The sequence below is a fragment of the Mytilus edulis genome, chromosome 3 (genome assembly GCF_963676685.1).
Source record: "Mytilus edulis chromosome 3, xbMytEdul2.2, whole genome shotgun sequence".
Classification (NCBI taxonomy): domain Eukaryota; kingdom Metazoa; phylum Mollusca; class Bivalvia; order Mytilida; family Mytilidae; genus Mytilus; species Mytilus edulis.
In genome coordinates this window covers 31,062,971-31,193,380 of record NC_092346.1, presented here as the reverse complement: position 1 = coordinate 31,193,380, position 130,410 = coordinate 31,062,971, and the positions used below count along the sequence as shown (strand labels likewise).

The following is a 130,410-nucleotide window of genomic DNA, read 5'->3' as shown; positions in this document are numbered from 1 at the left end:
TTTATGAAAATCAAGAAGTCATTTTCACAAATATTTATGTAAAATAATATTTTGATCAGATATTTTTTTAATATGCACACTTAAATCAAATTCATTAAATAAATGTTTGAATAAACCAGATATTAATATCAAATGCTTTATAATTACGAGTTTGATTTAAAGCAAAAACCGCTCTGCTTTGGACAATTTTTGTCTAATTTGCTGAACTTTCAAAATAATTCATTTTTCTTCCTTAAGGATGTACTTAGGTGAGGTTAGGTAAAAATTAATAAATTAAGAAGTTAAAATTGATACCATTATCTGGTAGAGCATCAATTAAGGATAAAAATAAGCAAAAAATATTGATAGGTCATGGACCTCCTTTTCAAGATATTTGGGATTTAAAATATGGCGGGAAAAGGCTGACTGACTTTTACCTTATATTTGCATTGGTATTATAAGGTCTCAAAACAAAAGAACGAAAATTAAGAATCTTCTAAAATTTTGGTAATTGACCTTTCATGGGCTATTTAGTCTTATATGAAAAAATAAATGGGTGTTATGGGGCAAAATATTTTACATTGTATTGTATGGAAAAACACCAAGGAGTCCGAACATTTGTCACAAATTCCAAAACCTCACCTAAGTACATCCTTAATCATTAAAACTCATCCATTGTTATACTATGGTCATGTTATATACTGCCATTGAATGTACCATACATTTCATAATTTGTATAGATGTTTTGAAAACTAACATTACTGTTAATTTTTGTATCATGAAAGTTTGTATATGCAATAATGTTAGTGTGAAATAGATATAATCCGTCCATTAATGTTCATTTCCATGACACTTGAAATCCATTTTATCAATTAAATTTTCTATATTTAATGTTGTAGTTGTTAATTACATGATATTTTAGAGCATGTCGTCATATAGAGTTGAGTTAGAAATCCACGATTTTGTCCTAAATTTAAGTTTCAATGTTTAAGTTTTTGAAATTATTGAGGATAGGACAAATCCAAATCTATTTGCTTTAAGTTATAATTGTTTGGAAAATTTGTCTCTTCCCTCATTTTATGGTAGTATATGTGTTTCTGGGGGAAAATATGTAATGCTAAACACTCTTAAAAGTCAGAGGGTATTTAGAATATTAGGAAAAGTTTAGTTTCTTTTGTTGACAATTCCATATATTGTCCAATGTCCATCTATATGCCACCAAGAAAATTCATGTAATTATCATATATTGTTATTATTTATCACAATTCACATATATTTTTTGCTATCATCTTTCCAAGAAAGTGTTCTATACTTCTGTGCTATCATCTCTATGCATAATAACTGATTTCTGTTGTGTAGTATTAAGTCTGAGGTGGCTCCAGCATCTGATAGCCTTTTTTGAGATTAGCTGCAGCTGTGAAACTTCTGTAGAAAGTTCCAAAACTGCTGTCAGATGTCAGGGCAATTTTGGACTGTGTAGTCTTAGTATTTGAGTCATTTGATAATACCAGATTAATGTTTTGTTTTTACTTTAAAATTAGTGTTTATGACGGAGAACTTCAGATTTTGAGTTGATGAATTGTTAAGATTTTTTAATGCAGTTTGAAAAAAAAATATGGCACCTACTTTAATTGTAATTCAATTGTTTAAGGATTCAGTTTTCAATATTAATTGTAAGCATTGTCATTTTAAACATGTCCTCAGTAAACAATCTTTTGTTGATAAATTTTCATAGAACTGTGTTCAAAATGCAAATGACGATTTAAGCATTGCAATTTTTGTTGTGATTTTGCATTGAGAATGACAAAAAAAGAAACGGACAGTAATAGTACCACCATTTCAGATTGTCAGTACAAAGTAACCTTTGTGTTTTGAATTATACCAGTTATGTATTAAGCATTTTGGTATGTGTGGTCGATTCTTAATTTTTTTATATCAATGGCTCTTAAAAATAATATAAGCTGTTGAAATTAAAATTTCTTAAATTAACACTGATGCATCTTTGATAATATTGCCTGAATCAAGTCATATGACTCAAACAATATTGATTACAAAAGCTTTCAATATGCTTTTGATTAAATCAAAAAACAATTGACCAATTTCAGGTAAACTTGTGAGCATCATCATATTGGTTTATTTTTGAAATAGCAATTTTTATCAGGGAATGAAGAAAGAGATTTTAAAATAATTCTAAAATGTTGATAATGGTAATAGTGTCACTTTAATTCATATACATAATACATGTTGTTATTCATTAGTAACTTATTATTTTACAACAGAAATCAGTAATGTATGAACATATGGTCTTAAAAGTGGCTAATTGTAGAAAACTTTTTCAACTTTTTTCAGCTTTTAAAGGCAAAGTTGTTCGTCTAAATTTAAAGTAAAGTCACCTAAATCCAGCTATTTCATCCTAGAAAAAATGATTTCTTCACTATACCTTACAGCATGAATTAAATTTAAACTTTAATAACTTAGAGACAATTTTTTTTACCGACCTTGACAATCCATGAGGGTCCCACACAGTCGGCCATGAACTAGAGGGAAACTGCTTAAAATACATCAATGGTTTCTGTTGTAATGAAGTTACTGATCATTTTCAGGAAAATTATACCAACTAACCTCAGCATCAACATATTAATTAAAATAAAGAGCTTCATTAGTTTAAAATGTTCATAAATATTATTGAAATGCATGTAGTAATTAGTAAGGGGAAGTAACTAACTTGACAACTTTATTGTCATGTTGTAATGTTATATGAGAACTTGTGTATAAATATTGTTATGATGTATATTTATAATGTCATTGCAATGAATAAAAAATGACAGTGATTTAAATTGTAAGTTTTTGTTTTGTTTACCATTACTCGGGTTGAATATTGTAATTTCTCTGCGATCAAGAAAAATTAAAAGGCTGAAATTACCTGTCTAAAACAAAACAAATTTTAAACATCTAGCAACAATGTTGCCATCTATGTTATGAAGTTTGATCCACTTAGTTACTGATACATAAACAAGAATTAATTAGCTGTCAAATTGACAGCAATTTGGGTTTCTGTATATTGAAGGCACTGTTTGAGGTATATGGGTTCCTTGCAAGGTATACCTGATGGTAAGGATTCACCTGACCATGACCTCATTTCATGGATAAGTGATCAAGGTTAAGTTTTTATTGTCAAGTCCACATTTCAGATACTGAGATAATAAAAGCATTATGTCAACTTTATTTGGTGTATGGAATGATTGTAAGGTGTACATGTCTGACCTTGACTTAACTTTCTTGGTTCATTGGACAATGCAACATGTATTGGGATTCACCTAACCATGATCTTATTTTCATGGAACATTGGTCAATATTACATTTCATGGTTATGTCAGTTCATCAGGTACTTAAAGCAAAAATTCCAGCTGTATTTTGAAAGGAACAATTGTTTGGTGAACATATATGCCTGCCAAAAATTATCAGATCTTTACTTCATTTTCAATGTTTTTGTGATATTTTAAGCTCACTTGAACTTTTCTCATCACTTTGCATCCATCCTCTGTCGTCGTTAATTTTTACAAATATCTTCTCTGAAACTGCTAGGCCAAATTTAACCAAACTTGGCCACAATCATCATTGGGATATCTAGTTTAAAAATGTGTCCAATGACCCAGCAAACAAAGATGGCTGCCATGGCTAAAAATAGAGCATAGAGGTAAAATGTAGATTTTGGCTTTTAACTCTGAAACCAAAGCATTTAGAGCAAATCTGACATTGAGTAATAATATTGTTTATCAAGTCAAGATCTATCTGCCTTAAAATTTTCAGATGAATCGGCCAACCTGTTGTTAGGTTTCTGCCCCTGAATTGGTAATTTTTAGGAATTTTGCCATTTTTGGTTATCTTGAATATTATTATAGATAGAGATAAACTGTAAATAGCAATAATGTTCAGCAAAGTAAGATCTACAAATAAGTCAGTATGACGAAAATGGTCAGTTGTTCCCTTAAGGAGTTATTGCCCTTTATAGTCAATTTTTAACATTTTTTTGTAAATCTTTGTAATCTTCTACAAAAATCTTCTCAGCAACTAAGACAAATTTAACCAAACTTGTCCACAATCATCATTAGGGCAACTAGTTTTAAAATTGTGTCTGATGACCCCGCCCGTGAATCAAGATGGCTGACATGGCTAAAAATAGAACATAGGGGTTAAATGCAGTTTTTGGCTCATATCTCTGAAAGCAAAGCATTTAGAGCAAATCTGACATGGATAAAGTTGTTTATTATGTCAGACCATTCAGACAATCCGTTGTTAGGTTGCTGCCCCTGAATTGGTAATTTTAAGAAAATTTGGTAGCTTTTGGTTATTATTTTGAATATTATTATAGATAGAGATATACTGTAAACACCAATAATGTACAGCAAAGTCAGACCAGACCAAAATGGTCAATCGACCCCTTAAGGAGTTATTTATAGTCAATTTTCATAAAATTTGTAACTTTTTACTAACATTTTCCACTGAAACTACTGGGCCAAGATCAAGGATCCGGAAACGGTCATATATGCCAGTCTTGACCTAAACTGAAAGTAGTTTGTCCTAAATGAGTAATTGGGATTTAGGACAAATTTTATTTTTTACAGAAATAATTTCGGTCATTCAATGTCATTTCGTTGAGATCGAGTTTCTAACATGGTCTAAATCGCCATTTTGAACTTATTTTTTGTTATTATCCTTTTCCTGTAATAAAACTGCCACTCCAGTAAAGTGTTATAATCCTGAGGGCCCTCCTAATAACTATAGTAATGCCTCCGGGAAATATTGGCTAATGATCGCTAATCTCTTTACCTGTGTTTTTAATTAAATTTTTTATTTATCAGGAGCTCAGAACTAATATTTTAAAGAAATTAAAAGTTCATAACAACTGTCTGCATTATTTAATTACTTTTCTCAGCTTAGACAATTGTCAATTCTGATTTAAAATTAAATTAAAATTAAATTAATTTACGTAGAACAAAATATTGTTTCACTACAAACACACGTGCTTTGTTTACTAATACGCATGCTTGAAATTCTCTTCCGTAAATTAGACACTAAATCGTAAATTAAAAATGATTTCATGCTAAATTAAACAAGTCCAACTATTATAATTAATATTCAAACACTATTAAAGGTAAAACAGTTAAAAAGCCGACGATTTCCTGTGAATTTGATAAACAAAACTAATCCCAGGAAATGAGTCCGGTATTGGTCGATTTACTATTGTAGTAAAACATCCGGTTATAATTTTGTCTTCAAAATCGAAACAAACGTAAGCGAAGTTTGAGAAATTTATCGTTTTGAGTCATTAAAATCATTTCATTTTTAAACTGGTGCCTTCCTTTTATTGCTCAAGATCGATTTTAAGGAACATGGTAGGGAAATTTCATGCTACGAGTATGACTGTATGAGCATACACACAATCTTTGTTTAAAAAGGGCACCAACTTTTAAGTTATCCCAAAATGACCGAAATTAGGTGAAAAAATTTCCGGATCCTTGGCCAAGATCATTATAGATAGAGATAATTGTAAGCAGCAAGAATGTTCAGTAAAGTAAGATGTACAAACACATCACCATCACCAAAACACAATTTTGTCATGAATCCATCTGCTTCCTTTGTTTAATATTCACATATACCAAGGTGAGCGACACAGGCTCTATGGAGCCTCTAGTTATTATAACCTGACATTGATACTAAATCTCAGAAAGTATAAAAAAAAACACTCTTTTTTTACAGTTGGAATATTATTTCACAGGAACCATTTTGACTACAGGCAGATGATAATACCACAGAAAACAGCAAAAATTAAGGTGATCTTATCGAAAAAAACAAAAACATTTTGATGCTTAATTTTTTTAATAATGTTCTATTGAGATTTTATACACTGTATATCAGTAAATGATTCCTACAACTTTCAAAAAAATATAATGTAATATCTATATACAATGTACATTATTTACATATATGATGTTAACAAAACAAAATCAACAATAAAGTGGCCAGCCATTTAAATAATAAACTGATTTTAAATTTGCTGACACTTTTATATAATCATCAATTGTGTCAGTATATGAAACATATTTGTACAAAGCTTAGAAACACTAAAATTGCATTTAAACTCTGTTTCAGGCTAATTTCAGATAAAATTTATTTCCTAGGTAATATATGGTTTTTCCTTTATATTGACACATGTGAAATTAAATTATTCAGAAAAAAAAAATATCTCGGGTGATTATTTTAAAAATTCAGAATTTGAATTTTTATATTTTCAAAACTTTAACAATGAAATTCTGTGATTTGGTAACAACTTACTAAGCAATGGGATTCAACCAATTTGATCCACTGTTTTTATAATTTATGGTATTATATTAGTTCCTTGAGATTCTATTACTGCAAAAAAATGTGAATAATATACATTTATGGGAAGACACAAAATTGCACAAGGTGAAATGTCATAAAATTCTACAATAACATATTTGTACTTGGTAACAATGCTACTTGATTCTGATAAGAATTTTTAAACAAAAAAAAAAATCATCAGGTTTAAAGTATTAATAAATTGCAAAAACAAATATTTCATCTATGAAATTCCAGTAAGATATACTCATGAATATCCTTTTTATATTAGATACAAATTTTATTAAGTCTGATACAGAACTTTCATAGGCAAGACGTTTCAACTGAGGCACTACATACATTATGGAGTAAAGGGTTAAAATATAATAATTACAGTGTTAATTGATATATGCATGTCCAAAATAGAATTTTGTAGAAATCTGAAATTGAGATGTGCGCTCCATAACATGACTTGCATATTAAATTATCACTTGTATACTTATTTCAAAGTGCAAGGAAATTTTATTAAAGGAAAGTTGTTTCAGAAAGAACCATACTCTTTCTAGGAAGGATGTAAAAAAGCATCACAGGTAAAGGATGCTTTCATTAAGGTTAATTTCAAATGTCAGGAAGCTATGATTTGTATTTCCTAGGTAAAATGTAACAAAATATAACATTGGACAGTAACCTTGACTGACAGACAGTGATAAACTAGTACACCCCTGTCTTCATGGGCTGTTGTATGAAAAAGATTTTTACACTAAATATTAAAGATGCAGCAAAAGCATACAACACATTGTTAATACTCTGTTATTGTGTTGTCTGAACAATTGTCAGGCTTATAAGTATGAAACAACACATATAAACAAGAGGCTCTCAAGAGCCTGAATCGCTCACCTTAATTCTTTTGGTTAAATCTCTCATCAATGATTATTTTGGCTTTTCAATTTATTTAAATGTTTTTTGGATCGTCCTATTTTCTTCAAAAGCCAAAAAAAATAATCATTTTCTCCTATGTTCTATTTTAGCCATAGGAGCTATGTTTCTTGACATACAAGGAAATAAAATATAAAATTTATACTAGATACTCTGAAACTCAAATTTTAGCCTAAGTTTGGCTGAAATTGATACAGCAGTTTCAAAGGAGAAGATTTTTTAAAGTAAGTCAACATGATGAACAAATTGTGAAAAAAGTCTTTAAAGGGCAATAACTCCTTAAGGGGTCAATTGACAATTTTGGTCAAATTGACTTAATTGAAGATCTTACTTTGCTGAACATTATTGCTGTTTACAGTTTATTTCTATCTATAATTATATTCAAGATAATAAACAAAAACAGAAAAATTTCCTTAAAATTATCAATTCAGGGGCAGCAACCCAACAACAGGTTGTTTGATTCATCTGAAAATTTCAGGGCAGATAGTAATTGACCTGATAAACAATTTTACTCACGTCAGATTTGCTCTAAATGCTTTGGTTTTTGAGTTATAAGCCAAAAACTGCATTTGACCCCTATGTTCTATTTTTAGCAATGGCGACCATGTTTGTTGATAGATCATAACTTCGGATACAATTTACAAACTAGATACCCTAAGGAACATTCAGTTAAAGTTTGGAAGTATTTGGCCCAGTAGTTTCAGAGGAGAAGATTCTTGAAATAGTTTACGACGACGGCAGACGACGGACGACGACGGACGCCAAGTGATGGCATAAGCTCACTTGTCCCTTCGGGACAGGTGAGCTAAAAAATAGCAGAAAAATAGATAATACATTCTTTATATTACTTAATCCAAATGCAGAAATATCATAACTGTGTAATAATGCTTACATAAAAACACAATTTTCAAAATAGAATTCATAGTTAATCAATGACACAAACTTTCTCCAGTATTGAGAGTTATGGCAAAGTCTGGCAATTTTAGCATTACTTGCATGCAAAATTATCATAAAAATATACAACCTTCAAATAAAAGCACAACAAATTATCATTAATAAGTATTTACAAACTAATCAGTGTATGACCAGCATGAAGGTAAACACACTTCAATGAAGTGAGAATATCATGTTAAATATCACAGAATATACAACATGGAACCTGGCTTTAAATGGCATGCATTTTACTTTTAGATTTATTATTATTTGAGAGTTCATGCATGGGTTTAAGTAAACCATGACTTCAAATTTTAAACAAAGTACACATTTTCTCTAGCTCAATTTTTACATCAGGTGTAAATATTAAATTTCAATCCTGGTATCTATGACGAGTTAATTTGCAGACTTTGGCAAAACCTAGCTGCAGAATCGTAGCCCTTATTGCACAAATGATATTTTTTGACAATTTGAATCACAATTTGACAATGTCAATAGGACCATAAGAGTTTAACCCTTTTTGCAGCTAGGCAAAACCATGAAATCAAATATTAATGATAAAACATTTTTTTCTTAATCCATGAAAAAAAATGAATTGTTCAAATATGGAATAAAACATTTTTTATAGAAGCAAATAAAAATGTTTCGTGGCACATTAAATACTTGAATTCCTGAAGTAATGTAGTAAATAAGACAGAAACAATGTAGGACCATAGTCACCATACAGTTTGACAACTCAGGCGCGGATCCAGGGGGGGTTCCGGGGGTTGGAACCCCCCCTTTTTTTTGGACGATCAATGCATTTGAATGGGGACATGTAGTTGGAACCCCACCTTTGTCCTGGGTTAGGAACCCCCCTTTTTAAAATGGCTGGATCCGCCCCTGCAACTGATGTATTAAGTGAATGAACTAAAGCTTAACAATGCACAAAACTAATTTGTTTTCTCATTTGTAATTTTGTGAATTGGAAAAATAAATAAAATGCATTTTAGACACAGAGACTACTCAATGAGGAAATGTTTATTTAATTTGTTTACAAGTGCTAGTCTTGTTCTATTGTGAACTTAAGTGTGGCATAGACTATAATGACATCCAATACCTTAAACAAATGCAAAATTCTGCAAACTCATAAAAAAATATATACAATATCAACATGTGATGAATATAAGTTCAAAAGTAATTTGTTTCTATCTATTAAGAATGCTTATCAAAAAAGAGCATTTTTTTTTTCGAGCAAAGGCACATAAGAAAGTAATCAGCTCCTACTAATTATGTATAACATATAATATTTTATAACAAATATATAAAAAAAATATAAATAAAGATGATCTGAATACTTGCATCTCCCCTTGGTTAAAGGTGAACAATTAAATATTTAAACGGCCTACTAATGATGATCTATTTCATTTAATTTAATATCGTTATAAACTTTTTCAGTGAACACTTATTTTCCCGAATTTTCCTGGTTGACTTTTCCACTCAAAATTAATTCATCCTGTTTTAAGCATTTTTGACAGATCTTAAAGAATATAAAAAAAATATCCATAACATCAGATTACACAATAACATTAAAAAGTATAATACTTTTACTTAAGGTGGTACCTAACACTACAGGGAGATAACTCTGTAAAATCAGCTAAACGTTTTAATTACGTCGTGTTGTTAAAGGAATATCTAGCTTCTCAATGATCAAAATAAGTGTTTGTCAAACTGCTATATAACCAGTGTAATTTTTCTGATAAAATGGTTGGTTCAAATTTTTTGAAATTTTTATATTTTTGTAAAAGGGTCAAAGTAAATACTATGTCAAGATTTTAAGAAAATTAAACGAGCCAAATTAATTTTAGTTAAAGTGTTGGGTACCACCTTAAAAAACATACATTTTTAGATATAAATAAATAATATCATGATTATAGTGTATTTGTGGACAATTAATTCATTCTAATTTAATCATAATAAAAGAGTCATAGCATGGACATGATTGAGGGCAATAGAGAAAAAAATATAAAAAAGACCACTTTTCCTTACTAAAAATCTTTTTAGTTACTACCATTTATTCAGATGCCTAGGACTAGCTGAGAGAGGATTTTATGTTGGTCTTCATGCAATTTTCACAGCACATAAAGACTTGCCTTATACACTTTTTCCAACATGTTAGTGTATAAAAATAAAATATTTTGATACTGATTTAAGCTCTTTTGCACAGGGACACTGCACAAACAGAATTATTTCTTCATACTTTAGCATAACCAAGACACATAAACACAAATATATTTTCAATTAAATAAATAGATGTTCAAATAAAAATTGTGCCATGTTAATGGTTGGTATGTTTACAAAATAGTTCTAAACAATATGACAGGCAATATGTAAACATACAGCTTAGGAAAACAGCATTAGATGTGAAATTAGTAAAGTCAGAAGCCAGTAGGCAACTATTCAACTTGTTGGTCATCAATATTAACAACCATTCCCCTGAGAATAAAATTATTCAGACTTAAGAAAAAATATCTTTCACCTATTTTGAAGCGTAAAAAGGATAGCTCAACCCATAATATCTTTATTTTGCTTAACAATTAACTAGATTTATCTGTTACGAGGTTGCCCTTAAAATGTATGATCCCTGTTAGATGTGTATCTTTATCCTTGTTTATTTATTCTACTAACAAGAATAATGCTTATTTGGGCCCTTTTTTAACCCCAATTCCTAAACTGTTGAAACCAAAACTCCCAAAAATCAATCCCAACCTTCCTTTTGTGGTCATAAACCTTGTGTCAAAATTTCATAGATTTCTATTTACTTAAACTAAAGTTATAGTGCGAAAACCAAGAAAATGCTTATTTGGGCCCTTTTTGGCCCCTAATTCCTAAAATGTTGGGACCAAACTCCCAAAGTCAATCCCAACTTTCCTTTTGTGGTCATAAACCTTATGTTAAAATTTCATAGATTTCTATTTACTTGTACTAAAGTTAGAGTGCGAAAACTAAAAGTATTTGGACGATGACGACGCAGACAACGACGCCAACGTGATACCAATATATGACCAAAAAATTTTCAATTTTTGCGGTCGTATAAAAATGATATTACTAACATTCTAAAAATGCTTCCTTTCAATAAGACTTAAATATAATTTTTAATATAATGAAGTATATGCGTTGCAATTTGTGAACAATATAGCATCTGTGTCAATATTTGATTGTTCAAATTTGTGTAAAATTGGTATTTTGTAGGACACATATATGTATAATAGAATCATGATACACTAAACTGAATACTCTATTAATAACTATCTATGATAATGCTATATACTTTCACTTTTCATAATTCTTATGTCAAATTGAATTCATTATCCTACAATCATCAAAACTGCTAGCACTTCATTGGTTATAAAAAAAAAACCTAGTAGTACAAAAATTATACAAAAATTCTCAACAATATCTACATAATACAATGATGACATTTTATAACAACTATGAATTGACAGAGATACCCAATGGAATAAACAATGTATTTCCATCTGCCAACGTGCCCTCATTATTTGAACTTTCTTCCTCTTTGATGTTAATACTATTTTCCTGCATAGAAATATCATCATCGTCCTCATCTGTAATATCAACATCCGAGTCATTGTCTACCATTTCAAGTTTACTTTTTATTTCTGACACCATCTTTCTTACTTCCTTGTCTGGTGTTCTTCTGTATGGTTTTGTCCTGATTTTAGCAAATTCTTCTACAGTGAGAATTTTAATACCTGAAGCTGTCAACAGCTTGCCATGTCTTGTTTTTAGATGTCTTTTGTATGTGTTTCTCGTTTTGAACTTTTGAGGACAATCTGCACAAATGAATGGCGTTTCCCCAGTATGACGACGCAAGTGTTCCTGAAAAAATACCATAAAAAATTGATCATTACAATAAATGGCATTAAAATGAATACCTTAATTACTTTTAAGGTGGACTTCAGCAATAAACAAAATATTAGGTTGTATATTTTCCAGACATGCCTTTGGACATCATTGTATGGTCTAATCCAAATTGTCCTCATATACTCGTTTCCCCCGAACAAAGGATAAGGTTCACTTATGGCACAAAATTGCCTAAAATATTAACTTTATCATAAAACTACAAAAAGGTCACAAATTGGTTCCCAATTTTCGGACCTTAAAGCTTAAGGAAAATGTTGGCCTCCACCTACAATCCAAAATGTTTTGTGGCCAAAAAATTCCTATTTTAATACAGAATTATTCGATATAAAAACTTTTTGAATCGTAGATGGAGGCCAAGGTTAATTATGCCAAAAACAATAAAAATTATGGGAAAAAAAATACCAAAATAGACCTTAAAATACAAATGATGTTTATTCAAGGGGTAAATAAAAAAAAGCTTCATAAAATTTCTAAGGAAGGAAATATATTTTTGTCTTTATAGTATTATCAGAAGTATTTCTATGTGAAATTTGTAATTTTTTGGCCCGATTTAAAAAACATAAAAAATTTAGGGCCAATCTAAACCCTTCGTGAACCCTCTCCTTTGCTCCCCTTATTGAAAATAATTTTTTATTTCTCTTTCTGTGGTTTTACTTTAATATTTTTTTTTATTCAATGTACATTCTGCAAGGCATAGACACATTCTGTGATTTTGCTGAAGAAATACTCTGGTACCCTTTACTTATTGCTCATTGTTGGATGGATAATTGTTTAATGCTGAGTGGCTAGTTAAGTTCATTGAAACAGGGTCTAAATGAACTCAGTAGTTGACAAATATATCAAACATCGGAATTTTCAAACTTTATATTGTACAACTAGCCATCCAAATAAATATTATGACATTTGAAGCACTGTTGTATGGCCCGACTTACCTTAAAGTGACTTGGATGTCTAAACTTCCTACCACAATCCTTGCATGTAAATCTACTTTGATTATTGTGAATTAACATGTGGTAGTTCAAACTATGTTGTCTCGTAAATGTCGTATTGCATATAAGGCACATAAAAGGCTTGATTCCTGAAAAAAAATAAAGATAAGCAAAAATAGTTCTCCAGTCTTCAATTCCAGCATATTAGGAACTGAAATGAAACAATATACGTATAGTATTATTGAAATACATAACAATATGTCAAAGTATTATATAATGGGGGTCTCATTGGGGGGTTCTGATCACAGATCCCACTTACTGTTTTGAAAGATTCCCGTATCCCGCTTACACTATGTACGTAAGCAATTTCATTTTTTTTGCAATTTCCTGTGTCCCGCTAGACTTCATTTCCCGTTTTCATGACACAATAATTTGCATTTCACGTGTCACACTTACAAAAAATCGGCAATCAAGCGTCACGCTTAGACCCCAATGAGACCCACTCTAAATGTTTCAATGATTGTAAATTTTATTTTTTCTCCAATTTGGAAACAAAGTGTTCCATGCTTTCATTGGCTATGCCTTGGATACTGTTCAATAAATTCATTCTTTTCTTGTTTTAAGTGTTTCCAGCTTTTCAGGAATAACAGATTTTTTTTTTTAATTCCAAACATTTTATAAGGCATTTTTCACTTAATTTAGGCAGATCCTTCTGTGATCAAAATAACAAGTTTTAAAAGAGGCTACATGACTTACCCAATTAAACAGCTACAAGAATTTTTATATTTGCATAAGAATGATTACCTGCATGACTTCTGTAATGATACATGAGAGTAGCAGCTGCTGTGAACTGTTTATTTGTGCAGATCTTACAATATAATGGATACATTAAGTCCCTCTTTCTGGCTTTCAATTCTCGTATGCATTTTAAGGCAGCTTTCTGGAAGAAAAAGTCAGTCATATTTGTTACTGAGTGTATAAAAAAGTGTAATACATCACCATGATCACGACTGAAAGGCTAGAATAATATATTACAGAAAAGAGGTGAATTTGCAAAAAAAACAATCGAAATTTAAGTCCGTAATTCAACCAAGAAGGCTACATTTCTTAATTGGTCAAACGAATTCCTTTGTTACACTCATGTCTATACTCTAATAATTTAATTTTGAATGTAACATGTCTTCTGATTGGCTGACATTATTTTGTTATGAGCCCATAGACATAATTTAGTCATGTGACCGTGACATCGTCAACGTTTTTTCATGGTTTTCTACGGTTTAAAATGGAATTTAGAATTAAATTATAAGAAATGACTGTAATATTTTTTCTGTCTATTCGAAATAACATAAAAAATGTGGTGCACACTGTTAAATAACCCGCTACGCCCGTTATTCAGTGTGCACCACATTTTTTATGTTATTTCTTCATAGACAGAAAAAATATTACAGTCATTCCTTAAATATTCGTATTCACATTAAACATTGTATTAAGAAAGTTATATACTTTATAGTGGTCTTAATTTGCAGAGTTTAAGATGTTGTTTATAGTCAAATTGCAAGTGTTTCAGTTTATAGAAGAACAAATAATTCACCTTTAATCATTTATCAGGTGAAAGAGCTTGCATAAGGTGGCTTTACCTTTAAGTTTTACTAAACTTCAACCATAGTAACTTTTTATATAATAGAACTGACTGCTTGCATCAAAACTGATAAAACACATATTTTGTTTGGATTTAAAATAAATTAATATATATATAAAGAAAGAAATAGAACATACTCTCTCCCATTCCGTGGTTTCAAGTTCGTTTGGATTTTTCCTCTTTTTCTTTTGTGTATGAGGACCTATATTAATAATACATGTATTGTTTGGAGATTGCTGTCGATTTCTTCTTTCTTCCTCTGACAGAGATTCATATTCTTCAGGAATTGCAATTCTTCCATGCTTTGCTATTGGGCACTTGGGCATTGGTGGGTATGGTCCTTTAAGAAAAATGTACAAAACATATTTGATCACTTATTTGGTTAAACTGAAAAAAATATTAAAAAAACCACAATTGTTAAAATTTAATTCCTTAAGGTGGTAACTAACACTACAGGGAGATAACTCTGTAAAACCAGATGGATTGTTGGTTGCTTAACGTCCAGTGGCAAATATTTCATGCATATTCAGGACGATTGTAAAAGTTTTAATTATGTTGTGTCATTCAGGGAATATTAAGCTTTTCAAAGATTAAAATAAGTGTCTGTCAAACTGCTATATAACCAGTGTAATTTTTCTGATAAAATGGTTGGTTCAAATTTTCTGAAATTTTAGTATTTTTGTCAAACATGTCAAAGGGTCAAAGTAAATACTTTGTCAAAATTGTATGAAAATTGAACAAGCCAAAATTTAGCGAAGGTGTTGGGTACCACCTTAAATAAATTTCCCCAACAATTTTTTTTTTCAAACAAAAATCTGATCATAGCCATGATTTGCAATATATGTCTGGTATCCCCTTTCCATCCTTTTATTGTTCTTTCAGACTTGGGAAAGCCAAGACGCTTGGTCCAAAAGTCTTCCAAATTTTTCTTGGCATTTAGGAAATTACCAAGGTTCTCATTTTAAATGCCATTTCACCAATTTTTTACCTTTGCAAAATATATCAATTGTTTTAACAGTACTATAAATACCTACTTTGACCACTGTGTCCTTTAGAGATCACAGGATTTTCAAATAAGGAAGGAGATTCAGATCTGTCACCAACGATTTCTTCTGAACACACGATTATAGTTTTTGAGGCTTCATCATGACCATATCCTGACAATTCATCCATCACAGACACATTACCCAGACATAATATAGGTTCTGCATTACGTTTTGGTCGAATTATTTCTCTCCCGCAGTAAAATTTCAAGTTGTCCTCATCTTCAACCTCGACTTCTTCTTCTGCTTCACCAATGAATTCACGCATGTAGAAACTTTTCTTTCTTCCAAATACTGTTGTGTAGCTATGGTCATGATGAGGCTGAGTTCTACTTAACAGCTCTATAATTAATTGTTCATTTTCTTCTAGTCTCCTTTCCGTTTCTTCTCTGCAATAATTATCTGATTGTTCCACTGGTTGTACATCGTTTTTTCCTTTGATTATCCTATTACCAGATTTTACTTCCTTATTAGGTTGTTTAGTAATTGTTTTTGTTCTGTCACTTCTCTGTAATGAAGATGAATCATTTTCATCGCCAGAAATTTGGTCCATGCTATCCCTACTGTCTTCAGTTACTTCCCCACTCTTTAATTCTGCTGGGGTAGTTGTGTTTGGTATATTGTCATATTTACTTGTTTTTAATGCTGTAAATTTCATCTTCTTTGTTTTCTTGATAGCTGCCATTTCTATAAAAGAGGAAATGTTATAAAAACTTGGTAATACAAGTAACAAATTCAACAATTTTCAAATTAGTTTGAATCTCTGGTGGTGGGCTGTGAATTGTTACCATATAAGCTGAATTTAAGTACATTTGATAAAATCACAAAAAGTTGCAAAAAATGTAATTGTCATGAGTGTAACAACTGAGATAAATTCAAAAGATGTCTTTTTTTTCAATTTTGTTTAAACTGAATTCACTGAAGCATGTTCATCTGAGTACTAATTACAGAGACAATAGGATGTTTTAAGAGATTTAAGGTGGTACCCAACACTTTCACTAAAATTAATTTGGCTCGTTTAATTTTCATAAAATTTTGATAAAGTATTTACTTTGACCCTTTGACAAAAATGTAAAAATTTAAAAAATTTTGAACCAACTGTTTTGTCAGAAAAATTACACTGGTTAAATAGCAATTTGATAAACAGCAATTTTGATCATTGAGAAGCTTAATATTCCTTTTACAACACAACGTAATGAAAACGTTTAGCTGACATTACAGAGTTATCTCCCTGTAGTGTTAGGTACCACCTTAACATAAACATCAAGCATAACCACACTAAAAGCTTAGTGTCCTGTACAATGTACAGAGCATCATCAGGGGTTTGTTATTGTTTAATAGTGTGTGAACTTCTGTTGGTTTTTTATTGCAAGTTTAACTATAACTTTTTTTCTTCCACTTTCATATTATTCTTAGCTTGTCAGTTTTAGTGTTTGTCCTGTAAAAACTGAGGTCAACTTTCAAATTAACATTGTAGGTCTTCCTCTATCCCTTACATTTACCCACAGATTTTCTTTTAGTTCATACCTGATTAAATTGCAACTTATTACTTACCTGCTAGTCTTTTATTTTTCATATGAACAGGTTCAGCTTCAAAGTAAAAACGTTCTTTTCTATCAGGATCTGAAACAGTTGTAGATGTGCATGATTGGTTTACAATTGTATCCAATAGAAAATTAAAAAAATTTCAATTAATGTACCAAAGCAGATAAGTTTCAAATAGTATCTTCAGAAACTTTTTAAACCAATTTATTTTACAAAGAATAATAGTAATCACTGCCTTGAAAAGATACAATTGATGGACGAATTTCACTTATTTGACCAATTCATACTAGTGAAAATCCTATGTTGGTGGATACAACGGGTTGTAACCTAATTACCCAAAAGGGATATAACACATTTGGGGAACAAAATCACAAATAAAACTGTGATTAACTGTGCAAAATTTTCTTAATTTTTAATATCTTGGTGGAATATTTTAAGTAGCAACTATTGGTTCATGACTTTTCAAGAATCTTTGCTAGATTCCTCCCAAATCTTAAAAATTAACAGATAGAACATTAAATATTAAATAATCTGTTATATACACCTTTCCCAATAGCTCAATATCCTACATGATTACATGGATTTGTATCATAATAATTATCTTACCATTTTCTTCATCAACTAATTGCTCAAGATGTTTGTGTAAATGATTCCTCATCTTCATTCTTGCCCCAGATTCATTTCCAAAACTTTTGAACTGAGTCTGGCATTTCCTTGGCATTAAGTAACATGTATATATGAAGTTTCTTGTCATTTCATTAGATGACATTTCAGCATAAAAGTTGACTAAAAACTTGTCTGAGAGTGTTTTTATCTGTTTGAGGTTTAAAATCTCCAGAGATGATAACAATCTCATGGTCTGAAAAAAAGAAAATGATTTATCATTGAGTCCATTATTATAAGAATCTAGCAAACAATTTTGTATGAGTTGTACATGTATTCACAAGGTGTTGTTGTGTTAATTATAAGAGACAAAAAAATCATCAAATGTCACATACTTCTAATTATTATTGTCTAATTGAATTGGAATACAAACAAGAATGTGTCCCAAGTACACAGATGCCCCACTCGCACTATCATTTTCTATGTTCAGTGGACCGTGAAATTGGGGTAAAAACTCTAATTTGGCATTACAATTAGAAAGATCATATCATAGGGAACATGTGTACTAAGTTTCAAGTGGATTGGACTTCAAATTCATCAAAAACTACCTTGACCAAAAACTTTAACCTGAAGCGGGACAAACAGATGGACGAACATATGAACGAACCCACAGACCAGAAAACATACTACCCCCCTTCTATGGTAGGTGGTGCATACAAATCTGCTGGAAACATAACTACATTTGAACAAGGGTATAAACATTATAAACAAGAATGTATCCATAGTACACGGATGCCCCACTCGCACTATCATTTTCTATGTTCAGGGGACCCTAAAACTGGGATAAAAACTCTAATTTTGACATTAAAATTGGAAAAAAACATATCATAGAGAACATGTGTACTAAGTTTCAAGTTGAATGGACTTCATCTTCATCAAAAACTACCTTGATCAAAAACTTTAACCTAAAGCAGGACAGACGGACGAAAAGATTCACAGACCTAAAAACATAATGCCTCTAACTATTTTAGGTAGGGCATAAAAAACAATTATTGTAACAGTAACTACTTTTTATAATAGCACAAATATATTCAATACCTTTTTATTATTTCTTTTAGGTTCACTTTCAAGGGTTTCAGAAGCAACTTGTGCTAGGACATCTAATGACATGTAATTTGATTGGTCTTCTTCATTTTCTTCAACCTTTATTGACCTTTTCCTTGTTCTAGATTCTACAAAACATACATATCAATATTTTACATTCATCAAGTTCATTACACTTCAATGAGCAGTCTCATGGAAAGTAATTAATATGTGACAATCAGGTACTGTAAAATGAAATCCTATGATGAACTATTTTTGTTTACTTTCATTCTAAGTAATACAAGAGGCTCTCAAGAGCCTGAATCGCTCACCTGAATTTTTTTGGTTTAATCTCTCATCAATGATTATTTTGGCTTTTCAATTTATTTAAATGTTCTTTGAATCGTCCTATTTTCTTCAAAAGCAAAAAAAAATCATTTTCTCCTATGTTCTATTTTAGCCATAGGAGCTATGTTTCTTGACATACAAGGAAATGAAATATAAAATTTATACTAGATACTCTGAAACTCTGAAACTCATTTAGCCTAAGTTTGGCTGAAATTGATACAGCAGTTTCATAAGAAGATTTTTTAAAGTAAGTCAACATGATGAACAAATTGTGAAAAAAGTCTTTAAAGGGCAATAACTCCTAAAGAGGTCAATTGACAATTTTGGTCAAATTGACTTATTTGTAGATCTTACTTTGCTGATCATATTTGCTGTTTACAGTTTATCTTTATCTATAATAATATTCAAGATAATAACCAAAAACTGCAAAATTTCCTTAAAATTACCAATTAAGTGGCAGCAACCCAACAATTGGATGTTTGATTCATCTGAAAATTTCAGGGCTGATAGATATTGACCTAATGAACATTTTTACTCCATGTCAGATTTGCTCTTAATGCTTTCGTTTTTGAGATATAAGCCAAAAACTGCATTTGACCCCTATGTTCTATTTTAAGTAACGGCGGCCATGTTTTTTGATGGATCAAAAATCAAAGCACACACTTTGTGCAGGATAATCTAAGGAACAACCATGCTAAGTTTTAACCAAATCCATTCAGTAGTTTCAGAGGAGAAGATTTTTTTTAAAGTTAGCAAATATGATGAACAAATTGTGAAAAATTGTCATTAAAGGACAATAACCCCTTAAGGGGTCAATTGACAATTTTGGTCATATTATCTTATTTGTAGATCTTACTTTGCTGATCTTTTTTGCTGTTTACAGTTTATCTTTATCTATAATAATATTCAAGATAGACCAAAAACTGCAAAATTTCCTTAAAATTACCAATTAAGTGGCAGCAACCCAACAATGGTTTGTTTGATTCATCTGAAAATTTCAGGGCTGATAGATCTTGACCTAATGAACATTTTTACCCCGTGTCAGATTTGCTCTAAATGCTTTCGTTTTTGAGATATAAGCCAAAAACTGCATTTGACCCCTATGTTCTATTTTAAGTAACGGCGGCCATGTTTTTTGACGGATCAAAAATCGAAGCGCACATTTTGTGCAGGATGTACTAAGGAACAATCATGTTAAGTTTCATTCAAATCCATTCAGTAGTTTCAGAGGAGAAGATGTTTGAAAAATTGTTAACGACGACAGACGACGACGACGACGGACGCCAAGTGATGAGAAAAGCTCACATGGCCTTTTAGGCCAGGTGAGCTAATAATACATGTACTTTATAAAGTTTATTTTACAATACAGGCCTGCAGCCAAATGTCATGATTGGACATACGTAAATTTTTCAATTGAAAACATTAATTTATTATGCCAACTGCAGTTAAATAGCAAGATCCTAACAATAAACAGACAGACATAATTTCTAATACAATTAACTCACACAAGCCAACTTGCTATATTTGATCTTTCCAAGGGCAATATATTAGCATTTATGTTTTTCTTAATTTTTTAATATACATCTTACAAGAAAAGAAGGCATTTTATCATTAACAATGCTATTTTCCATATATATTTTTAATATTTTTATTTCCAAGGTGATTCAAAAATTGTCCGTACCATTACTAAAATAAACCTTTGATATAGATTTCATAAATAGCTGACTGTAACTATAGACTTGAGAGTGCTTACAATGCAATTTTCTACAGAATTTATATTTCCAAAACTCATCCAAGACTTTGCAAGTTTGGTAAACCTGACATATATAAATCTCAAAAATATAGATCAAAAAATTGTACATGTGACAGCACTTAAAAGAACAGATAACCAGAGGGGTAGCCTTTTATTGGTATGTCCACTAGCCTGCAAAACTTCATGTAGAGGAAAAAATAAGCATATCAACTCATCATCAACGTGTCAACCCTTAATAATAATCAAAGAGCTGAATAGCTCTGAGGGGAAAGACGGCCCTTGTTTCTATTTCATTTTTTTTTGGGGGGGGGGGGGGGGGGGGTATCTTTTGATAGTCTTCATATAAAGAATGAAAAAAAAGAACAGCTAGAACATGTGGAAGGTTGACACTATTGGTATAAATTGTTGTTTAATGTAATTTCGTTTCTTTAGTTTAGGGTTCAATTTAGACCAATGGAAGAGATCTGCATCTTCTAAATCTAAACATTCAATCAAAGTTGATAGTTAATTATCTAAAATTCAACTAGTTGAATTCTGTCATTTAACAACAACTACAATTATTTTTGAAATTTTAATAGTGTACGACTGAACTGCAGGCTAGGGCCATTTTCCATTTTTTGTGACAGTACTCTTAAGATTTTAAATTTTTTTCTTAAGAAAGTTAGGACTGAAAAATCTATTCAGTTTTAAATTTCCATTGATAAAGTTCCCAGTTACATCTATCATCACAGGGATACAGGTACTAATAAAAATAACAATATGATTGATGTAAACTGTGTGAAGCTTGTTTCCAAATCCTACATTTTGAAATATTTGTAAAATTTCATGAATAAATAGGTTTCAACTACAAAATGCAACATTTGTAATTTTTTTTTGTAACTATTACAATGATTATGTTGGTACACAAAATTTAGTTTTAATGGAAGACTACTTATCATATACTAAATGTCACATTTTAGGTGTTTATTTTAGTGGATAATTAGCTTATAAATTGAGGTGCTCCTGAATTGGAGGAAGATTCTCAAAACAGAGTCTTACAGAAAAAAATGGAAAAGATCGTTTCTCTCCCCGATCTCATGTAGCCCCTCGGACTTCCTGTTTACTTTAAAAGTTGTTGACCTACAAATTAAAGTATTGCATGTTGATGTTTGAATCATCTACAGCAAACATCATTATGCTTAAATTTAACAAATACTATTTTTTAATAAGTGCACAATCTTTGAGAATGATTTAAATAACCAGTGAAGGATATCCCTGCTTATGCGTAGTGTGGCATTCCAACAATGACGTCACTATAAAATATAATGTAGGTTGGATATATTTAGCATATCTCGTCATACTGATTTTTCCGGAATTTAAAAAAACGTAAATAGTGTAAAGGAGAGCTCATTATACGATAATTTCGAGAGAAACAGAAGGGAAATGTGTAAAAAAGTGTTTATAGTCAATTTATTCATTTGTGTCTCACCATCTCATCATTCTCAGTAAGATTTGTTGGGGGATTTTCAACACTATAAAAACAAAATGAATGATGTGAGGGAATGTCACTCTGGTCAACCCCATTGGGGATTGACGGCTTGAAGCTGTCTTCCCCAAAAATGCACACATATGACTACAAATTTATGTGTAGATTCTCAAAGTTTGCATGCATAATGTTAGCTTTCTTTGTATTTTTTTTAGTGTTATTCACTGTTTATGATGCAAAGTGATCTAAAAAATAAACAATATTATGTAAACAAGTACATTTTTTATTTTACCAACTAACCTTGCCCAGATTTGCAAAGTAAATTAGTGATGTGAAGGTGACTGGCAGATATTGATGGTGATGTATGTAATTTGGCTGCCCTTGACCGTGGAGATCTTGAAAGAGAGACCGGTGTTGATTCTTCCTCTTCACTGCTTTCTATAAAATACAATAGAATAATGTTACCTGCTTATCAGCAATCAGCACATGAAAAATTGAGTTGAATATTTGCCTAAGTTTTAGTTAAAATGATAACAATAAATACAATGTCATACTAAACTTCAAAACATATAAATGAACTAAAACAAGCATTCTGTGAGCATGTTGAGTATTGCATGGCAATACATAGTTGCCTAGCGGTTAAAAAATCATTGTAATGGAACGAAATTCTAACTTGATTTATAACTTGCCATGGTGAAACTACATAAAATAATAAACAAACATACCAATAAGTTCTTCAAACAATTTGCCTTAGAAAATTTATCAAAATACAATGTCTTTTACAAATCTTTTAAAAAATTATTTTTTCCCTTTGAACAGAAATCTAGTACTTATATAATAAGTATTTCATCAAAGATTTAATTCTAGGGAAAGGGCTTTCACTGAACAAGGAGAAAAGCTAAAATCGTGAAAATCGAACTTGACCTGTAACTGATCATGATAAAACAATAAATCAAATATCTAATCATTATCTTTAAGCATGAAGAAAAAAAGTCTGGAAAACTGATTTGCAAGACTGACGGATGGACAGACAGACAGAGTGCAGAAACCTAAAATCTCCTTCGCCTTCGTCCGTAGTGGACTAATTAAAATACATTTAAGACAAACAAAGGGCAGAAGTTCCTAAATATATATATATATATGATATAAATGCCTATTTATTGGAAAATCTTCAATATAATGTTTAATTTGTTAATATCTTAAAGCCGACTAAAATTAATTATTAGATCTTCATCAAAATTTTTGAAAAAAAAGGGGCAGGTAAGAGGATTTTATTTTTTAAATTTTATTTCATATGACACCTTCTTGTCACATGTTATTAGGTCTTTCCACCTTTCTGTGGAAAGACCTATTGTATTTCTTCTGATTATTATTATTTTTTTTTTTTTTTTTTTTTTCTTCCGCCTAATTTTGATATTGCGACAAATGTTTGTTTCGCAATATGTCGCTTAGATATTTCTCATATTGTATCGTACAGTTTATGCGCTTTTACATTTCACCCTGCTAAGCCGAACACTTTTCTTTGTAAGAGTTATCTCCCTATTCACTGTTTATCATCAGAGTGCATCTCCTTCGTAACAAAAAAAGATAGCGACAAAATTCTTTTTACAAATTGTTCGTTACATCCTAAGGAAAATTTGGCTTATTTGGATCAAAGCGATTCGATGAAATTTTATAGGAGTTATCTACCTTTACAAAATTATTTTCTCAATATGTGTTATTAACTAATAAACCGTCAACCATATAACCCTGGAATGTATTTATTTGAGATCCCTAGGCCCTTTATTAGAAAATGGGGTCAAGGTCAAAGGTCAAGGTCAAGTTCTAAATTCGGAATTTTCCATGTTTTTGCATTTTCTCCAACCCTTGAAAAGGTATATATTAGAGAACAAGTGCAAAATGATTGCTTTATAGTTATGAAGATATTTTACATTTGGTCTGATACAATTAAATAGCATCTAATAGGAGTTAGTGCCCCTGAAATGTCTTGATATGAGGTTATTTGATTATAACTTCAACTAAGTCCATTTTAATGGCATTTGACCTTGTGCAAAAGTTTGGATGACAAATGACCTTGAAAAATGACTACCGGAAGTGACCTTGAGAAAACCGGAAGTAACCTTCTTTGCAATTTTTTCGTATAAAAGTACTCAAAATCCATATATTTTGTCATATAGATACATAAACTGATTACTGAAGACTAAAAATGACTTCCAACAAACCGGAAGTGACCATGTATCTCCCATTCTAAATACAAAAGTATATAGAAACTATATATTTTTGGAATCAGTGTGAAAGAAGCTGTCATATTAGACCGGAAGTGACATTCATTTCACCGGAAGTAGCATATTATCTCCTTGATATCACTGAAAAATATGATTAAACCATTATTTATCGTATCAGTATGAACAACTATCTTCTTATCAAAATTTCTTTGATATGGAAAGACCTTCAATTGTTCTCTGAACAATTGGTTTTTAATTCCTATATGCAAGTGTAATAATAAGCTTGTATCATGTAAATACACCCATAAGGTATCGTGTATAAGACATTTATTAACAATCAAAACCAAGGAGTAACCAAAGACTCATTAAACCAAAAGACATTTTACATCAACAGTTACAAATAATAAGTAGGAAACAACACGAACTCCACTAAAAACCAGGAGTGAAATCAGGTGCTCCGGAAGGGTAAGCATTTCCTGCACCGTATACGGCACCCGACGTGTTCAGTTCGAAATGATGGAAGGTCGTTTACGTCGTTATGACTGAGGAAGAATATCACTGAGATATGATTTCTGACACACTTTTGTCTTAATGGCAAATCAGCTCATGATGGCCATCATAAAATTGCTTGAGTGATTACCTTAGTTTGATTGATTCATAGCTCTGTCTTAGCAACTTTTGAGAAAGCAGTATTCCTTGTTCAACAAAATCAACGTAGTTTGAGCTAGCTTTAGATTAACCATGTTAACGTATCAATTTAGACACATATACTAGCTTTAGATTAACCATGTTAACGTATCAATTTAGACACATATACTCCATAAGCTGGTGCCGCTTTTACAAATTTGTAAATATATTCACTGATTGGAAACCACTGTTCTACATGTAATTGCCGCTTTAGAAACCTATTTTATAATAAACAGCAGAAATGTGGAGAAATGCTATCTTCTTCAAATGTATTTTGCTTTCTAAGCAATGCTTGTTGTCTTAATAAAATGAAGCAAATGCATTATATGCAACATGAGTACATAAGTACAGAATAAAATGAAAACTCAAACAGTGTGGAAATAATAGGGTTGGTCCTTAATATGCAAGATGAAAATAAACATAATATAATTACAATGTAGAACATAAAGATGTTTAATGACTTTATCATGGGTATTGGGACAGAGGATGTTTTCTGTTTTTCTACAAAAAAACGAAAGGCATGGCTAAATCTAAAGCTATAAATTAATAAATCAAAAATGTGTATGTTTGTCGATTTTCTAAACTCAATAGACTATACGGTCACCAATCTAAAAAGTTCATACTTGTGTCATTTTCTTTATTCCAGTCAAATGTGTTCCACGATTCTTACGCTCTTGGGTTTCGTTCACAGTCCAAATTTCTTGACACAGTCATTGTATAAATAAAATAAATCCAAGGTGTTTTACTCACAAACATTTGTGTCATTTGTGACATACGGCGATTTGAGTTCTTGGACACAGCCTACTATACCCGAATATTTCAGGCCCTTCTCGTAATCAATCTCTATTCTCAGTAAATGATGTTGTCATCATAGATCAGCAGAATATATCGACTTAATCATTCAGTAAGAATACTCTAAGAAATATGAAAAAAGAAATTTGAAACAGGAAGTTTTACATGAAACGTTTTCACCTAAAAGTAAAATAATTTTGGCCCTTAAAAATGAACTTATATGGTTTACTTTTACAAACTGTGTCTTGGATGGAGAGTTGTGTTGTTGACGCTCACATCACATCTTCTAATATCTATTTATAGCATCATACGCAAAAATACAATTATGATGTTACATGTAAATAGTTAAACCTTTTTTCTGTCTGCTATTTATTGAAAATTTCAAAAGCTTCAAAAGTAACCGCTTCGAGACCATGTATATTTCATATCGGGTTAATAGGCCTGATTTTAACACACAAGTCAGTAGAAGTAAAGAACCTGTCTAATGTCCGTTTTTTAACATAGGACATGTAAACGTGCAAGTTTAATCTAACGTACTTGTATGTAATGTCATGAAAGCTCTTTATAGGGCCCTTTAATTGGAAATAAAATATTCTTCTTCTGTAGGAAGTTCGGGAGTTTACTATAAACATCAGATACAAATTATCTACTACATACAAACTAAATGAGTACCATCCAAGTTTTAGGTAACTTTTATTTTTATTTTATAAAAATTCATAAATCTATTACCTGAAATTGTCATTTTCATATTTTTTGTTATTTTTGAAATTTATAGCAGACTACATTTTTGTTTGCCGCCATCTTGAAAGCGTCTGTCAGCGCATGGTATATATTTTTACGAGAAATGTGACATTTCTAAACATCTTTCACTTTCAGAAAACTGTTAACTTGTTGAAACATAGTCTCTCTTCAAGAATGACAACATACAATTACATTGTCATGTCAAAAAGTACACATTTCATGACAAAATTCGACAATGTGTACATTTTGTCATAGCAGCCGACATTGTCACATAAAAAGTAAATTTTATTGTAGATGTCGCAAAAATGAAATTGGTTACATCGTCAATATGACAGAAAACTTATTAATCTGTAACTACCCGATTCCAAATATTCATTCTGTCTCTTTTCGGGTGATTTTTCTGCTCTTTTTCGAGTCGCCATTGTCGGGCACCTGCAACTCGTCTGCTTTTACCTCATTCCTTGAAGAACATTTTGCTATTTTAAAAATATAGTGCACTATTTTTTACAAAAACTGAATCAATAATTTTTAATTGGTTTGATTAGAAATTGTATGAGATTTTATGATATTTTTTACAAACTTATTTGAAGAAATTCTATGCAAGAAATTTAGTCACGTGATTATCTGTCAAAATGGCGAAGATGGAGACATTCGATATCGTCTGAAGGAAATTATCTTTAGTTTAGATTGACGTCCTGTTACATTTCAGTGTTAAAAGATACAATAATTCTGTATGTATTTCAAGACATATATAGCGATCATGGCTTTACATTTTAATGTCTTATTTAGTAGATAATACTTTAACCTCCTGAAGTTGCCTTTCGTTGTCCTCAGAGGCTCAGTCTCAGCATCTCAAAACCTTATATTCAATTTTATCTTACCTGTTCGTCAAAAATAATTTAGATGACTGTTTATGCACTTAAATTGTATATTAAGAGCAGACCTGTACATTGGGAGGAAAAATTAAATGCAGGACCTATAAAAGATACTTAAAAAATGGCATTAAAATGCATCTTTATTAAAGCGAGTCTGACTAATTATATATTTTTAGCAACAAAGAGAGACAAGAAGAATAACTTAGTAACAAGATAACTAATATTTAGCACATGAAAATAAATTTGGGTTAAAATATCTCAACGATTATTTGAAAAAGAAAATGTTTTAGAAACTTTTTAATATAGTCAAATTTTTATATAATTTCGAATTCACAAGCATTTAATTATGTCAAAGTATATACGTCAAAGGTTCAAACTAAATTATAAGATAATCAAATCTTTATTTATTTCACAAGAAAACAGTCAGGGGACTTACTGAAATAAGTGATTTTTAAATCACTTATTTGAGTAGCAAATTCAAGGTTTTGTCACAAATTGGGATTTTGTAGTTTTTTCAAAATTTTAAACACATAGGTTTAAATAACATCTTTTAATTAGTAAAATTAAAAAATATGAATTCTTTGCTTCTTTTAAGTAGCAAGGTTTATGCTTTTGATGCTATCATTTACCTGAAAATTCTATTTTAGTTGAAAAAATGCTATAATAATGGCTTTACATAATGAACTGATACTTTCTTAAAAGATTTTTCACAGCAGTGGGAGTATTTTTCCTGTGAAGTTCAAGGTTTCATCTTTCAGATTATGTAATAAAATTCTACTGTTCGCGATAAAAATTTCACTGTTCGGGGGTGTTGAAATTAGTGGGGGTTATTAAAAGAATGATACTTAAAGAAGTGATTTTTGGGAAGGAAATTGAGGTCTGATACTTAAACAAGTGATTTTTATGTCATTATCCTAGATTCAGTACAAGGTCATCACCTGAAATGACCTGGTCATCCTAGACAACACAGATGTTGGTTCTGATAAGTTTAGAAACATAATTAGTCCCTGGATCATTAGTATTCTATATTTAAAGCTACACTAATATTAAATCACTTCTTCTAGTGATTAATTTGTACTACTTAAATAGGTGATTATTAAAGAAAGACAACTCTAACTTCCAACCTTTATGGAAATAATGTTACTTGAATCAGTGATTTAGAAAATCACTTGTTTAAGTAAGTCCCCTGACTGGAAAAGTACATCATGTACATGTATATTAAAAACAAAATATTTAAAGGATTGGTAACTAAATTGTTACAAAATGTATGTTCAGATTGATACATTTTGTTCATAATGACATATTTTATTTTAAAATAATGTAATAAAATTTTATTTGAAAAAAATCCTTACGACAGGACCACTGTGTGTTGTTTTTTCCTGCCAGTGTAATAGCATGACTTGTGTTAAAATTGAATGATAAAATGTGTGAAGTGCAGGTAGTTCAGTGTTTCTTGGTCAACGATATTTAAATTATTGCGAAAAAATGTTCTACATGTACCTTTGGAACTTAGAACTTAATTTTGTGAGGCAGTCTTAAAAACCAGAAGATCAAAATTGGGAACATAACACCCTATTTTCTTTAATAATTTTTTTTATCTATTAGCCTTTTTATCAGTGAGGGGGGATAGGAGGGGTCCTGATCCCGAAATCCCGGGCTTAAAAACATGATATCCCGAAATCCCGAACATAAAAACAAGAAATCCTGAGGTCCCGAAATTCGAAAAAAGAATTCCCGGATCCCGAAAGGGTCAATCCCGAAATCCTGAGCTTAAAACACCCGATCCCGGAGTCCCGATAAAGGTCCTATCCCCCCTCATCAGTCAGGGGACTTACTGAAATAAGTGTTTTTTAAATTTTGAAAATGTTTTGGTCGTATATTGGTATCACGTTGGCGTTGTCGTCGTTTTCTTCCGAAGACATTTGGTTTTCGCACTCTAACTTTAGTAAAAGTAAATAGAAAGGCCTAAAATAAATAATGTTTGTTTCCCCAATCCCGACCGACCCTGCAAAAACAGTGCTACTCATAAAATTTTATTGTCAAATTTAAGTTAAATATTATTTTATTCATTTCCGATTTTCAGGCTGCAGGATCGTCCAATGTTGTTCAAGCTTTTTGGAAAAAATAAAATTATTTCCCTACCTTCCGACCCACACCTGGCTTGGCAGGGTCAGGATTGGGGAAACAAACACTATAACAAATAATTTAGGCCAAATCTATGAAATTTAAACACAAGGTTTATGACCATAAAAGGAAGGTTGGGATTGATTTTAGGTGTTTTGGTCCAAACAGTTTAGGAGTTAGGGGCCAAAAAGGTCCTAAATAAGCATTTTTCTTGGTTTTCGCACAATAACTTTAGTATAAGTAAACAAAAATCTATGAAATTTTAACATAAGGTCTATGACCACAAAAGGAAGGTTGGGATTGATTTTGGGCGTTTTAAATTTAGTCCCAACAGTTTACGATTAGGGGCAAAAAACAGGTCCCAAATATGCATTTTTCTTGGTTTTTGCACAATAACTTTAGCTATTAGTTTATAGAAATCTATGAAATTTTAACACAAGGTTTATTACCACAAAAGGAAGGTTTGGATTGTTTTTGGGAGTTTTGGTCCCAAAGAATTAGGGGCTGAATCTAAACATGTACTTAGATTTTTGATTATGGGCCCAGTTTTCAAGTTGGTCAAAATCGGGGTCCAACATTATTATATTATGTATTGTGCAATAGCAAGAAATTTTCAATTGCACAGTATTGCACAATATCAAGAAATCTTCAATTGCACAGTATTGTGCAATAGCAAGAAATCTTCAATTGCACAGTATTGCGCAATAGCAAGAAATATCTAATTGCACAATATTGCGCAATAGCAAGAAATTTTCAATTGCACATTTTTTATGAAATATTCTTTGAAAATTGGAGTTATCTTTCTATGTCCAGAATAGTAATTGAATCAACTTAAATCATTGTTTTATACAATATACAATGTATATTCACTTTTACTACCAACTAATAATTTTAAACAATCTTTACCATTCAGTGATTACAAGCACTTTTTTTACATTTTAGTATTTTATGATGTACAATATATATAAATGAGTAGTTATTGTTGCAAACTCCATTAGAAATTTGAATTTGAGATCAGTTTTGGAATAAGGGAAAGGGGGATGTGAAAAAAAAATTGGGGGGGGGGGGGGTGGATTTCAGATTTCATAAATAAATAGAAAATTTCTTCAAACATTGTTTTGAGAGGATTAATATTCAACAGCATAGTGAATTGCTCAAAGGCAAACAATTTTTTTAAAGTTCATTAGATCACAGCGATCTCCATGGCCTGTTTAACGATGGCGCCCCGCCATTGTTCAAATGTCTTGCGCCATTGTCAAATGACTTGCGCCATCGTTCAATTGTCTTCCGCCATCGTTCAAACTGTGATCGTTTTTAAAGCCTGACACCATTTTTTAGCAATTATAATTAAATGCATGTAATTGCATAACCCTAATGCTTTTTTAATTTATAGTATAATCTAATAACGCCTGAAGGATATCCGGATTAAGATTGCTAATCATTTGTACCTGAGCTTGTACAGGTAGATCAACAAACCAGACAGGAGAATATTATCTGAAGATAGATGATTCATTTGTCGAATTATTTACCTAAGTTTCCGCAAATGCTTATGATAATTTAGATTAAATAAATAAATTAATAATCCAGTTACAAAGTTTAACAAGTCAAACATGTGCTTTTATTTTGACTTACGCAATCAGCATCCCCCTTTTTAAGAAGTACAAAATAAGACTTAAAACAGTAATTATTATTTCATTGCAAATAACTCGAGTACTGCTGTATTGTAACGATAATATAGAATTACTTTAAAAGTTAAAAGTAAAAACTTTTAATATTTCCTGTAAAGAAATAACGTATCGTAATTCCGAATTCATTTCGTAGTTTACAATCAAAATGATACATCTGTGTTTCCGGTTTCTATTCAGACTCGAAAGATGCATGTTGCATAGCATCGATTTGCTAGATAAAGTCATTAAAAACCTTTTCATTTGACAATGTTTGCTTTACAAATCTTTTTAACCTTTAACATAACCCGTGTGACTCTTTTTGTCGTTGCTGCAATCAGCCATACCGGTAATGGGTTCATGACTTCTGAATTTGACAGTGTCCGTGAAAAATAAGCTCCACATGATTTTTAATCCCCATACTAATTACCAAAAATAGGAAGAAAACTACATGGGGACCTTCGTGATAGCTATTGGTCATTCTCGACTAAGGGAAATGGAGGGGGCATGAGGGCTTGGCCTTTGAAGGGTTACAAACGGCAATTATTGAAAACATATAATACTTCTATATAGTATTTATAATGAAAATTCAAATAAATATAATTTAAATAAGCAATGAATTAGCATGTTCACCTATCCCTATGTGGAGGGATGAAATACTTTCGATCGCGCTAACACTGTACGGCGTAGATACGGTTTATGATGGTGAAAGATCCTCCATGGTTCAATTTTCATCCATGGAGATCCCTGAGACCACATTCATTCTGTGTCAGAAACCTACGCTGTGTCAACTATTTAATCACAATCCAAATTTAGAGCTGAATCCAGCTTGAATGTTGTGTCCAAACTTGCCCCAATTGTTCAGGGTTCAACCTCTGCGGTCGTATAAAGCTACACCCTGTGGAGCATCTGGTTACATTTTGAACTTCTTCTAGAGAACCACTGAATGGAATGAAACCAAACATGGCATGAATGTTCCTTATGAGTTGCTGACCAAGTGTTGTTACTTTGTAGCCGATCCATCATCCAAGATGGCCGCCAGCGGGGGACTTCGTTTAACATAGGACCCTATGGGAAATGCATACAAATGACTTCTTTTAGAGAACCACTGAATGGAATGAAACCAAACATGGCATGAATGTTCCTTATGAGTTGCTGACCAAGTGTTGTTACTTTGCAGTTGATCCATCATCCAAGATGGCTGCCAACGGGGGACTTAGTTTAACATAGGACCCTTATGGGAAATGCATGCAAATGACTTCTTTTAGAGAACCACTGAATGGAATGAAACCAAACATGGCATGAATGTTCCTTATGAGGTACTGACCAAGTGTTGTTACTTTGCAGTTGATCCATCATCCAAGATGGCTGCCAACGGGGGACTTAGTTTAACATAGGACCCTTATGGGAAATGCATGCAAATGACTTCTTTTAGAGAACCACTGAATGGAATGAAACCAAACATAGCATGAACGTTTCTTATGAGGTGCTGACCAGGTTTTGTTACTTTGTTGCCGATCCATCATCTAAGATGGCCGCCAACGAGGGACTTAATTTAACATAGGATCCTATGGAAAATACATGCAACTGTATCGTATTAAAAGACCCAATAAATTCAAAAGTATCATTTACCAACACCTTAAGAAGCACAACCATCCTTTTAAATATTTAGCAGTTCAACCTTTAGAAGTAGTAAATAAGCAGCCTGGTGAATCGCATTCAAAGTTTGTACGATCACGGAAAATAATTGAATTAAATTGGATTAAAAAATTACAGACAGTTTACCCTCTCGGTCTAAATGATAATATCATGGGAATTGGTAATATATCTAGAACCAATTCCGTTAACATTTTGGATATAGTTTCTAAAACTGTTCGTAAAAAACGTTCTCACGGTCGTAGAACAAATCGCAATCAAAGAAGATTTCGGGCCAATCATACCAATATTTCGGACCTAATTTCTATTTCAAAAAACAACGGCAGACATTATCTGTTAACAAAACTCTGTTCGTTACCGGTTAATAAGTTAAATAAAATTTTGGAGGATTGCAACACAATTTCATATAGCAGTCCTAAGTATGAAATTGTTCAAATTATTATGGCATATTGTTATTCTAAATTATTTCCCAAAATTGATCGCCCTGAAGATCATAAAAAACATTTTATTAAAATTAAGTATGTCAATAAAGTCTTTGATTTTGTAAATATTGCCGGTATATTTAACGACCATTCTGTTAAAGAACAAATTCCTGGATATTTTGACAATACTGAGCTACCTCTTATTTGTTATATTTACAAGAAATCTACCCGGAAATTTGTGTTTAATTATAGTCAATTGTGTAAAGATGTTAATATCAGTGAAAATACACCTACTTCATGTAATTGCAGTAATTCCGAATATATTTATGGCCCCATTTCCCATGTTATAACAGGAGATCTTAACATCGTTCAAGACCGAGAGTTAAAATCATTCCTCAGTAAAGGACCTAAATATCGTCCCCCGTCAATTATTAATTGGAATGAGTGTCGTAATATCATCCACGACTCACTCCATACTTACTGTATGAAATGGATAAAACGGGAAAAAGCTGACAAAAAATCTTTGGACTCTTTTTTTAATTCAGTAATGAAGATAGTTGATATACGTATTCAACATTTTAAAGAACATTTTACTATAAACCCTTACAACAATAAACCTATTTCTGGTATCAAACATAAACTTAAAGAACTAGCCAAGGAATTTGTTTTTGTCCCGGCAGATAAAGCTGCTAATAATATTATTATTGTTTGACGTAAATTTTACATTGAGGTTCTGAAAAAGGAAATCACCAATTCACCAACATTCCAACTGACTCCATTTTCAGAAAACGAAATCTGTAACAAACATAAACTTTTAGGCACCGCTTTACAAGCAGAGCCAAATACAATGAAAGTCCCAACTATGTATTGGCTTCTGAAGCTACACAAAACCCCTTACAAATATAGATTTATTTCGTCTTCAAGCCATTGTTCAACTACTAAATTGTCTATTCTTCTTACCAGCACACTTGGTACAATTAAAAACCTGATAATAAATTGTTCAAATAAGGCCTTCGAAAATAGTGGAATAAATTACTTTTGGAGTGTCAAGAACTCGTTGGAAGTACTTGATAAATTGCATGCTTATATTGGTGATTTTGAATCTGTTCAAAGTTTTGATTTTTCTACCCTGTATACCACATTGCCTCACATTCTCATTAAGAAAAAATTCACACACCTAATTAAATGGGCATTCAAAAAATCAGAATGTGAATATATATGTTCAAACTCTTTTAGGTCATTTTTTAGTAGCAATAAACAAAAAAACTATGTTAATTGGACATGCTTTGATACTATATATGCCCTTGAATTTTTACTAGATACCATTTTTGTTCGCTTTGGGGATTCCGTATATCGTCAGATTATCGGAATTCCAATGGGGACTAACTGTGCACCACTTATTGCGGACCTGTTTTTGTATTGTTATGAGTTACAATTTATGACAAAAATAAGCAAAGACCCATCGAAACAACATCTGATAAACAAATTTAATAATACTTTTAGATATTTGGATGATATTTTGGCTCTCAATAATGACGACTTCAGTATGTATATTAATGAAATTTATCCTGTTGAACTTACTTTAAATAAAGCTAATACTAACAATGACCACTGCCCTTTTCTCGATCTTGATATCTATATCACTAATGGAAAGCTGAATACTAAAATTTATGATAAAAGGGATGATTTTTCATTTCCTATCGTTAATTATCCGTTTTTAGATGGTGACGTTCCCTTGTCACCATCTTACGGTGTTTATATATCTCAACTTGTACAATTCGCTCGTGTATGTAACAATGTTTTAGATTTTAACGAGAGAAATTTATGTATTACTGAAAAATTATTACACCAGGGTTTTCGATATCACAAACTAGTCAAAACATTTACTAAATTTTATCATCGGTATAAAGACATTATTCGTAAATATAGCTCAACATGCAGACTTTTAATACGTTCAGGTATTTCACATCCAATTTTTTATGGTAATATTCTTTATAAAGCACAAAGGTGTCAGTATTCACCTCAGAAACTTACAAAACCTTTGAATAGACTTATTAAGAAGGGATATAATTACGATACTGTTGTCAAGTCATTAAAGATTGCATATTTTGGCGTTAATATTGAGTCATTGATAAGGTCTTTGCATCGGAACTAAACACATTTATTCTAAAAACAGTTGTTGGCATGACACGGGTTATGTTCTTCTCATATATGTTATGATGGTATGATACTAAACCCCTAACGGGAAGGATTGTGCCTGATGTTCATATGATGAAATCATAATCTTTCAGTCAGTTTAGTTGAAGTCTGGAGTTGGCATGTCAGTTAACTGCTAGTAGTCTGTTGTTATTTATGTATTATTGTCATTTTGTTTATTTTCTTTGGTTACATCTTCTGACATCAGACTCGGATTTCTCTTGAACTGAATTTTAATGTGCGTATTGTTATGCGTTTACTTTACTACATTGGTTAGAGGTATAGGGGGAGGGTTGAGATCTCACAAACATGTTTAACCCCGCCGCATTTTTGCGCCTGTCCCAAGTCAGGAGCCTCTGGCCTTTGTTAGTCTTGTATTATTTTAATTTTAGTTTCTTGTGTACAATTTGGAAATTAGTATGGCGTTCATTATCACTGGACTAGTATATATTTGTTTAGGGGCCAGCTGAAGGACGCCTCCGGGTGCGGGAATTTCTCGCTACATTGAAGACCTGTTGGTGACCCTCTGCTGTTGTTTTTTATTTGGGCGGGTTGTTGTCTCTTTGACACATTCCCCATTTCCATTCTCAATTTTAAATTTCTTCTTTCAGAGAACCACTGAATTGAATGAAACCAAACATGTTTGTTCCTTTCCTTTTGAGGTGCTGGCCAAGTGTTGTTACTGTGTAGCCAAATTTTTGTTTTGTATATATAATTTCAAAAACCCCAGAAAAGTCAGGTGAGCGATACAGGCTCTTGACAGCCTTTAGTTTTTTAGTGCCCTACCAACGAAATAGAAGGGGACTCTAGGTTTGCAATCCCTCCATCTGTCTGTCAGGCAAATCGGTTTTCCACACTTTTTTTTCTTCATGCTTGAAGATATTGATTTCATATCTGGTGAATTGTCCTATCATGACAAGTCACAGATTAAGTTTGAGTTTTGTTTTGGTTTGTTGATTTTGGGCAGAGTTATGGTCCTTTGACTTTGAAAATTCTCTAAAAAAATCAGTTGTCCACACTTTTTTCCGTTAGCCTTAAGGTATTGAAAATTGGTATACAGTTTTATCATGACAAATTATAGACCCTGTTCAAATTTTGTTCTGGTCTGATGATGTTATTCAGAGTTATGGTCCTTGGACTTAGAAAATTAACTTGATAATTCTCATGCTTGAAGATATTTACTTGATACATGTATTTGTAATATAGGTTACACCATGACAAGTTTTAGATCAAGTTCAAATTTTGTTCCAATACAATGAATATTTTTAACCGGTAGGGTACTATGTATGGTTATGCAATATGCACAGAATGCTTGATTCATAATAAATTTTATATATTACTTTATAAATTGTTTCTTTAAACTATGGTACTAAAATCAACCAAAAAAATCAATTCATTCAGATGACTTTTAAAATGTATATATATATCATTAAAAGAGCTCCAAATTATCTCCCTTTGGTGTAAAAATGTCGGTGACCTATATTTTTTTTTATTATTATTTTAATAAGCTGTACTTAAACTAAACTATTGTAAAATTTAAGAGATTTCTGTAATTTAGTTCTTTTTTTTTATCGCGATATTACCTCTATTTCTCCTATTAGTTCAACTGAAAAAGATACCTTTACATAATACAAGAATGTATGCTTTGAAGGCATATTGTGAGCTTAAATGTTTTTTTAATTTATTTTTATATGAAGTATACATGTATGATAAAGTTCATTTTAAGAAAAATAAAGCAAAATCCTATATTTAAAAAGAAAATTGATTTATACCCGCAAGCCCCCTTAAGTAGCAAGGTGTATGCCTGTGATGCAATCATTTAGCTGTAAATTCTATTTTAGTTTAAAAAATGCTATAATAAAGGCTTTACATATTGAACTCATACTTTCTTACTGTAACTGATTTTTTTTTCCAGCAGTGGGATCATTTTTCCTGTAAAATTCATGGTTTCATCTTAATACAGATTTTGTAATAAATTCTTCTTTTCGCCATTAAAATTTTACTGTTTTGGGGTGTTGAAATTAGTGGGGGAATAATGATACTTAAAGAAGTGATTTTTTAAAAGGAATTGAGGAATGATACTTAAACAAGTGATATTTATGTCCGTATCTCAAATTCAGTACATGTACAAGGTCATCACCTGACATGACCGGTCTTCCTTTCAATACAGATGTTGTTTCTGATAATGCATCCAAGGCATTGTAGACAGTATTAAACCATGATTTTGCAAAATTAGAATTTTCTAGTATTTAATTTTAATAGCACTGCGTATGCACTCCTTATTAAAACACCTATCAGTTTGTCAGTTAGGTTTAATAAATATTTCACTGTACCTTAGTACATTATGAATGATATTCTTCCTGTTTACATTTTTATCATGCAAGACAAAGAAATTATATGTATATTGATTATTATTTCCTTGGTCAGGATGTTTTAATTAACTTCCTCCTTGCAATTTTTAGAATGGAAAATAATTAACAACAATGAGTGTTTGGAAGAGACTCCAGAGAGTAGGGAAGTCTGCGTCTAAGTTCCAGTTTACTGCTTCATACCAGGAATTAGAAGTGGAATGTACAAAGAAGTGGTAAGAATGAATTTTAATACTTATATACATGTAGGTCATGTATGTTCATACATGTTTTTGATCTATTTCAAAACATGCTTTTGAGTTTCATTGAAAACCAGTACGAATATGACTGGATGCGTTGGTACTTAAACTTAAGATATTTTACTGTGTTGCTGCATTTCAAAGAATAAATGACTATACTTGTATTAATAAAAAAAAAACCATGTTAAATTTTTTTTAAATACTGATATTAAAGTTATTTTTAACTATAGTCATTATCATGATTATAGTTGTTCTGGCTTCTGCTGATACAATAAATACATTACATGTATAAAGTTATAAATTCTTAAATGATTGTTGATGCAGGATGCATTTCTTTCATTACTGTAGTAAAAGTTATCTGACTTTAAAATAGTCCTAAAGATTATTAGATTTGTAAAAAAATCCAGTAAATTTTAGCACTTTATATATATATGTTCTTCAAATAATAATTCCTAACATCACTTAGTGGAATTTATCATGTTTTTTGAGACAAAGTTGAATGTAAGTAAAATGTACATGTAGAAACAAAAAATTACATGCATATATGGTGATATCAAACTTCTGACAATTTCTTGTATTTTGGATTAATTTAGGCAACCAAACAAGCTATGTATTGTGTGGACAAGAAGAAGCAGAAGGAAATCATCCCAGGTATATTCATTGACCATACTTTGTATAAGACAGGTTTTCCTTGTAACGGTATAATATAGTTGTTATTCTTTGTATTTTGTCATTTTAAAGTTTATAATGGATTTCATAAAAAAAAAGTCCTCATATAATTAACTAATATCTTCTTGTATACTGTAACATCACAATCATTGTTTTACTGATCAAGTTGATATTTGAGTCTCCATCGAGTCATATAAAAGAAAATGGCAGTGTGTTCTTATTTTATCTCATCGAAGTCGTTTACAAAAAGTTCAATGTTCTCCATCCATTTATATTTATGGAGTTTGCTATTTAGCAATTATGTCAGTAGTCTGAGGCTAACTGCCTTTTGTAGCATGCATGCTTTATCATTGGTTTGGTTTCAGGCCTGGTCAAAACAAAGATTCAAGTTCTCATTTGATGCTTCAAGGGGTCTAAGTAGTTTTACTACTATTATCAATAGCCAGTCAACACTGAGGTTATGAGTTGGACCCCCTGCCAGACTGCCAGTGCTGGTGCTGCAACTCCAATCTGAATTGACTAGGGTTGTCAGTTTTTCTATTGAAGATCTGTGGTTTTCATTGGTACTCTGGCTTCCTCTGAGAAGAAAAAAACTTGCTGCCACAAAATAGCTCAATAGTGGCGTTAAAACACAAACAACCAATCAATCATTTTATGCTTCATGAAAAGCACATGTCATTTAGCAGTATTAATAGAAGGATCAATCTAAAAGCTGTAACATTTTATTCTGTAAAAATCTTCTTTTCTCCCCCAGTTCCATATTTTAAGGTGGATTTTTGTTGTGTACCAAAACAAGAATATGATATGGTACATGTATATCAGCTTGTAAAACAAAATTTAAGGAGCAAGGTGTAAAATGCAAATACATGTAACTGTCCTAGCTAGAATGTAAAGTTGAGAGGCACATTTAAACACAGAGGGCAGTTTCTTGTCTGAAAAAGGACAAACTTGATCATGTTAATACTTGAAAAATGGTTATATATTGTAATTGGATAAAATGATGTATTTTTTGCTGATTTATGGTATTTAGGAGCTCTCAAAAGCATTTCCTGGTAGTTCAAATGATTATTTTGCATTAAGGAGTATCCTTTTTAGAAGGAAGCTGCACCCTTCTATTTTTAGCTAGCTATGAAGACTGTTTTACTAAAAAATTAAGATATTCAAATAATAAATTGATTAAGAAGTTTCCAAGTACAGATGTAGTATTCTTCAAAATAAAAATAAAGTAAATTTTAAAAATGAATGATAAACTTATTAAACATAAGTACTAAACTTATTAAATTTAAGTAAACATAAGTACTTAAGACAAGTCTATTCTTCCTGGTAAGATGCAATTACTGTAAATTACATAAAGTGGAAAAAAAAACCCAAGGCTATTTATAGTTTATAGGATCATGCAACCTATTTGCATTATCATGCATCCCTTCTCTGTCTTAGTTTCCATTTATAAGTTCTTAAATATAATCTTCATCTTTTGCTACAGAACTGGCTTATGCCATTTGGTGTATTTTATATTTGCACAAATAATGAATTAAAAGGTCATTTATCCAAAAAAAAAATTGTGTCCAGATGAAAATGATAGCCACCTAATTCTGTTGGTAAATGTTGTGATAACTACTATTACACATGCAACTCTCAATACCTTATTTTTTTTTTAGAATTCTCTAGTTTGCTTAGGCTGTTCTAAAAGTGAACTACAAGATTTAAAAAATGTCTTCTCATCCGATTTGAGCTGAAACTCTATTGGAATAAATTTAATTTAATCTTTTTTTTAAATTTTAACTGAAACTCTTAGTATAGGAATAAATTTAATATAGTTTTTAGTGGAAGAAGACGTCAAGTCTTCTGAAGACTTAAGGGGCTGACCATTGGCATTGAGTCTCCGTATGCCGCATTCATTTCGTGTATTACAATTTCAAAACAACTTAGATTCCTGACACCGATTTTTACACATGATTAGGCATCTGAATCATTTAATTTGTAAATTATGATTGTAAAACAATCACTATCGTAAATATGACCCTTTTATTTATGTAAATTATTAGATTTCATCTCATCCACATGAACGTTATTTGTTTACTTGTAACAGGATGTTTTAACTGTAGATATTTGTATTACGCAGGCGTAAATTTGGTATCGGGACAACTCGCCCTGTTTACAAGTTCGCCCTTGAAGTTACGAATTTGCAATCCTGCAGACAAGAAGATTTTGTTTTTATATAAATAAAAAGGATATATAAAGTGTTGTCTTTATTCATGGTTTTCCTTTGTCATGTGAATTAGATGCCCTTCGTAACATACATGTGAACCTCCCGTTTAGGAGAAAAAACTCCCGTGTATGAAATTTTTCAGACGCCATATTTGATCATTTCTTACTACTGTACGGGTGTAATTGACACCTGTGTTAAATCTTACCTGAACATCAAAGAAGATGTATAATTATATGGCTTCACTTGACAGCTTGGGTGTCAAACATACTGGTAATCAACGATGTTTACCTCCGGCTAACTGCCGTTGTGTTATCAAAACGATGTGTATTGGGAATATTGAAATACTTTTTTGTTACTTCCCTTTGTTTTATCCTGTTTTCAGTTATTTTGCTTTTAAAAATGTAAATTGTAAAAAGACTATAAATGATTAATATTTTAATCAAATAATCATAAAAGGATGTTGATTAAATGAATTTAAATGATTTTGGACAAATAAAAAAATTTAAATTTATAAATTATTTTAGCAATCTAGACCTCCTTTCAAGGATTAAATTGAAGTTTATATCATAATTTTGTTTACAACCGAATGTTCTTAAAATTAATTTACGATGTTGCAAATATACATGTGGAGCTTATTTCTTTCTTATTTGTCTATACATTTACAAATGATAAGGAGATGAAGACATGAACTAAAATATATACAGATAAGATATATAAATATAATGATTCATTTGCTAGCAGTGAACAATCATTTGTCAAAAACAAAACAAAACAAAACAAGAAACAGATTCTTCTTATTATTTTATTTTATTCAAATAGAGAGGCAATAATGGAACTATAAACATTACAATTTGATGGAAATTTGAAGAAAAAACACAATTTCTACATCATTTGGTTACATTTATGACAAAATTTATGTCGATAAAAAAACATGATGTTTTGACCATTCAGTACTTAACCCTTTCCTCCATAATGACGCTTTTTGACGCCACCCCCTTTACTCCATAATGACGCCTTTTGACGCCTGTGTAGTACCTCAGTTGAAACACTTTGACTACAAAGTGTCTGCAGTAGACTCAATAAAATTTGTATCCAATATGAAAAGGAATATCATAGGAATATTCTACTTAAATTTATTTAATGAAATATTTGTTTTTTGCAATGCATTTTAATACTTTAAAGCCTATTTTCAGCATTTTATTGAAAAATTCTATTTTGTGTTCATTTTTTACAGTGGGTTGTGATGATCTTCCAGTTAGTTTACCCTCATTTGGAGTGTTGTTCCCAACCTGTTAAAGGTCCATCTTTGTGCATAATTCAAAATTGGAAATTTCAACAAGCATCTAATATTCTTAATCTGGAAAATAAACCCTGGTCTGCTAGCTTCATGTATATTTTTTCTACCGATTTAATATATAACTAGAATCATGCAAACAGACTTAAGGAAAAGGCATGTAAGTTCATCATACAAATATGACACTTTTTCTAGACAATCCAGATCTTGCAAAATACGTCGCTAAAAATTGTAACCTTTAAAATTGTTGTGCAGTAAAAACCCATATGGGAACTTTCAAAAGTTGGCAGGTATGTAACAAGTCTTACTATTTTTATGCTCCATTTATGGGCAATATGTTTTCTAGTCTGTCCGTCCGTCCTGCTTCTGGTTATAAAGTTTATGGTCAAGGTAGTTTTTGATGAAGTTGAAATCCAATCAACTTGAAACTTAGTACACATATGTTCCTCTTGATATGATCTTCTTAATTACTGCCAAATTAAAGATTTTACCTAATTTTCATAGTCAACTGAACATAGAAAATGATTGTACGGATGCGAAATCCATGTACTTAAACTATGACCTTTTCTTGTTTGAAGAAAAAAAATACATTTTAACGATAATGGAACAAAGCAGCCTGGGTAAGTGGGGCTGCTTTTATGGTAATTCAAGTTACCTTTTATTCACCTTCTTCCACTTCAGAGCTATCAGCTCTTTGATTCAAAGATACTGTTTAACGTTTTGGTCACATGGCAAATATGGTAGCTATTGTGCCTCAAAGTTTTCAATAGAATCATATGAGAAATTATATTTTAATCTTTTACAAGTTTCTAAGTTTGTTCTGTACTAAAAAGGATAAGAAAGCCTGATGTGCCTCATATTTTTAGGTTTTATCCATGTTATTGAACATGAGATGGATAAGTCAAGAACTAAAAAAGATAAAAAGATAAGTTGTCATGACTTTTAAGTGTTACTAATTAAAGCAAAAAAAAAATTTCCAAAAGTACATCGTTGTACATATTTTTATATAAGATGATATGTTATTTAAGTTGACACTTAATATTTTAGCAAGTTTGTCAATTGCACACTGGAAAATCTTATTTTATTAGATTTTAAAATTTGTTTTGTTATTTTATTTTTTGACATGTTCAACAACAACAAAATCTGTATTAGTAGTCAAACTCTGTCAACATGTTACAATTTTCTCAATACTTTTGATTTATGTGGAAAAAACACCTGTTAAAAAAAAACATGTGCATGGTAATTTACATTTAAAAATACACTATTGTAATGATGGTTTGAAAGTTCATGAACAAGTACAAATATTAAAGTATTTGACTTATCTGAGCATGAATGAAAAATGTATGTGGAAAGAAAACAAATCTAACAACAACTAAATAATTTTATTTAAAAGTTGGGAATCAGAATATTTATTAAGAAAAAAATCATAACTGCCCTCCCTGAGTTAAATGGTAATATATAACTACCTATTATTATATAAAGAACGAGAAGGCTTTTGGTAATATAGGTATTTTCAACAACAACCAAATAATTTTATTTAAAAGTTGGGAATCAGAATATTTATTAAGAAAAAAATCATAACTGCCCTCCCTGATTTAAATGGTAATATATAACTACCTATTATTATATACACATGGAAAAAAGTATTGCAACACCAAATTGAAATTGAAATTAAAAAACACTTTTCATTTTTATGCCCCACCTATGATAGTAGAGGGGCATTATGTTTTCTGGTCTGTGCGTCCGTTCGTTCGTTCGTCTGTTCGTTCGTTCGTCCGTCTGTCCCGCTTCAGGTTAAAGTTTTTGGTCGAGGTAGTTTTTGATGAAGTTGAAGTCCAATCGACTTCAAACTTGGTACACATGTTCCCTATGATATGATCTTTCTAATTTTAATACCAAATTAGAGATTTTACCCCAATTTCACGGTCCACTGAACATAGAAAATGATAGTGCGAGTGAGGCATTCGTGTACTGAGGACACATTCTTGTTTTGGTATATAATTTGTTAAAATAGAACTAGTTAAACATTATTTAAGTATCACCTGAGTTTAATAAAAAAATATCGACTCGATAATTTTTTATCTGCACATGCAGCTACTCTACCCGTAAACAGCAAAACAGTTGTTTTTATCCTCATTGTTTTCAACCCTTTAAATAACCAAATTTTTAAAGTTATGTAATTGACATCTTATAATGGGTCCTGGACAACTCTTAACTGCAGCAAGATGGCAGATTATCAGCATAAGGGAAGCAGGGATGTCGCTGTAAAAACTGCACGTTTTGTTGGTCATCACCATTTCTCTATAAGTCGTTTTGAGAATAAATCAGGCAATAAATGCTGTAAAAGACATTCCGAGATAATGAAGACCCCCTATACCATTTGCTAAGAAAAATCAAGCATAATGAAGGTTGGTCAGAAGGAAACCCATTGCATACAAGACAATCCTAAAAAGAGAGTGGTGGCCATACAGGAGCCTTTTAACAAGAACTGTTCGAGATCGACTCATCGCTACTGGTTATCGTGCGATAAGACCATTTCGGAGACCTTTGCTAACGAACAGACACACAGTTTTCCGTATCCAATGTTGTGCAGAGTTCGCCAAAGTTGGAAATTAGCATCGTGGAGGAAGATCCAATGTTCAAATGGAATTCGGTTCATCTTCCTTGGCACGATCGTAGCCCGGATTTCAACCATATCGAGCATATTTGGGACACTATTGGGCGGAAAGTGCGCGAAAGGACACCCCAGTTCAAACCCTTCATGAAATAAACAATGCCCGTCATCAGAAATGGTTGCTGCTACCTTAGCAACAAATTAGTCGATTTATGGCAGGAATCAGAAGACGTTTAGATGCGGTTATCCGTTTGGATAGAGGCTGCGCACAAAGTACTAATTCTTTGGCGTATAACCATCAACCATGATGTGAACAGTCATCTAAGGATTAATTTTGAAATGTCTGACATTGTAATGTTCGACTACAGTAAAAGTTGTAAAATGCATTTTTTTGTACAAAAAACACTCCATTTTGGTATTAAAATTGTGGTTATATAAATCATTTTTTTTTCAAACATTTTTTGTTCGTTTCAATGCCAATGTTATCATAAACTATGTTTCAATAATATTATACACATATTTTATTACATTTCATCCAAAAAATGAGGCTGATTTTTCAAGTTTTAAAAAATCAAGGTGTTGCAATACTTTTTTCCATGTGTATATAAAGAACGAGAAGGCTTTTGGTAATATAGGTAGATCCTTGATAATCTCTGTTTCATTTTTTCAAAAATTTACAAGAATCAGGGCATTCTCTAGCATTGCCATTGTATAGACATTTGTATAATACTGTTGAAGAAAATTTGTTGAATTCTGTATGTCTTTTTTATGTTGTTGGATTGCTGTCTAGTCGATACCCACATCACCTTTAATTCATACCATTAGATCATACCATTAGATCTACAGTGATGAGAAGAGGGGACTTTATTATGCTATTCATGATTTTTAATTTACCAGGAGTAATCTAACAATCAAATGTCTTTAAATCTTTTTAACTCATTTTAGCTCCATACCTGGGAACCAACAATACAGAATCCATACAATGGTATGGTTACATGGACAGTACCAGAGAATGTAGAAACACAAGTGACATTGTTCAGAGATAGCAGACATGCTGAGTATGAGGACAAGGAATGGACCTTTCTTCTAGAAGATGTAAATTATTTTTTGAATTAGGCTGATTCATAATCTTGGGGTCAGGAGTTTAGAGGTGTCTCCCACACTACATAGTTTTCAATAAACAATTTATAATATTTACAATGTAACTTTGATAGTGAAAATAAAACAACATTCAGATTTTCAAATATTGATATATTGTGCCTGATCCTTGCCTTATCATGCTCAATAAGATAATTTCTGTAGGCCCTTATTTCAACTAAAGATATGGTTATATGTTGTTTTTGTCACAAATTGTATAAGTTGGTTTATATGGCAATAAATGTTTGATTTGATTTGATTTATATTCATGTATAAACTAACCTAAAGCTAACACTGTGTGTAGTCAATGTGACAAAAACATCAACAATCCAAGCATTGAAAAAATGAAGAACACAAAAGAAAGAGAAAACTTAAGTGGTATATACCAAAGGCAAAGGGACATTTTAAAATCATATAAGATGAAGAAATATTTACAATATCACAACAAAAAACTAAAAATGTAAACTAAACACTGAGAGACTTGTAATATGCACAAAGACATTTTTACAATGCAGCTCATTACTGGTACCTGAAATTTTCAATAGACATGCATATATATATATATTTACTTTGAACAGCAAGCTAGAGGTGGAAGAAGGAAGATTATTGCGTCAGCCCCAATCAATATGAAGGATTATGCCTCTGATGTACCAACACAACACACAATGACTATAACATTAAAACCAGCAACAAAGAAAATTGTAAAAGCAACCATACAGCTGACATTGTCATGTGTCTTTCTGAGAGAGGGAAAAGCTACGTAAGTTATATAGACACTGAGTTGTAGCCCTTATGTATTTTGATCTGTCTCTTGGATATATATTTTTTTTGTTGGCAAATTGTCAAGACATTCGATCATTTAGATGACTTTGTTATAGGAGAGAAAACAACTCCAGTCTATAAAACATAAAATACTTTTATGTTTTTATTGGTTGAGTGTCACGGAACAGAAGTTCCTATATAATATAAGTTCCAAATGGAAACAATATTCTGGAATAAATATAACAGTATATGTTCCTAACGGAATAAATGGTATAGAATATTTGTGCCAACAGGAATAGATATTATGACAATGTTAATAACAAAGTTTGCATTGGAACTTCTGTTAGGCGGAACAAATATACGTTGACAGTGTACTGAGCAAGATTGACTACATCCAGTTTAATGGTAGATTAGTATTCTGGTGAATTAATTAACACCCTATGACTTCAAGTCATGTCAGTATTTAACTGTTGTTTTACTTGTAGAGATGAAGACATGCAGAGTGTAGCCAGTTTAATGAGTATAGGTAAAACAGACATTGGTAACCTTGATGAACTGGAAGAGGAAGGAGAAAACAGTGGGGATCACAGCGGGGATCACTCTTTCTGTTCTAGACTAGCAGAAATCACAACTCAGTTGTCCAATCTAGACGAAGAAGATGAATCTGCTGGTAATCCCTTTGGGAACCCTTTTGGAGACCCTGATTTGGAATGTGATGGCTTTGAATGTGGTATTTTGCTTTAGCTTATTTCTTTCTTTTATTTAATGATTTCTTGCATCTTACAATTTTAATGTGATACCATTTTAAAGACTCTGTGTAGTTGTGTTGTATGTGTTTGTTCATATACTAGAATACAATATAAAACAATAATCAAAATATAATTTTTTAAATTGTCCTAGATTTTTAGTAAGTCTTTCTGTTCAACACTAAATATTTGAATTTAACCAGGGATCTTAAAAAATCAAAACAATGTATAAAATGTCATCATGGAATAATGCAGAAATTTAATAAAGTTGAACATAGAAAGTTATATAAGATTGTGTAGAAAGAATACAATGATCAAAACTTCTGTAGTAATTTTAATTTGCACATAGGAGATAACTCTGGCAAAGGTCTCTGCTTTACCAAGGTTATTCCACTTACTAATACCTATGAAATATTATTCAATGAAAATGTAGCCGTTAAAGGTCAATGGTGTAAGACATCATAGTATTTACAATCTTTTACCAAACAAAGAAAAAAAACATAAAAGGGAAAACAGAAATTACCAATAATATAGGATAACCTCAACACCTGAGTACTCCAAGTGAAAAGACAAATTCATTTTGTGATATAAATTAAATTGATTAACTTTGAAGTTAATCAGTTTAGTATGAAGTTGTTTGGTAAGAAAATCTTTATCTTATTTCAAAAGCTTTTTATTCAGTTTAGTTCTTTAGCATTGATTTTTTTGTCGTAAGTTTTGTTCTTGCAATTTTCTTTTTTTTTTGCATGAAGCATACCTTTGTATATTTTGTTAACAGCTTTTTGGAACAATACAATTTCTGCCTCTGTTCTTAGTTGATTTATGAACTGCTTGATTGAGTGTAAGATTCTAATGGAATATGCAAAAATTTTCCATCACTCTTTTAAAAATCTTATTTCAACCTAAACTACATTAATTTACCTGTCTAAGGATCTTTACACATGAATAATATGATTTGTTTTTTTGCTTAGTCATTGTTGTTAATCTGGATAAATGTTGTGCTAACAAAACTTCCAAAAGAAGAAGATTTTGAAAAAATATGTTTGCTTCTTTACTCTGGAGAGTTGCGAGTTGCATGATAGAAAGAACTAATTCAAACTATCTCATACATGTCATAGAAGACAGTATAAATTTAGATTTGTAAAAGAGGTAAATTAAAACAAATTAAAGATAAATACAACAACAAGAAATATAAAGTTAAAGAAAGATTATAATTGACAAATGCTTTAAAATTGATAGATATTTGTAATTTAATGTTTTGAAAACATTATAAAAGTTTGATAAAATTTTAAAACTTCATTATGTGGAAAATACTCTATAAATACTTTTAATTTTAGTGGAACAGAGTGAAAATTCAGTTAATTTAACAGAAGCATTAGAATCCTCAAACCCATTTGGTGACGATGATGATGAGGAAGAGGATGAAAACAACCCTTTTAAAGATCCTACTCCCCCAGACAGATATCTGACATCGGATGTCATTAACTCTTCAAAAGCAAGGAAAACCAAAAGAGCACCAGCTCCACCACAAGCAGGAGATTCATCTCCAAGTCCTAAAAAACCTCAAGCATCCCCAAGAGCCACACCAGAAAAGTCTTCAGCGGCAAAAGTGCTAAATCCTGGAGAACAATCACCAAGTCCAAAGAAGCGGGCTCCTGCTCCACCACAATCAATAGAAAAGGCTCTAAAAGAGATAGTATCACTGACAAAGAAACCTAAATCACCGACAAGTCCAGAGAGACCTGTGTATGAAGGTTCTCCACCATCTACTCCGTTGGAAAAATGGAAAAGGCCAATAACTCCTCCACATTTACAGTCTAAATCAGAATCTCCAAATGAAAGGTAGTTTCTCACTTTTAAGACAAAATACGTTTCCATTTGCACTTTATTAGAATCTATCTTGTGTAATGTAATTATTAACCACTTAGGTTTTCAATCAAAAATGAAAACAGAGGTTTTTCAGGAGCAAACATAGACTTTGTGATATCAATAGAAGGAGTATGTATCAATAACTCCTGCTAAATTAAAACTATCATTAGTTTTCATCGCTGTTTTCACAGATTTTTTTTGCATGATGTCTTCCTCAATCTCCTGTGTAATTTTGAACGGAATGATTTCTAAGATCTCAAATAGAAAACATATCAAAAAAGAACTAAATCATTCACTTGATTTAAATCAAATAGACCACTTTCCAGCTATGTCCTCTACCAGAAAAGTTCATCAATAATGCACGTCTTTATGATGTCATTTACTAGATAGAGAGGATAACGTGTTATTTATGACGGTGCAAAATTTCACAATTTTCATTAAATAAGGCTAGGTATATGATATATTTTCGCGGATTAAAACTGTTATAGATACCTTTCCATGTGCACTTTTGAATTGGAGGAATTTATTTTGGCGATTTTGTTCCATCAGCAAAGAGTATACTTATAATTTGACCAGAATTTATTATTATTGAATGATTTTTCTTGAAGTAAGCAATTTAATATAATTTTGTTTTCCTTCAGTATTACAGATGTGTCTATAGAAGTGGTTTCACCAGACAGTAAAGGGGACAGAAAAGCATTAGAAACATTAGATTTAAATAAGGTAAAATCATCATTAAATTCTGAATTTAAGATATTTTGTAAATTTCTGGTAAAAAGTGTCATGACTTTGTCAAGACAGACAAATATTAACGAATTCTTATTACAGTCATCCAATAAAGTATCAATTGGTAAGAGCCATAAATATTCTGTAATCATACAATAAAGCAAATACCAGTACTGTAGATTCATTAGTATTCGTCTTCTCATTTTTTTAAACCCAACACATGATCTTAAAAGGTAACAAATGAATTAGTGCTTTTGCTGCATATGTCTGTCTTCATTACAGAGATAACTTATAAGGAATACCTACTGTAGTATTGAAAGTTTTTTTCCATGTACCACAACTGAGAGTCAAGCCAAAGTGTTTCATGGCCTTCTTGTGATCAATTAATGATTAGACATACTGTTGGTTCATTTATTTTGGTGGGTATCAATTTTCGTTGATTGAGGAAAACTTGCATTTTCGTGGGTATTTTATTTTGTGGTTTTGCCAATCTCTGCATTAAAAGCCTATAGAAAATGTGTAATTCTTTGAACATTTGAATTTTGTGGTTTACTTATACTCACGAAAACCACAAAAATTGGTATTCGAACGAATACTAATGAATCTACAGTACTGGTATTTGCTTTATTGTATGACTACAGAATATTTATGGCTCTTACCAATTGATACTTTATTGGATGACTGTAATAAGAATTCGTTAATATTTGTCTCGTCTCGACAAAGTCATGACACTTTTTACCAGAAATTTGCAAAATATCTTAAATTCAGAATTTAATTCATGCATTTATTATTCTAAGTCATTGACAACATACAGTAATATGAGTACTGTAAATTCAGCATTTATTATTGCAATTTTTATGCTTCACCTACGATAGTAGGGGGCATTATGTTTTCTGGTCTGTGGGTCCGTTCATCAGTTAGTCTGTTCATCCGTCTGTCCCGCTTCAGGTTAAAGTTTTGGTCGAGATAGTTTTTGATTAAGTTGAAGTCCAATCAACTTGAAACTTAGTACACATGTTCCCTTATGATATGATCTTTCTAAATTCAATGCCAAATTACAGTTTTGATCCCAATTTCATGGTCCACTGAACATAGATATTGATAGTTCGAGTGGGGCAACAGTGTACTATGGACACATTCTTGTTGAAGAATGATCCTCACCCAGTCACATTATTCACTTTCATAAAACCATTGTTATATTTCTGAATTTACAGTATAATTAATCTGATTCATGTATATGTATTAGTAGCTTATCATCAGCCAAAAATTATATATGATTGAAATTTTTGGAAGTGTTCATCCTTTATGTTTATTTTTCACATTATTAAAAACATTTCATTGGTATCTGTATCTAATCAATTTATCTTTAAATGTATTTTAGAAGACAGGATCGCCTGTCACCAAGTCTGGAGATTCCACTCAGACTTTATTAGAATGGTGTAAAGAAGTCACACAGGGCCATAAAGGTGTTAAAATTACAAATCTAACAACATCATGGCGGAATGGGATGGCGTTCTGTGCAATTATTGCTCATTTTAGACCAGATCTCATGTAAGTTTGTGGATTATTGTGTCTAGTTTGCTATTTAAATTATACTGCATTAATTTTACTCATGGATTCAAGTTTTTTTTATTAAATGATATTTGAATGAATTATTTCATATCCTAGTTTAATTAACAAAACAAAATGCTTTGAAAATTATCTCCCCTTGATACTATTTTATGTCAATGTACAGTTCTTGACCCATGACACAAACAGTCTTTTGGCTGCAACATTGTTTTGCCAGGTGCCCTCTGTAATCGTGTTTGCAAGTTAGTAACTTTTAAGACATGGGCAAGGGTCCGGAAACAGTCATATTTGCCAGTCTTGTCCTAAACTGAAAGTATTTTGTCCTAAACGTGTAATTCGGATTTAGGACAAATTTTATTTTTCAACAGAAAAAATTTCCATCATTTCGTTGAGATCGAGTTTCAAAATTGCCATTTTGAACAAAATTTTGTTTTGTTATCGATTTCCTGTAATTAAACTGCCACTCCAGTGAAGTGTTATAATCCTGAGGGCCCTCCTAATAACTATATTAATGCCTCGGGGGAGCTAATTCGAATTACGTGTGAACTCAGCAAATTTGATTAACAAGACCAATCCCGGAAATGAGTCCGGAATTGTTTATTTTAGCATTGTTGCATAACATCCGGTTTGAATTTCGGCTCCAGAATCGAAAGAAAGGTAAGCGATGACTGAGAAAATTCTCGTTTTGAGTCATTAAAATCTTTTTATTATTAAACTGTGGCCTCCCTTAATTGCTCTTGATTGATTTTAGGAAAATGGTAAGATATAAATCATGAAGTAAATGCAATGCAACAGTGAAACAAGTTTGTTGATGCTACAAGTATGAGCATACTCATGCAGTAAAGCGATTTTGACAATCTTTTTTTGAAAAAAGGCACCAACTTTTAAGTTATATCAAAATGATCAAAATTAGGTGAAAAAATTCTGGATCCTTGGACATGGGTATAAATTTTTGAAAATTTAAGAACTCTTAAAAAGCTTATTTAAGTTTCATATTAACCACATACTTTAAGCCCTCAAAGGAAATAAGCAACTTCAGCACTTTAAAGTAGTCACTGATTATCAAACACCTCTTGGATGCATGTTCTCACAGCCACTCTTACTGCAGATTAATTATATATTTTGTATGATTGATTACTTTTTATATGACAGATTTACCGGACATATTATGGTATGCCGTTGTCCATCTATTCTGTTGCAAGTTTGTGCAATATAATAGTCTATCCTATGCACTTTTGACTGATATCCATGCCATAACATGAATAAATCATTTGAAAATGAGTTATAAATCTTCTTTTACTATTTCAGTGATTTTAGATCTCTTAATCCACATGACATGAAAGCTAATAATAGAATAGTAAGTACTTATTTTAACCTATAATTAAATATGACTGTTACACAAGTCAGAGATTTAGCTAGCTATAAAACCAGGTTTAATCCAACATTTTCAACATAAGAAAATGCCTGTACCAAGTTAGGAATATGACAGTTGTTATCCATTAGATTGATGTGTTTTGAGCTTTTGATTTTGACATTTGATTAGGGACTTTCCTTTTAGAACTTTCCTCAGAGTTTAGTGTTTTTGTTATTTTACCTTTTTTTTTAAAAGTTTTATTCAAATAGTGATAAAAAAATATCGACTGAAATGTAACAGATTATCAATAATAATATTTTAAACTAAGGTATATAAATATCATTACCTGGACTTTTCCTTTTGACAATAAGACCTATAATCTAAGGAAATGTCTGTTTGCCTGTGAATGATAAATGAAAATGCAGATGCATTGGTCAGAATGTGATATTCAGTTTGATGCCCTATGTTAGGAGAATTTTATGATCTTGCTTAAATGTTACATATACAATACAATATACTTATGCACCAAGTTTTGAAAAATCTGTAGATGAGCTGTTACTGGGCAACATTTCTGTCATAAAAAAAAATACCATAGTTTCCTATGTTACATCCCAATTGTCTCATATAATTAGAGGTAAAAAAAGTGCAAATATATCTAGTCCAGAACAAGAATTTCAAATTTAAAACATCAAAACAAAACAACACTACAGAATATATAAGAGCTGATTCCTCACATATTGTTTATTTATTTGTGTGGAGCCTCATTTTGATACCCTCACTCAACAGTCCATCTCTCTTGCTTCCCCTATGATAAATAGAGAAATGCTTTTTGAAATTAATTGAAATTTTAGACCACTAAAGACAGGTTTAGTACCATTCCTGATTTAAAAGAAATTTCTTGTTTTGTAGGCTTTTGATGCAGCAGCTAAGCTAGGTATTCCAAGAGTTATAGAACCTTCTGATATGGTTTTATTGAAAGTTCCTGATAAATTATCTGTAATGACCTACTTACATCAACTACGGGCATATTTTACTGGTCAGACATTAGAAATACAGCAGATAGGGACAAGTGCTCGTGAAAGTACATATATGCTTAGTGAAAAGGATCGTGAGTTAGAAATGCAGATTTCTAGAGAAATGTACGGTAAAGATGTGATGGACTCGGCACAGCCATCAAAGGAAAATGTTCCAAAACCTGATGTTGATAATCGTAAAAAATCTAAAAGTCGAGAGACGACTCCAGTGACGCCAGATTCATTGTCTTATACTTCAAGTAGTCCCTCTAATTCGTTAGATAAATTAAGTGAACACTCTAGTCATTCACCTGTTAAACAAAGCCCTGAACGAGAAGTTACTTTAACAAATGGTGATATTAAAAGATTGCCTAGTCCCGATGAAAATAATTCTTGTGATAATAATAAACTGGTGTCTCAAACCAAAGACAATTCTTCTTTTTCTGTGGAGAAATCAAAAACATCATTAATGACAAGGAACCAGTTGAATAACCCTTTTGATTCTGAGGAGGAGGATATTAGTCCAGCCTCTGGTCACGTAGAAGGGGAGGATGATAGTGAAGTTTGGGTATTAAGGAGCGATTCACAGACAAGTAGTATTACATCTGGATCTGTCAGTCCACAGTGGTCTTCCAAAGAAAGTACTCCATCCAGAGAGTAAGTCATCATATTATTTCTTGAAGTCATAAATAAATAAAAGCCAGATATGATTGGGAAAAAAAACTAAAGGTTACGATTCTCATAATGGAATTATATGCAACTGCCATACACCAAAGTTGATTAGCTAGCTAAAATCAGGGTTAATACACCATTTTTACATAAGAAAATGCCTGTACCAAGTCATAAATAATATATCCATTCATTTGATGTGTTAGCCCTTTTGATTTTTTTAAAAATTCTATTTAGGGAATTTCTGTTTTGATTTTTCCTCCAAGTTCAGTACTTTTGTGATTTTACTTTCTTGAGCCTTGGAAATATTTGTTGCCTTGATTTAAATGATAGGAAAACAGTGTAATTATTTGTTAGCCATGCAGATGTTAAAAAGAAGTCAAAAAAAAAGAAAGCAATTGGCACTTATATAAAAATCTTAAAAATTAACTTTTTTTTTAGATCAGGGACACTTGAGTGAGATTTTTTTTTTAAAGACGTCTTATTCTTTTTTATTCTTTTGCTTTTTCTGAAAAGGTAAATAAAGTTATCATAGATTTCAAACAGTCTCTGTTGACATGGGTATGTAAAATTTGAATAATATAATTTTTTTGATTCTTACAGAAAAAGTCCTGTTGTAGAAAAACATACAAGGAGATACCAGAAAAATACTGAAAAACAGGTGATTATTACTTTAATTTTAGTTATTTTGAGAAAATGAGTGATATGAAATTTGCATCTTCATATAAGATGATGTGGTATGAGTGCCCATGAGACAACTCTCCATCCAAGTCACAATTTGTAAGAGTAAACCATTATAGGTCAAATTACGGTCTTCAACACGGAGACGTGGCTCACAGCGAACAGCAAGCTATAAATGTCAGTTCAGGCAAGGGGCTCATTCAAACCTGAACTCGTGTAGTGTAAATGAATGAGTGTGAAATAATAAAGTATGTGTGAAACACAGTTATTGATAGTGATAAATAATTAAGTGTGAACACATAAACAAATTATAGAGACAAATTCAGATTTTCATTTTCACTGTACTTCACACCTACCTATAGTTAAGTTATTAAAGTATAAAAAAGAAGATGTGGTATGATTGCCATATGAGACATCTCTCCACAAAAGGCCAAATGACATAGAAATTTTAAAACAACTATAGGCCACAGTAAGTTTTATTTGGGGTATGTACGTTTGCTCTTAAAGTTCATTAATTCTCACAACAAAACATTTTTTTAAGGTGCCTTCCCTGTGTCTTGTGTATGGTTTTATGGAACACCCCTTAAAAAAGGCATTTAATTTTAATGATGTTGATATTATTTTGTAGCCAACCAATCACAAAGCAAGGCATGAAGAGCTAAAGGCAAAAGCTAAAATACTTTTAGAGAAGGCCAAACAAGATGCAATAGTTGAAACTAAAGAAAATAAGCAGAACACCAAAGAAACAGGGAAAGCAAGTCAGGTGTGTTTTCACAATTATTTGAAAGATTTTGTGTTTCGCTTTCAGAAACTAGTTTCACCCTTGTACACCAATATGATTTTCACTGCTGTTTTTTTTATACCCTATGGAACAAAGTTCTGTGGATAAACTCATCATAGATACCAGGATTGAAATTTTGAATTTGCTCAGATGTCTGTTTCGTCTACAAAAGACTCATCAGTGACGCTCGATTCAAACAAAATTAAAAAGGCCAATTAAAGTACGAAGTTGACAGGGTAGAATGGTTTTGATCTGTCAGGTCGTCTGTCAGTTCTTTTCTTGACATCAAAACTCCTCTGAAACAGATATAATTAATATAAAAATATAATTTTGCGACACCATGGAGACAATTAGAACATAATATGTAGATGGGCATATCAGTAAATTTTTAGAAGTTATGCCTCTTTGAACTTGAGAATTTTTGCCTATACATGTATATACTACTGCAACAGTTTTTCATCGCAATTCCTCTGAAACCATACTTCAGAATTTCATGACACTTTATATATCGTTAGGACATACTAACTAGATGTGCATATCAACATGAAATTGATTTTTTTTTAGGAATTATGCCTCTTTGAACTTAATTTTGCTTAAATATAGGACTGCAGCAGTTTTTTTAACGTAACTCCTTGCAAACCATATAACAGAATTTCATGAGACTTAGTAGATAATAAGGACATAATATGTAGATGTGCATATCTAAAGGAAAATTTTATATGATGTAAGGTGATTACATATCGTTGATGTTTTTAATTGTATCACTAATTAATTTTTATTAAAACATGTTAATAGCAAAACATTTTCTATTTATAAAATAATGATATTATTATAAATATATTTTACCATATAAATTCCTATATAATCTCTTCTAGAATCCTTTTTATACGACCGCAAAAATTGAAAAATTTTTCGTCGTATATTGCTATCACGTTGGCGTCGTCGTCTGCGTCATCGTCGTCCTAATACTTTTAGTTTTCGCACTATAACTTTAGTAAAAGTGAATAGAAATCTATGAAATTTTAACACAAGGTTTGTGACCACAAAAGTAAGGTTGGGATTGATTTTGAGAGTTTTGATCCTAACATTTTAGGAATTAGGGGCCAAAAAGGGCCCAAATAAGCATTTTCTTGGTTTTCGCACAATAACTTTAGTTCAAGTAAATATAAATCAATGAAATTTAAACACAAGGTTTATGACCACAAAAGGAAGGTTGGTATTGATTTTGGGAGTTTTGGTCCCAACAGTTTAGGAATAAGGGGCCCAAAGGGTCCAAAATTAAACTTTGTTTGATTTCATCAAAAATTGAATAATTGGGGTTCTTTGATATGCCAAATCTAACTGTGTATGTAGATTCTTAATTTTTGGCCCTGTTTTCAAATTGGTATACATTAAAGTCCAAAGGGTCCAAAATTAAACTTAGTTTGATTTTAACAAAAATTGAATTCTTGGGGTTCTGTGATATGCTGAATCCAAACATGTACCTAGATTTTTGATTATGGGCCCAGTTTTCAAGTTGGTCCAAATCAGGATCCAAAATTATTATATTAAGTATTTTGCAATAGCAAGAAATTTTCAATTGCACAGTACTCAGCAATAACAAGAAATCTTCAATTGCACAGTATTGTGCAATAGCAAGAAATTTTCAATTGCACAGTATTGCGCAATAGCAAGAAATCTTCAATTGCACAGTATTGTGCAATAGCAAGTATTTTCAATTTCACAGTATTGCGTAATAGCAAGAAATATCTAATTGCACAATTTCAATTGGAGTTATCTTTCTTTGTCCAGAATAGTAGTTGAATCAACTTAAATGATGGTTTTATACAATATACAATGTATATTCACTTTTACTACCAACTGATAAATTAAAACAATCTTTACCATTCAGTGATAACAAGCACTTTTTTTTTACATTTTAATATTTTATGATGTATTTAAATGAGTAATTATTGTTGCAAACTCCATTAGAAATTTGAATTGAGATCGGTTTTGGAATAAAGGAAAAGGGGGTGTGAAAAAAAAATTGAGGGGGGGGGGTTCAATTTTTCTCATTTGAAATTTCATAAATAAAAAGAAAATTTCTTCAAACATTTTTTTGAGAGGATTAATATTCAACAGCATAGTGAATTGCTCAAAGGCAAAACAAAAATTTTAAGTTTATTAGACCACATTCATTCTGTGTCAGAAACCTATGCTGTGTCAACTATTTAATCACAATCCAAATTTAGAGCTGAATCCAGCTTGAATGTTGTGTCCATACTTGCCCCAACTGTTCAGGGTTCAACCTCTGCGGTCGTATAAAGCTGCGCCCTGCGGAGCATCTGGTTATACTAATTATGTAAATTTTGTAATACTGTTCTTACAAATGGTCTCATTCATGATGTAGGAAGAAGAGGATAAAAAACTGAGACTTAAGGAAAGAGCTCGACAGTTAATAGAGGAAACAAGAGCCAGTATTGGCAAACCTCAGATGTCGGATATGAATCCATCAGTATCCTCTTCACAGAGGACAAAAATTAATACAGATTCAGGTAATTTTCTATATTTTCTATATAGAAATAAGACAGTGGTATACATAGAATTATATTGCAAAAGTTCATATGAGATAGATATATGGTCAGTCATTGAAGTTCTGCACAAGTTCTGACCAGTTGTATCACACAGATCTTTTGTAAAACTACTTCCTGTTTAAGAATTCTTGTATCTTGATCTTTCTTCATATTAATGTTTCTTCTTTGCTGTTTTGCTTAATTTTTAATTTCAACATTTTGTTCAGCTTTTTTCCATGCATGTTTATTTGAGAGTTTCAAGGTACGTTTGAGACAAATTCTTGAAATATTTAATTACACTGAAACGGAAGAAAATTTTGAATTAGTAAATTTAACTTCTTAATTGTGCCTTGTACAGCAACTTTTGTTAAAGAGATGATTGGTCTATGAATGAATAGATGAAATCTCAACTTTCAACTTACAACTTTTAATTGTATTTAAGTAATTATTATTTTAATATGACAAACATAATTATGAATAATAAATTGGGCTGAGAAATATTTGAATATGTTTTCTCACAAGGAACAACATCGCAGTAAGACCTGTCGGCGCAACCTGAGACATTACAAGGGGGTATCTAACTCCAACTATTTTCCCTCCCTATTGTTAAATGCTGTTTGCTTAGCAAAAAATCAGCAAACACACCTCAAATACACCTATTTTAAAGTATATGTATGTTACAACATAACAGATATAGAATTTGTTATATTTATTTATCATATACTTAGCATTGATATGATAGCTTTTGCATATGTGTAATGAGCGGAAGTACACAAGCCATAATTTCCCACCCGGGCTGATAACCCATATCAGGGGCGTCTCGTGCAAAAACCCATAACAGTGCTTCTCGTGCAAGTTACTTCCGGTGTTTCCGGTATCGATTGTTTTCTTTTCCATTGTGACGTCAGATATTTTTTATGACGACGTCAAAATTTACGGGAACTTTTGTGGGGATAGTTTAGTACTTGCTAACAAATGCCATTGACAATTAAGAATCATTTTATAGTACAACAAACATGGAGTAATAATGATCATAAAACTCTTCCAAATTTCCAATGTTTCAAAATGCCTCTATAGGAAATGTTACCATACATATATATGGAGGTAGTGATGCTGTTGTTGGACAATTATAGTATATTTGATTCATAATTTAACTTCTTTATAAAGTTTTTGACTGTTTTAGTTATTGCATTTGTTTATTTGCCTTACATAAAACTATTGTCGGAAGTATATGATAAAGCGATTAATACTTGGCCTTTTCCATATCAGCCTGGGTATCATCCCTCGACCCATATCAGCACCTCGACTCCGTCTCTGGCTGATATGGGGGTCTCGGGATGATACCCAGGCTGATATGGAAAAGGCCATGTATTAATCTCTATATATCCTTGGATAAAAGAAATGATTCAAAGAATTTATACTTAAAAGTGCTGAACTTTTTGCTTTCTCTAAACAATGCATGTCAACTTTCTTCTTTAAGAATTAGATAAATTGTTTTGTTATGTTAAAATTTAAAGTAAAATTGCTCACAAACTTTAGTTTGCTTTATTAATGGTACATGTATTTTATTTCATGCACTTTGGATTTTGTTTTCCATATACTTCTATTTATTTGTGTCGCCTTTGTAGCAGAGTCAACAGATAATTTTGCTTTGTTAAATGTTATGGTTCACAATAGAGTTTAGTTAATAGTGCAATATTATTATTTTTATTTTACCCACATTTTATTTTATTTTATTTCTGTTATATTTATGCAAACAGTTAAGCCTACAAAAGCCAGGCGGATAACTGCCTCTTCACAGCTTTTCAAAGCTAGGCATGGTATGTTCTAATGCATGTTATTACCAAGCACATGAATGTTTACATTCACTAATCCTAGATTTTAACCAAGCTTTTAAAAATATCTAACATTTGCTGGCAGTCTTTTCCTAATTGATAAACTATGTATGTGTTTGTTATTTAGTGCTTATGTTCTTTATATTTATACATCTACTAAGCAGTTAGGAAAGGTGATGGGCATGTCCATTTGTTCTTTAGGATCTTAACCTGCAAATGGATTTCAGCAAAACTTTTACAGAATCTTTAGAATTTGATTGCATAGTGTATCCCTGTAAGAGAAAAGACAATGGTTACATTTTATGAAAACTTATCTTTATGGAAAAAATAACGAATTACTGATATCCCAATTAAAAATCTCAATAAATACGTACACATTTAATGATGTCTCCATAAATATATACAAATTACTGATATCTCAGTAGATATATACAAATTACTGATATCTCAATAGACATATACAAATTAATTATATCTGAATAAATATTTACAAATTGATGGTGTCTCCTTTAATATATACAAATTACTGATATCTCAATAAATATATACAAATTAATGGTTTCTTTATAAATATATACAAATTACTGATATCTCAATAAATATATACAAATTAATTGTGTCTCCTTTAATATATACAAATTACTGATATCTCAATAAATATATACGAATTAATGGTTTCTTTATAAATATATACAAATTACTGATATCTCAATAAATATATACAAATTAATGGTTTCTTGATAAATATATACAAATTACTGATAACAATAAGTATATACAAATTAATGATGTCTCAATAAATATATACAAATTACTGATATCTCAATAAATATATACAAATTACACCCAAAAAAGGTTAGACCTGTTTTTTTGGAAAGAATACATCATTGGAAAATGTACTTATTACAAAATAGAAGGTAAAGTATGATTGCCAATTAGACAAGTCCTCACAAGAGACCAAATTATCCAAATGACACAGAAACTAAAAAACTTCATATTTTTTTAGGGCAGTGCTCATAGCAAATTACTCTACAACTATTAAAATTTTCATAAAAAAAAACTTTATAGCTATATTGTATGTATTAAAGATTATGTGCATCAAAGATTTCATCGAAGGAATTCAAACGCACACATCAGTTATTTGTTTTAAGTGCCATCCGTTGAAACTCCTTTCACACCACAAAACAAACCTGAACATCATTGTTTATTAAATTACTTATTTTTAGGAAAAAACAACATCCTTAATAATAATCTTTAATAGAATTGCAAGATTTAACAAATATTGAAAAATAAATTACTTTTGTTGTAACTGTGTTTTTAGTTTGTTGCTTGTGTGTAAAAGACAGATATATATTAATGAAATGATTGCTTTTTATAACGTTACTCTTATTTGTGTATAAAAGTGTTGTCAAAAGCACATTTGTGCCTTATACTTAAAAGCTAATACAATCAACACTTTTACAACAGTTATAAAAAGAAGCTTCCATTTCTTACTATAACATTTATATGCTACAACCATGAATGTAAAAGTTAAAACAACCTTTTCTAGATGCATTGTTTTAACATGGTTACAGATAACAGATCTTCTCATAATAGCTGTTTTCTTTTATACGGAAATGAAAATGATATAGGAGTGTCTTGATTTTATGGTCAGCCAATCAAAACTACAAACTCAAGTGAAGCATACACGTAATGTTACTACTATCTCACATCTAATTGTTTTAGTCAGAGGGCGGTGGCCTGTGTATTGCCATGTTTATATAGGTTTTGGGGTTGTGTTTGATTTTATCTATTTGTAATGAAAGGAAATAACAAAGTTTAGTGACTTACTGCAACTTAACCCAGTTCTGTTAATAGTACTTATATTTGTCTCCTAATGATCTATTTTCGGATGATATCTTTGTGCAGTTTCCTATGTTTATAATAGAGTAAAAGTACAATAATGTTTTTGATGTTTCCAGTGACGAAGGATGCAGCGTCAACAATGTATAATTTTGTGATTAGGTCGAGTTTATGGTAAACCACTAGTGATAAGTCAAAGATATTTGGTATGCAGTTGTATTAGTATTGGCACATCTCATTACCATGGAGATTATTACAATTGGCCAAATTGCTATAATTCATATAATTGTTTCATGTATTTTAAAAAGTTGTTGCCATATTCATTAATAAATAAATGTGCATACAAATTATTTATGTTATCTGCAAACTATGCTCTGCTATTTTATAAGGGACAGAATAGAGGTTAAAACCGATTCCTTCTTTCCCTTGTTTGTGTAACACTCTGCTCCTGTTGATCTTTGCCTTCTTGAATAAAAGCCACATATATCATCAAGCAACAAATTTTCAAAAGACTTCAAATGCAGGATTGCATCTACAAGAGGCATCATGATAGATGTGTTCTTCAAAACTTATAAGAAAATTTCCTTAAGAAATCTTTCTTTTATTTTAATTTTTAAGAGCAGGTGTTTTTACCCATTATATTTTTCAGTTATATTTTATTCTTTAAGCACAGTACATGTGATCAGATGTACAGTATAATTAGGGCCCCGCCAAAGGCGGGTCGCCCTATCGTGATCAGTCTGTCCGTCCGTAACACTTTGTGTCCGCTCCATATCTAGAGAACCATTATGATTTCATACTTTACATGTTTATTAACCACCACCAGAGGGCGTTTCATGATGTATGTACAACTTCCTAGTTCAAAGGTCAAGGTCAAAAAACTTTGGTTTCAGTTGACAACCCTGTGTCCTGTGGTGAAGATCGTGTCCGCTCTATATCTTGAGAACCGTTATGATTTCAAAGTTTATACTTGACATGTATATGAACCAACACCAGAGGGTGTGTCATAATTTATGAACGACTGCCTAGGGCAAAGTTCAAGGTCAAAAACTTTGGTTTCAGTTGACAACCCCATGTCCTATGGTAAAGATTGTGTCCGCTCTATATCTTGAGAACCATTATCATTTTAAAGTTTATACCTGAAATGTATATAAACCAATATCAGAGGGTATGTCATAATTTATGTACAACTTCCTAGGTCAAAGGTCAAGGTCAAAAACTTTGGTTTCAGTTGACAACCCCATGTCCTATGGTAAAGATCGTGTCCGCTCTATATCTTGAGAACCGTTATCATTTCAAAGTTTATACTTGACATGTATATAAACCAACACCAAAGGGTGTGTCATAATTAATGTGCAACTTCCTAGGTCAAAGGTCAAGGTCAAAAACTTTGGTTTCAGTTGACAACCCCATGTCCTATGGTAAAGATCGTGTCCGCTCTATATCTTGAGAACCGTTATCATTTCAAAGTTTATACTTGACATGGTTATAAACCAACACCAAAGGGTGTGTCATAATTTATTTTCAACTTCCTAGGTCAAAGGTCAAGGTCAAAAACTTTGATTTCAGTTGACAAACCCATGTCCTATGGTAAAGATACAATTTTTAATGCACATTATTCACAGCGGGCCCACAGAGATGGCTCCCATCTCAATAATATCTAGTTCCATTGGATTTTTTTGCATCAATTTATAGAAGCAAAAGTTTGAAAAAAAAATATTTATACATTTTCTTCAAAGCATTGTTGTTTGAACATGTTTTATCACTTTTGAAATATTGAATTTAAAATTCCACTCACAAATAAATGTCTTTTCAAGTCAAAACTTCAGTTTTTATACGACCGCAAAATTTGAAAAATTTTTCGTCGTATATTGCTATCACGTTGGCGTCCTCCGAATACTTTTAGTTTTCGCACTCTAACTTTAGTAAAAGTGAATGGAAATATATGAAATTTTAACACAAGGTTTATGACCACGAAAGGAAGGTTGGTATTGTTTTTTTGGAGTTTTGGTCCCAACATTTTAGGAATTAGGGGCCAAAAAGGGCCCAAATAAACATTTTCTTGGTTTTCGCACTATAACTTTAGTTTAAGTGAATAGAAATCTATGAAATTTTGACACAAGGTTTATGACCACAAAAGAACGGTTGGGATTGATTTTGGGAGTTTAGGTCCCAACAGTTTAGGAATTAGGGGCCAAAAAGGGACCCAAATAAACATTTTTCTTGGTTTTCGCACCATAACGTTATTATAAGTAAATAGAAATCTATGAAATTTAAACACAAGGTTTATGACCATAAAAGGAAGGTTGGTATTGATTTTGGGAGTTTTGGTCCCAACATAATAAGGGGCCCAAAGGGTCCAAAATTAAACTTTGTTTGATTTCATCAAAATTGAATAATTGGGGTTCTTTGATATGCCGAATCTAACTGTCATGACTGTGTATGTAGATTCTTAACTTTTGGTCCCGTTTTCAAATTGGTCTACATTAAGGTCCAAAGGGTCCAAAATTAAACTTAGTTTGATTTTGACAAAAAATGAATCAGTTAGGTTCTTTGATATGCTGAATCTAAAAATGTACTTAGATTCTTGATTATTGGCCCAGTTTTCAAGTTGGTCCAAATCGGGGTCCAAAATTAAACTTTGTTTGATTTCATCAAAAATTGAATAAATGGGGTTCTTTGATATACCAAATCTAACTGTGTATGTAGATTCTTCATTTTTGGTCCTGTTTTCAAATTGGTCTACACTAGTAAGTCCAAAGGGTCCAAAATTAAACTTAGTCTGATTTTAACAAAAATTGAAATCTTGGGGTTCTTTGATATGCTGAATCCAAAAATGTACTTAGATTTTTTATTATGGGCCCAGTTTTCAAGTTGGTCCAAATCAGGATCTAAAATTATTATTACCTCAGCCTTATATAGAAAGCATTTTATGTAATTGTGTATCAGAAAGCTAAGGTTATCTTATTAAAGGGTCAAATTATGCATTTAGCTCTAAACCAATTTATGGAGGTGTAGCATCTGTGTATTTGTAGGTTTTCATGATTGGCTAATTGGCAGTGGTTTCAAACTGTCAATCAAATCATGACAAATGGTGCAAAATCTATTAGTTTAACAAATATTTTTTTCATTTATAACTGAAATTCAAATGTTTTTTCCTGTGATTTGTTGATATAATAAATTTTTATAATTATAATCAATCACAGGTTGCTCTATAGTTCTCAATGAAAATAAATCTGTTAAATTTTTTACCTTTTTTTTTTAACCCTCCCCCACCTCAAAAAATGAAAGTCGAGCACATTAAGTTGATACAGCCTTAAATTATATGTTTTTGCTAAATTGTGACAGTGTAAATCATTAATTTCAGTAATTCAGTAATCCAAGGATATCTTACTAAACTGTTGATTCTAATATTCTTTTAAAGGTTACCAATTTTGTTCATTGAGGAAAAAGTTTTTTGTAGATGTTTGAATCTGATTTTTGCCATAGTCTGCATGCAAGCTGTAGAAAATTGTATTTTGTTAAATATTTAAACTTGTGGTTCACCTGCAAGAAATCAATAAAATGAGTAACCCATGAAAAATGATGACTCCAGGTACATGAGTAGTTGCCAGATTTTTCAGTGTGCTTCCTTACGTAAGAGGAACAGAACTTAAAATTGTGCTTAAAACTTTTAAAACTTTGTAAAAAAGTAGATATTTTGTGTTGACAAATTATTTTGATATATAATGTTTTAAAACTACGCACCATAAAGATGAAGAATTTTGTTTTCAATACAGGAACACAAATATAAATAAAGATTATTGAATATATTGTAGGATGAGGATTACTTTAAAAAAAAAAAATATATATTTTTAAATTATTTTTATTATTAACAAAATTTATTATTATGCATATATGGTATATTTAAAAGTCTTCATGAGTCATTATTCAATTAAAACTAAAATTATAGAAAACGGATATTATTTTAAAGTGTTGGGGAAATATTTTCACTTCTTGTATTTTTTTTTATCTTTAGGTTACATCTGATGTGAAATTCAAGTCCATTCTAAAACTTTTTATTGCAAAAGCAACTTATGACTATATATAGAAAACATCTAATCATCTAAAGATTTGCAAATATATAATACTTTAATATCACATGTGGTGTTTATTTTGTGTGTGTCTTATTCCAGAAGTATCAGTTACAGCCACAACAGAGCCAAGCGTGAAAGGAGACAGTAAACTGAAGAGACTCAGTCTGAAGAAAGTAGATCTGTCAACGCCATTTTCCAAAGACAAAACCCCATCTCCACAGGTATATATATTGTCAGAAATATTATGGTTTGAATGATACTAGTTCAGTCCCATTTCCTCTGAAATGGAGAGTAGCAATTCTTCAAAAACTATTCACCTTGAAGAAATAAAAAAGAAAATTAGCCATAGCAATTTTGTTTTTCTTAAATATACCCCATGCAACATAGGGTATAATGTTTTTGACCCATCCACTGATAAAGTTGCAATATTAAAACAAAATATATGTTACACAGAGTAATTTATTAATTCTGTTGGGAATAAACATGATGAATACTTTAAAATATTTTTTTTTTTTTTTATTAAAAACTTGATGAAACTAGCTATGACATAAGCATATTGAAGAGTTATCTCCCTTGATCTAGGCTTATCTTTATTTTCTTTCTTCTTTTTGCTGATAAATAGGTATCAGAACCAGATAAAGCTGTTTTGAATAATAAACAAGAGAAAAGAAAAGTTATTCCTGCAGTGAATATTTCCTACAGTATGGAGTTCCCTAAAGAAGGTATGTATATTCCAAACTCAGTAAAGTTGATGATATGTTGAAGTTATGTGTTAATCTGGAAATTCTTGAAAACAGCGGAACAGAATTCAAAAAAATTTGCATAGATTTTTCTGAAGGACTTGAAATTTTGCAACTGATATTTTTTAGCTCACCTGGCCCGAAGGGCCAAGTGAGCTTTTCTCATCACTTGGCGTCCGGCGTCCGTCGTCGTCGTCCTGCGTCCGGCGTTAACTTTTACAAAAATCTTCTCCTCTGAAACTACTAGGCCAAATTAAACCAAACTTGGCCACAATCATCATTGGGGTATCTAGTTTAGAAATTGTGTCCGGTGACCCCGCCAACTAACCAAGATGGCCGCCATGGCTATAAATAGAACATAGTGGTAAAATGCAGTTTTTGGCTTATAACTCAAAAACCAAAGCATTTAGGGCAAATCTGACATGGGGTAATATTGTTAATCAGGTTAAGATCTATCTGCCCTGAAATTTTCAGATGAATCTGACATTCCGTTGTTAGGTTGCTGCCCCTGAATTGGTAATTTTAAGGAAATTTTTTTGTTTTTGATTATTATCTTGAATATTATTTTAGATAGAGATAAACTGTAAAAAGCAATAATGTTCAGCAAAGTAAGATCTACAAATAAGTCAACATGACCAAAATGATCAGTTGACCACTTTAGGAGTTATTGCCCTTTATAGTCAATTTTTAACCATTTTTCGTAAATCTTAGTAATCTTTTAGAAAAATCTTCTCCTCTGATACTGCTGGGCAAAATTATTTGAAACTTGGCCACAATCATCATTGGGGTATCTAGTTTAAAAATTGTGTCCGGTGACCCCGCCAACTAACCAAGATGACCGCCATGGCTATAAATAGAACATAGGGGTAAAATGCAGTTTTTGGCTTATAACTCAAAAACCAAAGCATTTAGAGCAAATCTGACGTGGGTAAAATTGTTAATCAGGTGAAGATCTATCTGCCCTGAAATTTTCAGATGAATTGGACAACCTGTTTTTGGGTTGCGGCCCCTGAATTGGTAATTTTAAGGAAATTTTGCTGTTTTTATACGACCGCAAAATTTGAAAAATTTTTCGTCGTATATTGCTATCACGTTGGCGTCGGCGTCGTCGTCGTCGTCGTCGTCGCCGTCGTCGTCGTCGTCCGGCGTCCGAATACTTTTAGTTTTCGCACTCTAACTTTAGTAAAAGTGAATGGAAATCTATGAAATTTTAACACAAGGTTTATGACCACAAAAGGAAGGTTGGTATTGATTTTGGGAGTTTTGGTCCCAACATTTTAGGAATTAGGGGCCAAAAAGGGCCCAAATAAGCATTTTCTTGGTTTTCGCACTATAACTTTAGTTTAAGTGAATAGAAATCTATGAAATTTTGACACAAGGTTTATGACCACAAAAGGAAGGTTGGGATTGATTTTGGGGGTTTAGGTTCCAACAGTTTAGGAATTAAGGGCCAAAAAAGGGCCCAAATAAGCATTATTCTTGGTTTTCGCACAATAACTTTAGTATAAGTAAATAGAAATCAATGAAATTTTAGCACAAGGTTTATGACCACAAAAGGAAGGTTGGGATTGATTTTTGGAGTTGAGGTCACAACAGTTTATGAATTAGGGGCCAAAAAGGGGCCCTATTAAGCATTATTTTTGGTTTTTGCACCATAACTTTAGTATAAGTAAATAGAAATCTATGAAATTTAAACACAAGGTTTATGACCATAAAAGGAAGGTTGGGTTTGATTTTGGGAGTTTTGGTCCTAACAGTTTAGGAATAAGGGGCCCAAAGGGTCCAAAATTGAACTTTGTGTGATTTCATCAAAAATTGAATAATTGGGGTTCTTTGATATGCCGAATCTAACTATGTATGTAGATTCTTAATTTTTGGTCTCGTTTTCAAATTGGTCTACATTAAGGTCCAAAGGGTCCAAAATTAAACTTAGTTTGATTTTAACAAAAATTGAATCCTTGGGGTTTCTTTGATATGCTGAATTTAAAAATGTACTTAGATTTTTAATTATTGGCCTAGTTTTCAAGTTGGTCCAAATGGGGGTCCAAAATTAAACTTTGTTTGATTTCTTCAAAAATTGAATAAATGGGTTCTTTGATATGCCAAATCTAACTGTGTATGTAGATTCTTAATTTTTGGTCCAGTTTTCAAATTGGTCTACATTAAGGTCCAAAGGGTCCAAAATTAAACTAAGTTTGATTTTAACAAAAATTAAATTCTTGGGCTTATTTGATATGCTTTATCTAAATATGTACTTTGATTTTTGATAATGGGCCCAGTTTTCAAGTTGGTCCAAATCAGGATTCCATATCAAGTATTGTGCAATAGCAAGAAATTTTCAATTGCACAGTATTGCACAATAGCAAGAAATATCTAATTGCACAATATTGTGCAATAGCAATTAATTTTCAATTGGAGTTATCTTTCTTTGTATAGAATAGTAGTTGATAATATATGTTGGAAATTTGCCAGACATGACTATGATGTCATTTTCTATTTTTATTTGCCAATAACTTTATGTAAATAACTTCATTGGAAATTTGCCAATATAAAATGTTGCTGATGAAGCTTTTTTTCCTTATCTTATCTAAAATGTTTTAGATAATGTATGTTGGAAATTTGCCAGACATGACTATGATGTCATTTTCTATTTTTATTTGCCAATAACTTTATGTAAATAACTTCATTGGAAATTTGCCAATATAAAATGTTGCTGATGAAGTTTTTTTTATTGTTTTATACAATAAACAATGTATATTCACTTTTACTACCAACCAATCTTTACCATTCAGTGATAACAAGCACTTTATTTTACATTTTAATATTTTATGATGTATTTAAAAGAGTAGTTATTGTTGCAAACTCCATTAGAAATTTGAATTGATATCAGTTTTGGAAAAAGGGAAACGGGGATGTGAAAAAGGGGGGGGGGGGGGGGGGGTTAAATTTTTCTCATTTCAGATTTCATAAATAAAAAGAAAATTTCTTCAAACATTTTTTTGAGAGGATTAATATTCAACAGCATAGTGAATTGCTCAAAGGCAAAAAAAAACTTTTAAGTTCATTAGACCACATTCATTCTGTGTCAGAAACCTATGCTGTGTCAACTATTTAATTTTAGATTTAAATAAGAAGAAATCTTTAATTGATTTGTAAAATCTTGACATTTGTTTTGTGTAAAAAAACTCATGTAATGTCAAAAATTTGATCACAATCCAAATTCAGAGCTGTATCACGCTTGAATGTTTTGTCCATACTTGCCCCAACTGTTCAGGGTTCGACCTCTGCGGTCGTATAAAGCTGCGCCCTGCGGAGCACCTGGTTGGTTATTATATTGAATATTATTATAGATATAGGTAAACTGTAAACAGCAATAATGTTCAGCAAGGTCAGATTTACAAATAAGTCAACATGACCAAAATGGTCAGTTGACCTCTTTAGGAGTTATTGCCCTTTAAAGTTAATTTTTAACTATTTTTCGTAAATTTTATATATCTTTTACTAAAATCTTCTTCTCTGAAACTGCTGTGCCAAATTGATCCAAACTTGGCCACAATCATCTTTGGGGTTTCTTGTTTAAAAAATGTGTCTGGTGACCTGGCCATCAAACCAAGATGGCCGCCACGGCTAAAAATAGAACATAGGGGTCAAATGCAGTTTTTGGATTATAACTCAAAAACCAAATAATTTAGAGAAAATCTGACATGAAGTAAAATTGTTAATCAGGTCAAGATCTATCTGCCCTGAAATTTTCAGATGAATTGGACAACCTGTTTTTGGGTTGCGGCCCCTGAATTGGTAATTTTAAGGAAATTTTGCTGTTTTTGGTTATTATATTGAATATTATTATAGATATAGGTAAACTGTAAACAGCAATAATGTTCAGCAAAGTAAGATCTACAAATAAGTCAACATGAACGAAATGGTCAATTGACCCCTGTAGGAGTAATTGACCTTTGTAGTCAATTTTCAATCTGCTTCCTTTGTTTAATATTCACATAGACCAAGGTGAGCGACACAGGCTCTTTAGAGCCTCTAGTTTTTTATAACTGACAGTCTGTCACAAAGCAATATTTAGGGTTTCACATTCTTAGGGAGGACATCAAAAGATCAATGTAAGATAAAAAAAAACTCAGTTCAAATAGTTGGGGAGGGGGGGGGGGTTGAACTGCAGCAAGATTTGGTTATCAGACATTGATTTTTACATATATCCATATGGGTCATGGGTCAATCAATTTTTTCCCAAATTAAGTTAAGAGGGGGGTGGGGGGTCAGTGAAAAAACTATGTGAATTCAGTTTTTTATCCTTCATTGAACTTTTGATGTCGTCCCTAAACATGAACTTTTCTGCTTATATGATTTTAAGAGACTACAGGCAACAAACATTGTCCTCAAAAGACTATTTTTTCTTCAGATTGTGGAGACTCCAGTGATAACACAGAATCATTAGAAGAAGAACTGTTGTACAAGAAAAATGAGGTAAGATAAAGTAAATATTAAAAAATTGAAAAAGATTGCTTGTTTTGTTTTGGTTGCTGTTGATCAGTCTTAGTTTTCTATGTAGTAGATGTACTGACTGTTGTTTGTCTCGTCATGTGTTTTTTATTCTGTTCAGATTGCATTCATGCAATCAAAACCTTTATAGGATATGATACCTATTAATTTTCCAAAATTAATCACTACTAATTCATTTGTATAATTTGACAACCCTGCATACCAAGGTATCCACTTCAAGGACTCTATCGAAATGTTTCACACAGGCGTTGGTTCACCTCATGGAATTTAACTTTATAGGATATGGTAGCTATTAATTTTCCAAAATTAATCACTACTTTTCTAGTATGAAGTGCATTCAGTAAATCATTCTATGTGAACTATCTATGAACATTTTAAACAATTTATCAATGGAATACACTATCAGATATTTGAGTTAAAACATACTCTTCAGTGCTCACAAGCTGGTTGATTGTTTTTTTCCATTTCTTTGTCAGTTTGTTTTGTACTAATGAGTTTGAATATCCTTTGATTTCTACTACCTCTTTTTTGTCATATTTTATTTTAAAATCCCAGTCATATTTTATTTTAAAATCCCATACATGTTTCACTATGAAGTTGTTGTGTGGTCTTTTATAGTGTGTTTACAAATAAAAACAGACATTTAGTGTTCTCTGCATGCATGGTTCAGGATGTTTTTTATGCCCCACCTACGATAGTAGAGGGGCATTATGTTGTCTGGTCTGTGGCTCCGTCCGTCCGTCCGTCTGTGGTTCCGTTCGTCCATCCTGGTTAAAGTTTTTGGTCAAGGTAGTTTTTGATGAAGCTGAAGTCCAATCAACTTGAAACTTAGTACACTTGTTGCTTATGAGATGATCTTTCTAAATTTTAAGCCAAATTAGACTTTTGACCCCAGTTTCACGGTCCACTGAACATAGAAAATGGAAGTGGGAGTTTCAGGTTAAAGTTTTTGGTCAAGGTAGTTTTTGATAAAGCTGAAGTCCAATCAACTTGAAACTTAGTACACTTGTTTCTTATGATATGATCTTTCTAATTTTAATGGCAAATTAGATAATTACCCAATTTCATGGTCCATGGAACATGGAAAAGGATAGTGCGAGTCGGGCATCGGTGTACTTTGGACACATTCTTGTTTTTCTGCATTTTATCCCAATGTATGCTTGATCCTGTTTCTATTGTCTGTAATCATTCAACAGAGTTGTGATCAAACTTATTTCCATATTAAGTAAAATCTGTTGATTGCTTCTGGACACTCTAAACTTCATCAATCTTTCATAGTTTAATTTAAGAGCAAAACAGTTGTCTTTCTTTGAATATATATCCTGAATAGTAAGTTTATCTTTTTAAAAGCAATTATTACTATATTTGATTAAAATCTGCCGATAGCAATATGAAATGACTAATAAAAATTTATCATAAAGATTTATAGAAACAAATTGAATAAAGTTTAATGTGTCTATTGTAACATCTATTTTAATGGTACTTAACAGCATTTTGGGGTCCTTACATCACAGAGTTATTGCTGTGAAAAAGTGCACTCCACCCACACAACCAGTAGTATTTCTTGAATATAACCCTTACCATGCGGTACCCGTCATATGACGGGCATACCCAGACCACTGTTATTTGGCTCTAATGGCGTTCCATTCTTTAGAAGTCAGCTTTATGATACTGATTTTGAAAGTTATGCATGTTCCGTAAACCTGAGGCTATTTATAGTCATGTTTCTCATGTATAAATTGCATTTTGAGCACAGATACGGACTTGGAAAATTGAAATGGGTTGAAACTTGGTTTTCTGAAGGGGTGGGCTTCCCTTCTGTGTCTTACACAGGAAGTTCAAAGGTCTAAAACATGCAAAAATAGTGCAAACCCGCAGGCATATAACAGTACTGTAATTTTTATTCAAATTCACAGAAGAAACGACTACTTCCAGTTTCCTTCTCCATTTGAATTAAAAAATCGGGAAAAATCGTGAAATTCCATATTTTTGGTCCAAATGACCTTCTGTAGACTGCTAAACCATGGTCAGATTCATTCCCACCTAAAAACTGTTGGAGTCAATTTGTAAACTGGGGTACACTCTTCATGCAGGCTACAGCTGGATACCTTTACCAGCATCCCTGGGTCTTCGGGGTCAAGATAAAGGACGAAAAATTGTCAAAATTGATGCTTTTTGCACCTGATGACCAACTTTGAGGCAATAAAGATGACTTTATAGCAGGTTTAATATCTGTGTTATTTGGGCTCTTGTGAAACATTGTCTCATTGGCAATCATACCACATGCTTTTTATAGTGACTATATTTATTGAATTTTATATTTAGAATTTTCAAAGTACCAATCAGTATGTAATTGCTGAAATGGATGCCTTGGACCGGGAACAGAAACAAATTGATGCTGAGGCAGGTCTACTGGAGGAAAAACTCAGAAAGGCAATGAATGGTAATGATTAATAACAGAAGAACATCTTTTAGTTTGATTACCCATTTTAAAAACATGGATTTGAAATTTTGATAGCAAATCTATGCAGTATTTCCTACAAACACATTATTTATCTTAACAGTTTTTACCACTGTTCAACATTCACTGTTATAAATGCATGTGATCAATTTTTAAAGGAGTATGTTCATGAAGGGCTTAAATTGGCTTTCAGATTTAGATTTTTTCTTAAATCAGACATTAGAAATCTATGTGATAGTACTACCAATACAAAATAACTTCTTTTTGGCATAGCACAATGTAGTGACCCCTAATTTATGCATTAGTTTGTGATAAAGTTGAAATTCATGGCCATTTTTGGCCAAAATGGACCTTTTTCCTTTACAGTAATTGATATGTTACCTATATATGGGGGGGGGGGGTGGATAGGAGGAGTCCTGATCCCGAAATCCCTGGCTTAAAAACATGACAATTTGAATAAATTTAAATCCCGAAATTCGAAAAAAGAATTCCCGGATCCTAAAAGGGTCAATCCCGAAAATCTCAAGCTTAAAAACACTTGATCCCGGAGTCCCGATAAAGGTCCTATCTCCCCTCATATATGTTTATCTTCTTCAGGAAACAACAAATCTTTAGAAGAAAAGTTGATGCAGCAATGGTTTTTACTGGTCAACAAAAGAAATGCTTTGATAAGAAGACAGATGCAGCTTAATATTTTGTAAGCTTATAGTGTATTCTTGATTTGTATATATTCTGTCCCTATTTTTGCAATATTAATACAGGAGCCTGTTTGAGAAAGAAGAAGTTGCACTTGGTACACCATTGGTCCAAAAATCATATCAATTTGACTCCCTTATTTGTTATAAAAATGATAAAGAGCATAAAACTTGCACAAAAAGATATTCTCAAAGGTTGTGTCTATTGGTTTATCTACTTGCTGAGGGAAAATCATTTATGGTTAACGTTTAACCTCTATCCTAATTCATCACAAATGGTCCTAAAATTTAATCATTTTTTTGCTAAAATTAGCAAAACTGATTCTATGATATATATTTAATGAGAATCGTCATATTAGCAGGTTTAAAATGTAACTAAAGATGTTATTACCTATATGTATACACATTTATTAAGTATTAATAGTTTGTGGCCAACAAAGAATATTTTTTGAATGAATAATTTGCTTTCTTCTCAAATTATTTATATTGATCAGATCAATGCAATAATATATGAATTTGCAACTGAAAAAAAGTCAGTTATTTCCCTTTGATCATAAAAAAACATCCATGAAAAGACCAGTGTTATTCCCCTTTAATCATAAAAACATTCATGAAAAGACCAGTGTTATTCCCCTTTAATCATAAAAACATTCATGAAAAGACCAGTGTTATTCCCCTTTAATCATAAAAACATTCATGAAAAGACCAGTGTTATTCCCCTTTAATCATAAAAACATTCATGAAAAGACCAGTGTTATTCCCCTTTAATCATAAAAACATTCATGAAAAGACCAGTGTTATTCCCCTTTAATCATAAAAACATTCATGAAAAGACCAGTGTTATTCCCCTTTAATCATAAAAACATTCATGAAAAGACCAGTGTTATTCCCCTTTAATCATAAAAATTTCATGAAAAAAAGGAGATTGTCTTTATTTAAGTTTCCTATATTTTTATTATATCTAAAGATTTAAAACTCATTTTTTGTAAATTATAAAATTTTGCTCAAAATAAGTTGCAATTCACTCCTGGTTACAATTAGAATCTATTGGTCATTATATTTTTTTCAAGGGTTAATGATTATGTTTCAATATGGATTTAAACAATGACAATTTTTTTTTTAAGTAAATAAAGAACCTCATTTAATATTTTGCATTTATCTCAAATGAATATTATTTTTGAAAATCAGTTACAAATAGCTGTGTAAATACAGCATAGGAAATAGTATTTGTATGGTCTATCATAGAAACAAACAGTTTGGTACAAGTTTTAAAAAAAATTTGGTTCATTGGTACGAGAGATTGTAAGTTTATCTGACATACTAGTATGAGCTTTTGCTTGATCATTTTCTTCTCTAAAACTACTAAAGAAATTTATATAGAACTTCACATGATTCATCTGTAGTGTATCTAAGTTAAACAATTTTTTTGTTAATCTATCAAATCAAAATGTCTAGAAATAGAACATAAGGGTAAAATTAAGGTATTTGACAAAGACCCTGAAAACAAAAAATCAGACATTGGTGAAAATGTTCAGAGCCTATTTCTATTGAAACAATAATACATGTATTGCCTTAAATGACAGTTATTTTTTTTATCAATTTTAGTATTTTACTTATTAATTGACAACTTTGATAGACACACAAGACGGATAAAGATCAAAATTTATCAGTAATATAAAATTTACAAAACTGCCAAAATTAATGTAACCATAATCCAGACTCTTAAAGGGAACTATTGCTAGAAAATGATGTCTGAAAAGTTTGAGCATTTCTGGTAATTATCTTGAGAAGTATAATGAATGCACAAAAACAAAACAAAAATAGAAAAATTATTAGCAAAACATGTAAAAGATATACAAAATGTCTATATGACTACAAACATTTATCACTATCATTATTACTAAAAGATAAGATTTTGAAGCTATAATTAGATAAGATTTATACTTTATTCTTAACTGTGCAAATTACAGGTTATTTTGTCCTTCCAATGACTTTATAATCATCTCTGAACAACAATTTCAGACAAGCAAAAGTCTTGTTTTGATAGCAGCAAGCAATTTTTAAATTATTTTATCCTTATTTCTTTTTACATTGAAAACTTATACAGATCGACAGAAACTGATCTCAAAAACTTTCAGTGTATATGTGTATTGTCTTGAAAGTTGAGATACATAGATAGCATGTGGCCGAGTGGTCTAAGCAGTTACTACTGTAATCACTAGCCAGTCAACACTGAGGTTGTGAGTTCGAACCCCGCTTGTGCAGATGCACTTGACTTCAGTTTTAATTGACTAGGATTGTCAGTTTTCCTATCGAAGGTCAGTGTTTTTCTCCGGGCACTCTGGCTTCCTCCACCAATAAAAACTTGCGCCACGAAATAGCCTAAATGCAGTGCTGAAGAGTGGCGTTAAAAAAAAAAAAACAACAGATAGCACAACTGTTAACAGTAAAGAGGTGTGGGGAGTGATATTTGAAGATTTTGCAAATACATTTTAACCCTAATTTTTACATGAATACCAATATGACATATTCTCTGTTGCCCAGAAGAGTGAGTTTGCATTGTTGTCTATCTTTTTTCCTTGCTTGCCCTGGAAACAAGTGGAGATGCCTATTGCATCCAGAGGGTGTAGTTTGAGGACTGATACCAGGGCCAATTTGGAAAATGCATTGTAAAGGTCTATTCATCACATATTTCATTTATATCTTTTTATCGGCAGGTTTTACTGAAAGTAAAATAGAGGGCACAATATGTGTATTTGAAGGGAAATAATGATAATGGCCCCAAGAAGAAATAAGCAAATGCAACTTCTGGCTATTTTTAGACATGCATCATGTACATATTAGTACAAAACATGTGATGAAGAGCAATATTAACAGTAATCTTACCTATCAGGTGCTCAGCCAGATGTCTATTATTTGATTGTTGTGAAATTGTAATAATTGACTTATAATAGAAAGCTTATTTGATTGATAAAAAGTACAGTAAAATCTATTTTAACCAAACCCTACATAATAGTTATCTAAACAAAATCTTGTATATTGAATAGTTTAGAGTGTTGATAGGTTTCACTGTATGTATCATCTAATGATATTATCACAAAATATCATATTGTGTTAATGCCATATATACCAGTGCATTCAGGGCATCATTGCAATTAACTTGGATTAGTAATATTGAGAAATTACTCATTTTTCATTGGTCTATATATCCATGAAAGATGCCCAGTTTTTCCAATTTAATTTTTTTTTTTTTAACTCAAGAAGTGGGGGTTATAGTCTGCAATGACCTTATCTGTTTCAGTTTAGACATATTTTATTTGCTTAAATGTGCAAAAGGGATGAGACACAAGTTAATCAAACTTATATAGTCTTCTCCCTCTCCTTGTCTGTTTCTCCGTTTGTTCAACAGTTTTTTTTGCCGGCAACTTAACAATGATGAATTGTACAGTTTGTTCTAATCGGTTCTATGTTTACTTCCTGTTTGCGAATACTGTGATATATATGTTGAAAACATTTTGTAAAAAAATATCTCTGAAACTAATATACAGAATTACTTCGTATTTAGTCAGCAGTTGAACACTGATTAGTTGTTAATCCATACCTGTCAACTGACCCGGATTCTGCGGGTGTGACCCGAGATTTTCACAATTCTGAGGGATCACCCGGATCACCCGCCGGGTCATTGAAATAACCCGGAAATTCCGAAAATGACCCGATTTCACCCGTATTTCTTAGCCTTGAGATTGATTTTCATAAGTTTCATGGCTTCACTTGACAGCTTTGATGTCAAACACACTGTTGATTAACACCAATACATTAGCTTTAGGACGTAAATAAATTGCCCTGTTGTTTTACATACTGTAAATTCAGAAATTATTGCGTGCATTTATTATTGCGATTTTTTCATTTTAGACTTAAATGCAATTTTAATTTTTACGATTTTGCGAAAAATCCTGTTAAATTCATATAAAATATTTCAAAATGCGAGTTTTAATTATTGCGTTTACAACTCAGTCGCATTTTTCGCAATAATAAAAACCTCGCATTAATTTCTGAATTTACAGTAGATATTTCAACTAAGAGTTACTTCCCCTTATTTGTCACCATTCAAAATTATTCCTTATATATACGTTTTATGGGTGAAAAAGATTAAATCATAATAATATAAAATTCAAATACATATTGAAAAATAACTTTTCATTATTTTTATACCTTTATACAATTTTTTTTTAAAAAGTTGAAAATTATTTTTTACATTTATACTTCCTTTAACTGTATTACTATATTTTATCATAGTCTAATTTCCTTGTCAATTGAGAGATGAATGTTCATACAAGTAATACCTCTACATGGTATGTTTAAAGGCTAGTAGTCTCATTTTAAAATTACTTTTGAAAAATAAATTTTAGATGATGACAAAAAGTAAAGGACATGAGACTGTGATACACAAGTTTATAAAAATCTTTAAAAGTGTAATGAAATAATAATAAATAAGATTTAAAATGACTTAACCAAGAGAACATGCATTGATGTTTGGTATCTTTGATATACATTATAAGAAAATGTACCATAAATACTGAAATTCAGCTCGAAAAAGTTCGTACGTGTTATGACCTGAGATTTGATTCTTCAATGCAGGTCATGACCTGTATTTTCATCGTCACAGGTTGACAGGTATGTTAATCTTGTGTGCTTTTCATACCTGTCACACACTTACTTCTTCTTTTCAGATAATTTGAAATAAGAGTGGGGTTATGCTAAATAGGAACACCATGCATGTTTGTTAAGTGTAATTTTTTTTGATACAACAAGGGGTCTAAATATCTATATGTATATATATATATATGTTACAGGCATTTTCTAAATTTAGGCATTTTGTAAAATGCCTGAAAACTTTAGGCATTTTCTAAAATGCCTGCAAGATTCAGTCATTATACATAATGACTAAATTTTCTAGGCATTTTACAAAATGCCTGGAAAAATTGAAGGGCATTTTACAAAATGCCTGAAACTATTTTATAGAATAAAATCTTAAGAAAAACCAACAATTGAAAGCTTTGAACACCAGAGCTGTTTTATTTGTGATAATTACTGAATTAAAAAAGAAAATCTTAAATAATCAAGAATACATTTTACTGAATTATTACTATTCACACAAGCACAGAACTTGACATTTTTTTTTCTAATTTCTCAAAATGTTTGCACGACAGAACTACACAATATTTGTCCTGAGTTTTTGCAATTATATTGTTTGGCGTAAAATTTGATTTTGCACTCAGACCACATTTGGAGAAGTCTGGATCATCACACTTTTATGTCTTTCATTACCTTTACTGATAAAATACTTAACGTTAGGCAACATAAGGTTTCGTGATAAGCACACACATTTAACATGCATATCTTCTTTTTCATATGTTCCAAAAAATATCAAAGCATATAATCCTGATTCGTTTAATCTGCATCTTTTGACTTATAGCTTTAAACGGAATCGAGCAGATCTGACCATGACGGGTGATCCCTCTTTAGCAGGAAACGCTTCTCCTGTCAAAGCACTGTTATTTTTCTTTTCTTTGTCGATTTTTAGCTCTCCTAGCAAAGGGGGTAAAGTGAGATTTTCTTATCTCGTCGGCTGTCTTCAGTCTTCATCTGTTAACTTTTACAAACATGTTCTCCTATGGAACTACTAGGTCAAATTTAACCAAACTTGGCCACAATCGTCATTAGAGTATCTTGTTTAAAAAATATGTTCCATTAATCCCTGATTGCCAAACAACATGGCCAACCTGGCTATAAATGGAATATAGGGGTAAAATACAGTTTTTGGCTTAATATATCTCTAAATCTAATGCATTTAGATCAAATCTAACATGCGGGTTAAAAATTTCTTCAGGTTAAGATCTACCAGCCCTTTCCTAAATACCTCCATTTCAATTGCAAGCTGCAGTCTAAATTTCTGTCCTTTAACAAGGTCAATGCACTGTAGAAACAATCCATACGAATAAAAACCAAATTGTTCACATCTTAAAAAATGCATGACATATTTGAAACTGAAAGCCAAAAAACTAGCAAAACGAAATTTTCTATACTTCATATTTTTCAATTTATTGTTTTAAATCTATATTTTCTAAAAATGTGATTGTAAATTGTGTTCTTTTGACAGAACAATTTTTTTTTTCTCGCCATATTGACAAAATAATCATAAATTCACTGTTGGTATCTGAAATACAGAGCCATACAGAGTGAGTATGTGCTTAACGTAGTTTCACTAAAAAGAACATATCATAAGGCATAAAAAAAACTTCCGATCTGGTTTTTGGAGAATAAATTAGTTCTACCAAACCATTAGTTATTTTTCTTTGTAAGATATTGTGTTTTTGTCAACTTTTGTCATATGCATCTCAATGATATCCTCCTTCTACAAATTGCCTGAAACGCAACAGGCAATTTGTGGAATTTTGCATCAAAATTTCAGTCATTTCACAAAATGACTAGGTATTTTTAGTCATTTTGTATAATGCCTGTCAAGGTAAGGCATTTTCTAAATTGCCTGAAAATTCAGTCATTTTACAAAATGCCTAAATTTAGAAAATGCCTGTAACATATATAAAACGTATATATATATATATGAAACGTCGCACGCTACTGGTGTTACTTTGGTAAAATCACGGACAAGACACATTCATCTTCTTAATTTTTAAACATAAAAGTTGATATTATAAAGTGTTGTATATCATTTTAAAGCTTTTAAACTCTTCTTTCAGATTATTGCAATTTTGTATATATAACAGACCATTTTCATTAATCAAAACTCAATAAAACCTTTATTTTGCAATATAATTTCCTTGTCCCGCATTACACTTTTAGTTTTGTGAAATTCTGAATACCGTAAAAAACATATAAATTTTATTTCCAAACGATATAAAAGTTTGTCTAGAACAAGCAATTCATAATTGGGCGTTGACGTAATGTCGATTTTTTTCTCTCGAAAAGACGGAAATATAAAAAAAGGGGATCAAGATGATACAAATTATGTGTCTCATGCACGAAAGGTTGTTGTAATTTTTGTTAAATTGTCCAAAAAAAGGGAATTCCAGAGCAATCCCCATGTCGAAAGTAAATAATTCTTATACTAGTATTTTGTACAAAGATCACACTTTCGCATCATGCAATAATCGAGAATTTTAAAAATAAATTCTTATTTTTCGAGTTGAATAGCAATGTCCGACATTTTGTCCCCTTCAAACCAAATTAAACGTAGGGTTAAGTTTTCTGTTTTTTCATGATGTTTATTCAATATAGTGCCATTCACTACATAAAAAATCTTATAATGGATAAAAGTACAAAAAATTATCTCTATTTTGGTATTAAATTCCCATAAATTAAATCTAATATACGAGATATCAGATAAAACTAAAATGTCCGATACAATGTCCCCACATACGATTTTGACGTTATTTAATAAAATATACTTCTAACGTTCCGTCTAATTGTCATTATTGCCGTTTTCACATACGATTTGGAATACGGCTATTTTATTTTGTTGCTTAATAAGAAAACTTTAAAATTAATGTTTTATGTTGAAGCTCTACCGATTCATAGAGAAGGGGTTGGGAGAGATTTTCTCGCGGAACTGAAGTGTTTTCCGGACTATAATAGTCTGATCCGCTATAATACAAATAAAAAGAAAAAAAAACAGCAATGATAATTGTTCCCACTAATTCCCTTGCATATATTTGTGCAGAACTGACATGCTAGATATGCCGTAGTCCTTTCGCCTTGACATTCTGGAGTGCAAAGATGAGTGCATTTGCAGTGCATAGTTAAAAAAGTAATTGATTGCCTTTATAATTAAAATGTATATAAAACAAATGGTTTCAATTCAAGTTACTTTTTTTATTTTTAATTTGTTAATAAAACTAAAGCTTTACATCTTTTATCTAAGAAAAAACAATTAATCCTTTCTTAGGAAAAAAAATCAATCCTTTAAAATTTATTGTAAAAAGCCATCTGAACAACATGCATTCCAACGTTTTTATTTTGGCTTACGTCTTTGAGTGTGTAACGTTAGGTGACACCAGTATCGTGCGACGTTTCTTATATAAATGTAAATTAAACTTCTTTGACATTTTTCAAGAATCCATTGGAGGATCTTAGAAATGAAATTAAATAACAAATCTCAGAATGTACAACCAAATTAAGTATGTAAAGTTCACACTGTAGACATTTTAATCTTTTGTTTTGATGGTGATATGTTAATCTTCAATGAGGACACAATTAAAGCTCTAGGAAGTAATTAGAATTATGTTTAATAAGTTTTAATAAGGATATGATAGTTATCTTTGCTGTGTTACAGATAGTCAGATAAGATATATGTACTTATATGTCTGTGATGGATCCTGGATTTCTAAAGGGGAGGCCAGCAGTTATAACTGAGAAAAATGAACTACATAAACAGGAATCTTCTTCCTTAAATGGGGGCAAAGGGGTCTAAGTAGTTACTACTGTTATCACTATTTAGTCAACACTGAGGTTGTGAGTTGGAACCCTGCTTGTGCGGGTGCACTTGACTCTAATCTTAATTGTCAGGTTTCCTATCGAAGGTCAAAGTGGTTTTCTCTCGGCACTCCTGCTTCCTCCACAAATTAAAATTGGTCGCCGAAAAACGATGCTTAAAAGTGGGGTTTTAACACAGAAAATCTAAATCGAAAAATCTTCCTAAAATGAGATTCCCTTACGAAAGTCCCTATGGTTGAGTTACACTATCATCTGTCTATGCCTTAGTAAATGGAAGGTTATATTGTTTTACTCTTGTCCTTCTTTTCTCCTTTCTTCATAACGTCATTGTGAAATAAAGCTTTTTACACGCTTTGTTGCAGTTGTAGAAATAAAGATTCCACAACTGCAACAAGTGTATTACGATATTTCTCCACTCAAGACAGTTAGATTTGAATATTTAAAGCGCGAGGCTTGCCGAGCTTTTTAAATAATTAAAATTTAACTGTTGAGAGTGGAGAAAGATCATAATACACATTTATAGCGGTGGAATCTGTTTCTCTAGTGATTTTTATCTTTCCTTTTCAAAGATTTGAGGATGTCATCAGACATGGTCTACTTTTTTCATGACGTCACAATAAAAAATTTAGAAGAAAAACAAGAAAATTTAACGTCACAATTAAATTTCAACCAATCATTTGCCGAGAACAGATTTTTCACTAGTGAGCAGAAATATTTTTCTCACACCGGTCAGGAAATGTGAAAATAGCACAAAAATTAAATAAAGAAATATATATATTTGAAAAAAATATGCATTGCAGAATGACTTGCAGTGATCAGGCTATGGCTAATAAAATAATTCTTCCACATTCTTTTTCTATACAAATATTTATATGACTTGATAAAGAAACAAAATGACAGTACATATAATTTATGAAGAAAATACAGAAAAACTTGTGTAAACTGAAAACATGTCTATAAATATGAACTCTTGTATAAGAATTCCTTTAAATTGAAAGTATTAAGTTTTTATCGTTGAAATAAGATTATTAAGAAATAGTCAATATTTTTTTTGTTTTCTTTCTTTGATTGTTCTTCATAATCATTGTTTTCTGTTAGAATAAGGCAGGAATTTCACCCTGAAAAAAATAATCTGAGTGTCATTTGCAAGTCTTGAAAAAATCAGTATATTGTAGTTTTCTGAATTAAAAAATAAATCCATTTTTGGTATGAACCTAGTGCAAGTTTTTTTTTTAACAAAGAAAATAGTACACTCAAATATTAGAATTATTGAACAAATTAAGTTATCAAATATTTTATTGTTTTTTGTTTGATCCTATTATATATCTTTATTCATAAAAAAAATAATCTTTTTTCAACACTTAAGAATAAAAAGTAAAAAGCTGTTAGAACGATGCCATATACATGTATATTTATAAGCATGAAAACTGGAATCATATTTTGCCATTTATGCTTAATGAAAATATTTTAACCCAGGGAGATTTTTTTTGTTTTACATTAATCCTGTTTACTTGGGTTCACTTTCTGTAATTGAACCATCGTGGATTACTGTAATCCTCTCTGAAAAACTTGATTTTTGTCTAATAGATACATTGAATTGTGCGTGATTTTAAAACATACTTGTTCGTAGCCAATTACGGAAATTTTAACAGTTAAATGAGACTTGTAACAATATAGGCTTTTAATTCAAAGAGAGATAGAGAAAAACGTCAAAGATCGGAATGGAATTGACAAGGGATTACGGCGGAGCAGTAATAAATCGTATGTTTATTCAGATGACTCCAACCATTTCACATCATTTCCTTTGCAATACCAGCTGATTAACCACCATATAGAGATTCAGAAGGAAAAGTAATGATTTTTGTTTTTAATCCCCTGTTTCCTTGTTGGGGAAGCACAGTCAATAAAAGCTCATCCGACTGTTTTTATTTCTAATCTCCTCTTACAACACATGTACCCATTAAAAGGTTAGGATGTTTATATTGAAAATAGGTGTCAAAACAAAATACATACTCTGTTTTCAAGGTGTAAACAGGTGCTTGTTAAAACAATTCTATTTTTCCTTGGCGATAGAAATACCCTGAAATGACTACTCATAGATTGTGATAAAATTTTATCATGAAGCTTGTGTTGTGATAAAGACAACAAAGGCTGGTCATTGTTAAATAGACTGTTACATAATTGACCCTTTAAACAAACCCTTTTTATATCATACTGGTAATTATTACCAAAAAAGGTTCCTATGTATACACACAAGCTAGAACTAAATATGTTTATTTAATAAGGTTTGTATTAAAAAAAGATGAGATCAAAGAAATTGGGACTTTGCTTGTTTGATAACTATATATGTAGAGCACAATATTTGCCAGAATTTCAGAATTTTTATTTCTTACTCCTGTTGTTAAAAAAATAACAATAGTTTGGTTATTACAATTCTAGACACAGATCACTACATAGAAAATCCTGGTAAAAAGGCAAATACTGTGTCTTCTTTCATTGCTGAGGTTAAAGAGAGTGAAAAAAGCATATAATTCCATGTAAGGAAATCTTGTCATTTAGACACAAAATTTATATGATAATGATCATTCATTTGGTGGGTGAAAAAAATATTCGGAATGGTGATTATGAGCTCTAGAAAGTTATTTAATTTAATAATATTTGCATATGATAGAACTGACAAAGTTTTAAAAATAATTAATTGTGAATTTTATTATTTGATCTAGATGGGTAAAGCGTGAGAGATTTAATCCCTCCACTTTTTGTGCCTGTACCAAATTGGTCATTTGTTGTACATTGTTGATTCCTTTTGTTTTGTTTCTATTTTCTAAGAGGATTTGAGTATTAGTTGTCGGTGTGGTCTGTTGTATCGTCCAATATTGTTTGCTATTTTTGTTGTCCCTTTTACGTTTTACTGCAAAAATTTGTAAATTGAATTCGAAAGGAAACAAATTTATGTGTAATCTGTAATGATGGTTACAGTTTACAAGTTTAAGAAATTTTCAATCCAAAACTTGTTTTTCTACGTAAGGAAAAGACTTTAACCCAAAAGAAATTATAACAAAAGTTTTTTGAAATTTTCACAAGGGTTCAGGGTTAAAAAATGTAAGCTTCCATTAGTAATTACAATTTTACCTGAAAAATAAAGTTCAGATAATATTTCTGAGGACTGAAAGCCAGCTTAACATTTAACTTACTCTTTTTTTCCTGTCCCATTTGTTAAAATGTGTTTACTGATTAATAAAAATTAAAAAAGCTGCTTATTTTCATAATTTTACCTTAACTGTTACATATACAATAGATTGAAAATTTCAATAAAATATACTTATGCACGAATAAAAAAATATAATTACAATATAAATGATATACCTTAAAAAAAATTGATATTTTTTAAACGATAAATCATAAATAATAGTATATCTGAACCCCTTATATAATAGATTGGAAGTTTCAATAAAATATACTTATGCACAAATAGAAAGTGTAATTACAATTTGAATGATATAACTAAAAAAAAATTGATATTTTTTAAAGCATAAATCATAAATAATAGTATATATAAAACCATAACTTATTCTTCTCATTATAGCCATCATTCGCTTCATTAAATAATATCATTTCATATTTTATTGATTTCCCATTTAGAGAGAAACGGTATATATAAAATTAATATACATGAAGAAATGTGGCACGTTTTTCTCATTGTTATCATTCCCTCCCATGTGATTTTCTTTATAGTATTGCAATTTACTTTTAAGCAATAAATTTCTAAAAAATTAATAATATCTGTTGGGAAAGAAAGTGATTAGGCGACTGATATTAAGTGTTTCGGTTTGATACATTTACCTCAAAGATGTAACAGGTTGCCGTAATGGAGTTTTAAACGCGGCACACATGCCACACAGAAAATCAAATTCGCATATTGTTTGTTTATTGCTTAGAAACAGTTTTATTACGGTAAATTGTTTTCAGATAAAACGCAACTTCATTCACCAATAACAATAATCCCGGAATGTCACATCTTTTCTTAATTTTAATGTTCGGCTATTGTTTGAAGTGCAGAATAATATAAGATTTCGTCAGATTGCAATTGTTTCCACATTACTGAAGTGATTTTAAGAAAGTGCATGATATTTTTATGTAGAAACGACATTTCGCAAGCATATAAATGGCCAGATTTACTTTTATGCCATTATATAAAGTGTCCTTTTTAGTATGCTATTGTGTGACACTCATAAAGTAACTTGTTTGAAATTTATAAATCTTAGATAAAGTTTTTTTTATCTAAATGTTTAATATTCCGAGGTATGACTATTTTAGTTGTTAGTACAGTCTGAATCTTATTAATTTTTAGTGAAATTGCCAAATTTTGGCAGCAATTATAACATGATTTAAATTATTCATATTTTTAATGATGTTTCAATGATGAATATTTAAAACCTTCTATTTACAGCGTCCATTCTATTTCTACGGCTTTTCAAATAAAAACAAAATTTGACATGAGAAAGTGTAATCTTGGTACAGTTACCCGTATCCAAAGCAGTGTAATAGTGGAGGGTGATGGCAGATCTCTGATTGTTTTTGTTCAATTTATTCACAACTTTTATTGACCTAGGACAATTTAGGGCTTGACATTTTGTTTGGACACCTGTCTATTGTTGAAGATTGTATGTTAGTCTTTAGATGTATTTGGTAGTTATTGTCCATTGGGGTTGCTGTCGCATTTAACTCTATCTGACACACCTTTTTTCACTGTTATATTGATGGATATACTTAAGATTATTTTGACTAATATGAATTGTCTCCCTTTAATAGAGTTTTAAAATCAAAATATACTTTGATCATAAAAGAACTTTATTTTCATTTTGCTTTTTTTAATAAAAAAAATGTTTCAGTATCACACAATTGATTTAATGAAAATGAAATTTGATAAATAATAAGGTCAGTTTAAAGTTTCTTTAACGATAACTGTTGTTGAAAAATTGTGTGAAAAAAAGGAAGTAATATAGAATGGTACAAATAATGTGGAAATTGATAAGCATTTTCTTTTCAATTTCAGAAGGGGGTCTTAGAATTTGATACAGCAATAAGGAGATAGTCAACTTCTACATATGTACAGATATCTTCTTGAATCAACCTGCTATGCTGCAGGTTTAACACATGCTCCCCTTATTTTCAAAAAAAAAATTTACTGGTGTGGTCAAAAGTGCTAAAAATATCCAGTGTTGGCATTCTAGTTTCTTTCACTTATAAATTGACTACCATGCAATGTACATGAATGTTGTTGCTGAAGAAGGGCATTATAGCATTTTCCCTGAACATTGTTGCTTATATTTTCAGTTATTTTCCTTCCATAACTATCCAGATCTATTCTTGGCATTCCTGTTCTTTTACTAATAAAGTTATATTATAGGAATTAATGTACCATGGTGTCAATTCCCACTAAATTAACATCGGGATGTCAAGGGTTAGATGTCCATTTAAAATGTGAGAGAGATTTGAAGTTGGCCTTAGATAGATTTTTGTATTTTATTAGGTTATTTTTGGTCATATAGTTCTTCAATTGTTTCGGTTCTTACAAATCCTTGCCTTTAAATATTTTGCTTTGAGCGTTAACCTGATAAAAGTAAATCCAGGAAAAGCACTTCAGACATAAAATGCATTGGATTTTGTCTTCTTGTTGTCTTTCATTGAGAACAATTCAAAAGAAACTATTTAACAATAGGCAGACTGTTTGAAATCACTTAATGCATATTTAGTATTTATGTCCTCGTCATTGAGTCACTTTAGTAAAGTACATTTTTACATTCTTATATTCATTTTATTTCAACCTTCAAGCACTCTCTAGGGTTGACCAAATATGTACAATAATGTAGTACCAACGTCCAGTAAGTGTGTACCTAATTCTTGAGTATTTTGTTAAAGACAATTATAATTATTTTATAAAACTATTTAAATACGAAAATAAAATTTTAATTATTGATTTTAGGACTGTCCATTTCTGTGTAAATACGACACTTGCTCAAAAGTATGTCAACACAGCTGCGGATGTTTTTACCGATTGTATAATGGCGAAAATGGACCCTTTCACTTAGTTAAATATCCCTCTATTTAGGCCTGACTTGAAGTTGAGTTGATTACATACTCAAGGGGTAAATTAGTCTGTGATTGTTTAAACCAACAAAAAGACGGAAAACATCATTGTTCAGTTAATATTTGACTTGGTCAATGAGACTGCATTCCCCCTCCCCGAAATCAGTATGGGTGAGTTGGTTTTCTCTCCTAATTAGATTGGTAAATGTCTTGTTTAAACATTGAATTTTGTTTATGTAAACATAGAATTTCTCTTAGTTGTAAAAATATTGACACAGTTTTGTTTGTCTGTTGAAATTTTAACATAATACGTTCCTGCATTGTACATTAATTTTATTGAGTCTTCCTGTTGAAAGATTTCAATTTTAGAAAGTGACCACAGGCCATTTCTTTTGTATTGGAACCAATCATTTCATTTGCAGGACAGTTAATAGAATCGTTGTTTACTTAAGTGTAAAATTTAGGTCAAACTCATGATAAAAAATCGTTCTTGTGTATAATTTATTTATTTAATTAATAATTAATTTGACATGTTTTATATCAATTGGAAGAATTTTATAAAAAATAATATAATAGAATTTTAGGAAGAATACATTTCTTTTTAAAAACAAGAATTGAAATTTTAATTATTTGTTAAAATAAAGTTTTCTTTTGTTAAAGGCTGTTTAAATATAAAGTTGAATATGTGACATCTTTTATTTCCTGAGTCATATCAATTCCAGAAAATATGTAGATTTCACTAGCACCTGAGATCACCCCTAGATTTTGGTGGGGTTCCTGTTGCTGAGTGTATTGTTTTTCAATGCTGTGTTTTGTGTACTGTTGTTTGTCTTCTTTTTTTTTTTTTTTTTGCTTGGCGTTGTCAATTTATTTTCAACTTTCTGAATTTGAATCTCCCTTTGGTATCAATGGCCACTCTCATTTTCGTGTGACATCATTTATTTTTATGCCCCACCTACGATAGTAGAGGGGCATTATGTTTTCTGGTCTGTGCCTCCGTGCGTTCGTCTGTGCTTCCGTCTGTGCGTCCGTTCGCTTCAGGTTAAAGTTTTTGGTCGAGGTAGTTTTTGATGAAGCTGAAGTCCAATCAACTTGAAACTTGATACACATGTTCCCCATGATATAATCTTTCTAATCTTAATGCCAAATTATAGTTTTTACCCCAATTTCATGGTTCACTGAACATAGAAAATGATAGTGCAAAGTTCAGGTTAGAGTTTTTGGTCAAGGTAGTTTTTGATGAAGTTAAAGTTACATCAACTTGAAACTTAGTACACATGTTCCCTATGATATGATCTTTCTAATTTTAATTCCAAATTAAAGTTTTGACCCCAATTTCATGGTCCACTGAACATAGAAAATGATAGTGCGAGTGGGGCATCCGTGTACTATGGACACATTCTTGTTTCAACATACTGACACTTGTAACAGTATTAATATTGAGCAATGGAAAAGTTCTTAAATTTCCATGTACTGTTACAGAGAGAAATATGTAAATTATATGTTTTCATTAACCATACTTTGAAATCTTGTCACCAATTTGAGATTTGATAGTGGCAATGATTGTTTCATCAGTGAAGTACAAATTCATCCACCAAATCCCTTTTTGATGCTGATATACATACAACTACCATTAAATTTCTGTACAATATATGATATTCCTAATTTAGCACTTTGTTCATGACTTCTGTATAAGTAAGTGTCTATCAAACAGACATATAGATAGATTTACTTATCATATAATCAGATTTTAAAGGTTGTCTTTATTTTTTCCTATTCAGAGTCATTGAACAAATAGTAATATAGTATTTATTTTTAAATTTTGCCTATCCATTTGGGTGGCAACTATTGCGGTATTTGATTAGTGTTAATGTGATAGCTGACACCTTGTTAGTCTATCTAGTTAGGTTTAATGGTATTTTGAAGAGCTTTTAAGATATCTTATCTCTTCGATTTAAAAATTATTGATTTGAATAAAATGATTACATTCAAGCCATGTGAGATTCTTCCCAAGAAAAACAGGATAATTGTGATAAAAATTTGTTGAATGATAAGAAAAGATAGAAATAGTTTTGAAGTTGTTCAATTTTGGGGAATATTTTCACATTTTAAATTCTTGCTTTATTATTATTTAAAATATTTGGTAAATTGAATTTTAAATTATTTATTTGTTTTTACTACAAAGTTTTTGTTTTCTGGTGTTTTTTTTTTTTTGTATTTTAAAAATAACTACTGCACATGTTTCTGCAAATATTCATTTTTTTGAAATTTGAAATTCCAGTGTTAAGAAGAGAAAAATGACAAAAAATGCTAAAGTTCAAAACAAAATTCAAAAATATAAATTTGGAAAGCTATGAAGGAGCAAATGTAAAATCAGACACCCTTATACCTAAAAATATAGTATATATACCACTACAAGTAATTAACAGCGCCTGGTGATGACACTCTTATACCTAAAGACAAATTTCTTTTTAGTACAAACCTATAAGAAATTTGTAGTACTTATATTACAAATGCAGAATTTTACAAGACTATGAGGTCAAGCATCCTCTTTTCGTAAGTCCAGGAAAAGTAAATAATTGAGGTATTTTTTCATTATTCAATTTTTCGGAATAAATTCATGTGTATTGAAATTCCAATGATATGACAATTCATAATTAAAATATTTTGAATTCAAAAAAATTTATTTTTATTTTTCAAGGAGAGCGGTTAAAGCTTGAAAGAACGCAGTAGAAAAACGTTACAGGGGGGATTACGGTGTAAAGCGGATTTGGAGCCTAATCTTATAGTACCTTGTAACAGGTCATTTGTGGTCTTACATCATAACATTTACATGGTCCTTTGATAAATTTAAAGGTCTCTAAAACTATAGCCCGATGACCCATTGGCGACACTTTGTAGTTACCGAGCTTGTGTTTTCCCCTAGAAACCCATGTGGAGAACATTCTTGTTTCAGCCAGCATTACATTTCATTTAGATGATTCAGAAATGTTTTGTAAAATCCTTGTTGACTTTTTAAGTACATTTATAGCAGTCAAATTTGCTCAGTTGAAGTCTGGTTGTTAATGGTACGGAATTTTCATCTCATTTGTTCTTGTTTTTTCTACTTTGAAGATAGTTCATGTTGAATATGCATGAAAAAATTGCCAAGTTGAATATGAGCAACAATTAATTTTTTTTGAAGATAAAGTTACAATTAAAATTTATACATGTAACTACATTTAGAATAATCAGAAATCTTTTCAGATAATATTTTCATATTTTTTCTCTTTTCAAATGAGCAAGACATTTTACCACTATAGGAACTCAACGACTATCATATGAATACATTTCATTTAGCTGGTCTTGCTAAGATATGCTAAGAAGGCTTGTCTAGAAAAGGAAGAGTTGAAAAATTAGACTCACAACTGATCACATAGTGTCTGTCCCCTTCAAAGAGTTGTTGCCTCTGCTCTTTAATATAAACGTATATCAATATATTGTTTAAATCATAGTAATTCATGATATTGATGCATCATTTTTATGCTTTCTTTTTCAAATCAATGGAATATAAAGAGAATACCTTAGGCCTATTTTTAATTTATTGTGGAAATTTAATATAGTGACACATATCTATACCGAACCCTTTGTAAATAGAACTCTTTTACTTAGTATAAGAAAAACTATCAATATTCTTCAATAATTGTATCTGTGTAATTAGGTAAGCACAAGTCTTGTATGGATAAAATATTCAGCTTCTAAGGAAATTGCTTCAGACAAACTTCGCTGTATTTTTTATAACCTACAAATTTACAATTTCTTGTAAGAAAAGTACTAGTGCCCTCGATTCTTTTACTATGAATAATTTGTCATCTATGTCTGAAAATTTATGCCATTAAATTAATCCTATGAAATTATTTCAGGTAAAGAAAATCTGTTGACTTAATCAATCAAGATTTTGTGGACTTTTCCTGACAGCTTCTGATAAATGGAGATGCCAATACACAATCTTGTGTGACCTAATCCCTTCTCTCACTTATAGAAAATTTGCATGATGGTTGTGTGGCCAAGTTGCACTTATTGTTCAGAGTGGTCATTCAAAAAATTGATTTAAGATTAGGATGAGAAAACGAAGTTAGAATAGATGAAATATTGCAGTCCTGGTGTGACGCTTGTCTGTTGTTCCATTTTAACAACAACAAAAATTTAATGAAAGATTAATTGTTCTTAAAAAAATAAGACAATAGAGAAAATATTACAACTGTATGAATAAAAAATGGTTTGAGGGAAATTAAGTGAGATCGTTCCCCAATACAGATGTGGTCATCTTAAACATTTGCCACTGGACTTAAAATAAACACCAATCAATCCCAATACATGTAATGGTAGACATTTAGAGGTATTTTTTGCATCCCTTACCTAGAAATGATTAGAGGGTAAAAAGAAAGAATTATGTTTTCTTTCTCCATTGATTCACAAGAAGTAATATCAAGGAGGCATTCTTTCCCATCCCTTATCTAAAAATTAAAAAGAAGAAAAAGAAAGAAAGAATTTCAAGCTCTTCCTCCAAATTTTAACCAGAAAGTTTGAAGAACAACAAATTTATTTGGTATAGTCTATATTTGGATGAGAATTATTTTCCATTTTTTTTATTTTACAATTTAGCGTAACTCCTCCTCTTCTTTCCACTCCACTTTCAACATTTTTCCACTTGAAAATTGCATCACAGTGCATCACACATTGAAAAACACTCATTGAATTGTTGAGGTTTAAGGGTAAAAGCTCTTATCATGCAAATGAATGCAGTGAAATAAAAGACTGCATTAAAAATAATTAGGAAGGAATCTCCTATGAGAAATAATTATAATAAGAAATGTCAATTTCCTTGTAAGGAAAAACAACGGTTGTATCAAATCTTTACAACTAGATAAGAGACTCAGATCACTTTTCGTATAGTATTTGCATTTATATGGAATTGAAAAAGAATTAGAAATAATTTTCAAATAAATATTGACAAAACTCATAAATTTTAAGTGTTTTAATCCGAGAAATAAACAATAATTCAAGATATTACATGCTATATATTTCACCTGTTCTAACTTTCTAAATCTCTTTGTAACTACCCACAAATCCTTTGTGTAATACATATTTTATAAACATATTTTATCAATAAAAATTAAGTTCAGGATTAAGTTCCTTAATTCCTAATGAGTCTAAAACTATTTGATCCTGTATTGTTACAAAATATAAATTCAATTTCTTGGCAAGAAGCCCTGTTCCTTGAACTCCTTTTGTGGTTTGTAGTAATGAAAATTTCAAATATTTTTATTGTTATATAACAAAATTCTGTAAATATTTTTATTGTGAAGTTTGGTTTTAATCTATCAAATTCTTCTGAAACCTACTTTTATATTTTGAAAGATCAGCTGTCTCCAAAAAAGAAAAATATTTGACATTATTTTTTTTCTTCAAAAAAAAAAAAAGAACAAAGTGGGATAATAAAATTTTGATATGATAGTCATTGAAATGTCTGAGATCTAAAAACTATAAAAAAAAAAAAAAAAAGAAAAAAAAAATTGTTGCCAACATCCATGTTGTTTGGTCTCTGGCAGATAGTAATTGTCTTTTTGGCAATCATACTAGATAGGAGAATTACATTAGATTTGTATGTCAGTAAAAAAAAATTGAGGTGCTTTAAAAATTGAAAAAAAAATGGTAGGATCAAATGTTTGTTTGGTTGCACTATTAATATATATAAAATACATTGAAACGACAATTTCCATGACAACAAAATTTTGGGAAATTCCAGAGAATATGTTTGTCTAAATCCTTTAATCAACAGTTTCTTTTTTTAGCAAAAATCTTTTTTTTTGGACTTGTAAGTTATAAACCATTTCCCTTTGGTTCATGTATTATCGTAAAAAAAGACATATCATCTATCTCTCTGTCTGGTCAGTTTTAAGACTAGAATTTGTTACTACAAATCTTTTGTTTTATTTCCATTCAGTCTTTGTAACTATGGAAGCCTTCATTAAAGAAACCATGCATGTATAATATATTAATATCTTTTTCCATACAAGACATTAACTAATCTCTGATGAGCTTCTGTTTCCAATGAATAAGGTCGTTCCTTATCTCTTTGTAATTAGCGACCGTCACATTTTCTAATAAATAAAGATTACCAACACTTTAAAAAATGAAATATTTCCATGACAGAAACCTTTCAGTTCGAATCACTCTGACAAAATAAATTTTCACAAAGTCGTTTTAAGATTTATCCAAAACATTATTTCAAGCTCCTTATAATAATAATAGCATAAGGAGATTTCTTTGGTTATTCTGTATTCACATAGGGCACATCAATTTAAGAATCTTATAAATCTCTTTAGCTTCTTTTCTTATTTATATAAATTTCTTTAACTTATTATATGAATAAAATTCAGATCAGAGAGGAGCATCTGATAGCATTAATATTATAAAAAGAATTGTGTAAATTGTTTAAGCCCGGGATGAGGTTTTAAGGTTTTAAGAAGGGATCAGTTTCCTTAATATCCCAGGAGAAAACTTGTAAGGCTAGTAAGTATATTGTGAAAATATTATCATCTTTAGACTTAAACCCATTAGGGTAATACTAGTTAAGAAATCAGCTTTTCTGCAAAGTTTCTATATAATACCAAACATTAGGTTCTTTAGTTTGAGCCATGAGTTTTCAGTTTCAAGAAGTTCGGTTTGAAATGGAATTTTTACATGTATATTTGCAGAGAAAAAGAAGACGATTTAGAGCAGAGATTCGAGCTGCTGAATCGAGAGCTCCGTGCTATGATGGCTATGGAAGGTATATATGCTATAAGCAATTCATGTCTTTTGAAAGTTGTGTTTTTGGATAGTGAAAATCTTCCAATTTTTTTGAAAAAATCAGAAATTTGTGCTGTATCTGGAAGATGAAGATTTTATATTGAGAATTAGTCTAAGCTTATGTTATCATGGTTATGGTGGTCATTTTGGATCAAAATTGGTAATTTGAGGATTGGAGGATAACGAAAAAACCGAAAGTTGAAAATAATGAAATTCATGGATAAAACCAGGTAGGTAAGAAGGTTTTCAATGAGATATGGATTAATGGTTTGAGGAAATGCACCTTTATATTCGAAAAAGTGGCATTTTTTAATATTGTGGAATTTCCGTGAAAAAAGGAATTACCGTGATAACAAGGACTAATTCCCTTTGTTAGCAGAAGTCTGAATGCATTTTTTACTGGTCAATGATCATATAAATACAGAATTCTATAAGTCATCATGATATAGAATTATACAGGTACTTATACATGTATGTTGAAACAGCAGTTGTAAAAGTCAAAGTTCAAGTCCTTACTTCTTAGAAGTTATTGTACCATTCTTATTTATGATACTTGAAAGTACCATTACGAAATAAGAATTTGAATATATTTTGTTTAGTTTCGGAATATTAATTCCGAGGTTAAGAATTCTGTAAGAATTACATAAGGATAAAAGGAGATGTTGGATTTAATCTTAATGAGATGTAATCCAACTACAGGAAAAGACGAAATACATTTTTTGTAGGACAAGATAATAGTCAAATCATTTAAATAACAATTGAATTAAATAAAACACACAAGTTTTTGTAACATTTATAAAAGACAAATGGGTAAAAAAAATCAAGGAAACAGCAGCCAAAAGACAACAGTGACCAAAAATTATTTGATAATATATTATATATTTACTTTTTTTCCAAATGCATATTACCAAGTTTATCAGATTTATTTTATCATTCATTGAAACGAGTTTGACAAGTAAGGCATTAGTTTTGTGATAATTGGAAAATATTCATTTTAATTGTTACTTCTGTTGGTGTCCAAAAATTGACAGTTTTTGAGACAAAAGAACTTTATGGCTATAAGTTTGATGCTAGTAACAGCTCTTCTGAGATTAATTTGGTTTTACAGGCACAAATATTTATTCCACTCTTGGTAATTGCTGAATAAAGCGTTCAATAATTTGCTTACACAAAGTCCATCAAAATTACAGCTATAATTTTTTGCTCTATTTATTTTGCATCAATATTTTTTTCAAGAATTGTTGAAAATTCATAAAATTTCTCTTCTCTATTCCCTTTAGGAGAATATTTGTTGTTTTAATTGTTTTTGTTCATATTGTTTTTATCAATTTCTTCATATTTTCATAATATTTAATAGTTTTTGATTTCTGTTATAAAGTGCTTGAATAAAATAATGAAAATTGTTTTAAAAAAAGTGTATTGCCTATAAACCAGTAGGTGTTGCAGTGAAAATTGTTTATACATTTATAAATTTGAACTATAGGTTAGATAAAAATTTAGATTTTTTAAAAAGGATTGCTAGAATTTTTCTAAGATAAAATAAAACTGTTTTGACAGTTTGTAAAGAGCGAATTAAGTACTCATAAAAACAAACAAAAAATCCAAAATTGAGAATTTCTATTTCCCACGCAGTCATTTATGTTGTTTTCATTTCCTTGAGTATTTTTTCACAATTTTTGAAAATAGAAAGTCAAACTTTTTATATTGAAAAAAAAAATGCCTAAAGCTGAATTTTCTCGACTAAAATAAGAAATATGGAAGTGAATTGTCCGTTGACAGGTAAATGTTTTCTTGGGTTATTTCTTTTTAATTTAAAGGAATGTAATTAGACGTTGTGAGTATTTGTACTACGAGGAATTTTGTTGATATATTCAAATAATAGACTATTGTAAAGTCCATTTACTTCCATTGTGAATGATAATTTTACAGGAGGTCTTAAAACAACTCTTTTGAACTGAAAGCCCTAAGAGTGGTATAAAGTGTTTATTCATGAGGGTTTAGTTGATTAGTAATGTACCCCATTGGGTCAGGTCCATTCTTTTTATTGATAGAGATCTTTAATGGAGTCACTTTTAGAAATATACTTGTTTTTGTAACTTTATCAATAAACTTTGTCTTTTAATTGTTATCCCATGTTTTCTTCTATTATCTTTTGACCTCCTCGGACTGTTTTCTTTATTGGCCTCGATTGTTGTAAAAATAAAAATATTGGAATTTAATATTATTTTTGTTTCAGGTGTGTTTAATTTTATTTTTAGAAATTTAATTGAATTGTTGGCATTTATGTTTCGGATAAAAAAAAATCTACATTTTAAAAATATTTTTGAACATTATAATTAAAAGTCCAGACCTGCGTTTCACAAAAACACTTACGACTTAAATTGATTGTAAGTCATGATCAATTCAGAATACTTCTGACTAAATTTAGTCATAATTTTTTTGTGAAACACAGGTCTGATTAATTGTATATATTGCAAGCAAGACCTCTTGAAAATTTCTAACTTCATTTTATTTCTTCTTTATATCAAACAAAGAAGGATAGCAGTCTATAATTTTTCTTAATTCAAAAACAATTGCAAAAAACTTTTCAATAATGAAGAATTAAGCTGGTCAAACAATTTCATTTGAAAATTCTACTTTTATTATGGTTTAATTGTTGTCGTCTTTTGTAAAATTACTTTGTATAACATGTTAAACAGCAATTAGCTGTTCAAATACAGATCATTACACAATGACGATCGGCAGAAAAAAATCTTTTTCCATGATCATGGACTTTTGTTCCAAGACCAATCATAAAGATCTTTGGTATTGTTGAAATAACCCTTAATTATTGGCCATCATTCTAATGTCATGTAAAAGCTGCTTAAACACGTAAATTTTCATCCTTTTCAATAATGATACATTAATGCTATCTCCTTCTGCAAGAAGTAATTAATTTACTAATCTTCTCATTAACATGGCCAGCCACCTGATCTAAAAGTCCTCCAAACTTAGAACTCAGAACGCTATCATCCCTTTACATGTATGTATTTAATACAGTTCTTTAAGCTTCTTTAAAAAATTAATTAAGGTGTAATACCTTTTTCATTCAAATTATTTTCTAAATATTGATGTAAGCTCTCATAAAATGTGACAGTATCGTTATTATATCTACTCCCATCTATGATTAGGGCAATGAAATTTGTCGTGTAGCCTGATCTTCACAAGAGATGGAAATCATATTATTGTACTCTATGCTCTTTTTTTCTTTTTTTTTTAGGTCTATTTAATTAAGGCATAAATGTTATTATACAAATTAAAATATTTTATTTTGTAACAAGTCCAAATTCAGTAAAGCTTTAATAAGTCCAGGCCTTTGGTCATAAAAATTTATAGCATGATTATTGTGCACGGACGTAGCAATTGACCAATCAAAATAATAGATTTGGTGTTTCAGGCACAAGTTAAGTAATTTAAGTTTCATAAAAGATCCAAGAAACCAAATCAGTGCTCTTATCATACTGCCTCCTTTGACTTAATGTTCAAAGAGTAAAACATACCTTCACCTGTAGCAGGGTATATTCTAGGTTACCACTGTTCATCTGGTCATCTCTGTGTCCTCCATTTATCAATGCATAAGACATATCACTTTTTTCTCAAAAACTACATCTCTCAGATGTAAATTTAAAAAAAAAACAATATGACAAATTATGGATTGACCCCGATTTGAAGATGCCACACATCTAACAAAGAATTCCATTCATATTATTTCTACGTGTCAAACTTAAAGTGAGATTTGATTGTTAGCTTCATGCTAAAGGACATTCTACATTGAGATGAAGAACAGCAAAAAAGCTTATTTTGTTTGGTTTTTGTTTTATTAAGTGCATAATGTTGTGTTCTGACTTTATGCACCATACCTATTTATGCCCATTTCTTTTATCCTATATTATGTTATTTTTATTCATAACAAAGTGCAAAGTTATTTTAGTTTTCAAATTGCATGACAGAGTCAAAAAGCGAGACTTAGGTATGCTGTTTCCAACGGTGGTAGTAGAGGCCTCAACAATGTATTAGTTAGTGATAAGGTCTGTTTATGAGAGACCACTTGTAGTAGGTTAATGATATTTGGTATCTAGTTGTATTAGCATTGGCACATCTCATTGTCAATGGAGATAATTTTGCCCCTTCCACTTGGTCATGGTCTATTGACTTTTGCTTACGGTACTTAACATGTACCAGTGTTAGTTTGTGATAAGATCAGTTGGAACCACAAGTTCTATGTCAATGATATTTTTTATGCAAATGCATAAGCATCAGCTTATAATATTTCCTTGAAGGTCATTTGGCTTCACTGGCTCAGTCATGGTCTAATGACTTTGAGTGTTTTGAATAGCTTATATGTTAAAGTTGGTGATAAAATTAGTTGAAGAGGAACAACAGTTTAATGTTATTTCAATGATAGTTTATGTATAAATATTGCCATTTAGATTTTTATGCCCCACCTACGATAGTAGAGGGGCATTATGTTTTCTGGTCTGTGCCTCCGTTCGTCTCTCCGCTTCAGGTTAAAGTTTTTGGTCAAGGTAGTTTTTGAAGAAGTTGAAGTCCAATCAACTTGAAACTTAGTACACTTGTTCCCCATGATATGATCTTTCTATTTTTAATGCCAAATTATAGATTTGACCCCAATTTCATGGTCCACTGAACATAGAAAATGATAGTGCGAAGTTCAGGTTAAAGTTTTTGGTCAAGGTAGTTTTTGAAGAAGTTGAAGTCCAATCAACTTGAAACTTAGTACACATGTTCCCTATGATATGATCTTTCTAATTTTAATTCCAAATTAAAGTTTTGACCCCAATTTCACGGTCCACTGAACATAGAAAATGATAGTGCGAGTGGGGCATTCGTGTACTATGGACACATTCTTGTTGGATTCTATATTTGCATTCTACCTTAAAAAAAATAAACAGCCAGACATATTTCTGTGTCAACAATTTATAATTAATACCGTAGTGAAAGCTTGCTTTGACAAAGATTTCAAGGGACTTTTTCTCATCCATTAATTGTAAGATACTTGTAAATTCTAATTAAGTTAAAGTAAATCAACTGTCATTCTTTTCCCACACATACAGAGTAAAACAAGTGCATTGAAATTTGAGAGTTGTAATGTGCTGAATTCATTTCAAAATTTAGAAAGATTAAAAAAAAATATATATTTTGTGTCATTGCTCTCAGAAATTTCATGATTGGTATGTTGCACTGATATTTGCAAATAGGGAATTTGATAACCATGCAGCAGACTTAAAAATTTGATGTGTGGGTTATTTCTTCCTCAAATTAAATACACATACATCTTTGTATAAATGCATTACTATGAAAATAACCACTTTAATGCACTGAAACATGCAGAGGATTAAATGTCAATGTACTGACATCAGACAACAACAAAAACATATTCTTCTAACAATTCACTAAATGCATGACTTTGAATTAGTCTTGACCATTACACTGTGGCTTTTAAATGTCAGAATTGTTTGTTGGTTGAAATTATGTGTATAATATTACATTGTGATAAGATTGATACAGATGTGATAGTAGAATCCTGTGATATGTGACTGGAAATGTGAAAGTATACAATAACATGTGAATTGTGATTCAAAGTATGATAGTAGAAACATGTGATTTAAGATGTGAAAGCTGAGTATATGAGATAAGATGTGAATGTAGAAGACTGTGGGAAGTCACGAAGAATTTTAAATTGTGATACTGTGATGACTTGTCATTTAAATGTGTGAAAGTAGGATACTGTCAACTGTGATTAAAGAGGTTGCGGTAGAAGGCTGTCACATGAATTTAAGATAATAAAAATAGAATACTGTGATTACTGTCACATGATGTAAAAGATGTAAAAGTAGAAAACTGTCCCATATAAATAAAGATGTAAAAGTAAAATAATATCACATGGGATTAAAGATGTAAAAGTAGAATACTGTCACATGTGATTTAAGATGTAAAAGTAGAATGCTGTCACATGTGATTAAAGATATAAAAGTAGAATACTGTCACATGTGATTAAAGATATAAAAGTAGAATGCTGTCACATGTGATTAAAGATATAAAGTAAAATGATGTCACATGTGATTAAATATATAAAAATACAATACTGTCATTTGTGAATAAAGATATAAAAGTAGAATGCTATCACATGTGAATAAAGATATAAAAGTAGAATGCTGTCACATGTGATTAAAAATATAAAAGTAGAATGCTGTCACATGTGATTAAAGATATAAAAATACAATACTGTCACGTGTGATGAAAGAAGTAAAAGTAGAATATGTTACTTGTGATTAAAGAAGAAAAAGTAGAATAATATCACATGTGATTAAAGATATAAAAGAATACTGTCACATGCGATTAAAGATGTAAGAAGATTTAATTAAGAGAAATTTTCAAATAAGAAAGATTTTCATTTTTAAAGGCTGTACATTGCCAGTGGCGGATCCAGTCATTTTTAAAAGGGGGGGGGGGGGGGGGTCCCAACCCTGAGTAAAGGGGGGTTCCAACTATATGCTCCCATTCAAATGCATTGATCGTCCAAAAAAAAGGGGGGGTTCCAACCCCCGGAACCCCCCCCCCTGGATCCGCCACTGATTGCTGTCAAATGTGATTAAAGAGGTGAAAATATTATATTGTCAAATGTGATTAAAAATGTGTAAACATAATGTTGTCACATATGATTAAAGATGTGAAAATTTAATGTTGTTACATGTGATTTAAGATGTGTAAATATAATGTTAATGTCCAATGTGATTGAAGATGTGAAAATATAATGTTGTCACATGTGATTAAAAATATTGTTGCCCAATGTGATGAATGGAGTGAAAGTAGAATTTTGTCACAAATGCTTCAAGGTTTTAAAGTCAAACACAGTCTCATATAATAAATAGTGTGAAAGTAGAATGCTGCATATTGCATAGGTGGATTATGAGTACCGGTATGTGTTTTGCCCATTGTTGAAGGCTGTATGTTTACCTGTAACTGTTCACACCTTTCTCCTTTATCTATGGATGTTTGTTTCATTGGCAATCATACCACACAATATTTAGATAGATAGATGTGAAAGTAAAGAGCATGAAATGTGATTAACTTTTCACACATCAATTCTTTGAATGTGATTATAGTGTGAAAGGAAATAGATAGTATGATTACCAATGTGAAAAGTAATTGCATGATAATGAAATGATTTGTTAAAGTACTCAGCATAAAATGTGATTACTAGATTACAATGTAAATGTTGAAGACAAAAGTGTGGTGATAATAGATGTTAAAGTATTTAATGAAAAGCATTAAAATTGCATGGTTATAAAGGTTGAGAACAGAAGTTGTTTGCCAAACCTTGTCATCCTTATCCACGGGACACTATCATTTATTTCTTATTCATGTATTCCTGTGTTTTATACAGCTATTTGGGAGAGGAGCGATGCATGTTTAAGCCAAATTGAAGTATGAAGTACAAACCATTCCAAACTAAAGTTCTCTTTTTTAAAATAAAGAAAAATAAAAGATAAACAAGGAATGGAATGTATGCATAGGTTAGGCTGCTTTACAAATTTAGGAATTTATTGTATCTTCTCTCACAAAGACATTTTCTAGCATCATAATATAATTATGTAAAAGCAAATGTTTGGTCCTGTGTAGATGAGACAGTAAACAAACAAGATAAAACAAAAAAAAATATATCTGCACTATTGCAAACATTCTGTATACATTCATTCAGTGCCTGGGTTTTCATGTCTATAAGTTCTACCTGCCGTTTCATTTACTTGACCTTTCAGCAACATTTTTATGCCCCACCTACGATAGTAGAGGGGCATTATGTTTTCTGGTCTGTGCCTCCGTTCGTCCGTTCGTTCGTTCGTCCGTCCGTCTGTCCCGCTTCAGGTTAAAGTTTTTGGTCAAGGTAGTTTTTGATGAAGTTGAAGTCCAATCGACTTCAAACTTAGTAAACATGTTCCCTATGATATGATCTTTTTAATTTTAATGCCAAATTAGAGGGTTTACCCCAATTTCACGGTCCACTGAACATAGAAAATGATAGTGCGAGTGGGGCATTCGTGTACTGGGGACACATTCTTGTTTAGAATAAGATCCCATCTTTTCCATTAGTAGAAGTTTTGATCATTAATTTTCTATTAAGGAGGTTGTTTTTTTCTTGTGAGGTCTTTTTCTCTAGCACTAGAACAAAAAATCATTTGTTAATGTAATAATCTTTATGTCAGGTAATTTATCAGAATCTCATTATAATGTACTGATGAAGCCATTTGTGGTTATGTTTTTTCTCCAACTTTTAATTACTATGATAACACTACCATATGGTAAATTTAGCAGTTATTATTTGTTCTGATTTTCACTTTAATGAGATAGAATTTGCAAGAGAAATGGTCAGAATTGCTTTGCCATTAAATGACACCAGAGAAACGTGTCTCTCTTTCATGCCCTTGTTACCTGTCAGGTGAGAGGTACAGCTTTAATTGTTTTGTCATCACTGTCTTGGCAGATAGATGTATTGAAGAGTTAATTTTCCAGTCTGTTCAATAGGAAGTCGTGTCTTTTACCACAGAGCTGTCAGAGTCCATATGCCTCTCTTTACTGTAGCCATTTATCCTTCAAACAAGACAAATAATTCTGATATTTCATCAATCTGCTCTTTAAATCCTTTATTTTTTTCACTCAATGATTCATATTTTCGTTAGAAAGTCTTTTTTGTTTTCTCAAGGTAAATACGCTGAAAGGTGATGTGAAATTAGAGAAAAGGAAAAAATCTTGAAAGACATCGGGAACGAGTTCATTCTCTTATGTAGAAACCACAATTGAAAATTATGAATAAATTAAACTACAATGATAATTCTATAACAACAATAATAAATTATTTTCGTAGAAATACCTGTCTACTTAGTTGATCTTTTTTTCATATAAACATCTGTTATATCATTCAAAACAAAAAATTTCAAATTAAAGATAAAAAAATGTGTTTGAAAATAAACATGATCAACAATAACCCAGGTGAAAATGTATTGTTTGTTTCTTTTCATTCAGGTGTAATTAATTCAAATGAGAAATACGGTATTTTTATCTGTAAAAAGGATTCTTTTTATGGTCCATAATAATAACACTATAACACGAAAATATCTTTGTATAATTAGGTTCAAAATTAAGAAGTTTAACTGTGTGTTTGACCTATCAGTTCATGCCATCATTGTATTAGTAATACGATTCTTTTTTGATAAAAAAAAAAATAATAAAAATTATGAAATATCAAATTAAGATATTTATTATATGAATTTAATTTGTTTTTGAGGGCATATGATATGTTAATTAGACAACAAGTTAACAGCATCAAATTAAACAAATAAAAAAATCTAGGTGAGTCTTGTTAACATTGCGAAATTGTCTTTTTCTAGAAACCTTTGATTTATACAAAGTGTATATCTCTATGCAACTATAACACAACATTATAAAAAGACTGGGTATAACACCACTGAGTTAACATTCTTTCTTTTTCGTGGGTACATACGTACTTAATTTAGAGATTAAACAATTCAATTATTTTAATAGGATTGAACAGATTTATAAAAAATTTGAAGGCATTCTATCTGATTTCATGATTATTTCAATATGCTTCAAATCAAATACAGGAATTTATACAAATGACAAAATTTGTTGAATTAATCATAAATTATCAGACTATTACTTGTCCATTTGTACGATCGGACAATATTCACGCATTAGAAATTTATTAAGTTGTTGTATTTTGCCGAAGGCCAGTTTTAGCGGAATGCTCACTAGTGCAGGGGATTTAAGCTAGTTGAACTAATTAATTGGTATTTATTTTGATTGAAGGCTAATCACTACCTTAGTCTTTGATGAACTAATCATCGACAAATTAAAAACTGTCATTAATTTCGTTCGTCATTAAGGATCTTGCATCATTGACGTTAAGGTTCTTAGAAGTGACAATAGTTGCTGATCCTATTATAAGGTCAGCTAAATCCCTTTCAATACCTAGAGGGCAGTATCCTTTGTTTAGATTCAATTTAAAACAATGTGTATTCTCTCTGTTTTTCTCTTTTTGTGAATAGTTACCCATTTCATTTTCTTAAATAGTTGTAAATTTAGTGAAGAATATAATGTGGGAGCATATTGCTTACAGTTTTGATATCAATAAATTGTTTGGTTTTGAATGAATAAGGTATTTTAAGGATAAAACTTATTGTATTAAAGGATTTTGCTCATCATTTAAGGTCATCATAACAGTGACCTACTTTAAAAAGGTTTTAATATTGTAAGGGTTTTGGTTTCTGTTCATCATTGAAGGTTGTACAGTGACCTACAGTTGTTGATATCCTGGTTCTTTGGTCTATGGTAGCAAGTTGTCTCATTGGCAATGATAACACTTATCCTTATTTGTATATATATGCATGGCCATGGTCCAACTTGGGTTCATTACCATCATATTTTTGTCACAAAAAAATAAGAACACAAGGTATAAGTATATGTTTCATTTGTTACAGTCTGTACCCACTATTTCCAGTAAATAAATTTAATCAAGATAAATCTGTTTTTTGCCCTTCCAGAGCACTGTAGTTTACCCTAATAAAGGTTTTATTGAGTTCTCACAATTCTTAAGTTGGCTGTTTACTCTTTTTAGGGGGAATTGCCGAAATATGGAATTTATGTGATAAAATTTGAAATACAAGTTTACCTTTTTTTCCTTTTTGGTTTATAGATCTCCATCTTTTTGATAAGCTTTTGATTTTCAAATATTTTGGCCTTGAGTATCCCTGAAGAGAAATTAATTGTCGTAATGCTCATCTGGTGCAGAAAAATTGGTACAGTTTATGTTATTACTCACCAAAAGTTCAATAACCCTCCCCTGTGATATGTAACACAATACATGTATAATCATTATATAGACTTTATTGTGTCTCGTTCTCTTTCAAGTTTACATAGATATACACAGTATGACATTATGAAAAAGATGTAAGGATATTTCAGTGTAACAATTGGTCATTCAAGTGAAAAAAAAAGTGCATTTCAAATAATGCATTATGAATTTTACCTTTGGTTTAAAATGATGTTACATATTCATTATGGTAAAAACAACATGATCAATTTTATAAGTGTAATAAAGTAAGTCATATTGCTTACATCAGTCAAAAAGTAGATGTCTGCCTTAGGGAGCTACCATTTGATTTTTATGGGGGGGCTAGGATGAAATTTGAAAAAAATAGGCAGGACAGGAGTTTTGGGTAAAAAAAAAGGCAGGATGTGACACTTGCAAAAAAAAAAAGTCAGGACGACAATTTTGGTAAAAAAAAGTCAGGATAAACTAAAAAAAAAAAGGCAGGACCGATTAGAGTGAAAAATAAAAAGGCAGGACAGAGATTACAGCTAAAAGAAAATGCAGGACAAAATTTTTCATCCTAGCCCCCCCATAAAAATCAAATGGTAGCTCCCTTATTTTAAAAATCTGTTTGTTGATTTTTAGATGTCTTTTGTTCTTTTTCTTTATTGTTGGATTGTTGTCTTATGTACCCACATATATCTCTTTTCTTTTTCTATGTTGTCTTTTATGTCTTTAGTTTTCTATGTTGTGTTTTGCGTAATGTTGTCTGTCTTTTTTGGTCATGGCATTGTCAGTTTGTTTTAAACACAGACGGCACAAGCTGTAACATTGTGAAGGTTTGCAGTCACAGACAGTATCAATTGATAAAGAGGGCTAATATATGGTCTGAGTCTGTCTTTTGGTTTGTTTGTCCATCCTGTATCAGGATAGAGATTTCGGTTAAAGAAATGTTCCATCATTAAGTCTTGGTCCCATCAACACATATTCGTTATGATCTTAATTCTGAACTCCTTAACAGATATGCCAAATTTCCAATTTTATCCAGATTTTGTGATTTACTCAGCATGGGAATGTGATGCGATAGTAAAAGTCTTTTTTTTAAATGGCTGTATGTTTACCATATGGTATTCTGTGTCTTATTCATATTCACATCATTTATGAGGGGGGATAGGACCTTTAACAGGACTCCGGGATCGGGTGTTTTTAAGCTGGGATTTTGGGATTGACCCTTTAAGGATCCGGGAATTCTTTTTTATTAACTTCGGGATGTCAGGATTTATTTTTTTTAAATTCGGGACCTCTGTATTTTATGTTTTTAAGCCCAGGATTTTGGGATCAGGACCCCTCCTAACCCTCCTTATTTATATATTGTAAATTTTTTTAAGTTTGAATGTGGCTTTGATATCTTTTGCCTCTCTTTGATATAAGTTATCATGATTTAGAAAGATACCATATTAAAAAATAATGATTGTTTAAGATCACTTTCATTATGCAAAGAAAATATTCAATAGCTGTATAATAAATGTAAAAATATTTGACTGACTTACGATTTTAATTTTTTATAATGAGTAGCTGCAGCGATAACAGCATGATACTAGACTATGACGGAAGCTGGTAATTCTATTGTTCCATCGTGCTCGTGAATTAAAAAAACTAACGTTTTGTCTAAAATTACAAGTTCAACACATTTGTCAAATGATGGAAATCTTACAGTCAAATTAGTTGTAAAGATTAAGACATTATAAGGTTTCAGGTGTTACGAGGTGGACCTCATGCGAGATCGTAGTAGAGATTCACCATGGGAAGTCTGTATTAAGTCTTCCGTATTCAATTGTTTAAACTAATATGTCATTGAGTTCTGACAAACAATTTACAATTTTGTCGCTATAAGGTCGCATAGAGCTTTGTTATGATTTTTTAATCAATAATTTATAATATTATTTTAGCCTTTTCATGCTGTTTTTCTTTGCTTTGATTTGCTTGATTTTAATGACTCGTATGGAACTTTTTAATGCAAGAAAACGACATTATTTGCAATTCCAATAAGTCATTTGTTGAGTTCTAGATAATGTTGCAGCGTTTATTCATGATCTTTTGAAAGAGAAGAAAAAGCGTAGATTAATAGCTGCAGTTAGCAAATTGGAAACTTGGTTTGTTAGTTAATGATTTTCTTTTTATTAAATACATGTATTTATGCGAATGGCTACAACTTGTTACTATGAAAGTAGATTTAGAATTAAAATTGTCATGCAGCATTGAATTATAGTGATGATTTTTTTTTTCAATTTGGGACTAAATATGGGGGTCTCTTGCAAATGCAAAATATATTCCTCCCATGTTTATTAGAAAAATGGTTCAATAGATTTACATTATTATCAAATACTCTCTAGAAACCTAATTTTTTTCATACTTATGTTTTTGAAGATTGAATACACCAAATTTTATTTAAGATTGGCCCAAATGAGACTAGGTATATAAAAACTATTGCCAGAAATGTTTGACTAGTGCAAATGAGTTGTGGGTTAAAAAGAATTAATTTTTTAAACAAATAGATTTCTGGCATCTTTTCACACCATCCTAATTGTCCAAAATGTTTTTCCAAGTTGCAGTTTGAAGTCATTATTTCAAATAGATTGATTGTTGAAATATTTTATTGTATGGTGTAAAATGGTGTTTAAGTTAGTAAGAAGCAAGTGCAGTGTCTGAAAATGGACTTTCTGTTTTCTTGAAATATTTGAAAGATTGCATTTGTTTGCACCTGTCCTAAGTAGGAACCTGTTGTTAAGTGGTTGTTGACATGATTCAAAAGTGTTTCTCATTTCTTATATGACCTTTGGTTAATTTCTGACATTCTCAAGAAAACATATTTTGTTATAAATCTTTGGTGGGTTTTTTAATGTTTACACAACACTCAGGTTTCTCTAACAATAAAAATTACTTCTAAAAAAAAGAAGTGAAATAAAGTGGTATCAAATGCCATCCAACATATGAATAAAAAATTTATAATTGAGCCATCAAAGTTCTACTATAACGAAATGACTTTAAATACTGCTTTGAATGCCATTTTGTTAAAGATCGATTTGAAAACTCATCGCTTTTGAGGTTTTAATTTGGAGGTTATGTGTTTTTTGACAAATTGTTAAGCTGCTAATCCCACGGTAATAATGTGGGGTCCAATTTTACAGATAAACACCTACTTTGTACAGTTAGGTCTTAATACACGATGATCGGTAAAGAGCTATGTAAATAACAACCGGCTGGCCTCCTTCATATTATCATTACAATACTTCACAGTTATTTTGGGGAGTAAAAAAACATTATAGATATGATTTATGAATAAATTTCCCATTTCCAGTCTCCGAAGTTATTGTATAAAGTAACAGTTTTGTCCGATGTGATGGTATGACATTTTAATAGAGGACCCATATATTACACATTTTGACGTGGGTTTAAATGGCCAAGTGAATAAATGATTTAAATGATCAATGGTATCCCTGTCTGCCTCCATACTTAAACAGCCATATGCTTTGGTAGTTAGCAACTTGTTTATTGAAACAAGAGACAACAATAAAACTCTCGGACAAAAGCCATGTGACACCTTTTCGGCATTATATTGGGACGAAAAATCAATTGGTTTACATTTAAGTGAGAGTCAGATTGTTGTGTGACAAACATGCTGTTTCGCAGTAATCATTCTCGTGGAAAAGTCAGTGTATTTGGCATTGTATGAAAATTCACCATATATTCATTTTATCCATCATATTTTAATCATAACTTCAACCCAGCTGTTGTAAATGTAACAATCCCCGACAACGTTTTATACCTATGAAAATCTAATTTAGCGAAGAAACCAAACTATGTATGAATAGATTAAGGAAATGGCGAACATTGAATAAGTTATAATGGGATATCTCAATTTTCAAATACTAGAAAAACATGACGATTGTCTTCTTTTCTATCAGTAATCTTCTTATTTCAAATAAACTTGCAATCATCCTTTTAACAAATATAATTCTCTTTTTTGACAAAGAATCGTAAAGTTATCAACAAATTGGTTTGAGAGTAATCCTCTTTAATAAACCTGATCTGTTTACTGTAGTGTATTGTGGTATGTATATAAAACTCTTACTTCTCACCCTATAATATAATTGTTAACATTACAAGTTTGAATTGTTTCACTACTATGGTAAGATTAAACTTCCTAATATTTACCGATCATATAATTGCAGTTGTTTTTTGCTTCCTGGTTTCAGCCATACAACTTTTTCAGTAATTGTCTTATATTTTCTACATTTTATCCAATCAGTATTTCTTTTCGCATATATAATTTATTTTAATTATTTTAAATCGCAATTAACAATAAATATAGTATAATTCTTCATGTATTTTTTTCATGGCATATATGGTTTATTTATGGCAGCGGCTTTGTGTTGAAATCCTCTAGTAACTTTTGTTACCGTATATTGTTTCAGACTTAAATTAGGCTGTTAATTGTTTCTTTTATATGTTTCACAATTTTGCTTTTATGGTTGTAAAACCATAATGTGACCTTATTAATCATTAGAATTTGAACTTTCATGACCTTTTTTGCTTATGTGATCCATATTTTGCACATTTTTTATTTCACTGTTTTATTTCATGTTTACTTCTGAAGAGATTAAAGCCATCTGATTTTTTTGTGTCATTGGATTGCTGTCTGTTGCCTAATTGCTGTATTGTCCTCTTCTTCAAAACTTGTTTTACTTGTAGAATATTTACAGTTATTCTTTAGTCTTGCTTTTACTCAGCATAATAACAAAATACCAATTGATTTGGAGTCTAAGCACCTGCAACTATGTCTACAAAAAATGGATCTTACAAGGGAAAAAAACTGACCTGTATTGAACCTTGAGTTGCAAAAAATATTTTCTTTACAATTTTTTAGACAGAAAATTCTTCAAGTGAAGGACTCGGTAGGTCACTTATCTAAACGTTAAAGTCAAACTTGCCCTTATTTGGTGAACATAGCCATATATATATTTCTTTGAAATATTTAAAATGTACTGTTCCATGCAACAATAATGCAATCATTTCTATGATTAAAGTTGTAATTTTTACTATATAGTAGTAACAAAAAATCCTAGACATTATTAAAGAATAAATCATCAACTTGAAATAGTATTTTATAACACAATAAAAAATTAATCCTTTACATCTTTTAGATAATTAGTCTATTTTGAAATTATATAACTTTTGTCTACATATATTTTTTCAAATATGTCACATTTAATTTACAATGTGTTTAAAATGTGTCACATGAATTTTAGAAATTTTAGAAATCCTCTTTTATTCAATTACAGAAATGTATAATGGAGAGGAATAGCTTCACAAGTTTGTTGTGATTTTTTTTTCTTACTTTTTTTGCACTGAAAATGTATATCTAAGATTATCTGGACTGCACTGATTTTATAAAACATAATTGAAGTTTATGCTGGACTTAATCATTAATGTCTAAATAAATGCATACTTAGACGGCATGGAGAAATATTGACATAAAAAAAAAAAAAATTGTCTGACTTTCTAATGCTTCTTAGAGTCAACTTTTTTTTTACAGTTATTTATCATAATGTCTTGAAGTCAATTAACATCATTTTCATCCCTCTCTGTTTTGTGTGATAGAAGATTGATATTGGTAGAGGATTAAGCTAGAGAATTAAGCTTTTTTATAGACTGGCATACTAGTCGATGAACAAAAATCTTATTCTCAGGAGTGTGGCAGAAGATATGATGATGGGTCTTGTTTGATCAGACATAAAGAGGAAATAACATGGTATTATTTAGTAAAGATGAGCCGTGCACCCCGTTGGCCATGGACGATGTATTGAACATACAAAAGACATGGCCACTTATATTATTATGGCATGAAAACTAATACATCCCAAGTTTCCATTTTCTTTAATGGATACGGTGATATGTTGACAGACACGTGTATGAAGTTTAAGCATGAACACTGTCTTACATGACACTAACGTTGTTTAACTACGGAGTCCGAAGACAAGTGAGAAATTTAAACATTCTAGCGATCGGCTAATTCAGCACCTGCAAGCGGAAACTGACAGTTTAACACTCAATTAGTCTACCTGTTTGATCACGGGTATTGTGGCGAACTACAATGAAAAAGAAACTGGATCTCTTTTATTACTTTAACATTTTTCAATTCACCATTTTATGCCCATTGTAATTATACAATATGAAGATTTGTTTAAGGAGTTTTACTGCTTATTTATTTCTATTTCCTTTTGTGGTTTATTCATTTTCGACAAAGAAATTAGATCATTTTCAGTGTCATTTGAAGAACAAAAGGAAGTTTCAGAAAAGATCGAGTCACAAATATTTTAGAATAATTTACTTATGATCAATTTTGCTAAATTAATAACCAAGTACAAATATTAATATTTTGTCGTAACATACATGTGTTGCTTATTTTAAAAAATGAATTGGGCAAAGTAGAGATGAAAATGTCATTTATATTTTGATTATTAAATTTTATTTTACTAATTAATAAAGATTCATTAATCTAAAATGAATTGAGGTAGATTCTAACATTTGTACTCTCTTCTTAATCACGGAAAAATATTACTTCTTCAAAGAAAAATATATATAAGAAGGAAATGGGGCTTATTCATCCCAAATTTATTTCTCCTAGGGCCATTTTGAATTGACAAAAATACTCAAATTCAGAGTAATTTAGTCTCATTAGACTTAGCCTACTCCTAGGTTGTTACAACTATGGACATTGAACAAATTATGTGTACTTAGTGCTAAAACATAACTTTCAATATTTTTTTTGTATAGATTTTGTCAATTTTTGGTATATCCACCAAAAAATTAAATAATAATAAAACCAAAATTTGGTTGGGTTCTGGCTTTCCAATAGAAATTTATTTATTTTCAATATTGTATAAAAACTCTAAGTATTACATTTGGGGTTTTAAAGATAATTATTGAAAAAAATATTTATTAAACTTTATTTTTATTAACCTCTTTATACAGTGTTTTGATTCTGTTAGGCTTCATAGCCAACTTTCTGATTTTGACCGAGTTAGTGAAGAAAGATAGTGGAAAATTGGCCATACCTCTTTACCTAGTTTCTCTTCATTTAAAATAGTTGGCAACATCATTATTTACCGATCGTGATATTAAGAAATAACATTATGATTCATTAGGCATTCATTTAATTGAAAATATTTTCTAATGTCAATTTTCTGTATGTTTGAATTTGGGACATGTTTCAGCATTGTTAAATATCTTGCCGTTTCAATTTGTCTCCTTGGAAGGAAATAATAATAAAACTGCACACGCTGCACAATTGCTGTAGGATGTGCGCTTGACTGCAGCAGTTTAAAGATATTTCTGATGTGTATTTACATAATAAATAAGATTTTCAGATGATAAATTACTCGTGTCAATGATTAATTGGTCTTTTCTGTGTTTGTACATTTTTGGGCTGGAAAGTACAACTAAGATTGACATTAAGCTAGGCTAACGGTCTTATTAATTTAACTCTTCATTGCATTGCCTTGTATATTTTCTCCCAATAAGATTACCCCTCTTGTTTAAAAAAATACTGTTAAATTGTTTAATGGCCAAGTAAGATAATTATTTCAGCATTAAAAGATAGAGAAGAAGATTTTACTAAAGACATTAAGTGTGCATAGCTAATTCCTCTTTCAAGTTTGTCCAAGCGAAAATCTTGACAGATTCAAATAAGATTGCATTTAATGATATTTAGGAATTTTTCTAAAGTACATATTTTCTCATTTCGTCAGGGAAAGATAATTAATTTCATCCAAAATTTTTAATTATCTTGTCTTTACTTGTAAAAATTTGTAAAGACCACTAATTATTTTGTTAAATTTCATTATCTAATAGCTATGTTTGTTTTCATAAGCACCCCATTAATTAATACAATCATGGGACAATTGTGCTTTTTCACACCTCCAGCTGGAAATTTGTATTATCTAATTTTATCATGTCAATACCTATGGCTTTGATAATACCCTAGAAACAAATTCCTATCAGTGGACAAGGGAGTGAATGTTTTTACAAGGATACAAAGGGGTTGGATATTGTTTTTTTGGTTGTAAAGGGCCTAGGTGTTAAAAATAGATAAGTGTGGAGCCAGGTGTGTTCTATATGGTTTTGTTGTATTGGTGTTTAGATCACAATACTGTCTATTAAAATTGCAAAGGATAGTCATTATTGTTTAATTAGTGTCCAATTAGTATTATTGAAAAATAAGAAAACATTCCCTAATAATTCAGTGGAATATTTCACATTCTTGTCAAGTGCCATGCAATTTTTTTTTCTTGAAAATTAAAAAAGTACAATGTTAATTAAAAGCAATTGATAAATTTAGCAAGTTTTTGAAGCAATTTCGTTGACATCATTATTTACAACAAAATATTGAAAAAATATCCAATAGATATTTTTATTCTATGAATAATTAATATTCTATTTGTCTCATATTTTTTTTATGAACTATGTGACAATATACCTGGTATGCAAATTAGATATATTGACAACTTCTGCATTGGAAGTCAGAAAGTATTATAATTTATGTAGTTGACAAAAGATCTCTCTGTTACCAGTAAGAGACTTATATTTATCAACAAAAAGTTGCCACATTTGTAGATTCAATGTCCTCAGCTTCAGCGTTTGGTGGCCTGCATCAAATTTGATTTTTTCCCCACTTAAAATAACTATATGTGCATATGCTTAATTACAAGGAATTTTTATAATAATCAACAAACAATAAAAATCAGTGATGTACAGATAAAAATGTGCGAGAAAAACAAACTAATTAATATGTTCACTTTTAGAGTCACTGTCTCACATAGTGTCATGTTGGCATGGTAGACATGCTCTCTTCATACTGAAATCTTAGTGGCTTAAAATAAATTTTAAGTAGCCACCACAAAAAATTGAATCTTATTACATTTACATAAGATGGATATCATTTTAATAGTTTTGTGTACACTTGAATTAATAATAGTAGTCTGAGGTTTATATAATTTTAATCTCAATATTACATGATAAGTATTTCAATATTAGTATTTTTTATAAATATTACGTAAGTGATATTCCCTTATGACTTGTATCAAAATAGAAGTTAGTCTTTTTATGTTTTGTGTTTCATAGATTGAAGAACAGACCTTATATGGCAGCAGTCCTTTTGCGCCAATTACTGTTCTTCAGGGGTATCATTTGTGCCAAATTTTGTTTTCCAAATGTATCAATTGCGCCAATATTCAGAACTCATTTGTGCCAATTACCTGTACACAAATCTATCATAAATATTAATGATTAATATTCATTCTTATTTTTGGCTTTAAAAGTATCATATGTTTGGAGATACTTAAGCATGAAGATGACCATCTGGAGAGAAATGACTTGAAATGCATTAGACAGTCCATGTACAGAGAGAAAACTTATTGTTTTGCTGAATATTTAATACTAGATATGCCAAAAGAAAAAAAATAGAAACTTTGGCTGATTATGTTTTATGCAGCAGCTGTAATAAGAAAGTATGCTTCAGAAAAATTAAACATTTGCCGTGTAAACTGCCGGTTTTATGTCCAAATAAAGGAGGGGGGAATTCATTTTTTTTCTAATTGGCGCAATTGTATGTTTTATTTTTGGCACAAATGATAACATGTAATTTTAAAACAGGTGGCGCAAATGTAGCATTGGAGAAAAAACGTTGTGGCGCAAAAGGACACATTTTTGGCGCAAACAGATTTCTCCCCTTTATATCCAGTGATTTTTATAGTGGTAAACCTTCTGTATGGAAATATTTCACAAAATTTCCGATGCTATACATTTTGTAAACAGTTTGACAATTTCCCTTGACATCAAGAAGAAGTATTAAAAAATCTGATTTTTTTTTTTCTCGACTTGATAAACTATTGTATTGTGTTGTCTGAAGTATTTTTGATCGGTGTATAATCACTACAAGCAATAAACATACATCAAGCATAAGTTATAGATCCAGATATCCACCATGCATCCAACAGTCCTTAAATAACGTTTAAAACCATTCTTTCACATGATTTGATTTTTGAAAGCATGTCTATATTTCTTACCTGCAATCTTTTCAAAATGCCCGTGGGGGTGTTACATGCAAGATGGTACTTATATATATATGTTCAAAGCCTTCAAGGGGGCCTTCAAATATATTTTAATGTTATTTTTTAGCTTCTTCATACTTTTACAACCCATTGTAAAATTAATTGTTTTGTTTAAAATTGTGGACAAAATTGCTCTTTTAAAATTTCCATTTGGGATCCTCCATAGGGGAAAAAAAAAACCTCAAATAGTGACAGTTGGCAGGTATGATATTTCGAGGCGTGGTTAGTTGTGAGGTGTTGGACTGTGATAACTTTATTCAATACCTGTTATCCTTTTTATGTATCCACTATATGCCATATATGAGGGGGAGGACAGGGGTCAGGGAGAAAAGGGGTAGGAGAAAGGGGGTGGGAGAAAGGAGAAAAAGTTGGAGAAAGGAGAAAAAATAAAATATCTCTCCTTTTAAAATTTTTTTCTAATATTTCAAGAAAAAATATCTCAAAAGGAGATGTTTTATTTTAATGGGAAAAAGGAGAACGGGGGTAGGAGAAAGGAGAAGAAGGGTACCCCCTGTCCTCCCCCTCATATATGCTTTTAAAAAAAGGAAATAATTTTGTGGTCTTATGTACTGTCCCGATAGTTTTTTTAATTCATGCTATTTATTTTATGCATTTTTATCCTGTGTATACTATACTTGGTAAAAACAAAATTTGAGTAAATTAATATTGTATTTTATTTCTGTTTCTAGACTGGCAGAAGACTGAAGCTCAGAAGAGGAGAGAAAAACTATTACTGGAAGAGTTAGTTGCAATAGTAAACAAGAGAGATGAGTTAGTCCAGCATTTAGACTCTCAAGAAAGAGCGTAAGTGTCATTAAGGAGAAAATAAAATGTGCCAAATAAATGCATTAGTATGAGTCTGTCGCTCAATAATGATCTCCCTTGTTCAAATTTTTACCTCATCTGTTACTGCAAAAAAGGCTGAAAACTTATTCTGAATTTTAATTAGATTTTTTGGGGTAAAAAAAAATGCTAATCCCTTGTCCTTTGTCATTACTAAAAGTTTATCTACTGAAAAAATGTATCATTAAAGTGCACAATATACGTACATAATTTCTGATAGAATTCATACTTTTAACAGATATATAACAAATATTGAGTGAACATATTTTGCACCTCCGTGTTTGAATAATGTCATTAGCAGAATAGACAAAAAGTATATTTTTTGCATAAAAAAAAAGAACAAATCTAACTAAGATTCACATGCTGAGAAATAATCATTGTTGTCATTGAGATTAAGGGAAGTTCTCCCATTTCTTTTGAAAAAATATTAAATACATTTGTTTTAAGTTTCAAAGAAACAAAAGAATGTTATAGTAATAAATAACTCTCCTATTTAAGAAAAGTTCTGTTTGAATTGCATGCAAGTTAGCCATCAGGAAAAATTCACTTAACATTGTAATAAAGACATAGAAGTTGGGTAATGGAATAATTAACCGTGTTCGGTTACCTGTACAAAAGCCCAGGTAATAAAAGTATGCACTTTTCCCATTAAAATATCAAACTCATCAAATTTGCTCATCTTTTATAAAATTCTTCTCTACCCATCAATCAAAAAAAGAAATTGATAACCAGATCAGAGGTAATGACCAGGAAAATTGTAGGGTAGGAAAACGGACGCATGCCACGCTAATAGAAATGTGTAACGGAAAACGACCTGTCTAGTTAAACTTTGACTAACATGCTTTTAAAGGGGGTCTACGTCTTGTACAGGTGTTGACTCCGGTGATAAATCTTCAATATTTTCTATGATTGATCTTTTAATTTGACGTGAAAATTTATCGATACATAAAGTCAGTATTGAATGAAGAAAATTAAATTTAGCGCTGCACCAGGTTGGTTGGACTGCATGTTATTAATTCAATATGTATTGTGAAAATTAATTTGTTTGGTGGAAAATTTGAAATGTGTTTATATTAAGGAGAGTTGAAATATATAGATTCTTACACTGCAACAAGTGTATTACGATATTTCTCCACTCGAGACAGTTAAATTTTATTATTTAAAGCGCGAGGCTTGCCGAGCCCTTTAAATAATAAAATTTAACTGTCGAGAGTGGAGAAATATCGTAATACACGAGTTATAGTGTCGGAATCTGTTTCTCTAATGCTTTTTATCGTTCTTTTTCAAAGATTTTCAGAAAATTGTGCTCTTTATATGCGACGTCATCAGGCAAGTCGCCTTTTTTCATGACGTCACAATAGGAAAATTGAGAAGAAAACAAAACATTTTGACGTCATAATCAAATTTTGACTAATCATTTGCCGAGAACAGATTTTTCACTAGTGAGGAGAAATATTTTTCTCACACCGGTCAGGAAATGTGAAAATAGCACAAAAATTAGAGAAAAATTCTTCTCTTACAATCCTTGTTTTCTTGTATTATTTATTCCAAAACAGGAATGTTTTTTAATTATTTTTGTATTTTGGCCATGAAATAGGTTCAGTGATTATTTAACTGGGAAAACTATATGCAATTTCAAGAAATAAAATAAAATTTAAAAAAAACATAACCTACTCCATTTTAACATGGAAAACTATATGCGATTTAAGAAATGAAATTCAATTGCAAAAAAATCAAGACCTACTCCATTTTCACATAAGTTAAATGTAAATGTGGGAATTAAATTCTTTATTGCCTTTTCTTTTGAGAATTATACAAAACTTATGTGATGTTAAAATGTTAATTAAAGTTTGTTATTTTATAAAAAAAAAATAGTTTGAGATCTTTATTACTATAAATTCTTTAACATTTTATGCCTCACAAATGTATTGGATATTTGTTTTTACATTTGAGTCCATTAAACGTTGAAATAAAGTAAAATATTTCATACAGGCTTAAAATAATTGTTGAAAATCGGTAGTACTGGGAACAAGAAAAATTTCGTTGTTTTGTCATACCAGTTTTATTAGTAAGAGTTCTGTCAAGACAAATATAAATATTTTGTAAGAAAACAATGAAGAAAATTAATCTGAATCATCATTGCCTATTGTGTTTATAAACCTTGGTCTTTATATTTTGTCAATAATAAAATCTCATTGAGAGGAATTATTTTTGTAATCTCCCTTTTGACAATACATATTTTATAAGCCTAATCAGATTAAAATGATAGATTCCTATCGATAGTTTTTACATTTATGATTAATAACAAATTGCAAGTGAAAAAAATGTCTAGGACTGCTTAGAAGAGTATTTTCAATGTATTTTTGACCCCCAACTTCATAGGTGAATAGAATTGAGGGATAGTAGTGAAAATGACCAGACAACCTTATTTTTCAGAATTTGTATCTAATTTTACAAGTAAAGGTGGTTCTAAACCGTATATGTACCCCCAGCTTCAAATTAACAAGGATTTGCATTCTTCCAGGCAAGCCCATAATATATAATTTGTAGAAGATTATTTATGGATATTTTATTTTCATGTATTGTGGTTTGTTTAACAATATAATTGGAATCAGAATTGTGATCTTGTCATCTACTTCTGCACTGTTCTGCAATTGTTTTGGCAAAAATATATTCGGTAAATGCTTTTAGTTCTGTTAGTTACAAAGCAAGTATAATGCTTTGGAATTTAAACAAATTAAACATATAAAGAACTTCAGAGGTTTATATTTTGTTTTCACCAATCAGAGGTTTTTACATGGTTAAATTTAAGTAAGGTGGAACTTGTCAGCAACAAACCTGTCTGCCACTCAAGAATTTTTTTTCTAGAAATATAATTGTAATCTTTATGATGTGTCTACAGTCTAATGCAGGTACATGTATTAACTGCCTTTCCCAATTTTTGGTTTTTAAGTTTTTTTCTGACCTCGTATATTTTTTATAAGATTCAGTAAACCAGAAAAAAAATAGATAATTAAAAAAAACATATTGATTTAAATTTCAATTGACCACCATTACGTTAAATTAAAAAATCTATTTCAAATCTATAACTATTTAGGTAACGATCGAAATTAATTAATGTTTAAATATAGATTTTGTCCGCTGGATGCATCTTTTATTGTTTGACTTCATGTATCGATCCCGGACTATCAACCTTTAAAAATTGACAATTATAGAGGTCATTTTGGTATACTATCACACTAACTATTGTTTCTCGACCTGAAAAATTATTATTCAACTTCCTTTCTGCATTAACCGCTGTGAATTTCAATCCCGTTACAGTTAAAATGAATGTAGTTGGTTTCACACTTACTTGTTCGTTGTCTATTTGCCGATAGTTTCTATTAATGAGCTAATGGAATTTTGATGAAAAGACAAAATTAAGGGTGTTTATGATGACTGATGTCTCCATATCTCAATGATTTAATGGAATCATGTTTTTCTACGACATCAACACAACTGAATGAACCTAAATATCATAGGTAATGGTTTTTAGATGAAAGAATCGCATCTTCACGTAGGATGCCTATTGAAAATCACTGACTGAAAACAACTAGTGCGATGTTTTATCAGGGAACTGAAACAATTTCAGCGCATCTTTTTATTCTTCAATTAACTTGTCTACTGCATCAGAATTGAAAGACTTGTACGGTCACAAAAGTGGAAGTAACGGGGGCCGTCTATACATTAAAATAACAGGTAAAATGAATGTTTTCTTTCACAGACGCTACGATAATGGAGGGCTATTCTTCCTTCATTTCCCTTTCAGTTCAATATTTCTAACATTTAACTGCTTGGGTTGATGTTTGTGAATGCCTCATTTGGTCCGATTACAGTGATTGCAGTTCTATTCTGCACGGTCCTAAGATCTTTACATCTGTGGATGTTTATTAGAGATGTGACATCTGGGTTTGTAAGTTTGTCCCCTGTTATTAATATTTTTCATTTGATTTTGCCTTATTTTATTAATGTGTCTTTGCACTGCTGCCATATACATGTATTAGAATATATTATAGTAAGAAGAGGGAGTTCTGGGTAATATTTAAAAGTGCATGTGAGAAGAGTAACACGAAAAAAGCATAATGTTTTTATGTGTACGACTTTCATGCAACTTTGAAGAGTGAAACCAGAATTATGTAATTCATTAGTGAGGCTCCTCATGGGGTTGTCTAAGTAATCACATAATTACAATTTTTTTGCCAATATAATCACATAATCATTAAGTATCTTTTTAAACAAGATAATCAAATAATCAAAAATACAGAACCTTAGATTATCAAATAGTCATGAAATATTTGGTCTTTTAATCAAGTCATCACTATAAAAACTGCTAAGTAATCACATTTATGAATTTAAAAAAAACATGAGGAGGTTCATTAGTGAAAAAAATAACATAAAATCAAAATAAGTTCAATGTACAAGTGACTGTGGAAATACTTCATACTTATATGTAAAAAGATATGTTTCATGTAAATAACTGTAAGCAACAACCCAACATCATTAAAACAAAGACACACAAAAGAAACCAATTTTGGCCATAAAATGTGTCCACAATGAGATTCTCAAATCATATGATATTTTCAAACAAAAAAATGTTTTAGTTGTCATTTATTTCTTAATGATTTAATTTTTTAATGCATCACGTCTTCTGATTGGCTGACATAATTTTGTTTATCAGCTCATAGACATGATTTAGTCATGCGACTGTGACTTCATCAATGTTTTTTCATGGTTTACTCCGGTTTAAAATGGAATTTAGAATCAAAATAACAGAAATAACTGTAATATTTTTTCTGTCTATTTGAAATAACATAAAAAATGTGGTGCACACTTTAAATCAGTGTGCACCACATTTTTGATGTTATTTCTTCATAGACAGAAAAAAATATAACAGTTATTTCTTAATTAAATTAGATAAAACAAAAAAAATACATACTTCCACCAACAGTATGTCATTACAAGTTTTAATTCCTTTATCTGTTAAATCCTTTACATATACAGTTAATTCCTATTAAAACCCATAAGACAACAGGACATATGTATCTTTAAGCAGGAAACATATTAAACATCAGGAGGACTTCAGTCTCCCAAATATTATAAAATCATCAAACTCCACTTGAAAGATGGTATTAAAAGTAATAGTAAACAAATATTTTATTCATTGTTTCGAAATTTATAAGTATGAATGACTGGAGATGTGGAGATGTGTCAATGAAACAGGAACCTTATGACATATAGTTATCAATGATTGACAGGTGTCTTCACACTTATCAAGCATTAAATCCAGAGTCTGAGGAATTGTAAAAAAACCAGAGACCTTCAAAAATATTTTCTCCAAATAAAAAAACAAAATTAATATATTACACAAGATAAGGCAACCAACCAACCAACCTCTAGAGCTTGATTTGGCTGAAATTATGATGACCCTACCAAGGTGCTGCTCAGTCTTTCTAAGTTGTGCTTTGTGTACTGTCGTTTGTCTTTTGGTGTCTTTCTTTCTTTTGATATCAGTGGCGGATCCAGGACTTTTCCTAAAGGGGGGGGATGCTGACTGACCTAAGTGGGGGCCCGCTCCAGTCATGCTTCAATGATTCCCTATATAATCAACCAAATTTTTCCCACGAAAGGAAGGCCCGGGCCCCTCAGTCCCCCCCCCCTGGATCCGCCTATGGATATATGAGTTTGAATATTCATTTGGTATCTTTATCCTCTCTTCTTCATTTATTGACATTTGATTTTAAGTCTAAGTTTTTTTCTAATCCATAGCTTGTAGCCACCTATGATAATTTGACAAATAAAAGTTGTTATTTGTACATTAATGGACGAAAGGTGTTATAATTGATAGTGTTCACCATCATTACACAAAGTGACCATATGATGTTTTTATATGTTTTCTGATAGGTTTAATTCTATTGAAGTGACCACAGATAATGAATTATGATGATATTCATTGTCATTGAAGTTAATTACATTTATAATAAAGGAAAATACATGTTTAGTTAATCATAATTTTTTTTTAATGTTTACTTTACAATAACTCTATTTTAGGTTTTGTTTTCTGACAAATGAATCTCTGTCTGTATAAATATATTTTATATATTCTATTATGTGGTTAGGGGTGCTGCCTTCGTTTTTCCTTCCCCCAAAAATGAGATGAAGATTCCAAAAACAAGGGGTACAATCAAAATCACGTGATGGATATACACACACCGGAAGTTACAGTCGAACTCGCCGCTTGAAAGGTTAGTAGTTGCATTTTCTTGTTTATATCAATTAAATTTTGAATAATAAGTTGGCACACCGAATGTCGGATAGTATGTAGTTTTAAAATACACAATTGTCTTTGCTAGAAAGCGTGCAGTTATTGCAAACACTTCGACGGTGAAATTTTGGAACTGTGTCGAAGTGTTCGCATTAACTGCACGCTTTCCAGCAAGGATAATTGTGTATTTCAAAACTAGATAGTATCCTACATTCGGTGCACTACCTTATTTACTAAATTTTATTGATATAAACAAGTAAATACGACTACTTACCTTTCAAGCGGTCTGCTCGACTGTTACTTCCGGTGTGTGTATATCCATCACGTGATTTTGATTGTACCCCTTGAAAAAAAAATCTATCTTATTTCTAACAGGACAAAGATGAAGCTTCATAAAAATCACTTTTGATTGATCAAAATGTAAAGATGACTCACTGCTTATGCAGAGGATAGTTTACCAAAGGATGAAATTTGAAAAAATAGGCAGGACAGGAGTTTTGAGTGAAAAAAAAAGGCAGGATGAGACACTTGCAAAAAAAAAAAAGTCAGGACGACAATTTAGGTAAAAAAAAGTCAGGATAAACTAAAAAAAAAAAGGCAGGACCGAACAGAGCGAAAAATAAAAAGGCAGGACAGAGATTACAGCTAAAAAAAAATGCAGGACATAATTTTTCCTCCTAGCCCCCCCATAAAAATCAAATGGTAGCTCCCTTATATCATAATTTTTTTTATATTTTAGAATAGAAGAAGAAGAACAGCTTGATAGAAAGATTAGTGAAGGGAAACTGTTAAAAAATGAAAAGAAAGAATGTTCTATACAGTGAAAATCTGGTATCCCTTGGTTGTGTCTGGGAACCAGACTGATTATGTTCCTTTGAACATGTGGAGATCAGATGTCAACTCTCTACAGAGTCGAAAACAATGTGTATCAAAGAACCTCATGTGTTGCTAATGTGTTCAGATCATGGCTTTAAGTTAGCTTAAAGTTTACACAATCATCATTCTGTTGTAAAACCAATGCACAAGTTGATTGGTTCATAAAGGAATGCACTGTGCTTTGCAACCAAATGCTGTACATGTATTGAAGCAGTTTTAAAATACACACTTCACGAGACAATTACTACACAACATGTTTATGTGCATTATGTTTACACATAAACTTGATGCTTTTTACCAGCTATTTACTGGTGTTATTTAACTACTAGATTCAGTCAAACTGGAAGATATATATTTAGAATACATTTAATTATTTTTCCCTTATTTATTGAGACACAAGGTATTAATATTTATAGATATGATATTTGAAAACTTTACCCCAGTAATGCAGAATTGGAAGATCAATGCATTTGAATTGGGACATATAGCTGGAACATCCCCTTTGTCCTCAGTTGGGAACCCCCCTTTTTAAAATGAGCTGGATCCGCCTGTGTAAAGCTGCATAATTGAATGATTGTTGCTGTTAAACAGCACTTTTATACCTCTTGGCAGCACTATGATGCTACTTTTTTATTGGTGAAAGATGACTGAGGAAACCTCTGACATTAAGGCGCTGGAAGAAAAAAATTGAAAATCTTGCAAAATGTACTGCAGTTTACTAGTCATGTTCGTGTTGAGCATGTATACATGTAATTAACAGGGTTTTGATAGACCAAAAAGTTTCTTATTTTAATTTCTGAGGTTGGTTTGTTCACAATGAAATGCAAACATAATAAATCTATAACACCTGTGTTTTATTTCTACTTGAAATGGCAGATAATAAATAAAAAATGAAAGTGGGAGCATATTTTTAAACAAATATGAAGTCAATATCGATACTTCAGTATAGGGTTTTGGTCATATAGTTACAAGAGCTCTTATATAGAAATGATTTATAAGTTTTATATTGTATGTAAGTTTTGTAGCAGAAAAAAATCTGAGTTAAATTGTCCCAATCAGGAAGATAACCTTTCCCTTCCATTAAAATAAATATGCAGTTTATAAAAATGATCTTTATTCTAAATGATTTGAGGGGTATCTGATTTTTTCACATCGTAGGTTAAAACTTACATATAGACAATCAATTCAAATGTTTATAATCATTTTAATATTTTAAGATAATTTTGGATATTTTGTATCCTTACAAAAGCAATAACTAATATATAGGAAAATATGAAAATGTTTGATTCAAACAGTAATCTTAAGGAGTTATGTCTATCAATATAGGACATAGGCGGATTTAGGGGGGGGGGGGGGGGCAGGGGGCCCTGAGCCCCCCCTTTTTGGGAAAGAATTTGGTTGCTTATATAGGGAATCACTGAAGCGTGACTGGAGCGGGCCCCCTCTTAGGTCAGTCAGTGGGCCCCCACTTATGAAAATTTCTGGATCCGCCACTGTAGGATGTTGAAAATTCAGTGGAGTAGATATGAAAGCCATTGCATGGTTTTACAATTATCTGATGAATTTGACTATCTTATGGCGATTACTTGATTTATCTAGATTTGAATTTCATTATTATTTGATTACCAAAAGCATTTTTGATTTATGATTGATTGAAGTCATATTTCAACAGAAAAGAAAATAGAGTTATGGATTTTCAAATTAATCCAGTACACCCTGGTCTCTCTCTAGCTTTATCTTCTTCCTCCAGACAGGCATCCAAATCCAGCTGAGAGTACAAAAAAATATCCTTTAAATTTTCAAAAATGTTTCTTCTGTTCTTTAATTTTGACTTTTTAGTAAATATGGAAAGAAAAATATTAATACAGAATCAGGAAATGTTAATCACACAATTTGATATAGGTGTCTTCTTTAACACTACCCAGGAAATATTAAGACTTGTCGGGGTAAAAAAGAAATTCTGACGTCAATAAAAGACTTACTTACTATTTTACGTGATAGTTACATAAAAATTTAGTAGTAGTTATGTAAATGTAAATTTCATGAATGAAATGAATATCTTGGATATAGGTGTCTGAAATATTAAGCCTGTGAAAAGAAAAAACAAAAACAGACATTCTTGACGTCAATGAAAGACAGACTTTTTGACGTAAAAGTTACATAAAAATTTCCTTGAAGTTATGTAAATGTAAATTTTATGAATGGAATGATTATCCTAAATCTTTGTCATTTGAACTCTTGTAGTGAATTGTCTCATTGGCAATCGTACTACAGCTCCTTATTTGTAGATATGAATGAAATAAATATGATATTGTGTAATTGTCGTGATACAAGATTGTGGTAGGGGTGGTGCTTGGATCATTTTTCTGTCTTAATATACTTACTTGTAGTTAATATTTTATCTTTAGTTCATATTACCAGTTTCATATTTAAGACCTCATATTTTCTTAATTTTATATCTAGCAGGTTTAGGGTGGGTGGAATACAGCATTAGATTCATAGATGTGATTAAAAGATTTTGTATAATGTTGCTGTAGCGAATTTTTTTTGTGGTTTTCTGCAATTTGCTTTGGAATATAGCATAGACTTATAGATAATAGAATTCTTTTTTTTCTGGATACCACTTTTTGGAATGATTTCTCCTTTGTTTACTTGATTCTTCAATTTTATCCTTTTTTTTAGCATACATTATCTGCATTTTCATTGGTTTCTTTAAATTGCTTTGGAGAACTTTCAACTTCATGCATCTTTTAATTGACAATTTACATGTAAATTATGTTATTTTCACTTCCCTCAGAATTTCAAATTATCATAAAAATTAATTTAGATCATATTGATCTTTATTAAAGGTTATCTTTGGATTTATTTTCTTTCTTATTTGTTCTCACAAAAAGACGGTGAATTATTTGAGAAGGAAAAAAATGTTACAAAAATTGCTGTGATGAAATTAAGTGAATTGCATTGATAAATATTCAGTAATGAAGATGAAATAAATATATTATCATATAAATGATTTGCGTCAAAGAAATCAAAAACTGTCAAAATTACTCAATTAAACTATCTATTCCCAAGATGGAAGAAGTCATTATTTGAGTCAGTGATGTTTCTTAAAAACTTTTAATCTTTACAAGATTTTTTTTAAAGAAATTTTGACCCCAATATAGTGCATTTGTCTGAAAATTTGAAATTAATCCTCTGTATCCTAGAGAAAGTTTCAATTTTTAAATTATAAGGGTACATCATTACCATTTTGTTTATATTTTTAAGCCCCACCTACTGATGTTCGCCAAAGTACGTAGATTTTCAAACTTAACACTATTTGCTTTTCCTTTGTTACTGTCTTTTAGATGTAAAGTTTCAATTTAATATTTCTGAAAGATCAGACTAAAGTTTAATGATTCTGTTTCAATCAGTAAACATGCCAAAAGCTGAAAAAGAAGCAAACACGCAAAAATAAAAAAAATACATGAAACAGTTGATCTCACATCTGACTTCAAATTATCTCTTTACATTAAAAGTAAATTATTTCTTTGACGTAGAAGTATAAATATCTCGGGCAGAAAAAAATATACTTGTGTTTAGAGTTAAGCCTATTTATTTTACTCATACCAGATAATTCCAGGGTTCTTTAAGCTGGATTTGCACTTTTGGTAGTGAATTTGTACAGCATTGCAACTTTTGCAAGTCATCCCATGTAATACCTAATGAAACTTTTTAAAAAATTAAAAAAGTCCTGCCTCCTTACTCTTCTTATTTTTCTTTTGGCGTAATCCCGAAAAATGTATACTTTTTTGTTTGTCCTCAGTGGATTAGATTACTGTCATTCTCTGTTAAAGTTTTTTTGTTTCTTGTTTACAAATTTGTGTAACCTGCAGGCCTCTGTAGAACATCATTCAATCCATTAACTTTTTTAAATCTCAAGAACTTGGTTATTTCATTATTTGTACCATAAAATGAAAATAAACTTACTTCTTTGGTTAAATATCCATTGTTTTTTATAGGATGTTTTAGCATATCAATATTTCGGTGTATCCTTTGGAAAATATAACCAAAAATGCATTAGATTCTAAACTTGCCAGTTACAGACAATATAAAGCTTACAATCTATTTAATATGTTGGACTCTGTAAAGTGATAATATATTTTCAATGGTATATTTTAGATAGTGTAAGAACAGTCAGAGGCAGATCAAGGGGGCTCTTGTGGCAATTTTTTTTTTTTGTATATTTTTTTTTGCTGGCGTTACCCCTTACTTTTGTAGAGGTCTGGCCTATTTTTGAAAGTCCTAATTCAGCCAGTGATGGTAGCAATAGATAGGGAAAGAGACCTGAGATAGGATACAACAAGTACAACACAAGTATCTAAACCATGTCAATTGTTAAGAATGTCTTCCTTTTGCTGACACAGTTGTGGTAAGATAACATAAAACAATTGAAGGGAGTTTAATCTATCCATGTATGTCAGTAGGTCAGCATCCCTTTCCCTACTTAGGTATAAGTTATTTTGTACTTTTAGTTTACTGTCAGTGCTGTCAAAATTGTATTGATCATATGA

General features: G+C 30.9%; 2 protein-coding genes across 10 annotated transcripts; one reads left to right on the top strand and one right to left on the bottom strand.

The window, feature by feature from the left end:
* Positions 1 to 9,975: 9,975 nt before the first annotated feature.
* Positions 9,976 to 27,445, bottom strand: LOC139516228 (uncharacterized). 2 transcript variants are annotated; one of them, XR_011662927.1, is made up of 11 exons: positions 27,344 to 27,445; positions 22,841 to 22,978; positions 18,990 to 19,123; positions 17,895 to 18,147; positions 17,298 to 17,366; positions 15,735 to 16,430; positions 14,838 to 15,040; positions 13,866 to 14,001; positions 13,065 to 13,210; positions 11,243 to 12,087; positions 9,976 to 11,014 (listed from the first exon to the last, which is right to left on the bottom strand). XR_011662927.1 is itself a non-coding variant. In XM_071306206.1 (10 exons), the coding sequence occupies exons 1-10, from the start codon at positions 27,405 to 27,407 to the stop codon at positions 11,680 to 11,682; spliced, it is 2,247 nt and encodes a 748-aa protein (XP_071162307.1). In that variant the 5' UTR covers positions 27,408 to 27,445; the 3' UTR covers positions 9,976 to 11,679. The 2 variants fall into 2 exon arrangements, 1 of the variants encoding a protein (XP_071162307.1); XM_071306206.1 differs by having other exon boundaries at positions 9,976 to 12,087.
* Positions 27,446 to 27,595: 150 nt separating this feature from the next.
* On the top strand, positions 27,596 to 126,707 carry LOC139516224 (EH domain-binding protein 1-like). 8 transcript variants are annotated; one of them, XM_071306187.1, is made up of 23 exons: positions 27,596 to 27,716; positions 38,385 to 38,506; positions 39,124 to 39,181; positions 46,262 to 46,411; positions 47,032 to 47,213; positions 47,701 to 47,945; positions 49,299 to 49,803; positions 50,472 to 50,553; positions 51,938 to 52,107; positions 53,434 to 53,482; positions 54,389 to 55,149; positions 55,765 to 55,822; positions 56,471 to 56,605; positions 59,013 to 59,157; positions 60,936 to 60,995; positions 67,028 to 67,149; positions 67,551 to 67,650; positions 72,083 to 72,147; positions 74,509 to 74,626; positions 75,242 to 75,341; positions 96,684 to 96,757; positions 118,527 to 118,641; positions 125,721 to 126,707. In XM_071306187.1, exons 2-23 carry the CDS (start codon positions 38,406 to 38,408, stop codon positions 125,803 to 125,805), a joined length of 3,480 nt encoding a protein of 1,159 aa, XP_071162288.1. In that variant the 5' UTR covers positions 27,596 to 27,716; positions 38,385 to 38,405; the 3' UTR covers positions 125,806 to 126,707. The 8 variants fall into 8 exon arrangements, with proteins under 8 accessions (XP_071162288.1, XP_071162295.1, XP_071162291.1 ...); XM_071306193.1 differs by having other exon boundaries at positions 27,602 to 27,716; positions 47,701 to 47,885; positions 51,941 to 52,107; XM_071306191.1 differs by having other exon boundaries at positions 27,602 to 27,716; positions 47,701 to 47,885.
* Positions 126,708 to 130,410: the final 3,703 nt, after the last annotated feature.

Excerpts from the sequence above, each read along its gene's own strand:
- LOC139516228 (XM_071306206.1), bottom strand. The coding sequence starts at position 27,407 with ATGGCGACTCGAAAAAGAGCAGAAAAATCACCCGAAAAGAGACAGAAT. Across the intron at positions 17,367-17,894 it reads ATTAGTTGATGAAGAAAATG|ATCCTGATAGAAAAGAACGT; the intron begins GTAAGATAATTA and ends CAACTGTTTCAG. Across the intron at positions 15,041-15,734 it reads TAAAGGACACAGTGGTCAAA|GACCATACCCACCAATGCCC; the intron begins GTAGGTATTTAT and ends TTTTTCTTAAAG.
- LOC139516224 (XM_071306187.1), top strand. The coding sequence starts at position 38,406 with ATGAGTGTTTGGAAGAGACTCCAGAGAGTAGGGAAGTCTGCGTCTAAG. Across the intron at positions 59,158-60,935 it reads AAAAATTAATACAGATTCAG|TTAAGCCTACAAAAGCCAGG; the intron begins GTAATTTTCTAT and ends TTATGCAAACAG. Across the intron at positions 74,627-75,241 it reads ACTCAGAAAGGCAATGAATG|GAAACAACAAATCTTTAGAA; the intron begins GTAATGATTAAT and ends TATCTTCTTCAG.